The 144179-nt window shown below is 39.0% G+C and overlaps 2 protein-coding genes and 2 pseudogenes across 3 annotated transcripts in view; 2 read left to right on the top strand and 2 right to left on the bottom strand.

Moving 5' to 3' along the window:
- Positions 1-4646, bottom strand: part of DNAH11 (dynein axonemal heavy chain 11) — a 396587-nt gene extending 391941 nt beyond the window's left edge. The window contains exons 1-2 of the mRNA XM_074379604.1: positions 4117-4646; positions 3412-3555 (exon numbers count right to left, since the gene is read on the bottom strand). Coding sequence (XP_074235705.1) covers positions 3412-3555; positions 4117-4476 — 504 coding nt within the window. The 5' untranslated portion in view covers positions 4477-4646. The remainder of the gene's footprint in view (positions 1-3411; positions 3556-4116) is intronic.
- Positions 4647-16172: 11526 nt separating this feature from the next.
- LOC101032874 (mitochondrial import inner membrane translocase subunit TIM14 pseudogene) lies at positions 16173-16577 on the top strand (annotated as a pseudogene).
- A 24642-nt stretch (positions 16578-41219) lies between these two features.
- SP4 (Sp4 transcription factor) lies at positions 41220-136906 on the bottom strand. Of its 2 annotated transcripts, none has more exons than XM_003935107.4 (6): positions 136647-136906; positions 136102-136217; positions 134043-135597; positions 87775-88003; positions 82997-83196; positions 41220-44958 (listed from the first exon to the last, which is right to left on the bottom strand). In XM_003935107.4, exons 1-6 carry the CDS (start codon positions 136651-136653, stop codon positions 44711-44713), a joined length of 2355 nt encoding a protein of 784 aa, XP_003935156.1. In that variant the 5' UTR covers positions 136654-136906; the 3' UTR covers positions 41220-44710. The 2 variants fall into 2 exon arrangements, with proteins under 2 accessions (XP_003935156.1, XP_074235703.1); XM_074379602.1 differs by having other exon boundaries at positions 136102-136212.
- LOC120365382 (small ribosomal subunit protein uS5 pseudogene) lies at positions 80107-80841 on the top strand (annotated as a pseudogene).
- Positions 136907-144179: the final 7273 nt, after the last annotated feature.

Raw genomic sequence — 144179 nt, 5'->3', positions numbered from 1 at the left:
TTGCCTTCACTCTGGCATTTCCTAAAATACCCGAAAATAGACATCATTACCAAAACTGGAGATATTTGATAAATTCTGTTAATCCCAATATAGATATTAACTCAATAGGAGCCCCTAGTGGGGTGCCTAATAGATTTAAGGCCCAAAACCAAACAGCTGCTGCTTTAAGTTACACTCTTCTGGTGGTCAACTATAATAAAAATATGAATTAAATTAACTACATCTATCATTCAACAAAAGTCCTCAATTATACTCAGGAGACCCTCAAAGGGGTAGCTAGCCAGTTAAATGCCACCAGCGAAATAGCCTTAGAAAAGAGACTTGCACTAGACATAATACTAGCAGAAAAGGGGGTGTATGAGTTATGCTGGGTGGAAAATGTTATACTTTCATTCCCAAGAATACTGCCCCAGATAGGACCATCAGAAAAGCTTTACAAGAACAACCCTAGCCAATAAACTAGCAAAAAAAGCTGAAATCAATGACCCATTAATAGGTTGCCTAGAAGGTTGGTTTAAATAATGAAAAGGCATGGTAACTCCAATCCTTACATCTCTCATAATTGTGGCAGGAGTCTTAACAGCAGTGGGATGTTGTATTATCCCCGTGTAAGGCAACCAGCACAAGATTAATTAAAACCACTATTAATAAACAAATACACATAACTTACTAGCAAAATAACCTGCTACTATTAGAAACCAAATTAAATTCACTCTCCTATAAGGAAAAAAAGTAAACAACTTTCCCAGAGTGATTCAAGAACCAAAAGAGTTTAGATAAAAATAATACCAAAGACAGTAAAAAGAAAAGAGGAGGGAATTTGTGAGAAAACATTTTAAATGGTCCATTTTCAAGGCATGATAAATCTAAGTACTGGCAGCCAGCTTGCAGATATGAAAAACTTCACCGCTGATGCACCTAGAAAGTCATAATAAGCAAACAGAATGTAGAGGAGGGGTCAGCCAGTAAAAGAAAAGAAAGTTTTGTTATTGGGAAATTGAAACTTAAGCGAGCGAAAGGACCAGGGTATAACCTTATAAGGGGCATAATGAAACTTAGACAACGTCCAGGAAGATTGTAACCCATAGTACTCAACTGATCAGGAACTGGGGGAGGGGTTTGCATGCAAGGAGATAAATTACCTGCTGTTAACTGCCCTGCGTGTGCCTGCCTACCAAACACCTGATTTTGTAAGACCACCATTAAAAGTCTTGGTCTGCTGTTCTGCGTGTCTCCCAGTCCATTCTTTGGGTTTGGAAGGGTAAATGTATTTCTTACATTATTCCATGACAAAGCCAACTTCTTTTAAAAGTTAATGTTTGTGTTATGAGCTGTAGATAAAACACTATGAAATTCTGAGACACATGCTGTGGAAAGCAATTAGTGACACAAACAGCTAAAGTATCTCTAGACATATTATTTAAAACAGACCTGGGATATGCTTATTAGTCACAGTAAATTTTATCAAATATGTGTCAAATAAGTCAATTAATTTGAGGTTGTCTTATTTTAGTTGTAAAATTTGTCTAGTTTCTGCATTTGTAAGAAAAATAACAAACTTTCTTTGTGAATCAAAGGCTCATCAAGGACATATACAACTATAGATAAAAAAGTAAACGTCCTTTTCCCGTGGATCTCTTTACTTACCTTCTGTTTCTTTTTTGTAAACTGTAGAGTTTCTCTTTACCAGGGTTCTTAAGCCAGTCAATAAAATTATTGAAAAAAATACTTTCAAAATACAAGAGCTTGGGCCCCTCCAGACTTTTAAAATTGGAATTTCCAAGGATGGGGCCCAGACATTGACTGAAAAGAGCCAAAGGAAATTTCCTCTATGTCTTGGCAAGCATTCAGAATTGTTTTTTATTGAAATGTGGGCCGACATGATACATAACCACACGACATTTTAAATACTTTGGCTAAGTATAATTATGTAATACAAGCTGGTTACAAAAAGTTATGTATGGAAACATCATGATGTTGAGGCGCACGCATACCTTTTTCAGAATAGCATGCAGATCTTGGTACTGGGATAAAAAAAGAGTAAAGAAATTTGGAAAAGGCTTGTATCTTCTGTTGCCAGACACAGATGGTAGAGCAAGAATTTCATAGTGTAGACCTGTCCCTCCAAGTTCCAGCTGATAGCTGTCTAGACTCACATAATGACTAAAGTCATCAGATACAATTCAATTAAAATCTGAGCACCTGCTGCATACCAAACACTGTTCGTGGCACTGAAGTTAAAAGACTCTTCCTAGCACCTCCCTGAAATCAGCTAAAGCCAACTCAATTCAACAGGAGGGGATGGAAACCACACAGGGTACGGAAGTTAGGGGTGAGAGACTTCCATTAGTCCAGAAAAAAAAATACCTCCCTTCAAAAAGACACAAGAAGACACTCAGAAAGTAGAAGAGGTGTGATCATGAGAGACCGGTAAATAATTAGTAATACATATGTCAGCAATTTTCCCTACCTTAAATATCGGCCTTGGCAGGACTACACTGATTACAGAGGTCTGATTCAGGAATTGGCCTGGTAGACAGATATCTCATCTAGCGGTTCCCAAAGCTCACTGCGCATTCGAACCACCTGCGGATCGTAAACAACTGCTGCCACCTGGCTCCCATTCAGGACGTTCTAAATTCATTGGTATGAGGTGGGACCAGGGCATTGGCGTGTTCAAAGTTCCCCCAGGTGATTCTAATGTTCAGCAAACTTTGAGAACCTGGTTACTTGGTGGTGGTTCTTCAAAGGTGGTCCACAAAGAGCATCCTTCTCAGGTTAGAAATGCAGAGCCTCGGGCTCCACTCGAGACTGAATGAACCAGACTGTCTTGCACAAAACCCCCAGGCAGTTCTTATTCACATTAAAGTGTCAGTAACACTGGTTGTAGAGTGTTTCTCTAAGAGGGGAAACAGAAATTTTAAGAGCTATTTCTAACACTTTCATCACCTTTTTCCATTACCTGCCATGAGTGAAACTTAGTCTTTAACTGTTATTCTAACAAGTATAAAAAAGAACTGATAATACCCATTTTCAAAGTGTAAATTTGTCTCTACTCTGAATGTGAAGTTTAAAACCTACCGCTAAAGTGCGAGAGCCCATTCAAGTTGCTTATTTGCTTCTAGGATCTTGGAAAGAAGAAAGGGAGAGAATGAGCCCTGCAATTAGCACCTGTTGAATATTAACAACCCTAAGTACCAGCTCCTTTCAAGAACAGTCTAGATGTTAGGACTCCATCCACCTGGCTAGAGACGACTGGCTTCTACAAGTTGTTTTTTTTTTAACTCCATCCCTTTCCTTCCCCTCCTAGCTCTTTTTTTTTTTTCTTTTAAATTATCAGAGTTGTCCTAAATAATTCCAAATTATCATGGAGATAACTGAAAGCTTTAAATATTAAAGACAGACCAGTACCTCGTCAAGGAAAGCAGATACATGTCCAACAGACATCGCAGGTAACTCTCCAAACAAAACCATTCGAGAACAGTCATTTACTCCAATGCTTTCAGTAATCTTCTTAGAAATAAAAACAAGTTTATGGTTTGCATCTCTTGGAATCTGAAACAAGAACAGAATAATTAGTTCAAGTTCACTTTGTAGTTTTCCTGTTAACAAGTAGGATTTACTATATCAACTTATAGCTGGATTGCTCTCAGAAGAAACAAAAACTGGCGTCTTGCCTGCTCCTTCTACATGGCAAGTTACATGCGCTCTGCCGAACACCACATTTTTTAAAAAGATGTGACTCTAGTGATCCAAGAGCAACGGAAACCAAGTTTTTTTTGGCAGGGAAAGCCCACCTTGCGTCTAACACCCAAGCAGCTGAAGAAAGCGCTGGTTTTCTTGCATTATCCTAGTCGAACAGACTCAGCAGGGGATTCTCGGTCAGACACAAAAAAGCTCTGACCTTCTAGAAACCACCCAGCAGCCGCCGAACTGCAGAGTGGGTGCACGTGGGGCGAAGTCCTGCGGGCCTCAGGATGGGGACTTCAAGCCAAGTTTGAAGTGCCCGAGTGAGCGCCCCGCGGGGATCCAAAGGGGTGCGACTGGGCTGTCTCCCCTGGGTATCCGTTTTGCTGACGGGGCGGGGGGCAGATCCCCTTGCCCAACGTCTCTTACCTCCTGGGAAGCCACAAGGCGCCCCGCGGCGGCGACGCTAAACACAAGGCAAGCCGGGCTGGTGCTTTCCAGAAACTCCCCAAGAACTTGCCGGTTGTCGTCGCTCTCCAAATACTGGCTCCATTTCTCCTGGGTGAACCCCAGTATCATCTCCAGGCGGCCGCCGAGGAAGCGCACCCGAGCGTCTTGGGCGAAACTCTGCGCTCTCCGGGCCGCCGCCGCCTCCTCGTTCTCCTCCTCCTCCTCCTCCTCCTCAAATTCCACAGCGCCCACTGCCTCCAGGGCGGCCTCCGAGGTTAGGCGAAGGGTCGGGGCTTCCCGAAAGTCTCGCGCCTCCCTGCCTGCCACTGGGGCTGCCATCGGGCAACCGTCCGAGGGGACGCGGGGCCGACTGGGTCCTCACCCAGGCTCTGGGTCAGCCCGGAGTGAGCGAGGACACCTGCGGAGGCGCTCAGCCTCCTCCGCGATCGCCGCAAGCGTAGACCCTCGTCTCCCACCTGCAGCTACTTAGCAGCAGCGGTTCCTGCGCACGGTGGTAGCCTGCCGGGCCGAGGCGACTGCCTGGGTCGAGCAGCGCGTCCCGTTTCCCGGGGAACGGTGTCCCCGCCCCAGCGCGCTGGGGGCGGAGTGAGTGCTCCGCGCAGCCTCCCAGTTGAAGGCAAGGCCAAGGCCAGGCCGAGGGGAGCGGCCCTGGGGCTCTAGGTCCCGAACCGGCCGAGAAGCCTCCTGTACCGGATCGGTATGAGCCCCCAGGGCGCTCGTTCCACTGCCCTGCGGCTCCGTAGCCTACTGGACACTTGGTGGGACTCCCAGCATTAGTCAGGTGCTCTGGATGAAGCAATGCTCTCTTGTGCCGACCTCCGTGCTAAATCCCCTACCTAGACTAGTTCACAGAATCCGTGGAAAGCCATGTTTCTGACTAGTCAGTCTTTGTTTTATGGGCAAGAGACTAACTTACAAAAATAGTTAAGTAACAGAGAAGTTTCTGGGCCCAAGTTGAGGGCTGTTATTCACCTTTCCCGAGGTGTCCAACTATTACGAGAAAAGAGTCAATCCTGCAATTCAACTTTCCTAGTCATGAGAATCCAAGATCTAAGTACTCAAAGCCCTCCTGATTCCCATCCTCAACCTGACACTTACTGGAATGCTAATAGGCCCAGTAAGAGAACGCACAGTGCCCTTTCGTAAACTCCAAAATGTTCCGAAAATCTATAAAATTATTATTTAATTCGAGAGTGAAAAGGTCAAAGAGGAAAAGCGTCAGATTAAAAACAGTTGCATGATACTGAAATGGGATTCCACTGTGGTGCATTAGTGGCTTTTGTTGAGACTGGTATGGGAAATTTTGAATTTTGAGGAGTCCTCGAACTAAACTTTTAAATCTCCTTTGTTAATTGTTTATTTCAAACTAAAGACTTCAACCCCCACCCCTTCCATGGTGGCTATTGAAGGACTGTTGCCCACAATAATCATTTAATACCTGAATGTTGATAAACAGGTATTTCCAGAAGATGAGGCTTCAACAATTTTTTTCTTTTCAGGATACTAACTGCCCCTGAAAACCATCTACAAGTTTCCAGTTACATAATCAGAATCTTGAAATAACACAGGCCCTTGGAAAACCTTGATAATGACTTCTAAGTTGTCAAGTCTGCTTTATATGGTCCATGATATTCTTTGGGACTCCCAGTTGCTAGTATACAAGGCTAGCTAGCAATCACCAGTTCCTAGTCTCTCCTCTCTTATATTCCAACTTCACATCCCTGTACCCTAGAAGACCAGGAATTCTGTAAATAATAGTTGAATTAAATTGAAAGTAAATAACTACTTACAAATCTAGCCGAATTTTTTTAAAATAATGCTAATTTTAAAGTACAATTTTCAAAAAGTTAAATATGTAATTCAAAATATAGGATGAAGACATGTCAAAGATTTATTTAACTCATTAATGAGGAAAACAACGAAATGATGTAAATTCCAAGTACAGTTAGAGAAAGAAATTTAGCAGCATGGGAGAAAGGGGGAGTCAGATTGCTAGGTTCAATACAATACTCATGAATGTCATACAAGGCACAATAATCCTTTGTTTTTAAAAAATAATTTGTTTTTCAGAAATAACATCTGTAATGAACAAAACTCTGGAAATAAGAACATAATTTCACGGAGTTTGGGCCTTTGATCAATAGTAGTTAATGAGTCCAAAAATTTATTTACTTTTCCCTAAATAATTAATAATCCTTCCATTGGCCACTGAAGCAATGTTTTAATGTGACAATGAACACGCCTTTACCTTGTTCCCAACTGTTCGTTTTCTCAATAATAATAGCTAACATTGATCAAGTACCAACTATGTGCCATGTACTGTGCTGAGTTCATTCATTTGTCTAACAAATCTTTATTAAATGCCTACTAAGTGCCAAGCGCACTGTTCTAACCCTCATATTTGTGAATCAGGCTGAATTTATACTGGCTAGAGTGGAACTATACTAACTGAATTTGCATTTCATTTCAATTTTCTAGGTACCTGAGTTTTCTCATACGAAATTAAAAAAAAATAAAATGGTAGATGAGATTATATTTTAGCAAATATCCCTCCCCTGACCCGACCTTCATGAAAAGAGTATGCTTATGCCTTTTTGTGCTATTCAAGTTGTGGTCGGCCATGTGACTTGCTTTGGTCCATAGGATACTGGCAGACATAACAAACAGAGGTATCGCTTTTCAGCCTTTCCGCTAAGATCAAGTGTAGTAACAAACAGAGGCTTAGAAGGTCTTTGCATGATGAGGCTTGCCTTCTTGTGCCTCTGCCACTGTCTTGAGAACATCCCTAGCTAGCTTGCTATGCAAGGAACCAGCCTGGACCCGACTTGTAGCTCACAGGCAAGTCCAGTGAGGCCTAGTCTTGATCAATCTACCCTCAGCCCACAGATGCATTAAAATAATGAATGATTATTGTTTTGAGCTACAGAGTTGTGGTGAGGTTTGTTATGCAGTGACAGAATTGAGGGATTTCTCTTCCCAGGTCTGCGAGGGGTGTGGTTTAAAAAGCAGGAGTTTCTTGGCTCCACGCCTCCATCCAGGAACCAGAGGAGTTTCAAATGTAAAGTTCTTTGTCTGGGTTTCCCACTTGAGGGCTAGGTAGAAAAAGCCAGGTGAAGCTCCTTTGTCCCAAAAAATCCACAAAAGTCCTGGGAGGAGGGGGCTCTGTAACTTAGAGTTGTGGACCATGCAGCCCATCTGGTATCACGAGTCAAAAGATCAATCACTCCAGAGGAAGTTTGAAAAAACTCCTCTCATTGGACGAGAACATGAATGGGGAGGGAATAACTCAAGGGTTAAAACTCCAGCTGCTCCTACCTATACAGATTCCTTCTCCTGGTCCCTTCCCGTGACGGGGTGGAAGCTGTTCTTCTTTCTCTCTCTCTCTCTGTCTAATAAATTGCTTTTCTGCAAACTTTTTGGGTCCACGATATTTATTTTAATGGCAAACTCACCATGCCTCCGGGGACCCTTTCCCCATTCTTCGGGGTTAGCGAGGCTAAGAACCTCTTTGGAATGGGAAGCTGAGTACGCTCCCCTGTTATATCTTTTGGCAAGCCAGTCAGGAGAACGTTGGACTTCAGACTGGTGAGTGACACTGGATCCCTTTCACCTGCTAATCTGTCTTTTCCTTCTTTTAAATTTGTTTAGGAGGTAAAAAGCGGGTGCCCATCGGTCATCTAAGTGTGAATCGCATGGCTGCCGGTCTACAGACAGGGGTGTCAGGCTTTCTAAGAATGGACTCTCCAACAACCCCCAGGTCTTTGGAAGAAAAGCAAAGGAGAGTAAAAGTTGGATATGTGGAGCATGTTAATTACCATTAGTGTTTAAGGAAGCGCTTACCTTTGAGCAGAATTCTGAGAGTGAGCAGTGAGTTCTGGAAGAACATTCCAGGCATAGGGAAGAGAACATAGACCCACAAGAGAGGATGCTTGATTTCTGGAGAAACAGCAAGAATGCCAGTAAGAGGAAGTAGAGCAAGACATAAGGACAAAGAAGAAATATAAGACAAAAATCACATAGGGCTGTGATAATAGCTAGGCTTTTCTTAAAAGAAGATGATGTAGCAGAAACTGCTAACTGTCCCCAGTGTCCACTCACCTTGTCTTTCTCTTGGTAATACAACATTTACCCCTATTCCAAGTTTAATGGGACCCATGCTCACCCAAACTGTATACCTCATTTACTTTCATTTCACGTTACCTAAAGGGAAACTAGGAAATTTTCCCTGTAGCTAATGTGAAGTGAAAGTAAACGAGATATAAAATACGTGTATCATATTCTTAGAATTTGCCGGCTCTCCATTTCCTCTTGTCTTTCCAACTTGCTGACTAGTGTATCAACATGAAATGCTGAGCCATGTTCAATTATGCAAATGTCCCTTAAACATAAGACAAGATGCTCAACTTCTCTCACAAAAGAAAAATACAAATTCAAACAAGAGTACCATGCTATTTTTTCACTTATTAGCTTTAAGACTGACATCATATTCTTGGCATGGCTGGGGAGTAGGCATTTGCATACATCACTGCTGGGAATTCAAAGTGTTACAATCCCACAGAATTCACTGATTTCGAGAAAAAGTTCTATGTATTTGTCCTTTGACCCGGCACCTTTCTTCTAGAAATCTATACATAAGGTTAGTCATTATAGCACTAATGGTAAGAGCAAAAGGCTGGAAATAAGCCAAATGTCCAGCTGCAGGAGATGGGCTCAATAAGTGAATATCCAAAGAATGGGGTAATATAAAGCTAAGAAAAGAGAAAGCAGCCAGCTGGGGCTTCCTGCCACCCCTGCCCATGTTCTACAGCCAACAGAGTTCTAATTTCCCCCTGGGATGGATTGCCCAGAGAGAGGACAGGCTGCCATCCTGGCTGTTTGGGTTTCTCAGCCAGTCCAGCCTATGGGTCTTGGAGAGCCCAAACCAATCAGAAGCTGAAAGGATCCCCAACACAGCATAGCTGCTCTACAAAAAAGCTGCCAGACTGCTTCTTTAAGTGAGTTTCTGATCCTTGTTCCTTCTGACTTCCCAAGTGGGGTCTCCAGCCACCTCCTACAGGTGTGTTTGGGCCAGCAACATGTCAGTACCTACCGGAACAAAGCTTCCAGAGAAAGGGGCAGGCTTCCATATTTGCTGTTTTGCAACCTTCACTGGTGATACCTCCAAATATGGAAAAAGCTGAGGTAACTAGGGTCTGAAGCAGACCCCCAGCAAATCACGGCAGCCCTATGGAAGAGTGGGCAGCCAGACTCTTAAAAGAAAAATGAACAGAAAACAACAACAAACCCTACAAAAACCCCATCCAAAGGTCAGCAACCTCAAAGATCAAATGTAGATAAGCCAACAAAGATGAGAACGAATCAATGTAAAAATGCTGAAAACTAAAAAATCCAGAGAGCCCTCTTTCATCCAAATGACCCCAACACTCCTCCAGCAAGGGCTCAGAACTGGGTTGAGGCTGAGATAGCTGAAATGACAGAAGTAGGCTTCAGAATGTAGATAAAAATATAAAAATGAACTTTGCTAAACTAAAGGAGCATGTTGTAACCCAATGCAGGGAAGCTAAGAATCATGATAAAAACAATGCAGGCTCACGCCTGTAATCCCAACACTTTGGAAGGCCGAGGCAGGTGGATCATATCACATCAGGAGTTCAAGAACAGCCTGGCCAACATGGTGAAACCCTGTCTCTACTAAAAATACAAAAATTAGCTGGGCCCAGTGGTACATGACTGTAATCCAAGCTACTCGGGAGGCTAAGGCAGGAGAATTGCTAGAACTCAGGAGGCAGAGTTTGTAGTGAGTTGAGATCATTCCAGTGCACTCCAGGCTGGGCAACAGGGTGAAACTCCGTTTCAAAACAACCAACCAAGAAACAATGCAGGAGCTAACAGCCAAAATAGCCAATTTAGAGAGGAACATTAGCAACCTGATAGAGCTGAAAAACACACTACAAGAACTTCACAATGCAATCACAAGTATTAATAGCAGAGAAGAACAAGCAGAGGAAAGAATCTCCGAGCCTGAAGACTATCTTTCTGAATTAAAACAGGCAAACAAAAATAGAGAGAAAAAAAATGAAAAGGAATGAACAAAACCTCTGAAAAATGTGGGATTATATAAAGAGACCGAATCTATGACTGATTGGTGTCTCTGAAGGAGACAGGGAGAATGGAACCAAGTTGGAAAACATGTGTCAGGATTTTATTCAGGAGAAATTTCCTAACCTAGCAAAACAGGCCAACATTCAAATCCAGGAAATGCAGAGAACCCCAGTAAGGTACTCCACAAGAAGATTATTCCCAAGACACATAATCATCAAATTTCCAAGGAAAAATTTTAAGGACAGCCAGGTAGAAAGGCGAGGTCACCTACAAAAGGAAGCCCATCAGACTAATAGCAGACCTCTCAGTAGAAACCCTACAAGCTAGAAGAGATTGCGAGCCAATATTTAACATTCTTAAGGAACAAACCAGAATTTTATATCTGGCCAAAGGAAGCTTCATAAGTAAAGGAGAAATAACTTTCTTTTCAGACAAGCAAATGCTAAGGGAATTTGTTAACGCCAGACCTGCATTACAAGAGCTCCTAAAGAAAGCACTAAATATGAAAAGGAAAAACCATTACCAGCCACAACAAAAATGCACTGAAGTACACAGACCAGTGACGCTACGAAGCAACCACATAAACAAGTCTCCAAAATAGCCAGCTAGCATCATGATGACAGGATCAAATCCACATATAACAATACTAATTTTAAATGTAAATGGGCTAAATGCCCCAATTAAAAGACACAGAATGGCAAGCTAGATAAAGAATCAACACCCATACATATGCTGTCTTCAAGAGACCCATCTCACATGCAAAGACAAACATAGGCTGAAAATAAAGGGATGGAGTAAAATGTACCAAGCAAGTGGGAAACAGAGAAAAGCAGGAGTTGCAATCCTAGTTTCTGACAAAATCTACTTTAAACCCACAAAAACTAAAGAAGACAAAGAAGGGCAATCCATTAATGGTAAAGGATTTAATTCAACAAGAAAACCTAACTATTCTAAATATATATATTCACCCAATACTGGAGCACCCAGATTCATAAAGCATGTTCTTATAGACCTACAAAGAGACTTGGACTCCCACACAATAATAGTGGGAGACTTTAACACCCCATGACAACATTAGACAGATTGAGACAAAAAATTAACAAAGATATTCAGGATCTGACCTCAGCTCTCATTCACGTGGACCTGATAGACATCGCAGAACTCTCCACCTCAAAACAACAGATTTACATTCTTGTTATTGCCACATGGCACTTACTCTAATATTGATCACATAATTGGAAGTAAAACACTCCTCAGCAAATGCAAAACTGAAATCATAACAAATAGTCTCTCAGCCCATAGCACAATCCAACTAGAACTCAAGATTAAGAAATTCACTCAAGATTGAGCATGGTGGCTCATGACTCTAATCCCATAACTTTGGGAGAACAAGGCAGGTGAATCACTTGAAGCCAGGAGTTTGAGACCAGCCTGGCCAACACGATAAAACCCCATTTGTACTAAAAATACAAAAATTAGCCAGGTGTGGTGATGCATGCCTGTAATTCCAGCTACTCAGAAGGTTGAGGCAGGAGAATCACTTGAACCCAGGAGGCAGAGATCCTGGGCCATGAGATTGTGAACTGAGATTGTGCTACTGCACTCCAGCCTGGGCAACAGAGCAAGACTCTGTCTCAAAAAAAAAAAAAAAAAAAGGTAAAGAAATTCACTCAAAATCACACAACTACATGGAAATTTATTCTTGGGTAAAAAGGATAAAATTAAGGTAGAAATCAAGAGCTTCTTTGAAGCTAATGAGAGCAAAAAGACAATGTACCAGAATCTCTGGGACACAGCTAAAGCAGTGTTAAGAGTGAAATTTACTGCAATAAATGCTCACATCAGAAAGCTAGAAAGTTCTCAATAACCTAACATCACAACTAAAAGAACTAGAGAACCAAGAGCAAACAAACCCCAAAGTTAGCAGAAAACAAGAAATAACCAAGATCAGAGCTGAACTGCCAGAGATAGAGGCCTGAAAATCCCTTATAGAATCAATGAATCTGGGGGGTGGGGAGGTAGGGAGAGATGGCATGGGGAGAAGTGACAGATATAGCTGAGGGGAAGGAAGGCAGCAAACCACACTGCCATGTGTGTACCTATGCAACAATCTTGCAAGTTCTTCACATGTACCCCAAAACCTAAAATGCAATTTAAAAAATAAATAAATAAATAAATAAATAAAGATCCAGTTAAGGGAAAATTGAAAAAAAAAAAAAAAAGAATCAATGAATCCATAACCTGGGGTTTTTTAAAAAAATTAAAATAAAATAGACTGCTAGCTAGACTAACAAAGAAGAAAAGACAGAAGATTGAGATAAACAAAATCAGAAATGACAAGGGGAATATCATCCATGACCCTACAGAAATACAAACAACCACCAGAGAATACTATAAAGACCTCTACGCACATAAACCAGAAAATCTATAAGAAAGAAATTGACTCCAAGAATAGACCAATAAAATGTTCTGAAATTGAGGCAATAATAAATAACCTACCAACCAAAAAAAGCTCAGCGCCAGATGGATTCACAGCTGAATTCTACCAGAGGTAGAAAGAAGAGCTGGTACCATTCCTACTGAAAGTATTCCAAAAAATTGAAAAGGAGGGACTCCTTCCTAATTCATTCTATGAGGCCAGCATCATCCTGATACCAAAACCTGTCAGAGAGACAACAAAAAAAGAAAACTTCAGGCCAATATCCTTGATGAACATTGATGCAAAAACCTTCGACAAAATACTGCAAACCAAATTCAGCAGCACATCAAAAAGTTTATCTACCAGGATCAAGTAGGCATCATCCCCATGATGTAAGGCTGGTTCAATATACACAAATCAATAAATGTAACTCGTCACATAAACAGAAGTAAAGACAAAAAGCACGTGATTATCTCAATAAATGCAGAAAAGGCCTTCAATAAAATTCAACATTCCTTCATGTTATAAATTCTCAGTAAACTGGGTATTGAAGGAACACACCTCAAAATAATAAGAGCCATTTATGACACAGCCATTTATGACACAGCCAATATCATACTAAATGGGCAAAAACTGGAAGTTCCCCTTGAAAACTGGCACAAGATAAGTTTGCTCTCTCTCACTGCTCCTATTCAACATAGTATTGGAAGATCTGGCCAGGGCAATCAAGCAAGAGAAAGAAATAAAGGGTATTCAAACAGGAAAAGAAAAAGTCAAACTGTCTTTGTTTGCAGATGACATGATTCAATATCTAGAAACCCCATTGTCTCAGCTCAGAAGCTTCTTCTTTTTTTTTTTTTTTTTGAGACGGAGTTTCACTCTTGTTACCCAGGCTGGAGTGCAATGGCGCGATCTCGGCTCACCGCAACCTCCGCCTCCTGGGCTCAGGCAATTCTCCTGTCTCAGCCTCCTGAGTAACTGGGATTACAGGCACGCGCCACCATGCCCAGCTAATTTTTTGTATTTTTAGTAGAGACGGGGTTTCACCATGTTGACCAGGATGGTCTCGATCTCTTGACCTCGTGATCCACCCGCCTCGGCCTCCCAAAGTGCAGGGATTACAGGCTTGAGCCACTGCGCCCGGCCTCAGAAGCTTCTTAAGCAGATAAGCAACTTCTACATAGTCTCAGGACACAAAATCAATGTGCAAAGTTCACTAGCATTCCTATATACCAACAACAAGCAAGCCAAGAGCCAAACCATGAACTCCTATTCACAATTACTGCAAAGAGAATAAAATATCTAAGAATACAGCTAACTAGGGGCATGAAGGACCTCTTCAAGGAGAACTATAAACCATGGCTAAAAGAAATCAGAGATGACACAAACAAAAGTAAAAGCATTTCATGCTCATGGATGGAAAGAATCAATATCATAAAAATGGCCATACTGCCAAAAACAATTTATAGATTCAATGCTATTCCCATTAAACTACCATTGACATTCTTCACTGAACTAAAATAAATAAATATTTTTTAAAAAAGATTGTAAAATTCATATAGAGCTAAAAAAGAGTGTCTGCATATCCCAGACAATCCTAAGCCAAAAGAACAAAGCTGGAGGCATGACACTACCTGACTTCAACTATACTACTGGGCTACAGTAACCAAAACAGCATGGTACTGGTACAGGAACAGACACATAGACCAATGGAACAGAACCCAGAACCCAGAAATAAAGCCACACACAACCAGCTGATTTTTGACAAACCTGTCCAAAACAAGCAATGGGGAAAGGATTCCTTATTTAATAAATGGTGCTGGGGGAACTAACTTGCTAGCCATATGCAGAAAATTGAAACTGGACCCCTTCCTGACACCATATACAAAAATCAACTCAACATGGATTAAAGATTTAGATGTAAAATGCAAAATTATAAAAAACTCAGAAGAAAATCTAGGCAATACCATTCAGGACATAGCACAGGGAAAGATTTCATGATGAAGAAACCAAAAGCAACTGCAACAAAGGCAAAAATAGACAAATGACATCTAATTAACTAAAGAGCTTTGGTAGTTTAATTAGATTTCATTTGTTATGCACAGCAAAAGAAGCTATCATTAAAGTAAATAGACAACCTACAGAATGGGAGAAAAATTTTGTAATCTATTAATCTGACAAACGTCTAAAATCTAGTATCGATAAAGAATTTAAACAAATTTACAAGAAAAAAAAAAGACAACCCCATTAAAAAGTGGCCAAGGACATAAACAGACACTTCTCAATAAAAGGCATACATGCAGCCAAAAAACATATGAAAAAAACCTCAGCATCACTGATAATTATAGAAATGCAAGTCAAAACCACAATGAGATGCCATCTCACACAAGTCAGAATGGCTATTATCAAAAAGTCAAAAAACAACAGATGTTGGTGAGGTTGTGGAGAAAAAGGAATTTTTTTTTTTTTTTTTTTTTTTTTTTGAGACGGAGTTTCACTCTTGTTACCCAGGCTGGAGTACAATGCGGCGATCTCGGCTCACCGCAACCTCTCCCTCCTGGGTTGAGGCAATTCTCCTGCCTCAGCCTCCTGAGTAGCTGGAATTACAGGCATGCGCCACCATGCCCAGCTAATTTTTTTTGTACTTTTAGTAGAGATGGGGTTTCACCATGTTGATCAGGATGGTCTTGATCTCTTGACCTCGTGATCCACCCACCTCGGCCTCCCAAAGTGCTGAAGGAATATTTTTATACTGTTGGTGGGAGTGTAAACTAGTTCAACCATTGTGAAAGACAGTGTGGCAATTCCTCAAAGACCTAGAGGCAGAAATATTATTTGACCCAGCAATCATATTACTGGGTAAATACCCAAAGGAAAATAAATCATACTATTATACATGCATGTGTATGTTCATTGCAACACTGTTCACAATATCAAAGACATGGAATCAACCTAAATGCCTATCACTAATAGACTAGATAAAGAAAATATGGGACATATACACCATAGAATACTATGCAGCCATAAAAAGGAATAAGATCATGTCCTTTGCAGGGACATGCATGGAACTGGACCCCATTATCCTTAGCAAACTAATTTAGGAACAGAAAACCAAATACTGCATCCTCACTTACAAGTGGGAGCTGAATGATAAGAATACGTGGACACATGGAGGGGAACAACACACACTGGGCCTGTCAGAGGGTGGGGTGTGGGAGGAGGGAGAGCATCAGGAAGAATAATTAATGGATGCTGGGCTTAAGAAATGGGCCATGCGATGATCTGTGCGACAAAGCACTGTGACACATGTTTAACTGCGTAAAAAACTTGCACATCCTATACATGTACCAGCGAACTTAAAGTTGGAAATTTAAAAAAACAAAAACAAAAAAACACATGTCGCTCTCTGGTCTAGGCGTGCGGGTGTCAGCTGCGACCTCTGTGCTGGGATGAGCCATGCTCCCAGTGGAAGCCAGGGAGCCCAGTCGCAGCCATGGCCAGCACAGTGGCAGCAATTGGACTGACCATTCCAGCTGCAGGATTTGCAGGCCGTTATGTTTTGCAAGCCATGAAGCACATGGAGCCTCAAGTAAAACAAGTTTTTCAAAGTCTACCAAAGTCTGCCTTCAGTGGTGGCTATGACAGAGGTGGGTTTGAATCCAAAATGACAAAACAGGAAGCAGCGTTAATACTAGGTGTAAGTGCTACTGCCAATAAAGGGAAAATAAGAGATGTTCATCAACAAATTAGGCTTTTAAATCATCCTGACAAAGGAGGATCTCCTTATATGGCAGCCAAAATCAATGAAGCTAAAGATTTACTAGAAGGTCAAGCTAAACAATTAAGTAAATATATGACGAAATTTAAGTTCATATTAGTTTATGTATATGAGTACTAAGTTTTTATAATAAAATGCCTCAGAGCTACAATTTAAAAAAACAAACAGAATAGGTGGCAAATCTAGGAGACTTCAGGCAGAATTGTTTCCTAAAACTCTTCACATTACTAAGGATTCCGGTTAGGTGAGGTCTTGTCTATGCATATAGCTTGGCATACTGCAAGGGGCAGTTGCCAAAAACTTCTAACAGCCAGGCACTCTCTTAAACTGTCCAGTTACCTGTGGGGGCAGGCATAGCTTTCTTCATACTGAAGATGAGGAAACTGATGCTCAGAGAAGCAAAGAAACTTGCCCAACAAAAGAAAATAAAAGATAATGGGGAATGCTTCCATATTCTTTAGTGGAATGACTTCCAAAATAAATTCATAAGTGAAAAATAAGAGACAGAAATGTGTGTACTATGCTACCACTCATCTATTAAAGCAGAGGGGATATATCACACACACACAGTCTTTGCTAGTATTAAAAAAAAGCATACAATGGAAGGGTAATCCAAAAACTAAAAAATGTATTTACACATGGGAGAGGGTGAAGAAAACAGGAGTAGAAACTAGATTTTTCAGAATATATATAATTTTCTATAACTGAATCAGGAATCATGTAGTTACATAATTAAATAAGCTTTAAAACAAAATCTCTAAAAATCAAAAGCAAAATGAAACAAATGAACTTAACCTGCAAATCAAGTTAGTAGTCTCACTATACAGACAGAAACGATTTCAAGTGCCTTTAAAAGAGTAATTAGGGCCGGGCGCGGTGGCTCAAGCCTGTAATCCCAGCACTTTGGGAGGCCGAGGCGGGTGGATCACGAGGTCGAGAGATCGAGACCATCCTGGTCAACATGGTGAAACCCCGTCTCTACTAAAAGTGCAAAAAATTAGCTGGGCATGGTGGCGCGTGCCTGTAATCCCAGCTACTCAGGAGGCTGAGGCAGGAGAATTGCCTGACCCCAGGAGGCGGAGGTTGCGGTGAGCCGAGATCGCGCCATTGCACTCCAGCCTGGGTAACAAGAGCGAAACTCCGTCTCAAAAAAAAAAAAAAAAAAAAAAAAAAGAGTAATTAGACAATACATCCCTAATCAGATATGACCTAAGCACAAAATAAAAATAACATAAACATATTATTTAAAATGGCCTCAGTAATTATGTTGTTAGTGATAGTGTTGCACCAATCTAATACTGGAAGACTGCCTGTGCATTGTGAGATTAAAACTGTCTTTGGTTAGATTCTGTGATAAATATACTCTGATACTCTTCTGTGGGATTTCATGCAGGTCATTTGTTAGGGAGCGTCCTCAGGAAACAATACCAATCAGAGACGGAAGGAACGAGGGCCAGAGAGGTACAGGTTGAATTGTCAGGCAAGAGAGACCTTGGTTGATCCCATGGGAAGCTGTTAAATTGCTGGTCTTTAAGAAGTGTCTCAAACTGAGACAAGGAAATCTTACCTTTGTACTCCCATGTAACCCAATCTTTGGATGAGACTTTCACCTGTGGAGGAGGCATAACCTTGGCCAACACAGTACTTTTTGGCTGAGGGCAATTTCTGGTGAACTCAGCTGTGGAGCCATCAGCAGGCAACAGGTCCAGTAGACAGAAATATTTTGTTCCTTAAATGAAAGTTGCCGGGAAAGTTCTTTTTGCTTTTTTTTTTTTTTTTTTAGAGGTATTTTGTTCCTGAAGGGAAAGGTCTGGGCAGCATCTACTACTATTACTACTATTATTACTACTACTAATAATAAAAATAATAATTATGCTGGTGACATTGGAACCCAGGAGTTTGGGCATGGTAGAGAGGATAAAGAGACCTAAGACAGAAGAGGTTAAGTAAAAACTTTTCAGACCTGATTTGGAAATTAAAGTTTCAGTATAAATGATCTATTTTAACTTTAAAAAATATTCAATACTTAGCTCTGCTCACTGAAAAGAGATTGAAATAAGAAATGACTATGTTGTAAGGAGCATCCCTAGTGCTTAGATATTGGTCTCTAAATGCCATTTCTCACTCAGGTAAACAAGGAAACTCAGAAATGGTTGATTTCAACTCCAAGGCAGAAAAACTACAAGTTGGTCCTGAGACAGTTTGTAATACAAGAAAGCAGAGAAACTATCCAGTACTAGTGAGGGTGTGTCAAAAGAATGTAACCTTCAGGAGCCAGCCTGAAAAGGCTTCTTCTATCACAAATTTGAGCTTCAATAAGAATCATAACTGCAAAAATGTAAGATTCTATGTGTCGTCTTATGCTTCCAGCTTCTGCTTGTGATACAGAAACTTGAGGCCGGGTGTGGTGGCTTACGCCTACAATCCCAGCACTTTGGGAGGCTGAGGTGGGCACATCACCTGAGGTCAGGAGTTTAAGACCAGCCTGACCAACATGGAGAAACCTTATCTCTACTAAAAATACAAATTAGCTAGGCATGGTGGCACATGCCTGTAATCCCAGCTACTTGGGAGGCTAAGGCGGGAGAATCACTTGAACCCAGGAGGTGGAGGTTGCAGTAAGCCGAGATCGCACCATTGCACTCCAGCCTGGGCAACAAGAACAAAATTCCATCTCAAAAATAAATAAATAAATAAATAAATTTTAAAAGAGCTTCAGTCTCATCCTTACAACAACAACAATAACAAAAAGTGCTGAACAATTTGCAAAATCAAAACTTAACTTTAATCTATAGAGAGCCGAGATTGAAGGTGGTAAACTATTCTGAAGCCTCTGAAGAGAAGGGATATAAGGCACTTAATGAGCTAAGGCAGACACCACTGGACACTACTTAAAAGATTTTTAAAAACCATCCAAAATGTTTAACAAATTGCTATCAGTAACACAGGCCATCTAGAGAATATGAGCATGTTGGGGCCAAAGGGAATTTGTACCCATTCACAGGCTCTTCTCCACTGACATCACAAAATTCCCACGCTGCAAACCACATTGCCATGTGTGTATCTATGCAACAATCCTGCATGTTTTTTACATGCAATAAAAATATATATATATAAAAGAAATATGAGCTTACAGAAAAAAACTTTTTTTACTATATATTTTACTTGCTTATGACCTATATTCTCTACTAGAATTCAAGTTCTTTGATGGCAGGGAATTGATCTGTTTATTCACCACTGTATTAACAGTATCTAAAACAGTGTCTGATACGTAATAAATGCTCGATAATTATATTATAATAAATAGGACTGAGAGTTTGAATCTAGGAAGTTGGAACAATAGTGATAGCTTGAAACACAGACTTGAAGATTGCTAATAAAATACAGTGTCTTCATCTTTCCTTTTTCCTTCCTTCCTTCCCTTTCTTTCCCCCTTCCTTCATGCCCTTCCTTCCTTCCTTCCTTTTTCTTTCCTTCCTTCTCTCTTCTTTCCTTTCTTTCTTTAAGACAGGGTCTCTATCACCCAGGCTAGAGTGCAGTGGCATGATTTTGACGACCTCCACCTTCTGGGCTCAAGCAATCCTCCTACTTCAGCCTCCTGAGTAGCGGGGACCACAGGTGCAAGACGCTATGCCCAGCTAATATTTTCTTTTAAATTTCTCATAGAGATGGGGGTTTCACTACGTTGCCCAGGCTGGTCTCGAACTCCTAGGCTCAAGCAATCCACCTGCCTCAGCTTCCCAAAGAGTTGAGATTACAGGCATGAGCCACCATGCCTAGCCTCTTCATGTTTTCTTAGTGCAAATAATTTCTAGACTTTTAACGTATCTTTATGGTGCCTATTTTATGTAATTTACGATATTTTTGTTTCTTTTGTTTAAAGCTCTTTTACAATTTTCTCCCCTAAAATAATGAAAAACTAAAAAAGAAAAAAGAAAACAAAACGAAAAACAACACACACAGTAACAGAGATGAAAAACACTTATGACAGGTTCATCAGAAGGTTAATCTAGGCCAAAAATCATTAAACTTGAAGGTAGGTCAATAGAAATCACAAACCGAAACAAAAAGGGAAAAAAGAATAAAGTATATATTTATACCACAATTCGTGTAATGGGATATTCTGCGCTCTCTCTCTCTCTCTCTCTCTCTCTCTCTCTCTCTCTATATATATATATATATATATATACACACACACAGAGAGACACACAAATCATTAATCATCCTTTTAATCTGAGATCACGCCACTCTTTCATTTAAAAGGATAATTCGCGCTATGTACTATGACTATATTATAAACAGTTTAGGATTATAGCAATAATCTAGGTGAGAGATGATGGTAGCTTAAACCAGCTTTAGTAATGGAAATGGTGAGAAGTTATAAGATGGGTGGATTCTGCATATGTTTTAAAAGTGAAGCCACAAGGAGTTAATGATTTGGATATTAGATATATAAATAAGTAATTGGTATGGATTAATAGAATTTTTTCTGACAAAGTAAAAGATTTAAAATGTGATGATCTGGATTTGGAGAGAGATCCAAGATGGCTGATCACTAGCAGCTCGGGATTGTAGCTCCCAGTGAAAGCGCAAAGAACGAGAGGACGCCTCACCTTCACATGAATTCTTGTTGCTCACGCACCAGGAGATTCCCAGCGGAGGAGCCCCACGGGTCGCCAGCGCGACTCTTGTGACCGGCGAGGCGGTTTTGCTGGCGCCTCGGAGCATCGGTTCTTGGTGCAGAGTCAGAAAAGCACCATCAATCTTAACGCCGCTGATTTAGTCCGTGCAGTGGGTTGCTCAGATTTCGGCGCTGAGAATCAATAAGTCGGACGTCCACTCAGAAAACCAATTACAAAGACGGTAAATACAAAGACCACAGATGGATAAATTTATAACGAAGGGAAGAAAACAGCCAAAAAAGGCTGAGAATACCCAAGAACAGAACGCCTCTCCCTCAACGGGGGATCACAGTTCCTCATCAGCAACGGAACAAGGCTTGATGGAGAACGAGTGTGTTCCAATTACAGAAGCAGGCTTCAAAATGTGGATAATGAGAAACTTCTGTGAATTAAAAGAACTTGTTTTAAACCAATCCAAAGAAACTAAGAACTTTGAAAAAAGATTTGACCAAATGTTAAAAAGAATACACAATTTAGAGAGGAATATAAGTGAATTGATGGAGCTGAAAAACACAATAGGAGAACTTCGTGAACTATGCACAAGTTTTAACAGCCGAATTGATCAAGCAGAAGAAAGGATATCAGAGGTCGAAGACCAACTCAATGAAATACAACAAGAAGACAAGATTAGAGAAAAAAGGATAAAAAGGAACGAGCAAAGTCTCCAAGAAATATGGGACTACGTGAAAAGACCTAATCTACGCTTGATAGGTGTACCTGAAAGTGAGGAAGAGAATGAATCCAAGCTGGAAAATACGCTTCAGGACATTATTCAGGAAAATTTTCCCAACCTAGTAAGGCAGGATAATATTCAACTCCAGGTAATACAGAGAACACCACAGAGATATTCCTCAAGAAGAGCAACTCCAAGGCACATAATCGTCAGATTCACCAGGGTTGAAATGAAGGAGAAAATACTAAGGGCAGCCAGAGAGAAAGGTCAGGTTACCCACAAAGGGAAGCCTATCAGACTTACAGCAGATCTCTCAGCAGAAACCCTACAAGCCAGAAGAGAGTGGGGACCAATATTCAACATCTTTAAAGAAAAGAACTTTCAACCCAGAATTTCACATCCAGCCAAACTAAGCTTCACAAGTGAAGGAAAAATAAAGTTTTTTGTGAATAAGCAAGCACTCAGAGATTTCATCACCACCAGGCCTGCTTTACAAGAGATTCTGAAAGAACCACTACACATAGAAAGGAACAAACAGTATCAGCCTTTCTAAAAAAATACCAAAAAGAGCATCAATATAATGAAGAATTTACATCAACTAATGGGCAAAATAGCCAGCTAATATTAACTGGCAGTATTAAACTCACATATATTATTATTGATTCTAAATTTAAATTGACTAAATCCCCCATCCAAAGACAGACTGGCAATTTTAATAAAAAACTAAAACCAATCAGTATGCTGCATCCAGACCCATCTCACATTTAAGGATACACAAAGACTCAAAACAAGGGATGGAGAAAGATTTACCAACCAAACAGAGAGCTAAAATAAATAAATAAAAAGCAGAAGTTAAAATTAAGCAACAAAGATCAAAAGAAGCAAAGAAGGACATTATATAATGATAAAAGGATCAATGCAACAACAAGAAGAGCTAAAGATCCTAAATATATACGCATCCAATACAGGAATACGTAGATCAGTACCACATCATATCAACTTAGAAGTTTAAACGAAATGTTCGTTGGCTCCTTGTTTGTTATTCTCTTCCCTCATTTTCTTTTATATCTCCATTATTAAGGACAATTATAGGCATACCCATATTTAGATTGCATTCTAGCCCGGGCAATAAAGCAATACCCCCATTCTCTCTCCCTCTTCCTCTTTCTCTTTCTTCCTCTTCTTTATTCTTTTTCTTATTAAAAAAAAAAAAGAAAAGAAAAAAAAATAAATAAATAAAATGTGATGAGAGGCTGGGTGCAGTGCTCATGCCAGTAATCCCAGCTTCTTGGGAGGCTGAGGTAGGTGGATTGCTTTAGGCCAGGAGTTTGAGAACCACCTGGAAAACACAGTGAAAGCCCATCTCTACTAAAAATAATTTTTAAAAAGATTACCTGGGGATGGTGGCATGCACTTGTAGTTCCAGCTACTCAGAGCCAGCTACTCACTCACAACACTATATTCCAGCCTCGGCAATAGAGTGAGACACTGTCTTTAAAATCAAAACAAACAAACAAAAAGCTGAGATAAGGAAACTTGCAGAATAAAATAGATTCGAGGAAGGAAATGAAGAGATTGGCTTTGGGTATGTTAAATGTGAGGTGTCTATTAAACATTCACATGGAGATAGTGAAATGACAAATGGATATATGGTATAGGTTCAGGAGAGAGGTCCAACATAGATAAATAAATCTGGAAATCATCAGCACAGAAACGATGTTTGAAGTTATGAGACTAGAAGCGGTTACCTAAGGTTGTATAAAGATCAAACCCAGAGGCTGAGGAGACACCAGTAAAGAATGCTGGAAAAAAAAAAAAAGGAAAAGATAACAGGTAGCAGTGAGAGGGTGTATCGATTAGAAGTGAAATAAGGGAGTAGTTACTTACAGTTGTCAGAAATGAAGATGCTTATGGTAAGATCGTAATGGTGAGTAGCTGAAGTAGATGGGAAAATAAAAAGCATGTAATCTACAAAGAAAACCAAGTGAAAGCAGAGTTCTGGAAGCCAATAGAAAAAAAATGACTTCCAGAAAAAGGGAGTAGCCAACTGTGCAAATGCTGAGGGGTCAAGGAAGATGAAGACTTGAATCAACTGTTGGACCTCATCACATAGAGAGATCATTCATGACTTTGAAAAGAAGTTTGTCAATGGAGCAGTGGGGTCAAAAGTCTGGTTGGAATAAGTTTAAGAGAGAATGGAAGATGAAAATTTAGAGAGAGTAAATGTGGAAAACTCTTTCTAGAAGGAACAGAGAAATGGCGTAGAAAGTAGGTATAGGAACGAAACAGCTTTCTTTTTATAGGCATTTTCTTATTTTTAAAATATATCTCTGCATTTTCTTTTTCTGATGAAAGTGATTCAATAGAGAGGGAAAAGTTGCTGATGCTGGAGAGAAAAGGAAGGAATTGCTATCTTTGAGTAGGTAAGAAGAGGATGCAATCTAGCCTTAAATAGAGATTAACCTTTAGAAACACAGATTTCATCCATAGAAGCAGGAGGAAAGGCAGAGTAAGATATAGGTAGCCTGATAAAAGTGGGGATGGGAGTTTGGGGAGGTTCTCTTCTGCTTATGTCTATTTTCAACTTCTTCTTCCTCTGTTTTTCTTTTTTGTACAGATGGGGTTTACCATGTTGCCTAGGCTGGTCTTGAACTCCTAGCCTCATGCCTCAAGTGATCCCCCACCTCAGCCTTCCAAATGCTGGGGTTTGTAAGCCGCTGTTCTGGCCCTAATTGTGTCTATTTTCTAATGAAATACAAGCAAAGTCATCAACTAAGAATACAAAAATAGGGAGGAAGTATTCAGGAGACTGGAAAAGTGAATAAACTATGGAATGTAGTACATTTGCAGAGCAGCACTAATGGCCCACTTGAGTGTAATTATCAGGGATTTGCAGGCTTTTCTCAGGCCTTAATCAACTGCATGGTCATTAGAGCTGTGTTGGCTGGATTTAACTATGATAGGTTTGCCATTTAACCATGACTAGTTTGATTTTTGCCAGGATAGTTTGATTGAGAGACATTAGGGAAGGCGAGTTCAGGGGATACAAAAGTGTCTCATTAATATTTTACTGTAATAACTAAGCTGTGTAAAGAGAGATGTGAAGACATGAAGAAATTGAGAGGCAGCAACAAGGTAATGGCATCAGTGGATTTCTCAATCGGGTGGAGTCAAAGGTTTATGAAGTGTGAGTAGTTGAGTAAGTGAGCTAGAAATATAGAAGGTAGCAGAAATAATATAACAGTTAAAAGTGAATTAATGTAATGGTGGTAGTGACTTACAGTAATTGGAAATGAAGGGGTCTAGGGTAAGGTGATAGGGTTGAGTAGCTGAGGTAGGGCGGCTTCAGGATCACTCTAAGAGAAGAGGTTATATAACTAAGGCTTTGGAAGAATCATCTCTATGGCTATTGAAAGCACTAAAAATTGTTACAGAAGTAGTGTTGGACAGAGTGATACTGTGCCAAAAACTCTGTGAAGGAATGGTGAGGGGCCTGAGGATGACACAAGTGTGCCTGATTATGTGAATTATCTCACATAATTCTCACAGTGACTCTAGAGATACTATACTTATTGTCTCCATTTAACATATGAGGCTGCTGACATTCAGAGAGATTAAATAACTCATCTAAAGTATGGTAAATATGCAATCTCTTGTTTGGGAAAGTAGTATTCATGCTGAACACTACAAGGATGAATTCATACCTAGCTTTCAAAATCAGACTGACAAATAACAATACAAAATTATTCCCAGTATTTTATTATTCTATAAGGATGAATAATCCAATCTCACAACTCTTCAAATTTGATGGGCAGAATATTTTAAAAGAATAGGAAGGTTGTGAATAACTGAAAGGGAAAAGAGTACCCTGAGGAGAAAGGGAAAGGGCAGTCCATTCCCAGACTACTATAAAGAACTACCTGTGATTTATAAAGAAAAGAGGTTTAATTGGCTCACAGTTCAGTAGGCTATACAGGAATCATGGCTGGGGAGGCCTCAGGAAACTTACAATCATGGTGGAAGGTGAAGGAGAAGCCAGCATACTACATGGCTGGAGCAGGAGGAACAGAGAACAGGGGGAAGTGCCACACATTTTTAAACAACCAAATCTCATGAGAACTTACTATCATGAGAACAGCAAGGGGGAAATCCACCCCTATGATCCAATCACCTCCCACCAGGCCTGTCCACCAACATTGGGGATCACGATTTGATATGAGATGTGGGTAGGGACACAAATCCAAACCGTATCATTTTCCCCGACTCCTCCCAAATCTCATGCCTTTCTAACATTTCAAAATACAAACATGCCTTCCCAACAGTCCCCCAAAGTCTTAACTCCTTCCAGCATTAACGTAAAAGTCCACAGTCCAAAGTCTCATCTGAAACAAGACAAGTTCCTTCCACCTATGAACCTGTAAAATCAAAACCAGTTATTACTTCCAAGATACAATGTGGGGACAGGCTGTTCAATGTGGGGACTCCCATTTCAAAAAAGAGAAATTAGCCAAAAACGAAAGGGCTATAGGCCCCATGCAAGTCTGAAACTCAGCAGGGCTGTCATTAAATATTAAATCTCCACAATCATTTCCTCTGACTCCATGTCTCATATCCAGGGAACACTGATGCAAGGGGTGGGCTCCCAAGGCCTTGGGCAGCTCCTCCCCTGTCGCTCTGCTGGGTTCAGCCCCCTTGGCTGCATTCATGGAGTGGCATTGAGTGGGTGAGGCTTTTCCAACAGAAAACCCACCGTAAGGCATCAGTTGATCTACCATTCTGGGATCTGGAGGATAGTGGCTCTCTTCTTATAGCTCTACTAGGTAGTGCCCCAGTGGAGACTCTGTGTGGCAGCTCCAACACACACACTTCCCATTCACACTGCCCTAGTAGAAGTTCTCCATGACAGCTCTGCCCGGGTGTTTCCATATATCCTCTGAAATCTAGGTGGAGGCTCTGAAGCCTGAATTCTTGCCCTCTGTGCACCTGCAGGCTTAACACCACATGGAAGATATCAAGGTTTATTGCACCCTCTGGAGCAGCAGCCTGAGACACACTTGGGGTCCTCTTAGCTACAGCTGGAGCTGGAAAGGCTGAGACACAGGGAGCAGTGTCGCAAGGATGCACAGGGCAGCAAGGCCCTGGGTCCAGGCCACAAAACCATTCTTCCCTCCTACGCCTCCAAGCCTGATGGGAGGAGCTGCTGTGATGGTCTCTGAAATGTCTTCAAGGCATTTTCCCCATTCTTTTGGCTATTAACATTTGGCCCCTCTTATACAAATTTCTGTAGCCGGCTTGAGTTCCTCCCCAGAAAATGAGTTTTTCTTTTTGACACATGGTCAGGCTGCAATCTTTTTAAACTTTTATACTCTGTTTTTCTTTTAAATGTAAGTTCCAATTTCAGACCATCTCTTTGTGAACATATATGACCATATGCTGTTAAAAACAGCTGTTAGAACAGCTTTTACTGTTCAAAAACAGGCCACATTTTGAAAGCTTTGCTGCTTAGAAATTTCTTCCATCAGATATCTTAATCATCACTCTGAAGTTCAAAGTTCCACAGATTTCTAGAGCAGGAGCACAATACTGCCAGTCTCTTTGCTAAAACATAGCAAGAGTGATCTTTTCTCCAGTTCGAAGTAAGTATCTCATCTCCATCTGAAAGCATCTCAGGATTTCATCGTTTATATCATTATCAGCATTTCCTTCACAACTTAAAAAGTCTCTAGGAAGTGCCAATCTTTCACTCATCTTTCTGTCTTCTTCTGAGCCCTCCAAACTGTTCCAACCTCTGCCTGATACCCAGTTCCAAAGTTGCTTCCACATTTTCAAGCAATGTGGAATCTCTGTAGTGATACACAACTCTTGCTACCTATTTTTTGTATTAGTCCGTCTTGCATTGCTGTGATAAGCTACCTGAGACTGGGTAAATTTATAAGGAAAAGAGGCTTAATTGACTCACAGTTCTGCAGACTGGAAGCATGGCTTCGAGGCCTCAGGAAACTTACAAGCACGGCAGAAGGCAAAGGAGAACCAAGTATGTCTTACATGACTGGAGAAGGACAAAGAGTGAAGAGGGAGGCACTACGCAGGTTTGAACAATGAGATCTCATGAGAACTCACTATCATGAGAACAGCAAGGGGGAAATTCGCCCCAAGGTTCCAATCACCTCCCACCAGGCCCCTTCTCCAACACTGGGGACCACAGTTTGACATGAAATTTGTAAAGGATATAAATCCAAATCTTATCAGGCAACAAAAGAAGAAATGGAAAATAATTCAGCATTGTGTCTATTTCCACCACAGAGGAGATGTCACACAGGCTGCTTGGCTTTCAATTGCAGTCAACAGAAAACCCAACTAATAGTGACATACAATAAGGACATTTATAGTCTCACACAAAAAAATGTGGATGCAGCGAAGTTGTGAGTTGGTTAATTCAATGACTCAGGGATGAGACTGTGGTCCCAATGATCACGGTTGCTAAGTGGCAACCATGGTTTCTGGCCATCTATGCAGGTAGAAATGTCCAGAGGCAATAAAAGGGAAAATCCTCGTTTTTAGTGTAAAAAACTTACGAAAGCCCCCCAGAAGACGTTCCCTTACGTCTACCGGTCACCTCATACCCACATCTAACCCTTGCATTTGTCAAGAGAAATGGTACTCCTTGCTTAGTTTAACTAACCAAGATCATCTGCAGCTACCTCTTAAGAATATGGCCACTAGGAGGAGCCTGAGGAAAATCTGGGTTGTCTTGGTGAGAAAAGGGGAAAAAGCATTCATTTGGTAGTCAACCAAGACATGCATGCAGATGTTTTTGTCTCAGATGCCCCTGATACATATATAACATCATTGGAACTATCACTTTACACTAACATGATTTCCCATAAATTATGAAGAGTTTATTATTATTATTGTTTTTTAAGTATGGCTAAACATTAAAAGAACTTCATTCTTGCAGAAACCCTTGACTGAGGTCAACTTAAGATTTGGGAAAGAGAAAAAGAAAAATAAGGTAAAATTGAGAAAACCATGTGACTTGAGGAATTTTACTAACTGGCTTATTAACAGAAATAAGCAGGTGAAGGACAAATATAACAGGGAACTGCTGTTTAGGTAATCAGATATGCAATGTGGACAACGGTGGAGGCAGAGAAGGGTTATCCACCAATAGAAGATACATGCAGATCACAGGCAGGAATAGCAACTCATAAGGTAAAGACCATTCAAAGCAGAAATAAAACTAAAGTGGTATTTTCTTACCACTGCTGGTTTTGATAGAATAATTAAAAAAACAAAAACAGCCGAGCTCAGTGACTCATGCCTGTAATCCCAGCACTTTGAGAGGCCAAGGCAGGTGGATGACCGGAGGTTAGGAGTTCAACATCAGACTAGCCAACATGGCAAAACCCCGTCTCTACTAAAATACAAAAAACTTAGCTTGGCGTGGTGGTGCATACCTGTAATCCCAGCTACTTGGGAGGCTGAGGTAGGAGAATCACTTGAACTCGGGAGGCAGAGTTTGCAGTGAGCCGAGACTGTGCCACTGCACTCCAGCCTAGGTGACATCTAGACTCTATCTCGAAACAAACAAACAAACAAACAAACAAACTGAAGCATCTTTGCAGAATATAACATGAATTTAAGAGTTAAAGGAAGAAACAGTAAAAACAAAACAAAAAAAACATGATGAATGTATAGGAAAGAATAATGTTGCAATATTTACAGAGAAAAAACTGTGGTGTACTAAAACAGTCAAAAGCAAGCAATCAAGGCCAGGCGCAGTGGCTCAGGCCTATAATCCCAGCACTTTGGGAGGCTGAGGCAGGTGGATCGCTTTAGCCCAGGAGTTCAAGACCAGCCTGAGCAACATGGCAAAACCCCATCTCTACAAAAAATAATTTTAAGATTAGCTAGGCATGGTGACATGCACCTGTAGTCCCAGCTACTGGGGAGGCTGAAGGTGGGAGAATCAACTGAGCCCAGGAGGTTGAGGCTGCAGTGAGCTGTGATGGCACCACTGCATTCCTGCCTAGGTGACAGAACAAGACCCTGTCTCAAAAATAAATAAATTAAGTGATCAAGAAAGGAAACCACCACCACAAGAATCTCAGGAGAGGAAATCCTCACCTAGTACTGGTAGTCTTTCTTTTATGTACCAGTATAATACACACTACCCTACATTACACTTAATTGTATACTTACTTTTCCTTGTAAGTATCTAAGCCCTTTGAAGACAGACACTATCATAGACTTGGGTCGTTTTTGTTTAATCCCCTGCAGTATCTAAGGTAGACCCTCTAGCAATACTTGTTTCATATATTTGTTGAATTGAAAGAAGCACTATAAATGTTAAGGAGGGAGGGACTTCTGTGACCCAAGAAATTCCAGTCAGGGAAAGAGTTAGAGCCTCTAAAGGAAAAAAGGGGAAGGATAAATCTGTAAAGACAGATTTAAATTACAGGTGATCAGAAAAGGAAAGAAGTTCTATTTTAGGAGCTTTCACTCCAGAGAAGGAAGATTTAGGGATTAAATAAATTCATCCAAAGATATGAAAGGGAGTTAAGTTCTAGGGGGGTATAAGCACAATTATTTCTGAATTTCTTCTAAATCGTATTAAACATCATTTTTTCTATTTCTGTTCCTTATACCTTTCCTTGAAATCAGAAATGAAGAGAGAGCTCAGAGAAAGTACTCAACGTCAGGCACAGGTGGGAATTAAATAAGGATTTGCAACTCCTCTCAGCATGGAGGCAGCACACATAGGTAATTAAAGCATACATTTTTCTAGTGCTTAATAGTTTAAAAGCCTTTCCATATGGGATATCTTAGTGGTGAAGGATTAAAGGAGGATATCAGTGTGGTTAGGTCAGGTACATCTCTGTCTTTATTTTATTTTTACTTTGACTATGCACACGTTGTGTGTGACACTGCTGTTTGCATTATTGCTTCTCTCTCTCTCTCTCTCTCTCTCTCTCTCTCTCTGTGTGTGTGTGTGTGTGTGTGTGTGTGTGTGTGTATGCATTAGCTAATATGCTGGTAGTGAATTATTGCAGGATATAGACTATTACATGTTAACTGAAATATTCCCAACTCTTTAAAGATTAATATGCTCTCTTTAAGGCCCCAAATTCCACCAGCATCATAAGCTCCTTCCCTAGCATCACCACTTAGCCAGCAATTTCAAGATTCCACAAAGATGTTACTCCCCTTTGTGACACTCATAGCAAAGGTTGCTTGGGCTGAGAAATGTTACAGTTAACAAAGCATTCTTTCAGTTCACACCAACCGTTTCTTCCCATAACCATACAAGCCCTGTGCTGTGCATGTAAAGTGGAGTATGTGAATACAGTAACCCCCTACAAACTTTTGGTTTGTCCTGAAATGGACGAGGTCAAGTTCTTAGAGAAGGAAAGGGGTTGATGGAGGCAGAAGGGAAATAATACACACGACCTGAAATGTCTTTCACCGATTCTATGATGCACAATTCCCCCCCCACCCCGCCATATTTTAACATCTTTGAAAGCGGGATGTGTCTCTCATTTGTGGTATGCCAACAGGCAGGTCTGTTGTAGTTACTATTGCCCATACGTCTCCAGCAAAACTTGCAGAATGTATATCATTAGTGTAGTGAAAATTCCCAAAGATAATAATGGAGCCTCCTTTTAAGAAACGCTGCGTCAATTATTCTTTTAAGGGTACAGAAGGTATTGACTGAAAATAGTTGACTCATGGTATATTAGTTATCTATTACTGCATAACAAATAACCCCAAAATGTAGTAATTTGAAACAACAAATATTTATTTGTTTCTGTTGTTCAAGAATCAGCTTAGTTGGGTGTGCAAGTTCAGGGTCTCTCATGAGATCTAGTCAAAATGTTGGCTGGGGCTGCAGTCATCTGAATACTTGACTGAGCTGGAGGACCACTTCCAAGCTCACTTAGGTGGCTATTACTCAGAGATCTGAATTCCTCTCCATATTCGGCCTCTTGACAGGATTATGTGTTTGGCCTGTCTGAAGCAAACAATCCAAGAGAACAACTAAGAGGGAAGCTACAGTGACTTTTTGTGACCTAGTGACAAAAATCACAGCTGTCACATCAACTTTATACAATTCATTAGAAGCAAGTCATTAAGTCTGGTCCACACCCAAGGGGAGGGGAATTAGGCTCCATCTATTGAAGAGAGGAGTATCAAAAAATTTGTGAACATAGTTTTAAAACTGCTATTCTTGGCCAAAAACATAGTAAGTTAATCACTGACCAGGCATGGTGGCTCACACCTGTAACCCCAACACTTTGGGAGGCTGAGGCAGGAGGATCAGTTGAAGCTGGGAAATTGAGACCAGCCTGGAAAATATGGTGAGACATTGTCTTTACAAAAAATTTAGAAATTAGCCAGGTGTGGTTGTGTGCATCTGTAGTCCCAGCTACTCAGGAGGCTAGGGTGGGAAGATCGTTTGAGCCCAGGAGGTCAAGGGTGCAGTGAGCCAAGATCGTGCCACTGCATTTCACCCTGGGCAACAGAGTGAAACTCTCTCATAAAAAAAAAAAGTCAGTGATGTGAAGGAACGATTTCATTTATATATGCATATATTTTAAATTGAGACATAACTGTATATATTGTATAATGATCAAATCACACTACCTGAACATCCATCACCTCAGACATTTACCATTTGTGTAGAGAACATTCAAAATCCTCTCTTCTAGCTATTTTGAAATATACCATAATTTATTGTTAATTATAGCCATGCTGTTGTGCTATAGAATTTATTACTCTTATCTAACTTTAATTTTGCATCAATTAACCAATCTCTCTATTCCTCCCTAAATCCCTACCCCTCCTAGCCTCTGGTAACCTGTATGTCTACTCTCTACTTCTATGAGATGAACTTTTTTAGCTCCCACATTTGAGTGAGAACATGCAGTGTCTTTCTGTGCTTATTTCACTTATTATCATATCCTCCAGGATATTATGTTGCCAAAAATTCCAAATCATTTGATCATAGCTAAATAATATTCCACTGTGTACACACACCACATTTTCCTTAACCATTTGTCCACCAACGGGCACTTTGGTTGACTCTGTATCTTGGCCATTGTAAACAGAGCTGCAGTAAACGTGGGAGTACAAATATCTATTCAGCATTCTGATTTTATTTCCTTCGAATATATACTCAGTAGTAGAATTGTGGAATGAAATGCTATTTCTATTTTTAGTTTTTGAGGAACTTCCATGCTGTTTTTTATAATGGCTGTATAATTTGCCTTCCTGCCAACAGTATAGAAGAGGTCCTCTTTTTCTGTATCCTTGTCAGCATGTGTTACTTTTGGTCTTCTTGATAATAGCCATTTTAACTGGGATGAGATGATATATCATTGTCATTTTGACTTGCATTTCCCTGATGAGTAGTGATGTTGGGTATTTTTTTTTCATATACATGTTGGCCATTTGTACGTCTTCTCTTGAGAAATGTCAATCAGATTATTTTGCCCATTTTTAAATCAAATTATTTCCTTTTTTGCTGTTGGTTGAGTTCCTTATGCATTTTGGACAGGAATCTCTTTCCAGCTGGATAGCTTGCAAATATTTTCTCCCATTTTTTAGTTCACCTCTTCACTTTGTTAATTGCTTTTGTTTGCTGTGAAGAAGCATTTTGGTTTAATATAATCCCATTTGTCATTTTTGCTTCAACTGTGTTTTTGAGGTCTTATCCAAAAAATATTTGCCTAGATCAGTGTCTTAATGTGTTTTCTCTCATGTTTTCTTCTAGTAATTTCATAGTTTTGGTTCTTATCTTTAATTCTTTAATCCATTTTGAGTTGATTTTTGTATATCGTAAGAGATAGGGGTCTAGTTTTATTCTTCTTCAAATGGATAGTTTTCCCAGTACCATTTGTTGAAGAAACTGTCCTTTCCCCATTGTATGTTCTTGAACTCCTGGCCTCAAGTGATTCTCCCACCGAAGTCTCCTAAAGTGCTGGGATTACAGGTGTGAGCCACCACAGCCTGCCTCCAATTATATGTTCTTGGAGCCTATGTTGAAAATCACTTGGCTGTGAATATGTGGATTTATTTCTGGGTTCTCTATTCTGTCCCATTGGTTTACACACACTATTTTTAGGCTGGTATCATTCTGTTTTGGGTACTATAGCTTTGCAATATATTTAAAAGTCTAATTATGTGATGCCTCCCCAGCTTTGTTCTTTTTGCTCAAATTGCTTTGGCTATTAGGGTCTTTTGAGGTTCCATACAAATTTTAGCACTGTTTTTTTCTATTTCTGTGAAGAGTGTCATTGGTATTTTGATAGGGGTTACATTGAATCCATAATTGCTTTGGGTAATATATTTCATTTGCATTTCTAATATAGGAAGAAGAATAATATATGATAAAATATATAAATAAGTCTAACAGCTCTTTCATAAATTTAAAAAAGCTTTCAAATGATACTAAAGTAGTGGACTGTAGTATAATTGGCAGGGTTTTTAGTGGCATATGAAATAACTGTGTCTTAGATTCAATAAATACAGTTAGCAGGTTTTTTAAAAAAAATCACTGAAAAGACAGTTTGGGAAGTAATCTCTTTTGTTGACATAACAAACCAGCTGTAAGAGTTTCCCTTTCTCTGCTTTGCCTTTTAAGATGGTTTGAGGCATCATAATCCACTGAAGCTGCATCTTACATACATTTCACAGAAATTTTTGAGTCAGTCTTAAGTATCCTGAAGTGAAATGACTTTTCCACTTGCATTTTCCCTTGATTTTCATGTGTCTCAGCAAAATCTTTATGGAACTGCTTAGGCCTTTTTATTATCGTAACAATTAAAAGAATGGTTTTGGGATTGGGTTTTTCCATCCACATATTGGAAGTCTGAAGCATGGGCAGAGAATAAATCCACCTATTGAGGGTACACATTCATCTGGGACACCAGTAAAACCACACTGGTTGGTTACTTAAAAATTGAGATAATTCCATACAAGGACGTCATTCCATACAAGGAATTGTAGTTCCTGATTCCCCAACTACCACCCCTTAACCTTCCCAGAACCCAGGAACTAAGGGGAGGGTAGGGAAGTTGCTCTAGGACCTTCCTCCATTAATATGTCCAGCATCCCTTCTGACTGAGGAATGCTGTGCTGTGTCCCTTACTAAATATTTTGACTGTTACTCCTTGTTTTAGTACATTTGGGCAGCTAAATACAAAATACACAACAAAATATAACAAAATACAATTAACTGAGCGACTAAGAAGCAACAAATTTATTTTTCACAGTTTTGGAGGCTGGGAAGTCCAAGAGTTAGATCAAGTGCCCACAGACTTAGTGTTTCCTGAAGGCTCATGTTCTAATTTATAGATGGCACCTTCTCTTTGCTTCCTCACATGGTGGAAAGAGCTAGCTGGCTCTTTGGCCTTTTTTTTTTTTTTTTCCAACTGAGTTGCTCTCTGTCACCCCGGCTAGAGTGCAGTAGCACGATCTCGGCTCACTGCAACCTCCACCTCCTGGATTCAAGCAATTTTCCTGCCTTAGCCTCCTGAGTAGCTGGGACTACAGGTGCCCACCATCATGTCCAGCTAATTTTTGTATTTTTAGTAGAGATGAGGGTTTCACCATATTGGCCAGGCTGGTCTCAAACTCCTGACCTCAGGTGATCTGCCTGCTTTGGCCTCCCAAAGTGCTGGGATTACAGGCGTGAGTCACCATGCTCAGCCTTTGGGTCTCTTTTGCAAGTGCACTAATCTCATTTCTGAGGGCTCTGCTCTCAGGACCTAATCAGCTATCAAAGGCCCAACCTCTTAATACTATGATACTGGGGATTAGGTTTCAATATACAAATTTTGGAGGGATGCAAACATTCAGACCATAGCACCCTTGTATTCATAATATTGAGAACCTATCACTGCTTTTATATTCTACTGTTTCTAGGGAATGAATGGAATTCAAACTGAATTTATAACTCTTAGTTTGATATCTAAATATGTCTGCATTTTGACTGGTTGTTACATAGTCTTAAGAACAAAGCAACGCCCTCTGGATTCACACACTGGATGTATTTTAAACCTAGTTATAGTTCATGCACAAAAACCTTCAAGCAGAAGAGTTATTGGATTACTAAAAAAACTATTTTGGAAGTATTCTAAACAATGCCAGAGTTAAATGACATCATATTTTTCTTAATAAGAGATATACATATTTCTGATCAATATTTCTATTAGAACAAAATATATAATCTGAAGACAAATATTTTATGAATCTCTGGTAATTATCAACTCGTTTCACATAGCACTAATTCTCTAGAGAATTGTCAAAACCACAGATTCAAACAAACATAATGGTTAAATAAGAATTAATATTTAAAAACATTTTAAAACAAGGTGATACTTTTCCTAAAAATATAGACTACTACCCATATCTGCAAAATGGTCAATTTAAAAAGTTCTCTAGCTTTGCCCTCCCCCCCTTTTTTTTAGGTTGAATTGGACACAAGAATAAAAGTACTTCTAGCTACTTACCAAATTGGTGGACATATTTACATAGACTCTTAGTACAAACTGGCATCCATTATATTGTGAAAAACAGAGCAAAACAAACAAGGAGAAATGAGTTTCTTTCTATAGAACCAAAAACTCTGCTCTAGGCATAATTTGCTCCGTAAAAATGAAAATTTAAACAAGGTTATAGATGATAATCAGAATAGGCCTTAATTTTCTAACAATGTTATGTCTGTCCACATACTTAAGGACAGTGAGAATAAGCAACTGCAATGCAAAACCACAGTAACAAATTTAATTCTGACTTATAAACTATAAATATATATGATGTTCCACCTAACATGTTATACTCATACATTTCATGTATACCTATATGAACTTGACAAAGAATAAGCTAACATAAAGAGCTGCAAAAACAGCCGGGCGCGGTGGCTCAAGCCTGTAATCCCAGCACTTTGGGAGGCTGAGGCGGGTGGATCACGAGGTCAAGAGATCGAGACCATCCTGGTCAACATGGTGAAACCCCGTCTCTACTAAAAATACAAAACATTAGCTGGGCATGGTGGTGCATGCCTGTAGTCCCAGCTACTCAGAAGGCTGAGGCAGGAGAATTGCCTGAACCCAGGAGGCGGAGGTTGCGGTGAGCCGAGATCGTGCCATTGCACTCCAGCCTGGGTAACAAGAGTGAAACTCTGTCTCAAAAAAAAAAAAAAAAAAAAAAAAAGAGCTGCAAAAATATAAAATAGTTACATTAAAGTTGTAACCATTTACAGTATTACTGAATTGGGTTAGAATTTTTCAGTTAGCTTATTGTTTGCCATTAGATTATTTTCCTCAACAGTGATTTTCACACTTGTTAAGGTGACCAAATACTTGGAAACCATAATGCCCTTTACATAGTACCATGAGTTACTGATGTATTTAATTCCAGCAGGACATTATATAAGCAAGGAACAATTTTACCAGCAGAAAATATAACTTTATTATGGTTCCACATCTAAAAAATACTACTATAAATAAAATATTTATTAAATGACACTTCATAGCAGGATAATAAATAACACAATGTGAACCAAGCCAACCACCTAGAAAGACATGATTCAAAGACAAACTGGCATTTGTGACAACTGCTTGTTTAATTTCCTCCTCTTCCCTATAATTTGCTTTTGTCTGATCTTAACACCCACATCTGAATTCTTTTTTTTTTTTTTTTTTGAGACGGAGTTTCGCCCTTGTTACCCAGGCTGGAGTGCAATGGCGCGACCTTGGCTCACCGCAAACTCCGCCTCCTGAGTTCAGGCAATTCTCCTGCCTCAGCCTCCTGAGTAGCTGGGACTACAGGCACGTGCCACCATGCCCAGCTAATTTTTTTTTTTTTGTATTTTTAGTAGAGACGGGGTTTCACCATGTTGACCAGGATGGTCTCGATCTCTTGACCTCGTGATCCACCCGCCTCGGCCTCCCAAAGTGCTGGGATTACAGGCTTGAGCCACCGCGCCCGGCTTACATCTGAATTCTTAAGTCGCTGACCCTGGCTTAGAACCTGTTCATCTTAACTTTCTTCGCATTACCTGAGTCTCGGCTCCTCTCCATAGGTATGGTCTGAATGGACTCCAGTATCTCTGCAACTGCTGGCCTGCCCATTCCTAGGCATAGGGCAAGTGGATCTCAAGGTGCTCCAGAAATCTAGCTGAGGTTGGGATGCAAGAAGGCAGAGTTAGCATAGAAAAGAAAAACAGCACCCACTGTGCCTCAGTCTGGCATACAATAGGTGCTCAATAAATGTATTAATTGGAAAAAGCATCTCTAACAAACGTGAGCTTGGAAATGAAGAAAGCAACTCAGAGTTAATTACAGGATCTGAAGCAAAGGTAAGAGAGTTAAATGGGCAAGAAGCTGTAAATGGAGAACTGAAGCTACAGCCAGCAGGGATGCCTCAGCCTTGCAGGGCATTATAGGCCAATTTAGATATTTATTCTGTATCCTATCTTATTTCACAAAGAATCAAAGACGCAAAGTAGAGAATTCTATTATTCTTTTCTGAACCAAGTCTGAGAGGAAGTTGTCTAAGAAACCTTTGAACCCCAAATTGCACATCCTCTTATGGCTGCAATTTGGTAGGTAGCTGAAAAGAGGGGTACTTTTGCCCTGTATGCCTGGGATTACTTAGCAAATATATTTCTAAATATAGGGAATGCTTTTAAATATAGAAAGTCATCCACACTTATACCCACAAAAGTTAGTGACCAACATATGAGCAGCTGTTTGTTTTTCAGTAATGGGGTTGCTTCTTGTTCACCAGTTTGCTCGCCTGCTATCCCTTTGAGGTAGGCAAGCAGTAGTTGCAATTAACTTTTGAAAATTAGGAAACAGGCCAGGTGCAGGAGCTCATGTTCGCAATCTCAGGACTTTAGGAGGCGGAGGCGGGAGGATCACTTAAGCCCAGGAATTCCAGACGAGCTGGGCATGGTGGTGTGTGCCTGGGTAATGAAGTGAGACCTTGTCTCAAGGAAAAAAAAAAAAAAAAAAAAAAAAGAACTATGATTTAAGTCTTTTTCTTAGAATTGGAAAAAGATACACTAGACTGTCATAAAATTTGCAGATAGTATGCCAAACTAGCTCACAGTTTGAGAAAAATGTTTGAATTTGGAAATTCCCATTGAAATTTCATTTAAATGGGATTTGAGCATTAACTTTTTGATGCATTGTTGCCCATTTTCAGGGCACTTCAGCATTGGTCAAGCTGGGAACTATTCCATGGCCCCTGCTATGGTCTGAGCAGTTGTGACCGCCAAAATTCATGTTGAAATTCAATTACCAACAATATTACTAGCGATATTAAAAGGTGGAACATTTGAGAAATGATTAGATCATGACAATAGAGCTCTCATGAATGGGGTTAGTGTCATTACAAGAGGCCCCAGAAAAGTTGCCTGGTCTCTTTCACCATGTGAAGAGACAGCTAGAAGTCACCATCTATGAACGAGTCAATAAGCATGGAATCTGCCAGCATCTTGACCTTGGACTTTTTGGCTCCAGAACTGAGAAATAAATTTGTTGTTTATAAGCTACTTAGTCTAGTGTATCTTGTTATAACAGCCTGAATGGACTAAGACAACCCTCTGCCTTTTCAGTTAACTTAATAATTAACAATAACTTCATGTATTAAACACAACTATGTGTTAGATACTTCATATAGTTTTCTCCTTGAATCTTAACAGATCCATGTATTATTAGTAAGGCTTAACATTCTTAATAAGAATTGCTCTTCCATGAAGTAGGAAAAGAGAGGTGCAGAAAGGTTCAATAACCTGCCTACAGTTGTGTGCCTACTAAGTGGCTGAACCAGGAATCTAGCCTGAAAGCCTCAGACTCTCCATGGGTCTCTTGGCAGTGCTAAGCTATTAACCAGGGAGATCAACCCTATGTATTGTAAGGCCTTGATGCTCCTTTTCCTTCCCTCCCTCTGTTCCTTCCTTCTACTATTTCCACTGGAGATTACTCCCAGGTATCCAAAAATAAATTATTTCATTGCCATCTGTTACTAAAAGGAACAGAGCCCAAGGTTTATGCTAATGAGCCAAACGTAAAAGAATGGAAAATACATTCTTTAAAAGTCTTGCTACCGAATTACAAGTTGGCTGTGTGTATATTAAGCAGGCATTACTGTTTGGGCAGTAGATACAGCAATGTATTATTCAGATTCACAGAGAAATAAAGTATTTCAAATTTGCTGCAGATACTTGAAGCTCTGCACCCCTATAATTAAGCATCTGAACTTTAAAAAAAAAATGATATTGTATTTTTTTCTATCTTCAAGTTGTCTTTACCAATGGCATTGTAAATCACACCATTATTAGTGTTGCTTTTAGCACTGCGTCAACTTTCCTATTACACCAACAGCTGTCAACAACTTACAAGGTGATTTATCCCTTTTTACGATTGTCTTGTTCATGTAGCTGAAATTCCTACAAGTACAAGAACTAGACTATGTTAAAAATTGAAAAACACAATTTAAGTATTCCTAATTTTCTATCATCCTGATGCTTTCAAGTGTGAATTTTTCAGGTAATTGAAGTATATCTTTACTTCGGATAAGAAAAATCCTTTGACAAATTTATTCTTTACTGTCTGATTTGACAGAGTAGCATAAATTCTTTGATTCAATCACTGTTATGAACACATACTATTTTACAAAGTTGGAACGTAACCATGCCTTTAGGACCTTGCTGTACAGGGCTCTCTAAACACCCTATAGCCCCTGCTTACTATCTAAAACCTAGAGTCTTTGGAGTGTTCTGTCAGTGGGCCAGCATACTTCTCTTGCTACCTAACATCTTACACCCCCACCCTGGGCCACCAAACCCTCGCTTTGGTAAGTCTACATCTGGTGTGAGTTTGGAAATGTGTTAGCTGAAGTTGCTACAATAATGTATTCATTACGTTACTAATGGTCTTTATGAGATTTGCAAGGCTCTCCCAGGAGGAAAAAAACAATTTCTGTTTGCAGTCTTTGTGGCATCCATGTGGCCGATACCACTTCTTAAGTGATTCTGTGAGCTTAAATAATATTTTAATTATGTTTTTCATTTTCAAATCTTCCTATAATTTCCTAACAGTGATTGCTTAAGATATTTAAGTAAAAAGTGTCTCTAAATCAAATTTTAATTTCCATAAATGTCTAGAGCAATGGCTACAAATTAACATGCAATTTGAATTGGTGCTCCTTGGCAGTATGTTCAGAGAAGTGGTGACCAGATCTCAATACGAGGAATTATGAAGGACTGCCAATGTGTTTTCTAGTGAGAAACAATTTAACTCTCCAGTGTTCATGGTAAGAAGGTTGATAGTTCAAATAATTTATTGCTGCTTTATAGTATACATAATTAAATGAAACATGTTAAACTCAAGGGAATTTTTAATAGGTTACTTGCAATTGTTATTGCAGGCAACAACTTGTACATGATTTTATTTCCAAATCCACAAAAAACAAATTTTATACAAATCAGCACTGTAAAAATGTCAATTACAGCCCCAGAGGCTTTGCTGGCAGAATAATTGTCTAAATTCTAGGATATGGGAAACAGGTTTTTTTCTGGATTCGTCTTTTTTTTTTTTTTTTTTCATTTTCTTTCTTTTTTTTTTTTTTTTACAAAAAAAATTTACAAGTGAAATGTTACTACAAAACTTTTTATAAGGAATTTTTGCAAAACATTTACATTTTACCATCAACTATTTCTGTTTTAAAATCATTATGTAGATTTAATACCCTATGCTGCACATCAATTTATGTGGGATGACAACTTAGTGACATGCATAAAAAAACACCACAAGGCATTAAAATGGAGACTTAAATACAAATATTGTTGCAATAAAACAGTTATAAAATTGAAAAATAGGACCTAAACATCATGCTTATCTAAGTTTGACAAATTAACTTTTTCTCCTAGATTACACACTTTTATTACTGCTCTCATGAGAGTGTGATAAATAATGACTTAACATCAAGTTCTAATGTAATCAGCAACACATACACAAACCTAACCAAAGAAAGTATACGGTAAGAAAAAACTATTCTAACACTGGAGTTTTACCATGATAAATACATAGCTTTGCACTGATAATTACAATAAAGAAAAGTTTTATAATGGTGGCAAAGGGAATGAACAGTGAAATGCCATTAAACAAGACTCTACTGCACATCTGTGCCCTATTACTTATAACAGCTATATCCCACTGAGTCAAATAAAGGACATTGAAATTTACGATTCTTATAAGACAGAAAAGTAGACTCAGAATGGTATGCAGAAGAGACTGTCAAAATATTTCTAATTTCGGTGGTGAAATGTGCACCTGCTAACACAAATTAACCTATTTTATATGCTATAAAGCTATCCAGATTCATTTGATAAATTTATAATAGGCCTCATTGTTGATTAAAAAATAACTTCCATTTCTAATGGACATACATAGGTTTGCATTAAAACTGGTTCATGGAATAATGATGCAGAGTGTTCATACTTGGTTATTAACAACAACAACAAAAAGTGTCACTCTGAGGAAACATGATTAAAACATTAAGAAAGTTTCTTTGCATAAAAAAATTTATAGCACTGATTGTGTAGCATAATGATAGATAAAATATATATCTGATGTTTCAGCTCCTATAATAAAATTAAAATTAACACTACCAAATGCTCCTCTGTACCAAACAAAACAACAAACCAATTCTGATGTTTTAAAGCCAGATACATCAGTTGTTAAGAGTACATTAAATAAAATATACAAAACAATTTACAAAATCCAACTAAAATTTAAAGACTCTGTTACAAGTCTACAAAAGCTTTAAGAAACTTGAAATTTATAACCACAGTGTAAAAATTTTTTTTTCCTTTAATCTCAAAGCTTTTTTATACAAACTGAAAGCACAAAAGACCTTCAGTTTTATATAACGCTACAAAGGGCTGGCCTAAAGTGTACATAGTGTAAACAGTAATCATTACAGTATTTCTCCTTCATCAAAAATACAAGAAACGTCACAATTTTGGAAGAGAATTTGCATGAGTAGTACTTTCCTGAAATTATAGAGAATGCACAAGAAAACATGTACCTATATTCAAACAATCCCCAAAGCAATGATGTTAATAAATTGAGCAGGTAAAAACTTTAGTTTTCAAATGGTAAATTTCACTGATTATGATTCTGTGTAAATACCTTTTTAAAACATAAAATATCCTTACTGATGTTTAAGTTACTTGTATAATCCAAATTTTTTTCATATGAAACTTTTGGCCATCTTTCCTAATAAGACCCTTTCCTAGCCAGGCACAGTGGCTGACGTCTGTAATCCCAGCACTTTGGGAGGCTGAGGTGAACAGATCACCTGAGGTCAGGGGTCTGAAACCAGCCTGGCCAACGTGGAGAAATCCCATCTCTGATGGCAAGTGCCTGTGATCCCAGCTACTCAGGAGGTTGACACAGGAGATTCACTTGAACCCGGGAGGCAGAGGTTGCAGCAAGCCTAGATCATGCCATTGCACTACAGCCTGGGTGACAGAGCGAAACTCCATCTCAAAAAAAAAAAAAAAAAAAAAAAAAAAAAAAAAAAAAGACCTTTTCCTGTAAGACCCTTGCATAAACAATGAAATATATTTTTTTCTTTCGTTATTTGACTGAAAATTATTCTGACTTTTCAAAAATAAAAATTTTGCTTCATAATATATCTATTATATATCTGTTAGGCTAATTTTTAGGGAAAATTCAGTTATTAATGTAACATAAAAACATTACTGTGTTTTAATTCCTAATTACCTTCTAACACAGCACTAGAAATAAAATGGATTGGCCAATTTTTAGTAGAGGAAAACAAGAATTATAATGTAGTTAAAGAGAATGTTCTGCTGGCCTTGGAAAAAAAGTATATAATTCTTTCTTTGGCTACCAAGTCAAAGCATAAAGAATTCTGCACATTGTCAACATAACTCATATTTACAGAATATGGAACTACAGAACAATTTACACTTTAAGCAAATATTTCCAATATAAACATTTTAAATGAAATTTTGTGGTTCGACCTAGGGTTAGGAATATAATTAATCCTAACTTTAAAACATTGCATGTTAAGTTGCCTCATTTTATTTTTCTTAAGCTATGATGAGTTTTAACCATTTTTTCCCCCAGCATTTCCTAAGGTGTCAACCTAAAATTTAACCTAAGATTTAACTCTAAGTAGTTCCTCTTTTGTCTCCAAATGGAGAAAGTAATTGGACTTCACTGATTGTCTGCATACACACTACTATAATGTAGTGGTAATAAAGATCTGAGATGCATCTCAGATTATCGTTTTGAACCTAATTGAACTGTTGAAGAATTTCTAACATTTAGAAAAGACGGCCAAAACTATTTTCAGTTTATTTTCCAAAAACCAAGCTAAGGAAATATGGTATTATCCCTATCATCAGTTAACTATCTGTTTTCTGTGCTATAGAGAAAAAGAATACATGTAAATTACTACTGAGTGAATTTATAACAAAGTACTTTCAAAGAAAATAAGTCCAATTAAGGTCTAGCCTGCAAACTACTAAAGTCTTTTTAAACATGTTGACACATGATATTAAGAGATGGGAAGATTCTGTTTAAAGGTTATGTGATATATTTCCAAACAACTACAACTTATAGTATGGAGGAAATACTTTTCTATCTGTTTCCAGTATATCAGTTTGCTTTTCGTATTTTTAAAAATTCAACACTTCATGTGTTGACCCCAAACCCTGGAATACTTAAAGAAATACTGAAAGAACAAAAACATAATTTCCTACTCTGTAATCCACTTGACCAGCCCATTTCCAGATTTTCAAAGGTGTGTAAACAAGTGCAGCACTAGAGGTCTCTGTTATAAATAACTTTTCAGAATTCTTCCATGTTGGTTGAAACATTGGGGGTTGCTGGATTCGAATCTTGAGAAATGGCTGCAACTGTGACAATTCTTGGGGAGCCAAGCACCTCTGTAACAGATGAGTCCAGTTCTCCCGAGGTAACAATGGCAAGAGCTGTCCCACCACCTTTTTTATTCTGGTGCGTTTTAACATGTTTGGAGAGATGATCACTCCGCATAAACCTTTTAGAACATTCTGGACATTCAAATCTCTTTTCACCTACACAGAAAAACAGTAAATGAAGTTATACACATTTTACTTAAGTGAAATTTTAATTTTTAATCATCTCCCTTCTGGTCATATTATACTTTTTATATGGTATGACTTTTTGTATCGTTTCACTAGTTGTAAAATATTTTGTTTTATTTAAAAACATTATCAAAGAAGCAGTGCAATACCAGAGAAAGACATGAAATTTAAGTCCTGGTTCTGCCATGAACTGGAAATACAAGCTGGAGCAAGTAAATAGCCACTGGGACTCTCAGTTTCCCCATCTACAAAGCAAGATGGTTTCTAGCAGACAATTTAAAAACTCTCTATCAGATGTAACAAATATACATAATGGTCAAGGCTCATGTCCACTCTTCTTTAAAACTGCTAACCTGGGTTTCAGTTTTAATCCTTGGAGGCATGAAATAGCTTAGAACTATTTCAAATAAACTAAGTTAATAATTTAATAGTGTACTAAGTTCTTTACAAGGCAAAAATGGGACACAGGCACATGCTACATTTCAAATTTAATAGAGCTTTTAGGTTTCGTAAGATAACAGTTTCTGTTGTCCAAAGCAATTCTTAAATATGCTTTCTTCAAAATAGAAGATAGTTCTATTGGAGCAACTTCTTTGCTTTGGAATAAAGTTTAAGGTTAACTAAAAAGAAAAAAGCCATTTTGTTTTTCTGTATAATGAGGCACATGAAAATTTGGTTAACTAGTATATCCCGATGTGCACAATGAATAATTGTTAGCTTTAGATCTTCCCCCTCTAAAATTGTTACTTAAGGGAATGAAATGTTGTTTTCCCAGTCTGATAGAACTTGGGTAATAAGTGATATGGTTTGGCTCTGTATCCATACCCAGATCTCATCTTGAATTGTACTCCCATAATTCCCATGTGTTGTGGGAGGGACCTGGTGGGAGATAACTGAATCATGGGGGTGGTTTCCCCCATACTGTTCTTGAGAGAGTGAATAAGTCTCACAGGATCTGATAGTTTTATCAAGGATTTCAGCTTTTGTGTCTTCCTTATTCTCTTATTCACATAAGATGTGACTTGTTCTTCCTTGTCTTCCACCATGATTGTGAGGCCTCCCCAGCCATGTGGAACTGTGAGCCCAATTAAACCTTTTTGTAAATGGCCCAGTCTCTGCATATCTTTATGAGCAGCATGAAAACAGACGAATATAATAAGAAAATTCAATTTGGATAATTTCCTTTCTTGCTCCTGCTTTTGACTTACCAATAAAAAATCTATAGGCTCAAGTTTGTCCATGTCAGATAATCTTTTTCTTTATGTTTACATTTTAATAAACTTTTTGAAAAAACCATTAGTCTTCCTTATTGTTATAAACAACCACTAAAACTTACAGGACCACTGCAATCAATACAATATTATATTAACCTTCCATCCAGAGTAACACAAAGAAGTTGCACCTGCAAGGCTGGTCCGAAGTTAGTGAGTTATCTCAATTGATTGTTCACAGTCAGTTACGGATCAAACTCCTTGTTCTACTCTTTCCCCCCTTCTTACTACTGCACTTGACCAGTCTTAAAAAAATAATAATAATAAAAAAAAAAGTTGCACCTGCATATCACACCACACACCAAAATACATGCTATAAAGATTTAAAACCAAGTATTTCTATAATCTAGAGTTTGGAGATACTTTAAAAACTGTAACAGGTTATTTAGAAACTATAAAAAAGAGAACAGACAAACCTGACTACACAAAAATAAAATACTTTGTATCACTTAAGATCCTATAAAGTTAGAGGGAAAAAAAAAAAGGTAAATGAAGCATAAAAACAATGTGATAAAATTTAACACAATTTGATAAGACCTCTTGGCAAACCAGGAATAAAAATTTATTTCTTTTACCTGCTAAAGGTCCTTGACACCCCTACAAGTATCATAATTAATGGAGAAACATTTCATCTATTACTTTATACATCAGGAACAAGATAAGAATGCTATTATACATCATTACTATTTTTTTTTTTTTTTGACATGGATTTTCACTCTTGTTGCCCAGGCTGGAGTGCAACAGCACCATCTCAGCTCATTGCAATGTCTGCCTCCCAGGTTCACGCAATTCTCCTGCCCCAGCCTCCTGAGTAGCTGGGACTACAGGCATGTGCCATCATGCCTGGGTGATTTTGTATTTTTAGTAGAAACAGGGTTACTGTATGTTAGTCAGCCTGATCTAGGACTCCGACCTTAGGTGATCCTCCTGGGTTGGCCTCCCAAAGTGCTGGGATTATGGGAGTGAGCCACTGCACCTGGCCTCATTACTATTTTCAACATAATATGAAACATTCTGACCAAGCCTATATGTAAGATAGTAAAATGAAATGAGGTAAAATTATTGGAAGAAAAAAAATGAAACAGATTATTACTTAGAGTGATTACTATTTACATTAAAAATCTGAGAACATAAACAATCAGAACAAATAAATTTGTCAAGTGGCCAGATTCATGATCAATCATAATAAGCAACACCATCCATTAATTACATAAATCAACATGTAACACAAACACATATACACCAAAGTCTATGAAGCAGCCAGGAATGACTAAATGCAAAGTACAACCATTTAAAGAATATTTTAAGTAAAGTGAATGATGAGAAGGACGTAACATTTCACAAAATGACAGGTTTGTTATAAGTAGTCAATCACAGAATAGGGTTTATGGGGAAAGACAAAAAGAAACAAGTGTGGGCTAGGTGCAGTAGCTCAAGCCTGTAATCACAGTACTTTGTGATGCTGAGGCGGCAGGATCAACTGTTTGAGCCTAGGAGTTCAAGGCCAGTCTGGGCAGCGTGGCAAAACCCCATCTCTAAAAGAAATACCAAAAATTAGCTGAATGTGGTGGTATGCACCTGTAGTCCCTGCTACTTGGGAGTCTGAGGTGGGAATATAAGTTGAGCCCTGGAGGTCAAGGCTACAGCAAGCCACTGCACTCTATCCTGGATGACAGGGCAAGGCCTTGTCTCAAAAAAAAAAAAAAAAAAAAAAAAAGTGTATAGACAAGGCCCTGCCCCCCAGTCAGGCACAAACTCTAAGCCAAGCCACCTATGGCAAGCCTAGTCTTGGTATGTTACTCCATGGTCTAGCTAGGTTCTGAAAGGAGGAACCTGAGACTTCTTTGTGCAAAGTTGGAGGCAGTTTTTTAAAAAGTCAGTTTTTAAAAAAGTAATCCCAGCACTTTGGGAGGCCAAGGCAGTTGGATCACTGAGGTCAGGAGTTGGAGACCAGACTGGCCAACATAATGAAATTGTGTCTCTACTAAAAATACCAAAAAAATTAGCCAGGTGTGGTGGTGCATGCCTGCAATCTCAGCTACTACTTGGGAGGCTGAGGCAGAACCACTTGAACCAGGGAGGTGGAGGTTACAGTGAGCCGAGATCACATCACCGTACTCCAGCCTGGGTAACAAGAGTGAGACTCCGTCACCAAAAAACAAAAAACAAACAAACAAAAAAACTTACAGAGCTTTTTTTATTTTTCTGAGTCTTAAAAAAAATTAAAGCATACATACTTGAAACAAACTGATCAAAGATACTGAAAATAAACAGTTAAGCTTTAAGGTATACAGGGACTTGAATTTTGTAAATGCTGACACTTAGGTAAGGATGAAAAAATTAAATGCAGTTGAGGACAAATCTTGAATTCCCTCGGCCTTTAAACTTTTACCCATTTTATTTCAAAAGAAAGATTCTCAGTAAATTTTAAAGCTGGAAGAAATCTTTAAGATCTTATTTATATTTCCATTTTACAGATGAGTAAGTTGAGAGTCAGAAATTAATTTACTTAGAAATCATACTTATCTAATTGATTTGTATCAGAGCAGGATTCAAGGTACCTGATTTCTAGTTTGGGTTCTTTATGCTATACCACCACAGTGCAAATAGAGACTACTGTTATTTTATAGCAACAACACCTGTGAATTAGAAGTAAATCAGGTGGTGATGACTTAAAGACAGGATCACTCAGTAAGTACACAGCTGGCAATCAACCTGTGCATAGTGGCCTTTTAACAAATATTTGTTAATTGAGATGTGCATGAATTCATTTTTTAAACAAACATTTGTTAAACATCTGCAATGTTCAGCACTAGTGATATGAAAATGAGTACGTTTAGACTCTCTTATTTTACACAACTTCCATTCTCTTAAGAGAGTTATTTGCAACCATATAGAGTTATCAGTGTCAATTAAGAAGTAAAGAAAGTCAGCAGGGCACAGTGGCTCATGCCTTTAATCCCAGCACTTTGGGAGGCCGAGGTGGGTGGATCACTTGAGGTCGGGAGTTTGAGACCAGTCTGACCAATACAGAGAAACTCTACTAAAAATAACTAGCCGGGCACGGTGGTGCCCGCTTGCAATCCCAGCTACTGGGGAGGCTGAGGCAGGAGAATTGCTTGAACCTGGGAGGTGGAGGTTGCAGAGAGATCAAGCCATTGCACTCCAGCCTGGGAGACATTGCGAGACTCCATCTCGAAAAAAGAAAAAAAAGAAACTCAAGTCCCTAGCTACTCAGTGGCAAACTGAGTGGTTAATGGGGAAAGATGGTGACATGTTTTCTGTGTGGACTTTCTAGTCTGTCTACTCACAAGTGGTATGGATATACAATTAAATTCAAGCAACAGAAGCTGGCTAGAACCTCATGTAAATTGTGTCGTACAATTATACTTTCATTAGATAAATTATTTATTACAGTTTATTATCCTTTTTCATATACAAGTGTTTTCTATGTCAGATAAAATTTCTAAATTTCCTACTCTTAGTAAACGTTATCATTATACTTTATCTCAAACAGGTAGTAAAGAGTGCTTGCACTAACTACATATAATATTTCTATATTTGCTTTTTATAATTATGCACAATATATTGATAATTTTTATAATTAATGCGACTAATTATCAAAACCACTGACATCTTAACAAAAGCTTCCAAGCCCAAATTCCTAGAATTTACAAACATATGAAGTTTAAATGGTCCATGATGAAGTTCAGCAGGATAAATCTGAGTACTGGCAGCCAGGCTGCAAATGTAACAAACCTCACAGCTCATGCACCTAGATGATTGCAATAAGCAAACAGAACGTAGAGGAGGCGTCAGCCCATAAAAGCTAAGAAAGTTTTGTTACTGGGAAATTGAAACTTTAGTGGGGAAGGAGACCAGGGTAGAACCTTATTAGGTGGATAATGAAACTTAGGCGGCATCCTAGAAGATAGTACTCCACAGTACTTGACCATAAAACCCCAACCTCACAAGAAGAGATGGGTTATGCTCTGCTGATGAAGGAACTAGCCCCCATGTTCCTGCTTAAAGAAGAAAAAGAGCTTACTAAAAAGTCCTCACCCAGTGAAAAGCCCTGAGACCCCCTATCATGCATGCCTCCTCCACATATCACACAAAACAGCGGGCAGGAAGATCAAGGCGCAGAAGGAGGGTTAGAGGAATAAAGACCAGGAGACCATGGGAGAGCCAAACCAACTGCCTCTAATCCTTACCTAAATTTAAAAAAAGAAAGAACTAGAACACTATAAAAGGGATACTGATAACTTCCCTATCTATCCCTTCCACACAGCAGGCATCTAGCATGTTCCCTCTTAGGGAAGTTCCCCTGAGACAGGGAGAGAATGGCTTTGTAAATACTCCTCTTACAAGTACTGAAGTTAGGAATTTCAAGAAAAAAAATGAAACCACTCCGAGAAGATCCCCTCAGTTTAGCAGACCACCTGAACCAATTTCTAGGATCCAGCTTTTATACCTGGGCTGAAATGATGTCCATCAGGAATATCCTGTTCATAGGAAAAGAAAGGGGAATGATTAGGAGAGTGGACATGACCATGTGGGAGAGGCAACACCCTCCTGGTAAGAAATCTTGCCAGCTAAACAACAATTTCCAAATGTCAATCCTAAATGGGGTAATAATGATCCCAGGGACTAGGCCCAAATGTAGGACATCTCAGGGAACTAATATATTAAGGAATCTACTCCTAGGACACAGGACACATTCGAGATTCAACAAGAAAAAGAAGAAATTCCCTCTGCATTCCTACATAGGCTGAGAGATCAGATGAGAAAATACTCTGGATTACATCTAGAGGACCCAGTAGGGCAAGGCCTTTTGAAGGTTAACTTTGTAACTAAGAGTTGGCCTGACATTATAAAAAAATTTCAAAAAATATTGATGTATGGAATGAGAAACCAACTGCGGTATTACTGAGGGAAACTCAGAAGGTCTTTTTAAGTTAGAAAGGAAGAGAAGCAGAAACAGAAAGCAAAATTCAGGGTTTCCACTTTGGAAGTGGTAGTCAGAAAAAGACTGCACCAAGATCCCCCTCTTGGTGAATAACAGATTTCAACACAAAAAAAAATCAGAGAAACGCATGGAAAAGCTCCTAAGATTATGATTGGATGTCAGAAGTGTGGAAAGACAGGGCATTTTAAGAGAGAATGTCCTAAACGGAAAAAAGAAATGGTGATCCACCTCATGACCAATGATGAAGACCAGGGGTGTCAGGAGTTCCTTGTGAGTAGGTCCCACCAGAAACCCTTAATAAATTTTAAGTTAGAACCTGAGGGAGAAGTGACATTTTTGGTTGATACTGGGGAATCTCGCTCTTCCCTAATTCACCAACCAAGGAGTACAGAACTCTCTAAGGAAAAATTGACAGTATCGGGTAAAAGGGGCGGGATCTCAGGTTCTGATATTTAAGAAAACGTTACTTAGATCAGGACCAAAACAAACTGAGGGGTCACTCATATGTTCCTGAAGCAAAACTAACCTCCTGGGTCCAGACCTGATTATGGGATTGGGTTTAGGATTAGGAATAGAGGAAGGACAAATGAAAGTAATGATGGGCCTCATAACAGAGGAGGAGGAAAGAAAAATCAATCCCCTTGTGAGTGTTAGGGAAGGTAAGAGATGAAGGTTAAAAATCACAACCTTACAAATTAAACTAAAACAACCAGGAATAGTAGTTTGCAGAAAACAATATCCCATTTCTACTGAAGGGAGAAAAGGTTTCCAGCTGGTAACAGAGGGATTGATTAACGATGGACTATTAGAACACTGAATGTCATCATACAATACTCTAATTCTCCCAGTCAAAAAGCCTGATGGGTATATAGATTGGTGCAAGATCTATGGGCTAAAAATTGACCTGTCCAGACCTACCACTCCGTGGTGCCTAACATCTACACCCTCCTTAGTAAGACACCTAATGAATATAAGTGGTTCAGTGTGGTGGTGGATCTAAAAGACGCATTCTGGGCGTGTCCCCTAGACTTTAGGAGTAGGGAACCTCTTTGTCTTTGAATGGGAAGATCCTATAACTTGAAGAAAACAACAGTAGCCCGGGACTGTGGTGCCACAGGGTTTCATGGAAGCCCCAAATTTATTTGGTCAAATCTCAGAAAAAGTCCTGCAGGAATTTCAACCTTCCAGGAGCACCAGTTGTTATAATATGCAAATAATCCTTTAATTTCTGGGAAGAGGAGAGCCAAGGTATCAGAAACCACCATAAGCTTGCTTAATTTCCTAGGAGAAAGGGGATTGCTAGTCTCTTAAGAACAAATTGCAGTTTGTAGAAAAAGTTGTTAAATATTTAGGACACCTGATTAGTGAAGGGAAGTGAAGAATAAACCCAGAGAGAGTATCAGGAATAGTGGGTCTGCCTTTGCCTAAGACAAAAAGAGGGCTCAGAAAACTTTTAGGTTTAACTGGCTACTATAGGTTATGTATTGACATATATGCTCAAAAGACAAAGATTCTATATCTCAAGTTACCAGAAGAGGAACCTGATCCCTTTAACTGTCCTCAAACGAAATTCAGGCAGTGAAAGAGCTAAAGCAGTCCCTCATTTCAGCCCTACTCCTGGCCCTTCCATCTTCAGGGAAACCATTCCATCTGTTTGTAACAGTAGACCAGGGTGTGGCCCTTGGGGTGCTACTGAAACCTGGGGAGGGAAGAGGGAACCTGCTGCTTTTGTCTCCAAGCTTCTGGATCCTGTCTCTCAGGGGTGGCCTGAATGTGTGCAAGCAGTGCTGCCACAGCTCTGCTGCTAGAGGAGAGTGGAAAGCTAACCTTTGGTGGGGCCCTGATAGTAAGCACCCCACACCGGGTCAGGAATCTATTAAATCAAAAGCAGGGAGATAGTTAATGGATTCTCAGATTCTAGATTATGAAGCCATATTACTAGAAGAAAATGATTTGCTCGTAACAACAAATATTTGCCTAAATCCAGACAGTTTTTTATGGAAAGGAGAGGAAAACAAAGAGACATCTTAGATATCCAGACATCCAGAACTGCTTAGATATCATAAAATACCAAACCAAAGTTAGACCAGACCTTAGGGAAGCTGCACTATATGATATGATAAGGCTGTTTCTGGATGGGTCGTCCTGAGTGATAGATGGCAAGAGACATAATGACCATGCTGTCACTGACGGAAATAAACACTCCTTGTGTGAGCAAGATGGATTACCTAGTGGCTGGTCAGCCCATACCTGTTTACTATATGGTCTTACCCACGGCCTAAAGCTCCTTAAAACCCAAGACAGCACTACATATACTGATTCTAAGTATGCCTATGGGGTGGTACACATTTTTGGAAAAATCTGGACAGAGCGAGGTCTAATAAATAGCAGCGAAAAAGAATTGGTACACAGGGAACTGGTTAAAACACGCTTTAGAAAGCTTCCTGCTTCCAGCAGAGGTAGCCTTGGTTAATATAAATGTTCATCAGAAAGGGAACACTATAGAAGCTACAGGAAACAGGCCTGCAGATGAAGCTGCTAAGCAACCCTCCCAAGAGGAAGAAATCAGAAGACTATTTAGACTGCTCCCAGACATCCCTAAGGGGGTATTAAGGCCCCAGTTTACCAGACGGGAGATGGAAGAATTAAGACAGGACAAAGGTCACTGAGATTGAAGACGGCAAATAGGCACTTCCTGATGGAAGAGAAATGAAAGTAAACCTCTAACGAGAAAACTAATATCTATATTACACAAGGAGAGTCACTGGGGATCCCAGGCTTTGTGTGATGCAATACTTAGGAATTATGGGTGTATAGGGATTTACACCTTCACTAAACAAGTATGTGGAAGTTGTGTAACTTGTCAAAAGATAAACAAAAAGATGCCTAGAAAACAGGAAGACCTCCTGGACTAAGACCACTTCAAAGCATTCAAATAGATTTCACAGAAATGCCCAGAGTAGAAAGACTAAAGACTAAAGTATTTACCGGCCATCGTAGATTACCTTTCCAGCTGGTTAGAAGCCTTTCCCCTTACAACAGCTACCTTATTGGGAATGTGGTCAAAACAGTATTAAAACAGATTATACCTAGATTTGGCCTGGTGGAAAATATAAATTCAGACAATGGGAGCCACTTTACCTCAAAAATGTTAAGAGAATTATGGAAGGTTTACAAATTAAATGGGATTATCACACCCCTTGGCATCCCCTTTCCTCTGGAAAGGTAAAAAGAATGAATTAAACTCTTACAAAGTGTATCACCAAACTAATCTTAAAAACTCAAATGCCTTGTACCAAATGTCTCCCAGTAGCACTCCTTAAGATGAAAATGGCCCCAATAAAAGACTTGGGATTGTCCCTCTATGAGTCATTTTATGGGGGTCCCATATTTGGACAGAGCTACAGACCTCCCGATTATGGAAACCAAGAATGAATTCTTAACAAATTATATAGTGGCCATATACTCCACCCTGTCATCCCTTAGGTTAAAAGGACTTCTAACTCAAACTCCACCTCTTGAATTCATGGTTCACTGCTTTCAGGCTGGTGAGACAGTGTGATTAAGACTTGTTAAGAAGGCAAGCTCCACCCAAGCTGGGAAGGTGAACAGCTGAACGGGGGTAGAATCACTATCCTTGAGTCAATGCACTGGTAAAGGACACCCCAGAAGGGAGGGTAAAAAACCAGTGGAAAAAGAAAATGCATGAGTCACGTGAAGAACCCTTAAAGTTAACTCTTTTGAGAAAAATCTAAAAAGAAAACGTGAGCTGGCTCCATTTCTGAAATCATCTCGGTTATATGGGTTAGGAGCAGACATCATAGGCAAAGATCCCCTAGGGCGATTGCTTCTCAAACCACTCAAAAATTCAACCCCCCATGTGCCTGGTACTACTCCAACCCCATAGACTAGTAAACACGTATGTCCATCAAATGATGACCCTAAAAGGATAAAAATAATTGAGGTAAAGCAAACCTTAAAACTTGAAGACAGGGTGCAACGTTGTAAATGCCTGGGTCAAGTGGCTCAAATTTTTGGTGTAAACCCTCAACAACAGTAACACTACCTTTGTGCTGTGGGATGACCTCAGGCACAGGTGGTTCTGTTTCCCCTAGGATGGAATACTTATCCTGAAGGAACATGTTGTACGTCGGCTCTATAATAAGACAAGGATACATGGGGACATGAGACTTGTAAGAGTGTCATTGCTCTTTCCTGCACTGCAGAGGTCAGAACCCTTAATTCTCTACAGGAAATATAAAACACTCCTCTTGCCTCTCTCAGCAGGCAGGAAGAGTTAAATAAGACTGCAGGAGAACTCTCAACTTGTACCCACATCCTAAACATCTCTGGTGAGTCAGGCAATGGGAATTACTCAGCTCACCATACACCATGGATGATGTCTGGTGCTATTGAGTGAAAAAAAGGATGATAACTTGTTACCGTCCAATTGGACTGGAACTTGTGTTTTAGTCCAGTTGGCCATTCCCTTCATCCTGGCATTCTATAAGATACCTGAAAATATACAGGGCCACTGAAACCAGAGAGATTCGACAAATTATTTTGAGCCCAATATATATGTTAAGTCTATAGGAGTCCCTAGGGGGTTCCTAATGAATTTGAGGCCTGAAACCACATAGCTGCTTGGTTTAAGTTAGCACTCTTCTGGTGGTCAACTATTAAGAATGTGGACTGGATTAACTACATCTGTGATAATCGACAGAGATTCATCAATTATACTCAGGACACCCTCAAAGTGGTGGCCAGCCAGTTAAATGCCATCAGCCAAATGGCCTGGGAAAACAGGCTTGTGCTAGACATGATATCTGCAGAAAAAGGGGGCATATGTGTTATGCTAGGTGGGAAATGTACTTTCATTCCCAACAATACTGCCCTGGATGGGACCATCAGAAAAGCTTTACAAGGAGTGACAACTCTAGCCAACAAACTGGCAGAAAATGCTGTAACTGACGACCCATTTACGGAATAGCTAGAAGGTTGATTTGGAAAATGGAAAGGCATGGTAGCTTTAATCCTTACATTTCTTATAATTGTGGCATGAGTCTTAACAGCAGTGGGATTTTGTATTATTCCTTGTGTGAGGGACTAGCACAGAGATTAATTAAAACAGCTATTAATAAACAAGTGCCCATGACTTACCAGCAAAATAACTTGCTACTATTAGAAACTAAATTAACCTCACTCTCCTTAGAGGAAGAAAGTAAAAGACTTCTAGAGTGGTTAGAGGACCAAAAGAGTTTAGATGAAAATGAGACCAAAAAAAGTAAACAGAAAACAGAGAATCTGAGAAAATGTTTTAGAAGATCTATTTTCAAGGCATGAGAAGTCTAAGTACTGGCATCTAGCCTGAGGATGTAACAAACTGCATGGCTCATGCACCTAGAAGGTTACAATAAGCAAACAGAATGTAGAGAAGGGGTCAGCCCATAAAAGCAAAGAATGTTTCATTACTGAGAAATCAAAACTTAAGCTGGAAAGAGAAAGTTATACCTTATTAGGGGAATAATGAAACTTAGGAGATGTCCAGGAAGACTGTAACCCCATAGTACCCAAACAATGAAGAACTGGGGGAGGAACTTGTGCTAAGAGGTAAATTATCTGCTATAATAGTAACATGGTAAAAGGGACGTTACAGATTTAACTAAGGTTATGGAGCTTAATATAGGGATATTATTTTGAATTATCCACTGGTGCATAATATAATCACATGAACTCTTAAAGGCAAGGAGCTTTCTTTAGTTAGAATCAGGGAGATTAGAAGTGTGAGGGAAACACATCCTGCTGTTGCTGGAGGGGGCTACAACGGACAGTATGAGGAGGAGTGTGGGCTGTCTCGAAGTGTAAACACTGGCTCCCAACTGCCAGCTGGCAAGGAAACAAGGACCTACACTCTACAACAGAAAGGAACTGAATCTAGCAGACAATTTGAATGACTTTGGAAGCAGGTTTCTCCCCAGGGCCTTCAGTAAGAAATGCAGCCCTGCTGACACCTTGATTTTGGCTATGTGAGAAACTGAGCAGACCATCCAGCTGAGGCCCCTTGAACTTCTGATCTAGAGAAACTATGACGTAATAAATGTGTGTAATTGTAAGTGGCTAAATTTGTGGTGGCAGCAATAGAAAACTAATCTAGTTACATAGGATATAACCTTATAAAAAAATTAAAGTCCAATAAATTACAGCTGACCTAATATATAGCTTAAGATACATAAACATCTTCATTACAAGTATCCAAAGTCAGTCAAGAATAAATCCCAAATTTTATTTCTTCATGAAAATCTCAATGTATCCCCAAAATTTTTTAATAAACTGAGTATAGAAAAAAATCGCTTCTTTTATCTACATTAACTAAGAGAATACCATGCTTTATCACATTAAGAAAACGTAGTCTTATTAAAGGATTTAAATATAATATCCATATTTAAAAACTACATTAGACTACTTACTATTACAATATTCTTAATAGTAATTTCCTTTGGAAAAAATTTGCTGAGATTTCAAATGGAATGACAGATTGGAATGGATAAGTGGAATAAATCAATCTTTTAGGTTTTCTGTATCTGAAGCACCTATCAAGAGTCAGTTATCTAGCTGTCAGAGTTCTGCCTACAATGTTTTTCAAATTGCTACTCTCAAAACCAAGCTACTATAATGTATGAAACATACTTTGTTAATTACTAATGCTATTTCTAAGTTTGTCATTTGATAGTATACTGCCATATTTATAAATTAAAATTAATTTCAAGAGCAAACTAAGGTAATATATTAGTTTCCTGGGGCTTCTAGAAGAAAATACCACAAACTGGGTGGCTTAAAACAACATGAATTTATTTTCTCACAGTTCTGGAGGTCAGAAGTCCAAAATTAAGATGTCAGCAGCACCTTGCTCCCTCCAAGGACCCTAGAGAAGAATCCTTTCTTGCCTGTTGGCAATCCTTGGCATTCCTTGGTTTGTAGCTGCCCTTCTTCAATCCCTGCCCTTGTCTTTGCTTGGCCTTTTCCCTTGTGTTGTATCCTCTTATAAGGACATCAGCTTTTGGATTTAGGGCCCACCCTAATCCAGTATGGCTTCATTTTAACTTCATTTCATCGGCAAAGACCCTATTTCCAAATAAGATCACGTTCACAGATACTAGGATTAGGATTTAAACAATATCTTTTTGGAAGAAACAATTCAACCCACTAAAGGGCCATTTTTAAATGTTTGGCATACCCTCCAGTCAATGAGTAACTTCCACTAAAAGTCTTTATGTAGCACATATACAGTTTCTTAGTGAAAGGAACCAGACTTTCACATATAACTCACATTCAAGTACAGCTGACCCTCGAACAACATGGGCTTGAACTGAGTGGGTCCACATATACTTAAATTTTTTGCACCTCTGCCACTCAAGACAGTAAGAACCACTCTTTCTCTTCTTCCTCAGCCTACGTAATTTGAAGACAAGGATGAAGACCTTTATAAAAATCCACTTCCACATAATGAATAGTAAATAGATTTGTTCTCCTTATCATTTTCTTAAGTTTCTTTTCTCTAGCTTACTTTAAGAATCTGGTTTATAATATATTTAACACACAGAATATGTGTTAACTGACCGATCAGTAAGGCTTCTAGTCAACTGCAGGCTCTTAGTAGTTAAGTTTTAGAGGAGTCAAAAGTTACAAACTTTCAAATGCTTGGGGGTTGACATGCCTCACCTCTGTGTTGTTCAAGGGTTAACTGGACTCATTTTCGAATCTGTCTTAAGGATTCTAGTTATTCAAACTGAGAGCCACGTAGTTCCTGAAAAACTCATCAACACCCCTACCTTACCCCAAGTCTATCAGTCCCTCCTACACTCTCTTACCTATGCTGCCTACAATATCTGAAGTCTTTTCATGAGTACCCTAAATTTTTCAGTATCATTTACCTGTGGGTAAAAGCAGATAGTTGTCCTTAGCATACACTAGGATTGGTCCCAGGACTAGAGACCGTGTTGGTCAGGCTGATCTTGAAACTCCCGACCTCAGGTGATCTGCTGGCCCCAACCTCCCAGAGTGCTGGGTTTAAAGATATGAGCCAACACACCTGGCCATTCCCTCCATATACTTTAATCATCTCTAGATTATTTTGTAAATAGTTGTTATGCTGTATTTTTAAATTTGTATTTTTATTATTATTTTTCAAACATTTTCAATCTCTGGTTGGCTGAATCTGAGGATGTGGAATCCACATATAAGGAAGGCTGGTTATAATAAGTGGGGGAAGAAGATAATTTGAGAGAAGTTATGTGCTTTAATTTTCTTGAAGTAGAAGACTGAGAGTAAGGGGAGGCTGAAGGGGAGTGATAAGGGATATAAGAAGACTTAAAGAGGTTTATATAATGACTAAGGTAATAAGAAAACTGACAAAGAAGACTAAGATTGATAAGCAGTTCTGAAAGACTGGTTGAGATTTGAGAACATGAATTTATAGGGACACCAATCTGAATAATGAGTGATTCTTCATTTTTTCCTGTAGCAATTATCAACTCAAATATAGAAGCTATTTGGTTATTTCATTATTCATGCTTTATTTAGGCTATTTAATCCATTTTAATAGTTTTTTTTTTTTTTTTTTGAGACGGAGTTTTGCTCTTGTTACCCAGGCTGGAGTGCAATAGCGCGATCTCGGCTCACCGCAACCTCCGCCTCCTGGGTTCAGGCAATTCTCCTACCTCAGCCTCCTGAGTAGCTGGGATTACAGGCACACGCCACTATGCCCAGCTAATTTTTAGTATTTTTAGTAGAGACGGGGTTTCACCATGTTGACCAGGATGGTCTCGATCTCTTGACCTCGTGATCCACCCGCCTCGGCCACCCAAAGTGCTGGGATTACAGGCTTGAGCCACCGCGCCTGGCCAATTTTAATAGTTTTAACTATCATTTATAAGTAGATGACTATGCCAAGATCCAGATTTGAAAACTCAGCTGTGAAATAGACATTTCCTGGATGTGCCACAGACAGCATCATTCAACATGTCACAAAGAGAACTCATCAGCACAACACAGGATCATTCTAATCCCTATGATGCTTCAGAAAGAAAGAGGGGTAGGAGCAAAACCAAGAGATTATGTCACTGAACATAGTGAAGAACCTCTAAACCTTTTTCTTTCATAGAAGCAACAAAAACTTACGCGGGGGGGAAACCTGTAAAAAGCAACCATTTCAGATTCTAGCTATTAATCAAGGCTTGTAGCAATCCATCAAGTATTTATTCAAGAAAAATTGCTGAATTTCTGGAAGAACAGCAAGCTTTGTGGTATTTTAACTTACTAGTCTCATTTTCCACTCCCCAGCTCTGTGGCAGCCTTGATAAATAACAGAGTAAATTCTGGGCACCATCTGGCAGCCACCAGAGGGAGTGGAACACAGTTGGGGTTCTTTCAAGGCCTAATTCCCAAATAATCATTTCCTGAAGACCCCACTTATAAAACTGTCTTATTTAATCTGACTTTGAGGTAGCCCCATGTGAAATGCCTTCTCCCAGGTGTGAGGCAGGGCATGTGTTTGTCTAAAACAATTAGAAGCAAGTATTTTAACTTCATGGATGCCCAAAACATGGGACAATAATTGGTACATAAAATAGACTAACCAAAATGCTTTAAAGGAAAAGCTAGCTGAGAGCTAAGACATTCAGAAGAGCTTTAAAAAGCTCTGACATATACACGGGAATCTAGAAGATCACACATATGTTTAGGGCTGTGCGCCTACTCAGAATAGCCTGAGAAGGCCCTAAATAATCTGTGTCTTATCCTGAGGACCTAGGTAAGCAGAAATTGAAGGCTAAGGCAGAGATGTCAAATAACTGGCTGAATGTTGAAGGCAAGCTGCAACATGCACACAGAACCTCTCAGCATAGATTGAGAGACTCACTGGTTCCAAGGTATTTAAAGAATGAATATTTGAAATACAGGCAAAAATTTCCCCAATTTAATTAAAAAAAAATTAATCTGCATATCCAAGAAGCTCAATAAACTCCAAGTAGGTTAAATGCAGAGAGTCACATGGAGTCACATTATAATCAAACTGCTGAAAGACAAAGATAAAGAGGAAATCTAGAAAGCAGCAAAAGGAACTACATTTAGGGCCTTGGAAGACAGCCTCTTGAGTCTTTGGTTTGCTTATCTATAAAATGATGGGGTTGCACAAAATAATTTTCAGGACTCCCTTCAGCTCTAAATCCTATTATCCTTGGCAGTGTTAACAGAAGTGTTGCATGATACTGAGGCATGCACAAGAGGCTTAACAAAACTGTTTTGAATTCTTAAAATATGAAATAGTAAATCTCTCTCCCTTTTTACATTGCAGTCTCTGAAAATGAGTTTGTTTCCACGTTTTAACATTTGTGTTTTAATTTATATACAGTAAAATTCATTTTCTGGTATAAAGTTCTATGAATTTTGACAAATGCGTTCAGTCACATAATCGCCACCAAAATAAAAACACAGAAGAGTTGTTATCACTTCCAAAAATTCCTTTGTAGTGTCTCTTTGTAGTTGAACTCTCCCTCCTCCTTGCTTATGCCCTAGAAAACACAAATATGTTCTCTGTCCTTATAGTTTTGATTTTTCCAGAATATCATATAAATGATATCATGCATTATGCAGTCTTCTGATTCTGAGATCTTTCACTTAGCATAATGCAACAGAGTTTCATCCATGTGGCTGTTTATTAATAATTCATTCCTTTATGTTGGGGAGTAGTACTCCAATGTATGGATATTTTTATCCATTCACCAGCTGAAGGACATTTGGGTTACTTCCCATTTAAAGTAATAAATAAATAAATCTGCCACACACACATATGCACACTTACAGCTTTTTTGTGGGAACACAGTTCTTGGTTTTCTTGGGTAAATACCAGGAGTAGATTTGCTAGATCCCATGGTAATTGTATGTTTATAAGAAAATGTCAAAATGGTTTCCAAAGACAGTGTGTCATTTTGCATTCCCACCAGCAATATATGAGAGTTCCAATAGCTCTGCATCTGCACTAGATCTTGCAATTGTCAGGTTCTCGTGCTTCCTGCTTTTAATTATAGCTATTCTAACAGGCGTACAGTACTATTTTGTTGGTTTTATTTTCTATTTCCCTGATAATAGATGATGTGCTTTTCAATCACATGTATATGTTCGTTGGTGAAGTGTCAAATCATTTGCTCATTAAAAAAAATGTTGTTTGTTTATATTGAGTTTAAAACTTCTTAAGGTGTTCAGAATAAAAGAACTTTGTCAGATATGTGATTTTCAAATACTTGCCACAATCTGTATCTTGTGTTTTCATTCTCTTAACAGGATCCACCACAGAGCAAAAGTTTTCAGTATTCATCAAGTCCCATTTGGTGATTTTTCTTTTATGCAGTATGTTTTTGGGGTTTGTGTCAAAGCACTTGTAGCCTATCTCAAGGTTGCAAAGATTTTGTCCAATATTTTGTTGAAAAAGCTTTGTTGTTTTGGGTTTTAGATTTAAGACTCTGAATCATTTTGAGTTAATTTTTATAAAAGTCATGAGGTATGTAGGTCAAAGGTTTTGTTTTTTGTTTTTTGGGGTTTTTTGCACATGGCAAATTCTTCCATACCATTTATTGAAAAGACTACTTTTTCTCTACTGAACTGTTTTTGTACCGTGTGTGGAGGGGGATTTCTGGACACTCTCTTCTGTCTCACTTATCCATGTGTACTTGAAAATCACACAATGTTCATTAGTCTAGCTTTACAGGAATACCTAAAATTAGGCAGCATAAATAAGCCGATTTGGTTATTTTTGAAATTGTTTTGGCTATTCTAATTGCTTTGCCTTTCATATAATTTTTAAATCAGTTTGTTATCTCCAAAAAATGTTGATGGAATGAGGACAACTATATATACTGAATCTCTAGATATGTTTGGGTAGAAAGTACATGGAAACAATATTGGGTCATCCAATCCTTGAATATAATACGTAAATCTGCATGAATGTAGTTCTTCATTGCTTTCTTTCATCAATGTTTTAGTTTTCAGCTTATATGTCTTACACATATTTTGTTAGATTTATGGCAAAATGTTTCATTGTTTTCATCATACCACAAATGGCACTGATTTTATAAACTACTTACATCCAGTTGTTCATTGCTAGTATGTAGAAATACAATTCACTGTTGTACATTTATCTTGTCTCTTGCAACCTTGCCAAACTCACACACTAGTTCAAAAAGCTTTTTGGTAGGCACCATGAATTTCTTAAAGAGACAATCTGGTGTCTGCAAATAAAGATAGTTTTTATTTCTTCCATTAGAATCTGTATGTCTTTTACGACATTTTCCTGCTTTACTCCATTGCATAGAAATTGCAGTACTACAGTGAATAAGAATGATGAAATCAGAAGTCGACAGAAAATGGGAAGATGGCCGATTAGGAACAGCTCAGGATTGCAGCTCCTAGTGAAAGCACAGAGGGTGAGTGGACACCGCATTTCCAGACGGATTTTTATTGCCCACAGACTAGGAGATTGGCAGGCAGAGGAGCCCCACGGGTCGCCAGCGTGGCTGTTTTGGCCGGCACAGTTGCTTTGCCGGGCCCCTGGTGAGGCAGTTCTCCGTACAAAATACACTGGTGTGGGTGCCCTTTTAGCAGGCGATTGGAGCCCTGGGAAGGCAGAGTTGCCCATTCTTCTGATTAAAAAGGGGACTGAAACAGGGAGCCAGGCCAGGAGATTCCTGGGCAAAAAAAGCACCACGAATCTCAGTGCCACTGTTTCAGCTGGGCAGTAAGTCGCCACATGGGAAATCACAAAGATCCCAAGGCCTTTTCGACAGGCAACTGGAACACCTGGGAGAGAGTCGTCTGTTCAACTAAAAAAAAAAGCCACTGAGGCAGGGAGCCAGGTGATCAGGCTCTGCTGGTTCCACACCCACCACAACAAAGAAACAAAAACAAAAACAAAAACAAAAACAAAACCCAGCAATTGGAAACACTCTGGGTTGAGTTTCACAGCAAGCACAGCTGAACCCGGGACAGTCCAGCTCTGTGGGGGAGGGGCATCCACCATTACCGAGGCACTCCACCATTACGAAGGTAGTCGCCATTGCCAAGGCAGCCCACCATTGCCGAGGCAACCTGCCATTACAGAGGTGGGCCACCACTGCCGAGGCAGTTCCAACTACAACCATGTAAACAGGACTGCAGGGAAGTTCACACGGCCGATGGGTGGAGCCCAAAGCAGCTCAGCAAAGCCTCTGCAGGCAGACAGTGACTAGGATGCCTCCTTGCTGGGCAAGGAAGCCCTGAAAAAAAGGCAGCAGCACAACAGAAACTCATAAATAATGCCCTAACTCCCTGGGACAGAGCAGCTGGGGAAAAAAACGGGTTTATGAGTTCTGCTGCAGCAGACCTCAACGTACCTGCCCAGCAACTCTGAATGAACAATGGAGCTCACAGCTCAGCACCTGAGCTCCTATAAATGAGACTGTCTCCTCAAGCAACTCCCTGACCCCCGTATATCCAAAGAGCCACCTCATAAACGAGAGATCAGACTGACATTTGGCAGGTATCCTTCTGGGACAAAGATAGCAGAAGAAGAAACTGGTAGCAACCCTTACTGCTCTGCAGCTGCTGCAGGTGATCCCCAGGCAAGCAGGGCCTGGAGTGAACCTCAGCAGCCCTACAGCAGAGGTGTCTGACTATTAGAAGGAAAACTAAGAAACAGAAATAACTTCATCATCAACAAACTGGATGTCGACTCAGAGACCCAATCTGAAAGTCAGCAACTACAAAAACGACAGGTGGATAAATCCACACAGATAGGAAGAAACCAGCGCAAAAAGGATGACAACACCCGAACCCAGAACACCTTTCCTCCTACAAGGGATCACAACTCCTCACCAGCAAGGGAACAATGCTGGATGGAGAATGAGTGTGATGAAATGACAGAATCAGGCTTCAGAAGGTGGATAATAAGAAACTTCTGTGAGGTCAAAGAACATGTTCTAATCCAATGCAAAGAAACTAAGAACCTTGAAAAAAGATTTGATGAAATGCTAAAGAGAATGGACAACTTAGAGAGGAATATAAGTGAATTGATGGAGCTGAAAAACACAACACGAGAACTTCGCGAAGCATGAACAAGTTTCAACAGCCAAACTGACCAAGTAGAAGAAAGGATTTCAGAGGTCGAAGATCAACTCAATGAAACAAAACGAGAAGGCAAGATTAGAGAAAAAAGGATAAAAAGGAATGAACAAAGTCCCAAGAAATGTAGGACTATGTGAAAAGACCTAATCTACGTTTGATAGGTGTACCTGAATGTGACGAAGAGAATGAATCCAAGCTGGAAAATACTCTTCAGGATATTATCCAGGAAAACGTCCCCAACCTAGCAAGGCAGGTCAATATTCAAGTTCAGGAAATACAGAGAACACCACAAAGATATTCCTCAAGAAGGGCAACCCCAAGGCACATAATCATCAGATTCACCACGGTTGAAATGAAGGAGAAAATGCTAAGGGCAGTCATAGAGAAAGGTCAGGTTAACACCAGACTCACAGCAGATGTCTTATCAGAAATCCTACAAGATAGAAGAGAGTGGGGGCCAATATTTAACATCCTTAAAGAAAAGAACTTTCAACTCAGAATTTCATATTCAGCCAAACAAAGCTTCATAAGTGAGGGAAAAATAAAATCCTTTGCAAACAAGCAAGTACTCAGAGATTTCATCACCATCAGGCCTGCTTTACAAGAGCTCCTGAAAGAGGCTCTACACACAGAAAAAAACAACCAGTACCAGGCACTCCAAAACCTACCAAATGGTAAAGAGCATCAACACAATGAAGAATCTGCATCAACTAACGGGCAAAACAGCCAGCTAGCAACAAAAAGGCAGTATCAAATGCACACATAACAATATTAACCCTAAATGTAAATGGACTAAATGCCCCAATCAAAAGACACAGACTGGCAAATTGGATAAAAAGCCAAAACCCATCAGTATGCTGTATCCAGGAAACCATTCTCACATGCAAGGATACACAAAGGCTCAAAATAAAGGGATGAAGATTTACCAAGCAAATGCAGAGAAAAAAAAAAAACCCAGGAGTTGCAATTCTCATCTCTGATAAAATAGATTTTAAACCAACAAAGATCAAAAGAGACAAAGAAGGACATTACATAATAGTAAAAGGATCAATGCAACAAGAAGAGTTAACAATCCCAAATATTTACACACCCAATACAGGAGCACCCAGATACATAAAGCAAGTTCTTAATGACTTACAAAGAGACTTAAACTCCCACACAATAATAGTGGGAGACTTTAACACCCCATTGTCAATATCAGACAGATCAAAGAGACAGAAAATTAACAAGGATATCCAGGACTTGAACTCAGACCTAGAACAAGCAAACCTAATAGACATTTATAGAACTCTCCACCCCAAATCCACAGAATATATATTCTTCTCAGCACCACACCACACCTACTCTAAAATTGACCACATAATTGGAAGTAAATCACTGCTCAAATGCAAAAGAACGGAAATCATAACAAACAGTCTCTCAGACCACAGTGCAATCAAGTTAGAACTCAGAATTCAGAAAGTAACTCAGAACTGCACAGCTTCACAGAAACTGAACAACTGACTCTTGAATGTTGACTGGATAAACAATGAAATGAAGGCAGAAATAAAGATGAAATAAAGATGTTCTTCGAAACCAATGAGAACAAAGAAACAACATACCAGAATCTCTGGGACACATTTAAAGCAGTCTCTAGAGGAAAATATATAGCAATAAGTGTCCACACGAGAAGCAAGGAGAGATCTAAAATTGGCGTCCTATCGTCAAAATTGAAAGAGCTAGAGAAGCAAGATAAAAAAAACTCAAAACCCAGCAGAAGACAAGAAATAACTAAGATCAGAGCAGAATGGAAGGAGATAGAGACACAAAAAACCCTTCAAAAAAATCAATAAATCCAGGAGATGGTTTTTCAAAAAGATCAACAAAATAGACCACTAGCCACATTAACAAAAAGGAAAAGAGAGAATAATAAAATATATGCAATAAAAAAGATAAAGGGGATATCACCACAGATTCCACAGAAATACCATCATCAGAGATTATGACAAACAACTCTATGCACATAAACTAGTAAACCTAGACGAAATGGATAAATTCCTGGACACTTGCATCCTCCCAAGACTAAACCAGGAAGAAGTCGAAACCCTGAATAGACCAATAACAAGGTCTGAAGTTGAGGCAGCAATTAAGAGCCTACCAACCAAAAAAAGCCCAGGTCCGGATGGGTTCACAGCCAAATTCTACCAGACATACAAAGAGGAGCTGGTACCATTCCTTCTGAAATTATTCCAAACAGTCAAAAAAAGACGGAATCCTTCCCAAATCATTTTATGAGACCAACATCATCCTGATACCAAAACCCGGCAGAGACTCAGCAAGAAAAGAAAACTTCAGGCCAATGTCCATGATGAACATAGACGCAAAAATATTCAATAAAATACTGGCAAGCTGACTGCAATAGCACATCAAAAAGCTTATCCACTATGAACAGGTAGGATTCATCCTGGGGGTGCAAGCCTGGTTCAACATATTCAAGTCTATAAACATAATTCACCACATAAACAGAACCAATGACAAAAACCACATGATTATCTCAATTGATGCAGAGAAGGCCTTTGACAAAATTCAACAGCCCTTTATGCTAAAAACCCTCAATAAACTAGGTCCTGACGGAACGTAGCTCAAAATAATAAAAGCTATTTATGACAAACCAACAGCTAATATCATACAGAATGAGCAAAAACTGGAAGCATTCCCTTTGAAATCTGGCACTAGACAAGGATGCCCTCTCTCACCACTCCTATTCAATATAGTACAGGAAGTTCTAGCCAGAGCAATCAGGCAAGAAAAACAAATAAAGGGTATTGAAATAGGAAAGGAGGAAGTCAAATTGTCTCTCTGTAGACAACATGATTGTGTATCTAGAAGACCCCATCGTCTCAGCCCCAAATCTCCTTAAACAGCAAAGTCTCAGGATACAAAATCAATGTGCAAAAATCACAAGCATTCCTATACAACAAAAACAGACTTAAAGAGAGCCAAATCAAGAATGAACTGCCACTGACAACTGTTACAGAGAGAATAAAATACCTAGGAATACAACTAACAAGGAATGTAAAGGACCTCTTCAAGGGAACTACAAACCACTGCTTAATGAAATAAGAGAGGACACAAACAGATGAAGAAACATTCCATGTTCACGGTTGGGAAGAATCAATATCGTGAAAATGGCCATACTGCCCAAAGTAATTTACAGATTAAACGCTATCCGCATCAAGCTACCAATGACCTACTTCAAAGAACTGGGAAAAAACACCTTAAACTTCATATGGAATCAAAAGACAGCCCGCACAGCCAAGTCAATTCTAAGCAAAAAGAACAAAGCAGGAGGCATCACACTACCGGACTTCAAAGCATACTACAAGGCTACAGTAATCAAAACAGCATGGTACTGGTACCAAAACAGAGATGTAGACCAATGGAACAGAACAGAGATCTCAGAGGCAATGCCACACATCTACAACTGTTTGATCTTTGACAAACCTGACGAAAACAAGCAATGGGGAAAGGATTCCATTTAATAAAATGGTGTTGGGAAAACTGGCTAGCCATGTGCAGAAAGCAGAAACTGGACCCCTTCCTGACACCTTATACCAAAATTAACTCCAGATGGATTAAAGACCTAAACATAAGACCTAACACCATAAAAACCATAGAAGAAAATTTAGCTAAAACCATTCAGGACATAGGCGTAGGCAAGAACCTCATGACCAAAACACCAAAAGCATTGGCAACAAAAGCCAAAATAGACAAATGGGACCTAATAAAACTCCACAGCTTCTGCCTGGCAAAAGAAACAGTCATTAGAGTGAATTGGCAAACAACAGAATTGGAAAATTTTTTGCCGTTTACCCATCTGACAAAGAGCTGATATTCAGAATTTACAAAGAACTAAAACTGATTTACAAGAAAAAAACAAGCAAGCCCATTCAAAAGTGGGCAAAGGATATGAACAGACACTTTACAAAAGAAGACATACATGAGGCCAATAAACACATGAAAAAATGCTCATCATCACTGGTCATTAGAGAAATGCAAATCAAAACTACATTGAGATACTATCCCACGCCAGTTAGAATGGCGATCATTAAAAAATCTGGAGACAACAGATGCTGGAGAGGATGTGGAGAAATAGGAACACTTTTACACCTTTCATGGGAGTGTAAATTAGTTCAACCATTGTGGAAGACAGTGTGGCGATTCCTCAAGGACCTAGAAATAGAAATTCCATTTGACCCAGCCATCCTATTACTGGGTATATATCCAAAGGATTATAAATCTTTCTACTATGAGGACATATGCACATGAATGTTCACTGCAGCACAGTTTACAACAGCAAAGACCTGGAACCAACCCAAATGCCCATTGATGATAGACTGGACAGGGAAAATGTGGCACATATACACCATGGAATATTATGCAGCCATAAAAAACGATGACTTCGTGTCCTTTGTAGGGACATGGATGAACCTGGAAACCATCATTCTCAGCAAACTGACACAAGAACAGAAAACCAAACACCGCATTTTCTCACTCATAGGCGGGTGTTGAACAATGAGAACACATGGACACAGGGAGGAGAGCACTACACAATGGGGTTTGTTGGGGGGAATCAGGGCAGGGAATGGGGGATGGGGAGTTGGGGAGAGATAGCATGGGGAGAAATGCCAGATATAGGTGACGGGGAGGAAGGCAGCAAATCACACTGCCACCTATGTACCTATGCAACAATCTTGCATGTTCTTCCCATGTATCCCAAAACCTAAAATGCAATAAAAAAAAAATCGGATGTCTTTGCCTTGTTCCTGATTCTACAGGGAAGCAACAGGTCCTTCACCATTAAGTATGATGTCAACTGCAGATTTTTTGCAATGCCCTTTACTTGGTTAATGATGCTTCCTTCAACTGAGAATTTTTAGAGAAATATATGCAGAATTTTGCCAAATATTTATTGTACATTTGCTGTCATGTGATTTTGTTTCTTCTTTCGTCATTATTAGCGAATTACACTGACTTTTCCAAATATTCAAAAGTTTTTCATTCTTGGAATAAACCTTACTATGTTATAAGGCATTATTTCCTTTTAATATATTGGTGGATTTGCTAATATTTCGTTGAGAATTTTGACTACTATATTTACAATACTGGTTTAAGTTTTTTCCTTTGGTATTATTATAATGTGGGCCTCACAGAATAAGTTGTGAAGTATTCTTTATTTTTTGAAAGAGATTATAGAATTCGGTATTATTTATTCCTCAAATGGTAGAATTTGTCAGTGAAACTATAAAGGCCCAGAGTTTTCTTTGTCTACAGTTTAAACTACAAATCTGATTTCTTTAACAGATATAGGAGCACTCATGCTATCTATTTCTTCTTGAGCCAGTACTGGTAGCTTGTATCTTTCAAGGAGTTGGTCCATTTTCTTTAAGTTCCCAAATTTAGGTTGCAGAGTTATGAATAGCATTTTTTTCATTTCTACTCTATTATTTCCTAACTTCTTGTTTTTAATGTAATTGGCTCTTCATTTTCCAGTTTCCTAAGGTTAAAGTTTAGATTATTGACTGAAGACCTTTCCTTTTTACTAATAAAAGCATTTAATGCTACAAATTTCCACTAAGCACTGCTTTACCAGCATTCCAGATTTTGTGGTGTATTTTCATTTAATTGGAAATATTTTCTAATTTCCCTTGAAACTTTTTCTTGACCCATGTGTTGATTTCTAGATATTTAGAGATTTCCTAGATATTTCTGTTACTTGATTTCTAGCTTAATGATCTGAGAACATACCTTGTATGATTTGTTTTTCCCAGATGGAATCTCACTCTGTCGTCAAGGCTGAAATGGTGCAATTTCAGCTCACTGCAATTTCCGCCTCCAGGGTTCAAGCAATTCTCCTGTCTCAGCCTCCCAAGTAGCTGGGACTATATAGGTGCATGCCACCATGCATGGCTAATTTTTCTCTTTTTAGTAGAGATGGAGTTTTGCCATGTTGGTCAGGCTGGTCTCGAACTCCTGACCTCAGGTGATTCACCTGCCTCAGCTTCCCAAAGGGCTGGGATTATAGGCATGAGACACCATTCCAGTCTGCTTTTTATTCTCTTAAATTTGTTAAGGAGTGTTTCATGGTTCAGAATATGGTCTATCTCTGTGAATGTTCCACGTGCTCTTAAACAAAATACATATTCTGCTGGGATATTCTTTAAAGTGAGGTTCTTATCCAGACAGCAGGTGAATGTTCCATGGGCTCTTAAACAAAATACATATTCTGCTGGGATATTCTTTAAAGTGAGGTTCTTATCCAGACAGCATACAGCTGGATCCCTTTTTTAAAACGTCATTTGACAATGTCTCCCTTTTGATTAGTATAATTTATATCAATTGCATTTAATGTAATTATTGATTTGATTAGATTTTAAGTCTGTCATTTTATCATCTGTTTTCAAATTGTCTGTTTTTCATGTTTCTGTTTTCCTTTTTCTCTGTTTTTTTTTTTTTTTTTCCAGATTACAAGTCAAGTGCCCTTTACCCGAAATGTTTGGGCCCTTAAGTATTTTTGCCTTTTCATTCGCTTCAATCATGTTTAACTTTAGTCCATGCATCATGGTTGTAAGAGCTGCTTTAAAGGTTTTAACTGATAATTCTGAAATCTAGATCATCTTGACATCTGTTATCTTCTCTCTCAAGAAAATGTTGGCTTTATGTGGCTCATAGTATGTTGAGTAATTCTGGATTGTATCCTAGACATTTTGGATGTTATGTTGTAGAGATTTTTAGGTACTGTTAAAAATTCTCTGGAGAATGTTTTTGTTTTAGCTGGCAAACAGCCCATTTAGGTTCAGACTAAAAGTTCCATCTTGCCCTCTCTGAGCAGCAGTTCCAACATTAATTCACTTTTCAGAGGTTTTGTGATGTTTTTTGTCTCTGCTCAGCACATGCTGAGAATTAGATGGTGGTTTTTAAGATGTTCAGTTCTTGAGGCCTTTGCTGGTTCTTTTTGTCTGTGCTGTGCACGCAATGCTCAAGGCTGAGCCCAGTGCAAGACTGAACCCAGGACTTCTTTTGCTCCAGACACAGAATTAGGGAACATCTTCTGTATCTCTCTCAAAATTTCCCCTATGACTTTCCAACCTCCAGCTGTCTCTCTTTCTAGTTCCTTTGGCAAGAAAAGCCCAGTTTCTGGGGGCTCCTATAATGTTCAGCATGTACACTATGACTGGGACCACCTTCAGAGTAGAAGTGACAAGACAAAAAAATGATGACTTCCCTCAGATTTGTTGGGAGACAGTCTCCATTTTCTAGTTCCTCTAGCCAGAGATACAGGTATTTTCTAGAGTTTTTGGTGCTTATGCTACTACTTCAGTGTAATCTGCAAATGGAACTGGTTTTGGAGCACTAAGGCCCCTTTTCTTACTTTTTCTGGTTAGATACAAGAGGTTTCTCTTAAGAGTGTTTGCTACCTGCACCTGCTATGCAGTGCCCACAGGGTCAAACCTGGGAGACAAAGGAGAGAAAAAGATCTCTATGAAATGAACACATACGACACACTATTATTCAAGTTTTGATTTCATTTCTCGATTGCCTGCTAATAGTTTGCTTTTCACTGTCCTCATTTAGATACTTAAGAAAATAAGTAAACTTATCCAGAGTTTTTAGTGTAGTCAATGTAAGAGACAAGTTGTGGATAGGTTAGTCCATTTTGGCCAGCAGTGGACTCAAAGGGCAACAGTCTTGACCATTTCATATACTAATTAAAGCATCTATATAAGAAAATTCTGGGAATGGGCAATGTGTCTCACACCTATAATCCCAGTACTTTGAGAGACTGAGGTGGGAGGATCACTTGAGGCTAGGAGCTTAAGACTAGCCTGGGGAACATAGCAAGACCCTATCTTTACAAAATAAAATTAGCTGGGTGTAGTGGTGTGGGCCTTTAAGTTGTAGCTCTTCATGAGGCTGAGGTGCTTGAACCCAGGAGGTCAAGGCTGCAGTGAGCTATGATCACATCACTGCGTTCAGGCCTGGGTGACAGAGTGATATGGTCTCAGCAACAACAACAACAACAACAAATTCTGGGAGAAAACTTCAGTGCAATTGATGGAGTTTACTGTTTCATTTGTTTTGATCAAATATTCTTTCTTTTATTAAAAAATAGAATTTTCATTCCCAAATGAATTTTACAGAATCTGTTTTCTACACTTGTTTATAATTATTGATATAAATATATTTAACTATATAAAATCATATCTTGGCTAAAACACTAAGTCATCATATATTATGAAGAACCTACACTGCAGTTGCACAATACTTTTTAGGGGCTCTTTTGAAAAAGACTTTTTCTTAGTTGGTGAAAAAGAACATGAGGTATGGTTAAAGATGTAACTTCCTTATAACACTAGTTACCAAAAATCATCCCTTGATTGCCTTACTGCTAAGTATATTATGAATGGCAAATGTAACAGTCCAGTAAGTAGGCAAAGTATCCACAATAAAATATTCACAAAGTATTCTATATTAACACATGTAACACATCAAGTGTGTATATCTATATAATATCCTTACTATAGACATTATTTATTTAGTTATATCAATATAGTATTTCCAAGTTAACAGTACATTTTTTTTTTAAGAGACAGGTTCTTCTAATACTGTCCAGTCTGGAATGCAGTGGCTATCCATGGGATCACAGGCACTACATCCCTGAACTCCTAGCACAGCAGTTCTCCTGACTCAGCATCCTCAGTAGCTGGGACTATAGGTGTGCACCACTGAGCCTGGCTAAATGTAAACCTTTAAAGTTTAAGACAGAAGCATGATTACACCTGTTTATTTTTTCTCCCCACTGAGATACCCATTAAAATAATAGTAAAGACATAAAAGGGTTAAATCTACAATAACGACAACAACAAAAAAGAAAATCCATCAGCAAAACAGTGATTGTACCAAATGTCTGCAAACTAGAACAGAAATTATTAAGGAAGACAATATACTCTAGAAGACAGTCAATGTGCTTCTGCTGGGAGGGAGACATGGAACACAAAACAGAAAACTGAAGTCCATACATAGACCATAACTACTATTAAAAAAATGGGCAAAATATTAAAGATGTGTATCTAAAGAAATATGGTCACACAGCATATTATTGTATTTTGGTAATTAGGCATCTTTCAGTATAACACAGTGTCACACCCAGTTGCCTAAAATGAAATCCACTAGCTCTGCCAAGGCAGTGGCTCACAACTATAATCTCGACACTCTGGGAGGCTGAACCGCTTGAGCTCAGGAGCTCAAGACCAGCCTAGGCAATACTGAGAAAATGCATCTCCACAAAAAAATACAAAATGAGCCAGGTATGGTGGTGCACACCTGTGGTTCCAGCTGCTCCGGAGGCTGAGGTGGGAGGATCACCTGAGCCTGGGAGGTGGAGAAGGTTACAGTGAGCTGTGATTTTGTCAGTGCACTCCAGCCTGGGTGATAGAGAGGAGACCCTGTCTCAAAAACCAAACCAAAACAAAACACCACTAGCTCATAAAGTTTTCAAAATCTTTCAGTTAAGATTTCATCAAATCACCACCATGACCATGACCACCACCACCACCACTATCATCAACATGAACAAAAATCAAGAATCACTGGACAATTCAGGAAAGCCTACAACACTAGAAAACGCAAGATACAGACAAAAAAATCATCCTGGCGGAAACATAAAATTCTGGATTAAAAAACTCAAATTTCAGCAAGCACCTGCATCCATACATGAGAATAAAACGCAGTAAAAAACAAAAACAAAACAAAAACCCACCAACAACAATGGAATGCACTATTGAAAATTAAAATGCAATTCAATAGAAATATCTGAAGGTATAAGAGAAAAGCTGTAAGACTGTAAAAAAAACCCCAAAACCTAGGGATTCTAACATGTCTACTAAGAGTCAGAGTGAGAGGAGAGAGAGGAGCAACCCAGAGTACAACTCATTAGCACAACAAGTAAAAACCTATTCTTAGATATATCACTATGAAGTTTGCAGAACACAGGTTAAAAGGCAACATTGGAGTGAAAAACAAAACAAAACAAAACAAGAGGCACTTCAAGAGGACATAGGAACTAATGTGAAAGACCTTCCAATGGCCACAGGTGAAACAATTTGAGCAAAAAAACAATGATAGCATTGAATTGTATCCCAAAGAAAAGAAATACTCTTGAGATCATACCAATGTAAACAAATGACTGCATAACTAAATAATTGGAGGAGAAAATAAAAGCGGTACAAAGAACAAGGAAGATAGAAAACGACCTTTAAAACATCACAGCAATAATTGCTGCAGGCAAGATCCACTAAGGAATGCAAAAAGTGAAGCTTTAGTATTCTTTAAAAAGAGTATTTGTCCCCTTGGCCTTAGCGCCATTTTTTTGGGGTGAGTGTTGTTGGTTTCTGTGTTCGGATTCCACGTACAATCCATTGACATCTGACCTCTGCACTTACCATCACCACAGCAAACTAACTGTAGCTTTTCTCTTTTTCTCATGGCTATAGAAACCTCTGCGCCATGAGAGTCAACTGGAGGAAGAAACGAATGCACAGGCTGAAGTGTAAAAGAAGAAAGATGAGGCAGAGGTCCAAGTAAACCACTAGCTTGTTGCACCGTGGAGGCCACAGGAGCAGAAACATGGAATGCGGACGCTGGGGATGCTGGTACCAGTTGTGGGACTGCATGCTACTGTCTACCGCTTGTCTCAATGGATCTAGAACTGCATCGCCATCTGATCGCCAATCACCTGAGACCCACCTTGCTTATAACCAAAACTGCCCATGTTGGTCCTTTGCCTTGGACCTGTGACATTCTGGACTATTTCTGTGTTTACTTGTGGCTGAGTGTAACAACCATAAAATAAATCACCTATTCTACTGTCTTAGCTGAATAATTAAAAAACAACAACAAAAAAGAGTATTTGTAAAAAAGCCCCCCAAATTCTTCTAAAATATTAATTATTGCGGTGGTTTTAACATATATCCACAAATTCTTCAATACTTCTCCCCTCAGGGGGTAAAGCTCAATTCTCTTCCCCCTGAATGTAGACTGTACTTAGTGACTTGCCTCTAACAAACAACATGGAAAAGAGAAACTGTAATTTTACAGTGAAGAAATGTGGCACACCCTACATTAACCAATGCCTCAGGGTTAACATCACCAACAATGAGAAAGCCACATCACATACCTCCTCTTACATGATGTGATGAGAAAGGCACTAATGTGCTATTCTTCCCATGACAATTCACAACCTCAGCCTTATCATTAGAAAACATTAGAAAAAAACAAACTGAGGGACATTCCAAAAATACTGAACCTACTAACTTTCAAATGTGACCAGGTGATAAAAGACAAGGAAAGGACTAGGAAAAGTTAGATTACAGGAGACTAAGGAAACACGACAAATAAATGCAGTATGTTATTCCAGATTGAATGGGGGAGTGGGGGAGGTATACTGGTAGAAAGTCTGTAATTCTAACGGTATTGTAACAATGATTTCTTAATTTTCATAAGGTACTGTAATGATGTAAGAAGTATGCATTAAAGGAAGGTTGGTGAATGATAAGAACTCTATGCTACTCTTGCAACTCTTCTCTAAGTGTAAAATTATTTCAAAATAAAAATAAAGTTGCAGGGGGGAAATCAGGTCATCTACAGAAAAAAAAAAAACCCAGAAAAAATTAACAAACCTCTTATTGGTAAAATAGATGAGAGAAAACAACAGAGCAGAGACAATAATGTTTTTAAGAGAATATCATTTTCAAACTAGAATATTGTTATTAGCCAAACCACCAAATTAAGCAGCAAGACAAAATAAAGAATTCTTTAGACAAATTTACTTCCCCATACTTTTTATTAGGAAGAATTTCGGCAAGTTTTCCAGCAACAAAGAGAGCAGATCAAGAAAAATGAAAACATGAGATCCTGAGAACCAATATGAGAGCCAAACCAACACAGAAGGGAAGAAAAATCTCAAGGTAATACCCATGCAACAGGCCTACAGAAGAATCAGTCCATGTTGATCAGAAAGATGGAAGGCTCCAGTAAAAAAGAAAATTTGAATGGAATTGACATTGTTCTTAAAAATCTGAAATAACTAGATTACTTCAGAAAAAGACTATGAAAGAAAAAAAAGGCATTGCCTAACTTTATCAGAAACAAGAGTGGTAAGTTAAGAGATAATGTCTGGGCTGCATATAGTTTTTCCAAAGAATCTTAAAGTGAACCTGGAAACCATCATTCTCAGCAAACTGACACAAGAACAGAAAATCAAACACGGCATGTTCTCACTCATAGGTGGGTGTTGAACAATGAGAACACGTGGACACAGGGAGGGAAACATCACACACTGGGATCTGTAGGGGGGGAAACAGGGGAGGGACAGTGTGGGGGTGGGGAGTTGGAGAGAGAGAGCATGGGGAGAAAAGCCAGATATAGGAGATGGGGAGGAAAGCAGCAAACCACACTGCCATGTGTGTACCTATGCGACAATCTTGCATGTTCTTCACATGTACCCCAAAATCTAAAATGCAATTAAAAAAAAATCTTAGAGTGAAGTAAATCCTCAATTCTAAATACAAGAACTCAAAAGATAGTATCTAATATTGATAGATAAGTAACAGTGTTCTAGTATATGATTTAGATACATGGCAATCATCCTAGAAAGATCAAAAATCAAAAATAGTTAAAACAGCTAAGATTTTCTCTGGGGAGCAGGACAGAGGGTGGGGCAAAGAGCCTCCTTATTACAGTAAGCTATTCTGTGATTTCACTTTTAAATACCATATTCACGTATTGTTTTGAAAACCTTTTACATTTCCTTTAAAAAGCTAACAGATCATTATTTTCGGCGGTGAATAAAAGTAACTCCATTTATTCACAGCCAAGTAAACAAGTTTCTATTTATAGTAGTGGTTAGACATTAAATAAAGCATAGTTCTTGCTATGAATGGTCAAGGTTTTCAACTTATTAAATGATTAATCCATACTTTTTTCAAAATATATTTTTTTATATTCCTTTGGACAAATTTAACAAACAGGAGTTACTATGTTAAATCTTTAAAAGTAACAATTTTAGGTATAGTGATATTAAACAGTATTTTTCGTGTCAACATGTTTGAATTAAACAATTTTATGTGTGATATATTTAAGATGTTTGAACCACTGGAAGTAAGCTTAAAGTATATTGGATTATGAGTTGTGAATCCAATAGATGATAATAATGGTGTGAATCTTTTTTTCTTAAAAACATGCCCTAAATCATTAATATTTGGTTTTGGAGTATATGTATATATAAATTCTTGAATAAATTTGTTTTTTGTATCTACAAGTGTGTGGATGTGTAAGAAAGAGGGACTTTACAAACTCATCATTTCTCAGACAAAATGATGCAGTCATGGTTCCAAACCAAACAAAGCAGCAATTTTTCTTGGCTTCCCTAACTTATCCCACTGCTAATCCAGGGTGGAAATACTGCATCTTTTCATACAGACATAAATAGCAGAGTATTTTTCAAAAACAGTTATCAACAATTGATATGCAATTAACTTTTAATCAATCAAATTTGCCAACATCAATGGTATGGTATAATACTATACAGAAATCTTTCAAATTATTATTATTTATAATTAAAATTCACAGCTTTAGTATAATGCTAACTTTTTCAGGGATTGTGATGCTATACTAACACAGGGTGAGTATACCTAAAACAAAAATCTAAAATCCAAATTGCTCCAAATCTGAAACTTTTGAGTGTTGACATTATTTGAGAATAGAAAAATCCACACATAAGTGCTTAACACGAATTGTTTCACGCAAAAATTACTAAAAATATTGTATAAGATTACTTTCAGTCTATATGTATAAAGCACATATGAAACAAATGAATTTCATGTTCACGCTTGGGTTTCACCCCCAAAGTACTGCATTGTGTACATGCAAAATTTAAATAATCCAAAATCCAGAATCTTTCTCTTCCCAAGCATTTCAGATAAGGGGTACTCAATCTATACTCATTTGTATTACTACTTTATGTGTTTATCAAATTAAAGAACTTTATCGGCCGGGCATGGTGGCTCAAGCCTGTAATCCCAGCACTTTGGGAGGCCGAGGCGGGTGGATCACGAGGGCAAGAGATCGAGACAATCCTGGTCAACAAGATGAAACCCCGTCTCTACTAAAAATACAAAAAATTAGCTGGGCATGGTGGCGCGTGCCTGTAATCCCAGCTACTCAGGAGGCTGAGGCAGGAGAATTGCCTGAACCCAGGAGGCGGAGGTTGCGGTGAGCCGAGATCGCACCATTGCACTCCAGCCTGGGTAACAAGAGCGAAACTCCGTCTCACAAAAAAAAAAAAAAAAAAAAAAAAAAGAAAGAAAGAAAGAAAAAAAAGAACTTTATCACTTTTAATAGATTTCATAATTTTTTCCTTGCAGATACTACTTTCTAATCTTAAAATGGAGCTAATTTCTATGCCAGTGCTGCTGTTAGAATCAAATAAAGTCACATTCAAAATATCTGACAATATAGCAGCTGATTTAGAAATGTCAGTTTTGCTTTCTTCTCCAATAAAACACATAATGGCGGAGGCCCCAGGGGCCCTGGGGTGGGGAACCGAGATGGCTTCCATGGAGGTTTCAGCAGTGGTATCCGGGGCCAGGTTTGCGGCTGTGGACAGGGCCGGGGCCGGCGCCGAGGCCGCGGAGCTCGCGGAGGCAAAGCCTGTCACCAAGTTGGGCCGCCTGGTCAAAGACATGAAGATTAAATCTCTGGAGGAGATCTATCTCTTCTCTCTGCCCATTAAGGAATCTGAGATTTTTGACTTTTTCCTGGGGGCCTCTCTCAAGGATAAGGTTTTGAAGATTATGCCGATGCAGAAGCAGACCCATGCTGGCCAGCGCACCAGGTTCAAGGCATTTGTTGCTATTGGGGACTACAATGGTAAAGTCGGTCTGGGTGTAAGTGTCCCAAGGAGGTAGCCACTGCCATCTGTGGGGCCATCATCCTGGCCAAGCTCTCCATTGTCCCCGTGCGCAGAGGCTACTAGGGGAACTAGATCAGCAAGCCCCACACTGTCCCTTGCAAAGTGACAGGCCGCTGTGGCTCTGTGCTGGTGCGCCTCATACCCACTCCCAGGGGCACTGGCATTTTCTCAGCACCTGTGCCCAAGAAGCTGCTCATGATGGCTGGTTTCGATGACTGCTACACCTCAGCTAGGGGCTACGCTGCCACCTTGGGCAACTTCGCCAAGGCCACCTTTGATGCCATCTCTAAGACTTACAGGTACCTGACCCCCAATCTCTAGAAGGAGACTGTATTCACCAAGTCTCCCTATCAGGAATTCACTGACCACCTCGTCAAGACCCACACCAGAGTTTCCATGCAGAGGACCCAAGCTCCAGGTGTGGCTACAACATAGGGTTTTTATACAAGAAAAATAAAGTGAATTGACATTGCAAAAAAAAGAAGAAAGAAATGTCAGTTTTATTTCTCCTTTTGTCCCACATGTATCTTGGCACAGGTTTAAAGTGTAAAGTATAATTCAATAATTTATTTAAATAAATTTATTCAATAATGAAATACTGAGTCCCAAATTCTAAATATTCTAAATAGGGTGAGTGTTCTGGGGAAAGAAAGAGAAGAGAAGGAAAGAAAGTGAAAAAGGAAGGAAGGAAAAAAGGAAGGAAGAAAAAAAAGGAAGGAAAAAAGGAAGGAGAGGGAAGGGGAGGAGAGGGAAAGTGAGGGAGGGGAAGGGAAAGGAGAGAGGGGAAGGGAAGGGGGGAGGTAAATGGGGGAGGGGAGGTGAAGGAGGGAAGGGAGGGGAGGGAGAGAAAGGGAGGGGAGAGAGGTAGGTTGATCCCCCAACCAGAAGTCAAGACCTGATGCAAACCCACAGTCATTAACATAGTAAGGGCACTGGTGTAGAAACTGGCAAACAGATAAAAGCTTCAAAACAGAGAACCCAGAAACTGAACCACACTTAAAGGAGACATTATGTAAAAGAGGACAATCAATAGAGACAGAATGGGCTATTCAAGAAATGGCTTTCCACGTATTAGAAAAATGAAATTATATCCTCATTTCATTCCATCAACAAAAAGAATCTTGAGCTGATAAAGGATGAAACTTACAAAAAGAAAACTTTAAAGCTATTAGAAGAAATTATTTTGTAAGACATGATGACCATGGGGCAGAAGAAAAATTTATAAACCAAAAGCAAAAGACAAAAAAAAAAAAAGATTTATATTTGACTAATTAAAAATGTAAGACTTCCACATGAGAACAGGTACGACAAAGCTTAAAGACTAGCAAAAGCCCTTTATTGAAAGGGAAAACTGTAACATATAAATCATGTAAATGCAAAAAGGAAAGTTTCTGAAAAAAAAAAAAAGAGAGAGAACCAGAATAATAAACCAAGACATAAATGACCAATATACACATGAAAAGATGCTTAATCTCATGAATAACCACAAAAAATGCACATTTGAAAAATGATAAACAATTACAGATTGACAAAAACGTTCACGGCCTGACACTACTGAATACCAGTGAGTACAAAATGGAAACTATCAGTCATTGCTAGTGAAGGAGAGATTATAATAGCCACCGTAGTGACTCTTTAGCCATTACCTAGCGAAATCAAACACGTACATTCTCTATGATCCAGCAATTTCACTTCTCACACAAGTTCTCATCAACTAAGTTTGTGACAGCACAGACACAAAAAAATCCTAGCAATAACCTCAAACAGTATGGGAATGAATTAATATAGTATTGTAGACTCATGTGATAGAATATTATATAGCAGTTCAAGGAAACACATATATGCAAATATATATATATATATATATATATATATATATATATATATATGCACAAACTTATAGATCTCAAAACCTAAGTAAAATTTATAATTTTGCAACACTGTAACATTTCACAACATACACAAAACATTTTATATGTAGATCCATTAATAATACATGCAAGAGCATTAGAAGTGTACATAAAACTTAGATACATTAGATTTATAGTCGCTGCTGTCTTTGAAAGGTGAAAGGGTAAAGAGTAAAGATGATATTCACTTTTTAAATGCTTTTCTTTATTTTAAAAAAAAGCAGAAAATATAGTATTAACAACTGCCCATTTGGAGTGAGGGTTGTTAGACAGATGTTTATCATATTATTCTTGATATTTTGGTGAATTTTCCCAACTTGTCAAAAAAAAAAACAAACAAACCTAAAACACACTAATGAAGGATCTCATTAAGATCATAATTCAACTCTTTTCATCGATTTAATCACTTATGAAAAATAATATATGACTTCAACATGCTAAGAATACAATACAAACAATGGAATAAATTCCAGGTCTCATAAATATGCTGATAAAGTTTACAAAAAGCAAAATAAAATGTATCCCAGAAATGAGGTTAAAAATGTTAACCTTAAATATCTTCCATATAATTGCTAAAGTAAATACTTCTCCTACATTTGCATTATTTCCAATCTGATAGCTAAACTATGACTAAAACTTTCATAGAAACACTGAAGAAATAAGTAAAAAGTGCATGTTCTAAAATAAACCAACTAACCTGTATGGGTTCTTCTATGTCTCTGAAGCTCATCACTCCTGGTGAATCTTTTGCCACAAAACATCCAGTTGCATATAAAAGGTCTTTCTCCAGTATGCCAGCGAAGATGTGCTCGTAAGTGAGATGTTTTGCCATAAACTTTACCACATCCTTCAATATGACAGATATGTTGTTTCTTTTTTCCTGGTTCATTACTGCCTCTAGCAAAAACAAAAACCAAACATTAATAACACTGCCAAATAGTAGGCTTATAATAGAAAAATTAAAAAGCAGGTAATTAAATATATGTAAATACAAAAAGGAAAAGTATTTTGTATTTACATGTATCATGTAAACACAAAAAGAACTTATTCAGTGCTTCTCTGAATACGTTTTTGTTGTTTTGTTTTTTTTTTTTGAGACGGAGTTTTTTTTGCTCTTGCAACCCAGGCTGGAGTGCAAATGCCCGGCAAATGTTTAGTATTTTTAGTAGAGATGGGGTTTCACCATGTTGACCAGGCTGGTCTCGATCTCTTGACCTCGTGATCCACCCGCCTCAGCCTCCCAAAGTGCTGGGATTACAGGCTTAAGCCACTGCGCCCGGCTTGAATACGTTTGATCATGATGCCATAACTGTAGTTAAAACCAGAAAAATTTCAATTAAAGAAAAAATAAAACAGATCTGCGTACCAAATTGCTATGAAAATGTGTTAATCTCAGGCAGTCTATGTTCTACTATGAACTGCATGTTCCTTCCATAGTGGGCTCTTCACTTGAGGAAAAAAATTTCTCTAAACCTTTCAAAACATTTGAAACTTCTCTAAAACTTCAAAAAGATGGCTAAATCCAGTTAAAAGTGTTAAGGTGCAGAGTTTCGTTTCCATCAAGACAGTGTGAGCTCCATGGATCTGTTTCACAGTGAAACTGGTGAAAATTATTTAAAAAAATACTATTTAAAGTCTCTGGATATGGTCCCAAAAGCAAACAACAGCAAATAAACAAACATTTATTCAAGAAAATTTCACAGAACTTGGTAAGAACAGTAAGAGTCTGTGGTATATAAACCAAGACTCATTCCTTCCCTACTTCCTCCCACCTCCACGGACACAAGAACATTAGAGACTGGTGCAGCCAAGAATATGATTCCTATTCTTCCCACCTCCTAGTCAGAGGGCGATGGCTCCAAGAAGGGCAAGATGTCTGTATTTCTCCTCTTACCCCTGGTTACCTGTTGCTAAGTTCTAGGCAAGCATAGCGGAACCAAGTCCTTAACCCTGGGACACAGGCTCTTCCTTGGATGTGGCATGATGAAAATGCTGGGGTCTACACTGCCCCTGACCTGGCCCATTCAGAGTTCATAAAGTCCAAGTTCTAAGCCAAGAGGGGCCAGCTAAGGAGACCTGAGACTACCGCTGCCTCTGCAACCAAGGACTCAGTTCTTAAAGCAGGGTTGTCACTCAGAAATGAGCCACTGTCTCAACTCATAGTTCAAAAGCTGTGACTCAGAAACACACCATGAAACAAACAGCTCCAAATCTCTTCCCAAACGAACTGACTTCATTTGTAAGACAATGTGAAGAAGTCCAAACCTAAGGGTACTCTCAAAAAAAGTAGATATTGTTTCAAAAGACAAATAATTGGGAGAAGACTAACAGATTTATTGGAAAGAAAAGCTTAATTACAGGCTGGCTGGTTTGCCAGACAGACGTGAGCCAAGAGGCTGTAAAGAACCCTCTTAGGGTCAAAATAAATGTCAAACACTGGGATTCTTGGGAAACGTAAACAAAGCTAACAAACCTTTAGCTAGACTGACCAAGAAAATATGAATCAAATTATTAGAATCAGAAATCAAAGAGGAGATAACACTACCAACCTTACAGAAATAAAAAGGATTACAAAAGAATACCATGAACAATTCTATGCCAATTACTTGGGTAACTCAGATGAGACAGATGAATTATCAGAAAAATACTGACCAAAATACTAAAACTGACTCAAGAGCAAAGAGTCAATCAGAATAAATTTACAACAAGTAACTAGACTGAATTAGTAATTAAAACTACTCACAAGAAAAGCCCAAGAACGGACAGCTTCACTGGTAAATTTCATAAAACATTTAAAGAAGTAATACCAGTTTGGAGGAAATACTTTCAAATTCATTTTATGAGGCCAGTATTATCATTACCAAAACCAGATAAAAACATTACAAAAAACAGAAAACCACAGACAAATCTCTTATGAATATGGATGCAAAAATTCTCAACAAAATACAAGCACACTGCCAACACCGTACTAAAGGTTCCAGAAAGGGAAATTAGGTAAGAAAAAGAAATAGAACTCCTGCAGAGTAGAAAGGAAAAAGTAAAAACTATCTCTGTTCACAGATTCCATGATCTTATACGTAGAAATCTTAAAGACTTCACTAAAACAAAACAAAATAAAAAAAGCAATTATAACTAATCAAAAAGTTGAGCAAAAGTTGCAGGATACAAGATGAATACATTATTTAAAATATCAATGTATTTCCACATACTTGTAATGAACAATCAAGAAAACAGTTCAATTTACAATAGCATCAAAAATAAAATTGGAATTTAACAAAGTGTAAAACTTTGAAAACTATAAAATACTGATGAAAGAAGTTAAAGATTAAATACCCAGAGAAACTTTCCATGTGCATGGACCAAAAGATGTAATATTGTTAAGTTGGCAACAGTCTCCAAAGTGATCTACAGATTCAACTCAACTTCCATCAGAATACCATCTGGCTTCTTTGTAGAAACTGACAAACTGATTCTAAAATTCACATGGAATTGCAAGTGTCTCTAAAGAGTCAATCAAGAACAACAAAGTTGGAGGACTCACATTTCTCAATTTCAAAAGTTATTACAAAGCCAAAGTACTCAAGCCACAGTGTGGCACTGATATAAAGACAGACATATACATCAATAGAATATAACTGAGAGTCCAGAAATAAATCCATGTGTCTATGGTCAAGTGATTTTTGACATGGGTGCCAAGACCATTCAATGGAGAAACAGTAGTCTTTTCAACAAATGGTGCCTGATGAACACTTACCTAACACCACATATAAAAATTAGCCCCAAATTAACCAAAGACCTAAATGTAAGAGTAAAAACTGTAAAATTATCTTTAAAAAACTAGGAATCTTCATGACTTTGGATTTGACAATGGATTCTTAGATACAATACCAAAAGCAGAAGCAATAAAGAAAAATAGAAAACATTAGACTTCAAAATTAAAACTCTGGTGCTTCAAAGGCACTATCAACAAAGTATCAAGACAATTCACACAATAGGAGACAATATTTGCAAATCCTGTATCTGATAAGGAACTTGTATCTAGAATATATAAAGAGACAATTCCATAATAAAAAAAATATATGTAATTCAAAATGGGCAAAAGAGCCAAATAAATACTTCTCCAAAGATACATCCATATACAATAAGAACAAGAAAAGATGCTCAATATCATTAACAATCAGAAAAATGTAAACCAAAACTGCAGTGAGATATCACTTCAAACCCACCAGAATGGCTTTAATCATAAAGTCAGATTATGACAAGTACTGGCAATGATCTAGAGAAACTGGAACCCTCAAACACTATTGATAGAAATGTTAAATGGTATAGCCACTTTGGAAAACAGTCTGTAACTTCCTCAAATGGTTAAACATACAGCAGGACCCAGAAATTCCATTTCTAGGTAATTCCATATAAATACAAGAGAAATGAAAACATATCTACACAAACACTTCTACACAAATGTTTACTACAGTATTATTCATAATTAGTAAGTGGGAAAAAAACAAATGTCCTTCAAGTGACAGGATAAACCAAATACTGTATATCTATACAGTGGAATATTATTTGTTCCTAAAAACGAATAAAGTACTGATCACCCTGTAATACAGCTGAACCTTGAAAATATTATGCTAAAAGAAACCAGTTACAAAGAACCACACGATTTAAATGAATTGTCCATAATAGGCAAATCTATAGAGACAGAAATTAGATGCCTAAGATGGAAGGGTTGGGAGGATAAGGGGGTGATGCTTAAAAGATACAGAATTTATTCTGGGGATGATGAAAACATTCTAAAATTGATTGGTCATGTCTACACAGCTCTGAATATATTAAAAAATGCTGAACTGTATACTTTAAATGGGTAAACTGTATGGTATATGAATTAATTTTGTATCAATAAAGGTATGTAAAAATTTTATGAAAAAGAAAAAAGGGGTTGGGCACAGGGGCTCACACCTGTAATCTCAGCACTTTGTGGGGCTGAAGTTGGTGGATCACCTGAGGTTAGGAGTTCAAGACTAGCCTGGCCAACATGATGAAACCTCATCTCTACTAAAAATACAAAAATCAGCTGGGCACAGTGGCATGTGCCTATAATTAATCCCAGCTACTCGGGAGGCTGAGGCAGGAGAATCGCTTCAACCGAGGAGGTGGAGGTCACAGTAAGCCGAGATTGTGCCACTGAACTCCAGCCTAGGCAGCAGAGTAACACGCTGTCTCAGGGGCGGAAAGGAAAAAAAGAAAAAAAACAAAGAAAAAACATTTTTAAAAAGTGTAAGAAACAAGGCAAAGGACCACTAAAATTTCATTCCTGAAACAGCCCAACTTAATTCCCTTCCTAACGTTATATATCAACTTCTAGGCTACAAAGGTAGTGAGGTTCCAGTGACCATCATTCCCAGTCAATTACTTGGTTTTAACCCCTGTTTTATGTCTTCCAAATTGACTCAGTTGAAAAATAAGAGCATTTACCTTCCTTCTCCTTCCCTACAATTGGGACAGGAACAGGCAACTCTTCGAAGCCTCTTGCCAGGCTGTACCTCTTGATCAGAAGTTTGCTGGCCTTGCTGCAAATGCACTTGTGTGAGTTGGTCAGGACTAACAGCACCTATCGTGGCATTAGCAATTCCTCCAACTGCTACAGTTACAGGAGCTATAGTAGCTTGCTGGACTTTTACTCCATCTTGTCCTTGCTGCTGACCTAAAAAGGAAGAAAAAAAAAAGTATTATAATGTTCTCTACACCTAAAGAAAGAATTTTTTAAAAATTCCATGTGCGTGTTTTAAAGCTAATAATTTTTTGCTAATGATCTGCGTGAAGTACAAAAACTAAGGGGTTAATGGCTTACACTTTGTCAGTCTTTCTAAAATACAGTATTCTTACTTCAGTAGATCAGACTGCCTATGTATTTAGATGATGGAACTATATACATAAATCATTCAATCCACTTTGTGGCTTAATTTCTGTCTCCACCTGTAAAATGAAGATAATAATACTTGTCACTTACCTACTCACTAAACTACTATGATGATTCATTAGATGGCTGAAAGCACTTTGAGATCCTAAGATGAAAGATGTTATATAAACACAAAGCTTTATTACCATTTCCACAGTAAGCAACATAACTCATCACAACAAAAAAAATACAACAGTGAAAAGTCACTAAACAAAGGATTAAGTTTTATGGACATCTTGCATTCCTAAGTTGTTTAAATAAACATCTCTTTATTGATTAGACTTTTTTTAGTATATAAAATCATTCTTAAAATGCAAAACCACTCAAGATTACTACATACTGTTACTGTAATCATAAAAACACATGTAAGATATTATTACTTTATTCACTCATGTGATATAACTCACAACTCATGGCTCAGATTAGTGTATATACCAGCTTGGGTTCTTCACTTGGGGAAAAATATAATAAATAATGCACAATAATCCCAAAAAACATCTATTTGCATGGCTTAACATTATCCTGAAATACAATCCTTTTTTTTTTTTTGAGACAGTGTCTTACACAATCTGGGCTCGCTGCAACCCCGACCTCCCAGGATTAAGCAACCCTCCTGCTTCAGCCTCCTTAGTAGGTGGGATTACAGGCACATGCCACCACGCCAAACTAATTTTTTTTGGTAATTTTAGTAGAGATGGTGTTTCGGCATGTTGGCCAGGCTGGTCTCAAACTCCGGACCTCTGGTGATCCACACACCTCGGCCTCCCAAGGTGCTGGAATTACAAGTGTGAGCCAATGCATCCAGCCTATAATGCCTTATAATTACCTTTTATTTCATACAGTTCTACAGTTTCTCGATCAGGTGTGGGAATGACAAGTATGTGAATGGAATGAAAAGAAAATACCAATTTATGAAAGAATGTTTCCACCTCAGAAAGTTGATTTCAGTATTAAGTTAATTTTTTACAAATCCTCGACCACAGTGCCAGTATTGCTCATTACATGTTAGCTACTATTACTAATTCATCTCTGCTGAGTTGGGTGGCAATGCAAGAATAAAATATGCTAGTAGAAACAAACATGTGGGTCCTGTGTATAAAATAAAAAAGGTTTATTTAAAGCTGCACATGTAGTACTTTAAATGTATGGGGCAACCAAAAAGAGGCAAAAAAAATTACCAAGTAAGAAAATAGTACACATTTTCTAAACAAAATGAAACCTCTGACTCTCCCAGCCAAAGTCAATCTCATCCTCCTCTGTGCATCTACAGCACCATTAATCCTTTTGGTAGCACCCAAAACTAAGATACACATTAAAAAATACATTGTACCACTGTTTTGGTAAGGATATAAACCTCTACTAAAGTTTACTTTTGTGTACACCTTTGAATTAGCATGGTGTGGTTAAGTAAAGCAATGCAAGTGAAGTGAGAGTTGTAAATTTATGACTGTGCACTCAGAGATCCTCAAGTTTCCTCAACTCTAAAATAGTAACACTGACTCTGTAAAATTCCTGTTCCCTATCTACTTTAAAGAGTTGTTTCTTACCAAGCAAATGGAGAGCAAAAAAAAGCAGGAGTTACAATTCTTGTATCTGATAAAATAGACTTTAAACCAACAAAGATCAAGAGAGACAAAGAACGACAGTACATAACGGTAAAAGGATCAATGCAACAAGAAGAGCTAACGATCCTAAATATATACGCACCCAATACATGAGCACACAGATACATAAGGCAAGTTCTTAATGACTTACATAGAGACTTACACTCCCATACAATAATAGTGGGAGACTTTAACACCCCATTGTCAATATCAGACAGATCAACGAGACAGAAAATTAACAAGGATATCCAGGACTTGAACTCAGACCTGGAACAAGCAAACCTAATAAGACATTTACAGAACTCTCCACCGCAAATCCACAGAATATACATTCTTCTCAGCATCACACTGCACCTACTCCAAAATTAACCATGTAATTGGAAGTAAATCACTCCTCAGCAAATGCAAAAGAATGGAAATCATAACAAACAGTCTCTCAGACGACAGAGCAATCAAGTTAGAACTCAGAATTCAGAAACTAACTCAGAACCGCACAGCTTCACGAAGACTGAACAACTGGCTCTTGAATGTTGACTGGATAAACAATGAAATGAAGGCAGAAATAAAGATGTTCTTCAAAACCAATGAGAACAAAGACACAACATACCAGAATCTCTGGGACACATTTAAAGCAGTCTCCAGAGGAAAATATATAGCAATAAATGCCCACATGAGAAGCAAGGAGAGATCTAAAATTGACACCTTATCATCAAAACTGAAAGGGTTAAAGGATCAAGATAAAAAAAACTCAAAACCTAGCAGAAGAGAAGAAATAACTAAGATCAGAGCAGAACGGAAGGAGATAGAGACACAAAACATCCTTCAAAAAAAATCAATAAATCCAGGAGATGGTTTTTCAAAAAGATCAACAAAATAGACAGACCACTAGCCAAATTATCAAAAAGGAAAAGAGAGAATAATCAAATAGAGGCAATAAAAAACAATAAAGGGGATATCACCACAGATTCCACAGAAATACAAACCATCATCAGAGATTATGACAAACAACTCTATGCACATAAACTAGTAAACCTAGACGAAATGGATAAATTCCTGGACACTTGCATCCTCCCAAGACTAAACCAGGAAGAAGTCGAAACCCTGAATAGACCAGTAACAAGGTCTGAAGTTGAGGCAGCAATTAAGAGTCTACCAACCAAAAAAAGCCCAGGTCCGGATGGGTTCACAGCCGAATTCTACCAGACATACAAAGAGGAGCTGGTACCATTCCTTCTGAAATTATTCCAAATAGTCAAAAAAAGATGGAATCCTTTCCAAATCATTTTATGAGACCAACATCATCCTGATACCAAAACCCGGCAGAGACTCAGCAAGAAAAGAAAACTTCAGGCCAATATCCATGATGAACATAGACGCAAAAATATTCAATAAAATACTGGCAAGCTGACTGCAATAGCACATCAAAAAGCTTATCCACTATGAACAGGTAGGATTCATCCCGGGGGTGCAAGCCTGGTTCAACATATTCAAGTCTATAAACATAATTCACCACATAAACAGAACCAATGACAAAAACCACATGATTATCTCAATTGATGCAGAGAAGGCCTTTGACAAAATTCAACAGCCCTTTATGCTAAAAACCCTCAATAAACTAGGTCCTGACGGAACGTAGCTCAAAATAATAAAAGCTATTTATGACAAACCAACAGCTAATATCATACAGAACGAGCAAAAACTGGAAGCATTCCCTTTGAAATCTGGCACTAGACAAGGATGCCCTCTCTCACCACTCCTATTCAATATAGTACAGGAAGTTCTAGCCAGAGCAATCAGGCAAGAAAAACAAATAAAGGGTATTGAAATAGGAAAGGAGGAAGTCAAATTATCTCTATTTGCAGACGACATGATTGTATATCTAGAAGACCCCATCGTCTCAGCCCAAAATCTCCTGAAACTGATAAGCAACTTCAGCCAAGTCTCAGGATATAAAATCGATGTGCAAAATCACAAGCATTTCTATACACCAATAATAGACTTAAAGAGAGCCAAATCAAGAACAAACTGTCATTCACAATTGCTACAAAGAGAATAAAATACCTAGGAATACAACTAACAAAGAATGCAAAGGACCTCTTCAAGAAGAACTACAAACCACTGCTCAAGGAAATAAGAGAGGACACAAAGAGATGAAGAAACATTCCATGTTCATGGTTAGGAAGAATCAATATCGTGAAAATGGCCATACTGCCCAAAGTAATTTACAGATTAAACGCTATCCCCATCAAGTTACCAATGACTTTCTTCACAAAACTGGAAAAAAACACCTTAAACTTCACATGAAACCAAAAGAGAGCCCACACAGCCAAGTCAATTCTAAGCAAAAAGAACAAAGCAGGAGGCATCACACTACCTGACTTCAAAGTATACTACAAGGCTACAGTAATCAAAACAGCATGGTACTGGTACCAAAACAGATATATAGACCAATGAAACAGAACAGAGGCTTCAGAGGCAATGTCACACATCTACAACCATTTGATCTTTGACAAACCTGATGAAAACAAGCAATGGGGAAAAGATTCCATTTAATAAATGGTGTTGGGAAAACTGGCTAGCCATGTGCAGAAAGCAGAAACTGGACCCCTTCCTGACACCTTACACTAAAATTAACTCCAGATGGATTAAAGACTTAAACATAAGACCTAACACCATAAAAACCCTTTCTAGCCAAAACCATTCAGGACATAGGCACAGGCAAGGACTTCATAACCAAAACACCAAAAGCATTGGCAACAAAAGCCAAAATAGACAAATGGGACATAATCAAACTCCACAGCTTCTGCACAGCAAAGGAAACAGTCACTAGAGTGAATCGACAACAAACAGAATGGGAAAAAACTTTTGCAAGCTACCCATCTGACGAGGGGCTGATATCCAGAACTACAAAGAACTAAAACAGATTTAAAAGAAAAAAACAAGCCCATTCAAAAGTGGGCAAAGGACATGAACAGACACTTCATAAAAGAAGACATACATGAGGTCAACAAACATGAAAAAATGCTCAACACCACTGGTCATTAGAGAAACACAAATCAAAACTACACTGAGATACCATCTCACACTAGTTAGAATGGCGATCATTAAAAAATCTGGAGAAAACAGATGCTGGAGAGGATGTGGAGAAATAGGAACACTTTTACACCTTTCATGGGAGTGTAAATTAGTTCAACCACTGTGGAAGACAGTGTGGTGATTCCTCAAGGACCTAGAAACAGAAATTCCATTTGACCCAGCCATCCCATTACTGGGTATATAACCAAAGAAATATAAATCATTCTACTATAAGGACACATGCACACGAATGTTCATTGCAGCACAGTTTACAATAGCAAAGACCTGGCACCAACCCAAATACCCATCGATGACAGAGACTGGACAGGGAAAATGTGGCACGTATACACCATGGAATATTATGCAGCCATCACAAATGATGAGGTCGTGTCCTTTGTAGGGACATGGATGAACCTGGAAACCATCATTCTCAGCAAACTGACACAAGAACAGAAAATCAAACACCGCATTTTCTCACTCACAAGCAGGTATTTTAACAATGAGAACACATGGACACAGGGAGGGAGCATCACATACTGTAGTCTGTCAGGGGGAAATAGGGGAGGGACAGCGGGAGGTGGGGAGTTGGGGAGAGACAACATGGGGAGAAATGCCAGATATAGGTGATGGGGAGGAAGGCAGCAAATCACACTGCCACATGTGTACCTATGCAACAATCTTGCATGTTCTTCATGTGTACTCCAAAACCTAAAATGCAATAAAAAAATAAAATAAAATAAAAAAGTTGTTTCTGAGGATCAAGTTGATTTCCCAGGGGTAAAGGCTATTTAAATTATAAAGCAATACATAAACAAAAGGTATAATTATTTTGTTTCAGTGTATTTTTTTGAGCATGTATTTAGTAAAACCAGATGATGACCTTTGCTATACAAACTACTCACACTACTTGTGTACCAAGAAGCACAGTGATACACATATTTTGTTTACTGTAAAAAAATACATATGTGTATTTCTAGAAATGAGAGTACTGTCTAAACAACCACTATACAAAACCTACAGCATGGTCCCTATGGAGCTGCAGGTATTTTAAGTTGGCAAGTATCCTTTACATTCCCTGAAGACACATGTATTTTGGGCCATGATTTTTCAACTACTGTTCTCATACATTTAAACAACAGTCATTACTTTCATGATGCAATAATATTTAAGATGACCTTTATTTTGGTAAAGAACTGCTAAATGAGTTTCAAGTCAAAGCTAAGTTGGTGGGAGGGGTGAAAAGTAGGGAAGAACTGCTAGAGATTCCTGATCCCTCTGGTCCCTTGAGCATGTCCTTGACCCCCTTTTTCAAGCCTATATATTGTGAGCATTTATTGTTCAATGCCTAAACAACTTGGCAAGTTATTTCGAAGAATAATAGAGGCAAAATATATTTAAGTTTGTATATTTAAGCTCATTAATTGACTTCTTCATCTAGATGTTTCACAGACAGCTAACTTCAACAAACTACTTTGTTTCCACTGCCATCAGTAAGCACCAAACTCCATAGTGAGACCTCCAAGGCGCCACTTACGTTTAATTCTATTCACTCATCTGTATTACTCTCTCTTGCTCACTACGCACCTGATATACTGGCCTTTCTTTTGGCCCTCAAACAAATCAAGCTCATTTCCTTTTTGAGGACTTTGCAGTCGGAGCAAGGATGCCTTTGCACCCAGATCTTTGCATAGTTGATTCCTTTGTAATATTCTGGTCTGAGTTTCAAATCTCTCCCTCTTTAGAAATGCCATTCCTGACCATCCCATCTAAAAGTGGTTTCCTTCAGTATATCTCTGTATCATCACTTAGTTTTGTCTTAAATTACTTTGTCCCTTTATTATTATTATTATTTTGTCTTCACCTCACTTCTGAAGGTAAAATGCCACGAAAGTAGGGATGTTGCCTGTTATGTTCACTGCTGTAACATACTGTTCACTCAATGACAGCACCACTCAATAACATACGCTTAATAAATCAAAGTTTACAAATAAGAAATGATTTCATCTTTCAGTCTTGCTTCTACTCATGTCCTGTCCCTGTTTCAGTAAATGCTACTCCTACTTTCCAATCAACCACACTGAAAACCTTAAAATGTCATCTTTTAGGTCACTTATTTTACTCACTATATCCAGTGATGACCAAATTATGAAGATACTACTGCATAATAGCTCTTGCACTTATCTTTCTGTTTCCAAGCAAGATTATCATCTTGATCCAAGCCCTTGCTAATGTGGGCCTCTACCAACCTAAATGAAGCGTTCTATCCTTTCTCATCCTTCAAATGCTGCCAGAAAAATAAATAAAGTAGTGTTCTAACCATCCCACTTTCATGCTCAATAACATTTAATCATTCTTCCACTGATCAAAGTCTGGCATTCAAAGCACTCTACCACAAGGTCTTACTTAGCTCCTGGTTCACAGTCCTCTTCCTAATGACCAAATCCGTTGTGCATTTTCTTGGTGACCATTACGGGACTGCTCTACTGCATGACACCACCTGCCAATCCATTTTTCTTCAATTTTGACTCTGTGAGCTAACTTCCTACATTTCAGAAACCCCTTCTTCTCTATTAGCTCCTTTTTGTTTGGTTGGTTTTTTTCTTTTTTTCTTTTTTTTTTTTTTTAAGAGATGACTGTCTCATTCTGCTGATCAGACTAGTGTTGAACTCCTGGGTTCAAGCAATTCTCCTGTCTTTGTCTCCCAAGTAGCTGAGATTACAGGTGTGCACCACCATGCATGACCTTAGCTCTTTTTTAAAATCAGCACTTAAATCTAAATTCATGTCACATTCTTAAAAGATTTATCGGCCAGGAGAAGTGGCTCATACCTGTAATCCCTGCAGTTTAGGAGGCCAAGGCAGGAGGACTGCTTGAGCCCAGGAGTTAGAGACCAACTAGGCCAACACATTAAGACCCCATCTCTTAAAAAATTTTAAAAATTGACTGGGCAAGGTGGCTGTGCCTGTAGTCTCAGCTGTTCATGACACTGAGGTGCTGAGGTGGGAGGATCGCTTGAGCCCTGGGGATCAAGACTGCAGTGAGCCGTGATCGTGCCACTGCACTTCAGCCTGGGTGACAGAGGAAGATCCTCTCAAAAAAACACAAAAGGAAATACACCCTCTACCCTTCCTAGGCTACTCTCCAGGGTTCTGACTTCTCACTGCCTCTTCTTGGGGGACCTCACCTACTTTCACAACTTTTACTGCTATGTGTAAGCTGATTATCTTGCAGATCTGTGCCTTCTACTCAGAAGTGTCACACTCTTATTGTCAACCGCTAGTGAACACTTCCACCCCAGATTTCTCACAAGCAATCTAAGAACCAGACAGCTTATCCCATTTTCCTAATATAAGTCTTTTTCACCGTTCAAACAGAAAACTTGTAAGTCATTTTTGATTCCTCTCTATCACCTTTATCCCCAACAATAAGAGCAGCTATCATTTTATATCTAGTATGCGGTAAGGCACTTTACTAAATGCTTTCCATATATTGCCTCATATTTCTATGGGTTGAATATTACTGTCCCAATTTTGTTTTTTTAAGAAATGGAGTCTTGCTCTCTTGCCCAGGCTAGAGAGCAGTGGCACAATCATGGCTTACTGTAGCCTGTAACTCTTAGACTCAAGCAATCCTCGTGCCTCAGCCTCCTGGGTAGCTGGAACTACAGATGCATGCCACCACACCTAGTTAATTTTTATAATTCTTTTTAGAGATGGTGTCTCACGATGCTGCCCAGGCTGGACCCAAACTCCTGACCTCAAGTGATCCTACTGCCTCAGCCTTCCAAGTAGCTGGGACTATAGGCACAAGCCATGGCACCTAGCTTACTGTTTCTTGCTGATATGGCAGTCAGATTAAGATGAGGAAACTAAGGTTCTAAGGGTTATATAAAACACCCAAGGTTCTAAAATGGAAAAGTGACAGAGCTGGAATTTGAAACTCAGGCTTGGCCAACTCAAAAAGCTATTCTCTTTCTACCATATACATTATCTATGTTGATCATTACTCCCTGTTGAATCTACTACTTCAAAATATTTCAAATGTCTACCTTTTCACCATACCTATTGCTTGTACATTAGTGCAAGCCCTTATCACCATTATATCAGTTTTGTTCCTTCTAATATTCATATTACAGACCTAGCTCCCCAAAAAGCCAGTGGGCCCTCCATACATTCACAATAATGTCAATATTTCTTAGCATAGTACATAAAGTTCTTCATTATCTACCTCTTGCTTAGTTTTATAACTTCATCTCTTGGCATTCCTGTTCCATGCCCACTCTCACCATCATCTACAGTGAACTCCTATCTTCTCTAATGTTCTGTGTCTCTGAGCATTTGAATAATATAGCTGGAATCCAACACATTCTCCCACCTCAAATCTCCATCTCCCTTGGTCTGACAAAAGCTTATTCATCTTAAAGAATTCAGTCTTTAATCCTTCTCTTACCACTGAAAATGCTTTCTAAAATAATTATTAAAATAACTCAAAATATCTTGGTATTGTAACTACAAACTATGGTGAAACAGACTGATGATGACTGTTCTTTTTCGCCCACATTACCAAGGGTAAAACAGTCCAAGGCTGCTTGGAGTAGCCAAGCCATCTTTCTTACTCCTTTTATTTTTTCAAATATAAAAACTGGGCCAAGGTAATGGAGGGGGACAGTTTGTTAGGAGATACAGAGATACCAGAATTGCTAACTATTCAACAAGATCTAGCTTGTTGGGTGTTTCTTGCTCATTTTCTTTTAGTACCAGTAGTATTTTGCCTCAATAGAGTACGTACTAACATTTGAGATGTCTTGAATTTAAGATAAGAGGAAGAAAGGAAAGTCAGGTTTATCTAGCAAAGAAAAATGGCTGGCATATTCCATACAGAATAGCCTAGTTCTCTGGATTGTAAGGCAGGGGCCTATGCCAAAGCCAACAAATTCTAACTTCAATTTCAGTATAGCTAGCTCCCTAAGAGACCTCGAGAATTGGTTGAATTAGTATTTAAGTATTTCTGGTTTTGCTAGTAAGGTACCATCTTACTCAATTATAATATTAGTCATAAATTATTTCCAACAAAAGCTGCTCAAGACAGAGGCCATCTGTGTGGTTTTTCTGTCATTTGTCCTTTGGCTACCAAAGTTACTGGCACACTGAAAATACTTAATGAATGTTTCTTAAATAAAGTGAATGATAATCTAAAATCCATACAAACATAGAAGCTTTTCTTATGAAACTTGGCCAGCAGTATATCACAGGGCTGCTAGATGACAGTTTACAACATACACGGACATGGGTGACAAGACAGTAAGAAACCAAATCAAGTGAATATCTGCCACAGTTCCTCCCTGACTTGCTGATATGGCAGTCTGATCATTTAGGAGCAGATCGCAGAGCATAAATCTCAACCTTGGTACTGAACCTATGTGTTACTCACTCAGGTACCAGATTTATCCTATGACATTTGCTATCTACATTCAGCAATGTCTTTTTTGAAAAGAGTATTATAAAAATGTTAACTTAAAAAAATTACAACTCAATTTGCCATTTAGGGAATAGGCTAAGATTTTTGCCTTTCTACCTAGTTTGATGAAAGTAAATAGTTTAGTATTACAAACATATATATTTTAAGTTTCTTTCTCTTCTGATTTTAAAAACAAAGCATGCTCACCATAGAAAACTATGAATGAGGAAATGAAATCATCCACAAAGTTATTGCCCATAGATTACCACTATCATCATTTTGATGTAATGATCTAAGTTCTGTTTTAATCTTTGTTCAATGTATTTTGATGCTGACACAACCTTACTACATAAAAATTCTGTATTCTCCTCTTTATTTAATAAGTACTTACAAGTTATTAATATTACAAATTATTTTAATATAATGGTTGTACAATATTTCATCATATACCATAATTTAAAAAGCTATTACTTTACTATTAGATATTTATTTCCAAATACTTATTATAAGTAATATAAAGGAATGAGCAATTTGAACAAAAATGCTGTTTATTATTTCCAAGGGACAGTCCTAGAAGTGAGATTACTAAATCAAAGGATATAAAACATTTGTAAGACTATCTAGATTACAAAATTAGAGAAATATATATATAAAGAGCCACATTCATTTACATTTCCACCAGGAGTATGGGAGAATCCTGCTTCATCTCACAGAGCAAGAGAAACTCAGTAAAATTTATAAAATCACTTAATAAACAAAAAATTGGTATCTCACCGTAGTTTCTAATAGAAGTGATTACTGCTCTCACCTCTAATACTGTATATTTCCTTAAGGTCTAAACCAATGCAGTAAGGCAAGAAAATAAGAGATCTATACAAGAAATAAAGACTTGAAAGGAAGAAACAAAACTGTCATGATTTACAAAAGACGTACTTATATTATTTAGAAACCCAGAGAAAATCAACAAAGTATTATGACATTTCAGCAAGCTGGCCAACTACAAGATCAACAAAAAAAAAAGCGAAGGTTCCCAAACACATCAGCAACAAGCAACTGAAAAAGAAAATTCCATTCATAATAACAACAATAACCACAAATACCTGAGAAATCAATCTAATAGAAATATGCAAGATCTTAAGATTTAATAAAGGATATAAAATAAGACCTCAATAGAGTGAAATACATGTTCCTGGATAGGAAGAATCATTATACTAAATGTGTTAATTCTTCCAAAATTATTCTATGAAGTGAATGCAATCACAAATTTAATTTCAAACTCTTCCATGAAACTCTGCTAATTTCACATGTGAAAAATCAACTAAGAAAACTTTGAAAAAGCAGAATAGTAGAATAAAGATATGTTACGCAGCTACAGTAATTAAAATAAGGTGCTATTAGCTTAGGATTAGAGACAGAAATTAACACACAGTTTAAAATAGATGTGTGTATATACACAAAGTAATCCAACTATGCCTTATTTCTTCTTTTGGAAAAAATAATTGGCAAAGATTTTTCTTATAGTAAATAGTAGGTAACATTACTGTGCAGGTAAGATAGATCCGCAAATTTGAAAATCAAAACGACATCAAGTATTTATCTACCCATAAATAAACTCGCCTACCAATAAACAAAAATGACCTATTTAATAATAATCACACAGCAGGTTCAAAGTACATGTGTTTCTTAATTATGTTTTGTGCATACAGCCTAGGGAACAAGGTTTTCTACTAGAACTGATCGGGAAAAGCAAAATCTTCTGATTTCTGATACAGAACTTACTGTGGGGACCAGGGGGAGTTTTCTGTTCTGAATAATACTAAAATGATTCTTGACTGAGCCTAGTTAGATTGATTTCCTTTATAGATTAAACTTGGAACCTGCCTAGACAAATATCTAAGGTCCTCTCAGAATATGTCTCCTAACACTGCAAGTAACTTTCAATAAGCACACTCTAAAATAGGATTTGAATTACATAATGATCTGACTTAAAATAAGCAAAGAGGCTGTATATTCCTAAACTTAAAAAGATAACCAAATATGCTTAGGGCTGGGGGGGTGTGGAGGGACAGAGAGGAGAAATGGGGAGTGACTGCTAATGAGGGTTTCTTTATGAGGTCATGTAAATGTTCTAAAACTAGATTGTGGTGATAGCTGCAAAACTGTCAATATACCAAAAGCCATTGAATATACACTTAAAATTGTTGTATAATATGGTATGTGAATATATATAAATAAAATTTTTTTTTTTTAAGGTAACCAGATTTAAAAGAAAAAAACCCCTTAAAATGTCTACTTTTGTTGGCTCTAAGTACCTTTAAACCAGTGGTTCCCAAATGGAGGTAATTTTGCCTTCCAGGAGATACTCAGCAATGTCTGGAGACATTTTTGGCTGTCACAAAAATGTGAGGTTACTGGTATATGGTGGGTAGAGGCCTGGGATGCCGCTAAACATCTTAAAATATACAAAATAGACCCCCAAAACAAAGAATTACCTGGCCTAAAATGTTGATAATGCTGAGGTTAAGAAATCTGCTTAAACTCAGCATTGGAATAACTCAACTAACATTTACGCCTCTCATTCATATCATTATAAATAGCTATAACCAAATATATGAAAAATTAAAATATGGTGTATTTGTGTGATCCCTATAAAAACTACACGAGTCTCTAGAAAAACAGAAAATGTAGGCCAGGCGCGGTGGCTCAAGCCTGTAATCCCAGCACTTTGGGAGGCCGAGGCGGGTGGATCACGAGGTCAAGAGATCGAGACCATCCTGGTCAACATGGTGAAACCCCGTCTCTACTAAAAATACAAAACATTAGCTGGGCATGGTGGCGCGTGCCTGTAATCCCAGCTACTCAGGAGGCTGAGGCAGGAGAATTGCCTGAACCCAGGAGGCGGAGGTTGCTGTGAGCCGAGATCGCGCCATTGCACTCCAGCCTGGGTAACAAGAGTGAAACTCCGTCTCAAAAAAAAAAAAAAAAAAAAAATGTATGACTCTAAATTAAAGCCTTTGAAAAGACAGCCATATAAATTTGGGAATAGGTTGTGACGGTTTTGACAGACATATGACTAGAGAGATTCCATGGTACAGTGGTGGTAAAAAAAAAAAAAATCCTAGATTTAAAAATTATGCTTATTAATTACAAAATACTTCTTTGCCTTAGGCAAGAGCTACAATGACATGTTTTGCTACAGATGAACTATAAATGAAAATATTAAGAAATAACTGAGTATCTTCTGTACCTCTTAAATGACGGTGAACTGTATTAGCCAATGACTTCCCGGACTATTTACATACTATGGGTCATGTACAATTTGTGAATCAATACTGAGTTATTGAACAGGCACAACAGTTTTAGTAGAAGCTACAGGTTAAACAGAACTTTGTAGTCAAGCAGACCTGTTTCTGACTTCTGATTCTCTCTGCAGTTTCTTTCTTTGGGGACCTGGGAGCTGTGGGAGTTGACTGAAATAATGTATGTAGCACACATCTTAGCATAATGTCTGGATTATGATAAACACTCAAAAGGATTATTAACTCCAATAAAACAAACTGCAAATGTATTAAGTACAAACACTTAGCAGCCATTCACATTTCCTTAAGTCCTAGCATTTTGGATGTGAACCTAGCGTGCAAGTGAGATTTATTCATTCAGCAAACATCTACTGAGTAATGCTATGTGCTTATTAATGCTGCTGGAGAAATGATAAATAAGAGCTGACCTGAAACGCTCATGTGTAAGGAAGACACACTCACATAAGTAATTATAATATGCACAATAACAAAAATGTGCATAAAATGCCTACTTAACAGAGAGGACAGTGATTTACGGTCAAAGAGAAACAATGAAGGCTTCACAGAGGAGAAAAAGCCACCGACTGGTGGCAAGAATAAAGGCAGTGGGAAGGCTATTTTTAAAGGCATAACCCTAAGACAGCATACCACTGGAGATTAAAGTTCAAGGAAGTGAGGGGGCTAAAAATGAGGTTGGAAGGATAGAGCAGTAAGGGACTTAATTAAACTATTTTTTTTTAAGGGACAGGGTTTTGCTCTATTGCCCAGGCTGCAGTACAGTTGTGCAACCACAGCTCACTGTAATCTCAAATCCGTATGAGCCCTCTCAGGTAGGAAAACAGGCAAGTGCCATCAAATCCAGCTAATTTTTTTACTGAGACAGGGTCTTGCTATGTTGTCCAGACTGTCAGCTTCTTAAAGAAGGGACTTTCTGGGGTAGGAGACAGGGACTCCTTGCTAAGGTTATTACACCTGTCCTTCCCATCCCCAATCCAGAATACCTGCCATACAATTATCACTTGCATTTACTCAATTTATTAAATGGTCAAAATTGAACTCAACCATTTTACACTTATACCTTGTCTAATGTTGTCTCCTAAAACTTGGGAGATTATGTGTATTTCCCAAGATTACACAGCTGCTATTAAGTATCAAAGCCAAGATGTGAACATAGGTCAGCCTGAATCCAGAGCCCTATACTCTTTTCCAGTTGGCTATATTCTCTCCCTGTACACTAGGGTTATTATTTGGACTTTGGAGGCAATGGGGAGTTAGAGGTAAACATAGTAACATCTATCTATCAATTCTGATGCCTGAAGGTGTTACTCTTTTGAACTGCCCTGAGCTAGGAAGGAAAGTCAACTCTAGTCATTTGGTATTGATGAGAAAAGCTTAGAAAAACAAAGACATACACTCCTCTTCGATATCTAATTATTCCTATTTATTCTAATCCTGCTCCAGATAACTGTCAACCATTCTCAACTCAATTTATGTTAAAGAAACCCTTCCTAGCCAACAAAGCCTAGAAAGGTCTGAATACTTTGCTTAAACAGAACTTGCAATATTTAAAACAATAACAAAAAAAACTTTCTAATTCTCCCTCATTCTATTCATTCTATGTTGAACCATACTTGCCTAAGATGATGGTAAAAAATAAATCAAAAAAGGAAAATCTGACTGATTCTGTATGAAATTTTAAATAGTCTTTACAAGTTTTAAAGCTACTTCCAGTCCTTCAGAGGTACAATAAGTGACCGTAGTAGTAATGCATTGGTATAGCCTCTATCACCAACTTTTATTCTACCCTACCTTGGGCTCTCTTACCTCTTGACAGTTTTTATAACTTGAAAAGTGTGCAATTCGAAGCCTATGAAGGTAGTACAGAAGCCTGGCACAGTGGTGCACACCTGTGGTCCCAGCTACTTAAAAGCCTGAGACGAGAGGACTGCCTGAGCCCAAGAGTTTGAATCTAGCCTGGGCAACATAGAACCCATCTCTTCAAAACAAAACAAAACAAAACAAAACAAAAACGTTTAAATGAAGATTGTGAGGAAGGGAGCAGGAGTGTATAAGATCTCAGTTTTAGGAAAACACTGAAATTTCAAGAACAGAATAAACATGTGAAAACCTAGAGGTAGATATACAGGTTAGGAAAGAAGTTATTTTACCTTCCAGATCATGAAGCTCTGAAAGAGAGCCGTGACAAGGGAATGAACAAGCTACAAGAATAATGAACAATTATTATAATAAATAGTTGCTAACACCTAGTGAAATATTTTCTGTGTTCTAAGCACTGTGCAAAGTAATTTACATATATTATCCCACTAAAGTAACATGACACCTTCCATTTTACAGATAAGGACACTCAGACCTACGGAAACACTTGATCAACATTTAAGTGGCAAAACTAAGACTTGAAGCAAGGTTCAGGCACAAAACTACAAACTTTTGTTAAAATCATTAACTTATGAAGATCAAATAGATCTATAAGTATTCTAATCTGAGTGATGATGATCCCATTAATGTAAACAGGGGAAGCCTGGAGAGGAAGTAGGTTTGGAAAAGAAAATCAGTTCTACAGTCAGATGTCTCTTACAGACAGAACCCAGCTCAAACTCTGACTTGAACTGGAACTGCTCTTCCTCCAAGAAGTAAAGCTTAGCACTGTCTCTTCTCCAACCACGGTCATTTAACTTCCTGACCCTTTCACTCCCTCGTTTTTCAACTTATATTAATCCTCACTTTGTTCTCTAGTTACGTGGACACACTCTCAATCCAACTCTCCTCTGGCTTCACTTAGCATCCTTGGTAATCCCTTGTCTCTTTGAACTTCTGCCATACCTGATGGTAATTCTTATCATCCACTTTCTGGTGTTCTTAGGCTGCTACACACCAAGGAATAGGTTCCAGGAGGGCTAATAAAGCCCTAAAATTTACATTGCCGGACCCATCACTATGGCTTGGTAACCTTTCATTTATCCTACGTTGGCAATGTATATAGGCCTTCATTAACTGTTTGAATTTGTTTCCTTCTGTTCTCAAACCCTCATCCCCCTTTCCTTGCACCTTACAATCTGTAGATGATTTTGCCTCCTAATTCACTGAGAAGTCACCCAGAAGTCTCTTCATTCTGCCTTCTATTATCAGCATCTGACTAGTCCTCCCACCATTGAACCATCTTTTTAAAATCTCATTTTAGAAGCACTTTCACCTGGGTGAAAGACCCTGTCTCAAAAAAAAAAAAAAAAAAGTTCTGCATCAGTGCTGTCTGATATCCTAACCTCTAGTCACACGTGGTTATTAGCACTTTATATGTAGTTAATGAGGAAACGAATTTTAAATTTTATTTGATGTTTATAAGCCACATGTGCCCAATGGCTTTCATACTGAATAGCACAGTTCTTAGGTCTTATCAAATGATTCAAACACAAAACCTGCTGAACTTTTCTCAATACTCTCAAGTCAACATTCAATACCATCTGTGACTCCCCTTGGCTGCTGACATACCACCCTGTTCTCTTTCTATTTCTCTGATGATTCTCACTTTTCTTAACTTTCTGCTCTTGGCCCCCAAAGACTAGGTGCAACCCTAAGTTTAGTTCTCCTAATTCTGCAATTCAAACTCAAAACTATCTGCCTTATCAGTTTCATACACTGCCATAATTTCAACCATCATCTCCATGCAAAAGACTTTCAAATCCAGACTGCCAATTCTGACCTCTTTTCAGACCCTATCTCCAGATACAAACAAGACACTTTCAATAAAACGTTCTAGTATTAGCTCATACTTACTAACAAATATCTAAATACTTTACACTCAAGTTCAGATTTCCCATCACTGATATCTGAATCAATACTATGATCCCAAAACTGGCTTCCCCATTTCTCCTATGTCTGTTAAAAAATAAAACTAGGCCGGGCGCGGTGGCTCAAGCCTGTAATCCCAGCACTTTGGGAGGCCGAGGCGGGTGGATCACGAGGTTGAGAGATCAAGACCATCCCGGTCAACATGGTGAAACACCGTCTCTACTAAAAATACAAAAAACTAGCTGGGCGTGGTGGCGCGTGCCTGTAATCCCAGCTACTCAGGAGGCTGAGGCAGGAGAATTGCCTGAGCCCAGGAGGCGGAGGTTGCGGTGAGCCGAGATTGCGCCATTGCACTCCAGCCTGGGTAACAAGAGCCAAACTCCGTCTCAAAAAAAAAAAAAAAAACTAACTAATTAGCTTGGGCAACATGGCAATCTCCTATCTCTCCAAAATACAAAAAATTAGCTGGGCATGGTGGCAGCACACCTGTAGTCCCAGCTACTTGGGAGGCTGAGGTAGGAAGATTGTTTGAGCCTGGGAAGTGAGCCTTGCAGCAAGCCAAGATCACACCACTGCACTCCAGCTGGGGTAACAGAGTGAAACCCTGTCTCCAAAAAACAACCCCCAAAACTAAAACATTACTTTATAAATGAAACTTCCTGTCCCCTGCCCCTCAAAAATACATACATTCACATAATCTTTTAACCTGTCCTTGGTCTGACACTGTCATTCTACAAACTTCTACCAACCTTGTGAACTTCATTTTCTAAGATTCCCCTCAAAGTCTTTACTACCACTTAAAAGGTCTAGCCATTCTTTTTTAAACATGCAAAGCATATTCTAACTTCCTATCTTCTGTACAATGCCTTCCTTCTTTATTCTTGTTTGTTAGGGCTCTCCTTTTCTCAAAGAATCAGTTCAAGCCTCCTAGGCTTCATGAAGTCTTTTATTTCTGCACTGGCTCTCAGAGTATTCATCCTATTCTTAATTCTGGTATTACCATCTTTTACCATATATTTAACTTTTAAAATATACCACTGTGTATTACTTCTATGTATTACTTTTTATTTTAATGAATATTCTGTCTCTTCAACTGGAACATAAGCTTTTAGGAGGAAAAGACTTCTACTTTTGTGCTCTCAGAACTTAGCCCTGTGCTTACATTTAGTAAGAATTTAAAGAATAATCACAAAGAAATGGATATGCAGTTGAGAAGTGGTAAGAAGATAAAAGATAGTAAACAGAACCATTAACAATTAAATGGATAAAATAGGAAATAAGGGTAAAAAGCAATCTGACATGAGAACAGAGAATATGGGCAAAGGCAATCACATAATCAGGTATTAGTGTACCAACCATCTTAAGAATAGTATAATCTTATTACAGTGATCATCAAACAATTCTTGGGACTTTTCTGTTTTACAGGCAGTTTATCCTAAAACAGTTAATGCACAAAATATATTACCTGGGTAAAACATAGAGTTTATGGTTAATATCTTTCCCCCAACCATAGTTTTATTTTAATGAAATCTGATAAACCAAGGCAAGCTGGCAGCTTGTACAGGTGGGTATAAGAATTTCGAAAACATTACAATGATAGCTTTAATTCTATAGAAATTTAAATCAGTCCACCTCTGAAAATACAGAACTAATGCTCAGAGCTAAGAGGGTACAGTATGCCCTGTCAGTTCTTAGGGTCATAGCTTAAAATAGTTGCATAGTTTAGGGCCAAGAGAGATTGGTCCAACACTGTTAAGCTGTCATGGATCAGTCTAACTCCATAGATGGCTATTTTAAGCTCTATCTCTAAACAGCAAAATGAGCAACCAGGAAATAGTAGATTTCTACATTCAAGTGTAAATGAACTGGCCAAAGACTTTTCTCTAAAAAAGTGTGTAGGAAGGAGGGGGGTGCCATTTAAGAATGATCCTGCATATTCTATGAAGCAATCCAGATCTATCTTCAGTAGTAGGGAATTCAGCTTTTCACTTTCAATTAAGGTGAAAAAGAGTATGCGCACTTACTGGGAGTAAAGGAGGATTTAAAAAAATTATTATAGTAACTTTCTTGGACACAAATAACATTTGGCATTTTGTGGTAAAGGAAGAAGAGATGAGAACACAGGCAAAGACAAGGTTTCATTCACTTATGTGATGAATTCACAGTATGATTTTTTAAAACTCTTTTACAGAAATAAATTGGCTGGGCACAATGGCTCACACCTCTAATCCCAGCCTTTAGAAGGCCGAGGTGGGTGAGTCACCTAAGGTCAGGAGTTCAAAACCAGCCTGGCCAACATAGTGAAACCTCATCTTTACTAAAAATACAAAAAAAAATTGCTGGGTGTGATGGCAAGCACCTGTAATCCCAGTTACTCAGGAGGCTGAGGCAGGAGAATTGCTTGAACCCAGGAGTTAGAGGTCACAGTGAGCCAAGATCGCACCATTGCACTCCAGCCTAGGCAACAGAGCAAAACTCCCTCTAAAAAAGAAAAAAAAGAAAAAAAAAAGAATCTGGCAGGAAATGGAAATTAAAAAAAAAAAAAAAAAAAAAAAAACTCCTAGTTTCCAAACAAACCAAATTATTCTATATCATTCTCCTATGATTAAAAAGTTGTATAATAAAATAAAGCTGCTAAACGCTTTTTCAATTCTTTTTTTAAAAAAAAAACTTCTCTCTTTTTTTTTTTGGAGACAGTTTTGCTCTTGTTGCCCAGGATGGAGTGCATGGCATGATCTTGGCTCACTGGAACCTCCACCTCCTGGGTTCCTGCAATTCTCCTACCTCAACCTTCCAAGTAGCTGAGATTACAGGCATGTGCCACCCCACCCTGCTAATTTTGAATTTTTAGTAGAGACAGGGTTTCACCATGTTGGGCCAGGCTGGTCTCAAACTCTTGACCTCAAGTGATCCACCTGCCTTGGCCTCCCAAAGTGTTGGGATTACAGGCGTGAGCTACTGCACCCAGCCAAAACTTCTCCTATTTAGGAAATTATAGGCTACCTGGAGAGTAGATACATACTTTGGTGCCATGTGACTCAGATACGTTTCCCAGTGGTAAGCTACCTCTTTATACTTTGCCTTCTTAGGCTGAAGGCATTCAACTTCCAGTACACAGGTTTTCTCTTCCGTTCACTCTCCTGCTTACTAACCAATCCCCAGAATGAATCCTCTTGGCCACAGTGGCTCTGCTCCCTCACCCTGCCAGAGGGCTTGCAGGAGTGGGAAAGACCTTAAGGTCCACACCAGGAAGACTTGAGACATTTTAGTTGAAAAAGCAGAGAAATCCCAGACAGCACATAGTCTTAGTTAGGCCTGACAGAGGCTTGGGAGAAGGGAAGGGCTAAAGCCTAAGACTGCACCATCTGGGATTCCCTCGGCTTTTTCAACTGAAATCGGCTCATTCCCAAAATCCCGCGCCACCTCTTCTCCTGTTTTTCCTTTGTGTATTCTGAAATGGCCTTGCACACCTGCCAGACCGCCTGCCTCAGGGGCAAGTCTGCCTCTTTGTTTCCACTTCGCATGCCACATGAGTTTTAAAACACACACCCGTTATTCATGTGCCCACAGCTCTTGCTGTGTTTGCGTGGCAGCAAAGACAGTGGCTCCTTTGTGGCTATACCCTGAGATTTATACTTGTTTTTACTCTGCTAGCTCAGATGACCTCCAACCCTTCCTGTTTGTTGGCACACTGCTGAGACAAACATTAATCGGAATCTCGGCTCTGCAAGCTCCTTATGACTTACCAGACGCCTTTTGTTCCTGTTAATGCCCCTGGGCCAAGTTTTCCAGTAGCTTTTGAAGCAGTCTGCCTGCCTGCATAGGGCCTCACTCTAAGGCCCTTTAAGGTCCTTACCCAGTTGCTTTTTTGGAGTTACCAACCATTTGGGAGGAGAGGAAATTCTTTTTTTGCCATTTGTGAGTTCTCACCCGAAGCCCCAAGTCCTCCAGAGGTTCCTCCTTTTATGTCAAGAGGGCCAATAAACGTTGCCCTCTCAAATCCAAGGCTGCTGTTTTTGCAAGCATATGAGGGCTTTCCATGAGTATTCCTCTAGCTTTCTTCCCACTTCCTTCTGCAGCCACCATTTCACTAATAAACTTCCGTGCCCTTCCCAATATGCATCAAGATCTTCAAGGTCATATTTGAAGGGAGGGAAGTCCAGCCCCTTGTGGCAGTTAGCTGGAAAAGCAGACTTCTCATCTACTTAAAGATGGAAAATGGGAATCTGAGAAAACACATTTCGCTGCTAGAATGCTTCAAGGAAGAGTCACTCTTAAGACTATGGAGATGAGGAAATTGGCTGGCCCAAGGCTGTAGGCGAAAGGGACCCTATCAGACAGAAATGAAGGTTGGTTCCAGATTCAGAGATTACCGTAAGAACAGGGATAAAGGCAAAGTGATGGGTACACAGTAAGAGAGATTCATTCCGGAACCCCAAGGATGAACAGGGGGCTTGTTCATTTTGGTATCTCCTCTGTTCTCAAGAGGGAAATTGTAACAAGATGGGACAAAGGTTAAGGGTACATGGTAAGACCAGTTCATTATGGAACCCTAAGGACAAATGGGGGATGTCCTATTCTGGATATATGAAAGAGGGGATGCCTTCTTTTTCTTTTTCCTCCTCTGTTCTCTCTTCACATTTAGGTAATCACATTTCCATACTCCAGGACATGTCCCTTGGATGCATCCTCAAAAAACTGGGAAAAGTTTGATCCTTCAAACCTTAAACAAAAAATTAGTTTTCCCTTATAATATTGTTTGTTCTAAAAATAAACTGGACAAAAATTGCAAAAGCCTACTCTTTCAGGTAACTGCAAGTGGTGTGGGAAGGCAAGCTACTGGAAGGCAAACTCCCCCAATGGGATAAATGGAGGAATACCCTTACATGGCTTGTCCCCCTCTGCTACAAACTTGGTTACTGTAAACAGGACTGCCCTCAGGGTTGAAGCACGCCCCACCTGCCTGCCCCAGACAAAATCTCAAACCCTGATGGCCTTGAGCTGAAGGGGCTCTCTGCTCTGGCTGGCTTCCAAATCAGAAAGTGTTGCCATCAGTAGTAGAAAGCCAAGGGAAACTATAGAGACAGCAAGTAAAATTATAAATTTCCCTTTTGGGTACAAAAGCTGCCTACTCCATGCTAATGTCCTCCTCTGATCAATTCTCCAAATCCTGTTGGGTAATGGGGCATATGGCACCCCTTCCTTCGAAAAGGAAAGATTCACATCCCTTTGGGGCAAAAACATACTTTCAAAGATGGGTGCCCAACCTGTGAATTCATCTAATAGCCCCATTTCTCTTCAAAAAGCTATCTGAATCTTTAGTAACTTCAACCTGGGAAAGTCCTACCTCAGAGGTTTAGAGAGAGCCCACACTTATTGGGAAGAGCCTTAGAAAAAATCTAACCAAGCAATCTCTTGAGCGGGGATAACTCCTACAGTATATAGATAACCTCCTCATCTGCTTCCCCTTCACAGAACTTGCACAGCAACAAACCATAACTTCCTAATAGAAGGAAAATGACTTTTGTTTAATTCAAAGGTTATAAAGGTAAAGAGGTATTTTTGTTAAGGAAGATTATAAAGAAAAGAGATTTTATGAGTAAGGATCATGTTCGGTAAATTCTTGTCCTAAAGAAAAATGGTTGTATAAAAACAGGGGTGTTTAAGCCAAGTCAGAGTCCAAGTATGTTACAGATGATCTAAGTTGTAAAAAAAAAAAAGTGAAAGATAATTTATTAAAAAATGATAATTTTAAGGGTTATTAGGCCTACTAAATGCTTCCTAGACTGTTACTATGACTCTTAACTGCACGACTTGCCTGCTTTAAAGCTAGGTAAGGTCTAAAGACATACAGAGTTAGCCATGTTGAAAAGAGTCAGACCTTATCTGTACTTTTGTCTGGTGTCCTAGGCTCCACACCTGATACATAATTAGACTGTTTTACTTACCAGGATTTCATCCAAAGTAAAAGCTGTTAAGAGTTAATAGTGTAACATATACTTGAGACTACTGAAAAAAAGAGTTTTACATGCAAAGCATGTAAGAAAAGTAAAATGCACTTTTGGTAAAATACCATAAGAAAGCATGAGAACATAATTTTTTCCCCCTAGTTTAGAGAGTTAAAGAATTGTTTTAAGTTAGATAGGATAAGGTTTGAGCAAGTTGTGGAAGATTTGTAAAAGATGAATCTTGTAAAAGAAATCCTGTGTGAATATGTTAGCTAACATTAAAGGGGTATTACTCAGACTATCCATAAATTAAACATTGGAATAAAAGCATAACACAGTTTTCTTAGAGTATTCTTCTACTCTTCAACAAAAAAACTGTAAAGGATTAGAAAAGGTTTATGGGAATCTTACCTAATGGGTAAACTGATTAAAATTGAATAGATTTGTCTATAAGGTTTCTTTAAGAACTGGGTTTGACATCAATAATACATGAATGCAAAGGTTAAATCCAGCTTTCTTTGGGCTGTCTTTGTGTAAGTGTGTTACTGGTATGGGTTCCAAAATTATGCGAAGTTCCTATAATTCTGAGATGACTAAGCATACATTATCAGTAATAATTATAATTGTTATGCTAAATTATTTCGTGCCAGAAAGGTAACAAATTTCCTTGTCAATTGTGTCTGACTGTGGCTGCCCTAAGACTTTTTGTCACCCACAGCCACCAGCTGCCTGGCATGTTGGGAGTCTCAGAATTCTTTAATCTGTCCTCATCCCCTTATTTCATCTTAACATCAGTACTTGTCCTTTTTGGAACATGTCTTATAAATCTATTAACTTGATTTATCATCACCTCTCACCTTCAGGTCATCCAGCTCCAAATGATCCTCAGTCAAGAATATCATCCTCTCAATATTCAAGAGTCACTCTTCTACAGGGGACCCCTAGACTGTCCATCAGTGGGACATAACAGAGGTGAAACCCTGACTGTGTCTCCCTTGAACCTGGCTGAATACAGCTTTCATCAACCCACAGAGCCACCCTACCCTGACAGTCAGCAAGAGGCCAAGACCCACAGAACCACCACCATCTCCCCTGTTATCAGGAAGCAGTTAAAGAAGACTGAACATCAATTTTCCCCAAAGAATTGGGGTCTTGGACACTTGAGGGAGGAAATGTTACAGCAGGTAATCAGACATGAGCAAAGCAGAGAACACTCCCTGACCCCACAACCAAGAATATCAGGTGATGGTCAGGCAGCTGTTAAACTATCAATTTAAAATAGTAACTGGTCACAACCAGCACCAGGGAAAGGCAGTCTCCCAATAGCTACAAACACCTGAATCTGGCAATCAGCAGATTCCTGATAAGATATCAGGAGTTGAGCAAGTGAGCTCAAGCATGCACATTAAAAGACAAAATGGCAGAGTTTAACTGATATATGAATATTGGACTGGTAAGGGAAAAAACAGCTCAAGTGAGCATGTATAAAACTTCAGCAGGTTGGGCACTGTGGCTCACGCCTGTAATACCAGCTCTTAGGGAGGCAGAGGCGGGAGGATAGCTTGAGTCCAGGAGTTCGAGACCTGCCTGGGCAAAATAGCGAGACCCTGTTCTCTAAAAACAAAACAAAACAAAACAAAAAAAACTTCAGCAAACACACTGAATGTGCAGCACCTCCTACATGCTGGCAGCTCATCTGCACATGTGAACAGCCCAACTCAAGGGAAGACACAGGCAAGAAGTAACACAACCCCAGAAGCGTGCCAACATATAAGACCCCAAGTCAAAGGTCAAACTGCACACTTGATTCTCATGTCACCCACTTGGCCCACTTTCATATACTATACTTCCTTTCATTCTTGCCCTAAAACTTTTTAATAAACTTTCACTAGTGCCCTAAAATTTGCCTCAATCTCTCCCTCCGCCTTAGGTCCCTTGGTTAAATTCCTTCTTCTGAGGAGGCAAAAACTGAGGTTGGTACAGACCTGCAGAGATTGACAACCAGTAACAAAATGACATGCAATTCTAGAACAAGCTAGTATGTAGTATATGAAAGATTTTCATGGGCAGAGAGTTAATACCCTTCCTCACAAAGTTATACCCTGTTTAAGCACCTGCATAATTAAGAATGTATTTCTTTAACCTAAACTTTTTATTCCATCATAACTGTATCACAATTTGTTCAATTTTCTGAGGAAATGGAGAACTATCACACACATGTCTGTATGGAGGACCATTTTTAAGCCACTTCTCAGGCTTCATCTTTTTCTTCTGTAAAATGTGGAACACCAAAGCAGATCCAATACTTACATGAAAGCCCAATGAAACAGAACACAACAGAAACCTATTTTACCCCAAAGCATGCATATTTACCTCAGTATTAGTATGCCCACCAAAAAAGTCCCCTAAAATTTAAAAATTAAAAAAATCCACCAAATCTCCTAAATCATTTTTGTTTAACTATAAATTATTGATCTCTCTAGTCAACAATTTCTTATGTTGTCTCTGTTCACAATATGATTATCTGACCCAGTCAAATTTACCATAAAAGCAGAAATCCTGGAAAATGTTTACAATGAAGTACCTAGCTTAAAGGCTGCTGCAAGTTTCCAAGCTTAGAAATCTAATACCAAAAGCCAAGTAAAACAAAGTAAGAAAAAAAACATAAAAACAAGCTGAGATACAAATGGGTAGATTTGGGACATAAAATTAAGTATCTGGGACCTATTATTAAAAACTTCTATAAAATAAAATATAAATAACTGTATTAAGTTTTAAATGTTAATTTTGCTAGATGGAGAAACTATATCAATTGGAACAATTACTTAGCAATCAAACCACTTGGGATAGGAGAAAACAAAATTAACTTTAGTACCTTATTCTCTTAAGAAAGGCAAGAAGAAAGAAAGACCTACCTATAATTAAAAAAAAAAAAAAAAAAATGCTTACATTTGAATGTCTACTTAAGCCCGAAGGAATCACATCTAGGTTATCCTGGTTTTGCCAGTAACTAAAGGTATGATTTGGGGAAACCACATATCCACACTTGGACTTAGTTTTTCCAGTTATAAACCAACAGAGTGGAATCAAAGATGATCTGTGAAACGGAGCTTAAAGATCAGAATTTCTGTCATTTCCCAAATCAAGTTTAAAGTTTTTTTATATACATACATTATACATATATATACACATACATATACTTAATCATATATACATATTTACCTATACACACAAACACATGTATTTCAATACTGTTCTGAATCTCCATTCAAATTACTTCCAAAAAAAAAAAAAAACCACCTAACAATATTTAATACTTTCTTAACGATAAGATTCTTTGGCACAAGAATTGAAAAATAAAAAATCAGTAGCCCAGTGTTTTAAAATATAGTGTGCTAAGAGAAAATTGCCACTGGAAAGACAGTTTGTTACAGTTCCCAAGAGGAGAGAGTACAACCTGCCGTAGGATGCAGGGCATATGGGTCAGTCAGGAGGCAAAAGGAGGGGGAGAAACTGTGGACAAGATCCTTTACTGTGGTTTCCAACAGAAGGAACAGGCGAGGCAGGGCAAACAGGCTTAGGATTGGCTAGTATGAATAACTTTAGAAGGCTGTGGGGCATAGGTGCTGTCCCTAGTTGTCTGGTACCTAGCCCTGAGGGGGTGATGAGAGCCAGTGGCTTAAAGTATGAGAATCTAACACGGGAGGTGGTTAGGCTGCAGGCTCAGGATTGGTTGGTGTGTGTTTTGAAAAGGGCATTTACATGGGAATTGTTTACTGTCTCTAGAAACTGGCTAACCCTGGAAGAGGTAGTCCTTCCAAAGTCAGCAGACCTCAGATGTCAAAGCATCATAATACATAAAATAAAAGGGCTAACATACTCAATCAAGCCAAGTAATAAAGCAGTCTCATTTCTATTGGCTATTTACTGAACATGCACTATATACCAGCACTGTTAAATGTTACAGATGTAAAAATGACCACGTAACAGAAAATAAGCCTGTAAAATGTTAAACACACACACATATTAATGTAGAAGACTAATGGTAAACATAATGATGTAATGATACTTTACATCTACTCAGTGCTCTGGCATTTACAACAAATTGTCACACATATTATTCCATTTAATCCTCAGAAAAACCCTGACTAGGAGGCAGATTATCTTCATTTTATATGTGTTTATTATTGAGGCTTGTGAAAGCTAAAGGGGATTCCCACATCACAGATAGTAACTGAACATCACAGACAGTAACTAATTGAACCCACATCTCCTTCTTGTCCGTTTCTATTTTTCACCCACACCACAATGTCACCTTCATTTTAAGCTAAATCTATGATTATCATGTAGAAACAAATAGCTATTCCTAACAACTGAGGATTGACTGCTTAGTGATCTTTAGTAAGAATGGACTAATATTACATTTAAAAACATGTAGGAGTCTTAATAATTAATGAAGCACAAATTCTTTACTAAGAGTACTTGCAAGCAGTACTTGAAAGGCACAATTTTCTTTTTTTTTTTTTTTTTTTTAATTTCTCTATAATAGTAGTGAGTTAGACCTCAACACTACTTCCAAAACAGCTCTGATTTCTCAATAATCAGTTAATTAAATATTTTTAAAGTATTTCAATAAATTTAGATTAACCTACAAAATGAAATCCAAGCAAATGTATTTTAAATTCTTGTATTTTATTTTATTTAAAAAATTCTTCACAGGAGGCCATTCTGTAAATGCATCCTTTGATACAATCCGGTAATTAAAGAAGTACTTTCTTCCAGACCGGGCGCAATGGCTCATGCCTATAATCCTACCACTTTGGGAGGCCTGAAGCGGGAGTATCACTTGAGGTCAGAATTTGAGACCAGCCTAGGCAAGATGGTGAAACCCCATCTCTACTAAAAATACAAAAAAAAAAAAAAAAAAAAAAAAAAAATTAGCTGGGTGTGGTAGCACACATGCCTGTAGTCCCTGCTACTTGGGAGGCTGAGACTTGAGAACCGTTTGAACCTGGAAGGTGGAGGAGGTTGCAGTGAGCTGATATGGCACCACTGCACTCCAGCCTGGGCCACAGAGCGAGACTCAGCCTCAAAAAAAATTTTTAAAAGTACTTTCTTCCCAAGATAGCAGCTGGAATTCAATATTAAACTCTTATTTGTGCCAGTAGTTGTGAGGCTGAAAATAGTATTCTCCCTGCCTTAATACTCTAGCAGAAAATTCAATAGGTCCAGCAAATAAAGTTTCCACTGTTTTAATGAGACCTCTTGGACCCCAAATCAGCTATGATATTCTTCACCTTCTAGAATAAGAATTAGAGCCGGGCGCGGTGGCTCAAGCCTGTAATCCCAGCACTTTGGGAGGCCGAGGCGGGTGGATCACGAGGTCGAGAGATCGAGACCATCCTGGTCAACATGGTGAAACCCCGTCTCTACTAAAAGTGCAAAAAATTAGCTGGGCATGGTGGCGCGTGCCTGTAATCCCAGCTACTCAGGAGGCTGAGGCAGGAGAATTGCCTGAGCCCAGGAGGCGGAGGTTGCGGTGAGCCGAGATCGCGCCATTGCACTCCAGCCTGGGTAACAAGGGCGAAACTCCGTCTCAAAAAAAAAAAAAAAAAAAAAAAGAATTAGAAAGTTGTCTCCTTTGAAACTGAGATACAAACATCCATCTAACTCTTCTACTTCTAAATTTCTAGATTTTACAACTACTGTCCCTGGGGCACACGGACCAGAAGTCTAAGTCATACGGGTGCTAAGGTGATAAAATAGTTAGGTAGGTTAGGATGGTTACCAAAAGTTAGATGTCAAGAAGGCAGCAAGGACTATGGTAAATTCTTTGGTCTGAAGATAAACTACTGGCTTTTGGAAAGCTCAGGAGGTAATATTGAACAGGAGAGCTCTGCATCACAGAACTATGCTGCTTGTAAGCTAGAGATGCTCAGGCCTAAGCAATCACACTCTGTGGCTTTAAAGGGCAGCTGGTTTCTGACTAGGCATCTTCAAGGTCTGTATCCACTGGCAAGGGCATTTGAGTAGTCAGATGAGGTCCCAGATGGCAATCTACATGCCCAAGGGTTTAGGGCCCTGACCGCCATCTTTGCTGTTGCTGAAGGCTGGGCATGTGGCTAGTTACAAGGGCACTAGTGAATGAATCATATTTTTTAAAAAATCTGTGCATCTGAAAACTGACTTAAGCCTAGAAACTAAACTTCTTTAATAGAGAAGAGCAGTAGACTCAATATTAGATTTGGCTTTAAGAATATTTCAAAACATTTTATGGAATCCAGGTTTGGGAAAAAGAAAAGAATTTGTCAAAACAAACAAACAAGAAAACTCTTGTATTTCTGAAAATGTGAACATGCTCCATTCACAGTTTAACTCCAAAAAGAAATCAATTTGATTTTAAAACCAGCAATATTAGTATACAGTATTTTTCCTGAGTTTTCCCATTGGCTCACTGAAATGGAATTAAGTTGAATTTGGTTTTTACATATTTGTGCTTTATAGAATTCTAACACTAAATAAAACTACCTCAACTATTTCATTTTACAAAACATACTGCACACACATACATATTTCACTATACAAAAGAAAAAAACCAAGACCTCCATCTGCAAAGTTACAAAATAGATTAATGGCAGAGACAAACAGTTACCTAGCACACAGCTCTTTAAGTATGTCACTGTTATACTCTGCTCATCACAAACTGCTTATGGAATGAAACATGTTTGCCTTACAGTTTGAAAATTACACACAGTTATCACCATCAGTTCAGACAGCTGCCAAAGAATCATTTTTAAAGTGCTGAAAACTCTTTGAGTACTTTGATTTCAACAATCAAGTTTTCTTTGTGGCTTAGGGGAAGGATAGGAGTATAAAGAGGTGGGCTAATTTTTAGAAATATTCCCAATTGGGCTGGTATCCTTAATTACAGGGAAGGCGAGGGAGAGTAAGGAAGGTGATGAATAGGTATAGAATATAATCCCTTTAAATTTTTCTTGAAAGTATTGATAATGACTAAACATACACACTAAGTGTGCATATACCACAGACATATATGTATGCACCTACATATGCATGTACACACACACACACACACACACACACACACAAAGATACACAAATGAACTCAATCATATCTTTTGGAAATATGGACTAAATTAACTACTCTATTTTCATATACTGTGAATACACTCTGATGCATCAAACTCTTACAAAATGTAAATTGGTCTTCAATTCTCTGGTAGCTTGTTACTAAAAAAAAAAAAGAAAATTCTTTTAAAACTTTTCACGGAAACCATGACTTCCTTGGCCTCAAGGGTTTATGATGAAACAGCAGAAAAACTTTTGAAGCCACACAAACTCTGGGTTCTTTTCCCAACACCCCCATGTATTGATTCTGTAACCTTGGACAAATTATTTAAACTTTCTAAGCCTTGATTTTCTCATCTACTGAAAACAGCAATCATCTAAGATCAAGATGAAACACAAGTCACCCAGAACAAAGTATAGTCTTCATGAATAAAGAACATGTCTGTTTTGTTTCCCTAGCACCTGGAACAATGTCCAATATATACAATGAAAGGCATTAAATATTTGTTTATTATTTATCCACTAGAAAACAATAAAGTCGCACGACCAACCCTGTCAACTAAGCTTATGCTACATAAAAATTACATACAGAATTAGCTGAAGAACATAAATTCTATAAATAAGGGTCTCTGAGTTTTCTTAAAGTTATCCTTCTGAAAAAAATCAAAATTTCTATCTAATAACATGTCACATCCTAATCAAGTAGCAAGTCATGAAATGTAAGCCTTACAAAGTTTATTCTTTTTTGAGTTTTACAACTATTAATGAAAATGACATATAAGACTCCCTCTTTTGGCCACCTTTCTTCAAAAAATTAAAAGGAAAAAATGAATAAAGACTTTATTTGGCTTATACTCTTACAATCTGTGTTTTTAAAATTTATTCAAAATTAGTTTGTGATACACATATATTTAGTCAAGGAAATGTTCTTACTAGCCTCAAATTCCCAATCAACACAGGCCATTAAAGTAATAAAAACTTTCTTTTTCTAATTCCCTTTGTGGCATATGCAACCTGAACCTCCAAAGGAACACAAGGAATGGAACACTCAGCTAAAGACCTAGGAAACTGTTTCTTATTGAACCTATTACAGTAATTACAATAAGATACTTAAAATAATAGTGGTTAGCTATAAAGAGAGATTACAGTCCTATTCACCTGGACTTGTTTTATAAAGAATTTTTCTTACTAGCACCCTAACTTACTAGCTATATGATCTTGGCCAATTAACCTCTGACAGCCTTGGTTTCCTTTTCTATGATTTGAGGTCACCACCACCAACTTCTTCATTGAATTGTGAAAAATAAACAAGTTAATATATATAAAGTGCTTAAATAGTGGCATATAAGAGACAAAAAAACTAAGTCCATAAACGATCACAGAAAACAAACACTACGGTATACAGAGAGTAGATAGATAGAGGCAGTAAGTGGTAATAATACAAGTGTGTTTAGACTGTGGTTCCATCATTCACTACGTGGCCTTGAGCAAATTATTTAACCCCTAGGCCTCATTTTTTATACCTGAGAGGAGGGATTTCAGCAATACTTACCTTACAGTGTGTGCTGAAGATTACATGAGTTAATAGCTCAAGTGCTGCATACACTATCTGGTATACTATCAACATGCAGTAAATGTCAGCAAAATATGAAACAAACATAAGGTTCAAAGAAGCACCCTTTTACTACTTGTTTTATCCATTAAAGAAAACTGCATAATTTCTTCCCCCACTAGAATATTACAGAGGCGGGATTTCAGTCCCATGTTATTCAACTATCTAAGGAACACATCAAGCCACACAAAACAGATGCTTAATATCTACTTGCTGACTGAATTCATGGATGTGTCTGCCAGTAGAGTCCAGATAATAGATGAAAGTCTATTAAAGGAATATTAAAACCATTTACCTGCCCTATCGTTCAAATGAGTAAAGACAGTGACATACTACCAATGAGAACAACAGGTGAGAGAAACGCTGAAAATAAAAATACACTTTAAATTTAAAAACCTATACTAATAAACTCACAATAAACAAAATTTGCTTCAACAAGCATGTTTTCATACTTTGTAGTATTTATGACAAATTATCTGTCAACTGTCTCAACCTGGTTGATAAGTAGATTTAAATATTTAGAATTCACAAACCACTTTAAGTATTTATTTCTCTTATATAAATCCAGTTAGTACGTGTCATCATATTCATCTAGTCTTTTCCTCTTCCCTCTTCCTGAACTCCCTGGCATAGATATACTCAACTAGACCCGAGCAAGGATTTTCCATCCCTTCCCCAGCCCCACACCAGGCACAGATACCCACTTACCACAGCACAGGTCACTATCTCCTTCCTATACTCCTGTGCAAAAGCAGCTCCGCTTCTGTGAACAAAAAGCTATGGTGACTTGACTCATTATTTACAGAACTGTACTAAATCCCTTCTGACTGGCCACATTATGAGGCATCTACAAAATAACATCAGAGGGACTCAATTTGGAAATTTAATATACCTTCCATTTCTTTTCAACATTCCCCTCACTGGTAAGATTCTCACCTGCAACTGTCTACCAAAACACATGAAGCAATCAGATTTAAATTCCCCTTATTTCACTTTACTAATCATTTTTCCTTTTACGATCATAAACTCTCTCATTCCTTTAATATACATCTTGAGTCTATTCCAAGGATCTGTCCATCCCATTCTCCTATGAAATCAAAGTTCTCCACCTGTGTCTTTTCTTCTGGTTCAGTATCAGAATGACAGATACTGAGCAATGCTCATCAAGGTGTGCGAAAAAAATAAAATTATAAAATCTTACACATATTTACATTTACGACAGAGACACTACTTACATGAGGCTTACAATCCAACTTTTATATGAATACTCCCTGAGCAAAGTCTGAATTGTGTAATGTTTACAAAACACTAATTGAATTTCAAAGTGCATGTGAAATCCAACACAACCTTAAAGTATGACTAGAAAGTTTACCAGGTAAGAAGGAAGAGAAGAGTGGCCCTTCTCTTCCTTCTGACCTGGTAAACTTTTTAGTCGTCCTTTAAGTCATCCCCTTTAAGTCTCAGCTGTTATCATCCTTTCCATAACATTCCCAGAACCCTACAAGCAGAACTAGTTCTTCCTTCCTCTGGGCTTCTATAACACTTCATTCATAGCTTTTATAAACCAAACACCACTAAGTAATTTAATTACCTACCTACCTACCTATTTCATATACCATTGAGTCTAATATGCAAGTGATCATAGGAAAGAAAAAAGTTCTGCTAGTTAAACTATGACATGCCTTTTGTTTAATCAAATGCATGTCAAAATTTAATCAGCAGAACTTTGAAATAATTTCAAAGATTTAAAATGGACCCAGTCACTTATGCCTGTAATCCCAGCACTTAGGGAGGCTGAGGTGGGTGGATCACCTGAGGGTGAAACCTCCTCTCTACTAAAAATACAAAAATTGGCTGGGCGTGGTCGCCGGTGCCTGTAATCCCAGCTACTCAGGGGGCTGAGGCAGGAGAATCACTCGAACCTGGGAGGTGGAGGCTGGAGTGGACAAGATCATGACACTGAATTCCAGCCTGGGTGACAGAACAAGACTCCATCTCAAAAAATAATAATAATAAAAATAAGTATAATGTAAAAAGCATGTCCTAGAAGCAGGGAAATACAGTATGTCTCCCACAACAGATAATACATTCTATGAGGGTAGACACATGTCTTACTTCATCTTTAGTTTCTCAATCCCTATTACCATGCTTGATACAGAGTAGAGGGAAAGAACAAAGAAACCTAATGTTTTTACCTAATCCCTTACCATTTCTTTCATGTCACCATTCTGGGTACTAGAGAAATTCAACAAGCTGTTTTTTATATTTAGCAACCATTTACTTCACTGCCACAGTCTTTCTAGAGACCACTGTGAATTCATAACTAAATTACTCCAACAATATGCTTTTATGTGGGCTCCTGATTTCTAACTTTTCCACACTTTTATCTACAAAGGAACATTCTGTAATTATTATTTGCATTACAAATATTTTCACTCAATATCTCCAATCAACTAGATTCAAGTTTTTCAAATTTTTTCTTTTTTTCATTTTTATTACTCAAAAAGTTTCATTTTTAATTTAGTTTTCTGACTCTGTGCTTGCGCCTTCAACACTTTCACAAGGCCTTTCTGCTCCTCGATAAGGAAAGCATGCTTGATCCTGTCACAAACACATTTAGCACACATGGAATCACCATAGGCCCTGCTGACATGTTTCTTTTTTTTTGGACAACCTTATAAGAACTTTAGGTCTTACAGCAAGAACACTTGAAGTCTGCCAAGGCGCACGCCACATACAGATTTTGGTATTTTCCCAAACTTCTTGGTATAAAGGTAAACAATTCTATTACCAGGGATTCAGGACAGCCTAGTTTCGTTAGCGGCTGTATTGTAGGAAAGCCTACGTCAGTATGTCAAACACTGGACCATTTTGAGTGCCGGCAAACAATGTCCCCAGAAGAGAAAGAAGAAAACTCAATTTATTTTTAATTATTATTTTGGCAGAATCACTTCTTCAAACAAAATGTTAGGAAATGCTTCAACAAACACACAACTTCTGTGGCTGAAGCAGGAGTGCCACAGGCTGTTTGGTTGGCAATTCTGAGCTACTATGTGAGACTACTATGCCTCTAGGAAGCACACAGGAGAGACCCCATCATTCCCTGTGTTAGTTATAAGCTTCCACATGATAGCTTTTTTTCCCCAATCTTTGATACTCATCAAGCTCTTTCCAAGTTTAGCAGATTGAGTCAAGACATCCTCACTCTTCACCTCTCACCCCCAAAGTCTCAAATGTCCACTTTCCAAACTAATCTTTAAGGCCTATTTCAAGTCCTATCTCTACCAGAAAAAGCCTTTCTTGTTTACTCCCCACTAACCTCACTGACTTCTGATCTCTCGCATTTGTTTTCCATAAGTCAAAACCCAGTACTTAAGTATAAACTCATATGTAGTTGCAGCTGCCATATAATGGTTTCATGTATGTAAGTCTTTCTCCTGAACACAAGCATCATTTTAAGACAGGTTAAGTTAGTACCTTCAGAACCTAACGAGGGCTAAGCAGATAGCAGACATTTAGTTCTTACTATACTGAAATACACCGCTCTTTTGTTTTGGAGACAGGGTCTCACTCTGCTGCCCAGGCTGAAGTACAGTGGCATGATCTCAGCTCACTGCAACCTTCAACTTCCAGGCTCAAGCAACTCTCCCACCTCAGACTCCCAGGGTAGCTAGGACTACAGGCATGCACCACTATGACCAGCTAATTTTTGTATTTTTAGCAGTGATGGTTTTCACCATGTTTCCCAGGCTGGTCTCAAACTCCTGAGCTGAAGTGATCCAACTGCCTCAGCCTCCCAAAGTGCTGGGATTACAGGTATAAGCCACCATGCCCAGTCACACCAGTTCTTTTCCACCTGGAAATACACCTCTCTCTTCATACACCTCACCTCACCCTTTCGTGCACTTTACCAAAGCTTTCTGATTCCTCTATACAAATTTCTCATTTACCTCTGACATGTAACTCAAGCTAATATCCACACCTAAAATAGCTCATTCTCCCACTTTACTACTTCACATTCTTCTAGTGGGTGTCACTACGTACAGATATTGCCGGGTTACCACCTCCTGCCTAGTTTTCTTTACAATATGCAAAGCCTTTTCATATATATTATCTTACCTGATCTTTGAGACTCTATGAGGTAAAGAAGGTAGGAACTAGTATCACTATTTTGCAAATGAAAAATGAATGGAACTACAATTATGATGTCTGCCCAGATCGTACAGCTAATGAGGGGCGGGAGGGGGAGGCAGAAAGTACCCAAACAAAAACGTGAGTTTTAATTCTTAGTGTGCTATTATGACGCCTCTATGTACATGTGATCTGTACCAATAATAAACCTACTATGAGAACCATTACTTCTGATCAAGCACAGATATTTCCAATCTCCTTAACTTTATTATCATCCCTGAGGAAAGGAGAAGCTTCATATATTTGAATTATCACTTTCTGTATTCAAAAGACTATTGAGTCTTAAACATTTTGCATACATATATATACATTTTTAAGAGACAGGGTCACACTCTCTCACCCAGGCCGGAACGCAGTGACTGTCATAGCATACTATAACCTTGAACAGAACTCTCTGAGTTCAAGCAATCCTCCCGTCTCAGCCACTTGAGTAGCTGGGACTACAGGCATGGACCACCACATCCAGCTAATTATTTTCTTTTCCCGTTTTTTTGTAGAGACACAGTATCACTGTGTTGCCCAGGTTGGTCTCAAGCTCCTGAGCTCACATGATCCTCCTCCGTCAGCCTTGAAAAGTGCTGAGATTACAGGTATGAGCCACTGCATTTGGCCACAAACATTTTCAAAAAATACCTCTGTACTAGGTAATTCTGAACCAAAAAGAAAGTGACTACTACAGGACAGAAAGAAAGAAAGCAGACAGAAAGAAAAAAGGGGGGAGGGGGAAATAGGGAAGGAGAAGAGAGAAGAGAAAGGGAAAGGAAAGGAAAGAGGGTGTGAGGGTAGTAGAGAATGAGAAATTACTTAATGAATACAATGTACATTACTGAAGTGATGGATACACTAAAAGCCCTGCCTTTACCACTATACAACATAGCAATGAAACAAAATTGTACTTGTACCCTATAAATTTATACAACTAAAAGATGAGCATAAATACCTTACAAATAAAAAAGGCATACTGGATTTGCTTACTCCATAGGGAAAATTGACAAATTTAATGCTGTCAGTGCTTCCCAGAATTTTGGCTCTTTTAGGATCCTAGGTTTTCCAATTGCTCTCTAATTCCACTCAAGAAAAGGTAATCGCATTGTTTACACTAAAGTGACAGTATCAGAAACACAACTATGGTTAAAGAGCTACAGTAGTCCCACCTTATCAGAGGCGGAAATATGTTCCAAGACCCCTACTGGATCCCTGAAACCATGGACCGAACCCTATGTATATTGTTTTTTTCATACATACAAACCTATGATAAAGTTTAATTTATAAATTACACAAAGTATGAGATTAACTACTTCTCTTTGGCATATATTTGGCTTATCTTGGATATATCCGAACTGCCGGCATTACTACGTTTGCACTTTGAGGCCATAAATACATAAAATAAAAATACTTGAACACACCGTGATACCATAGCAGTTAAGAAGGCTACTAAGTGACTTGTTAGTAGCATATACAGTGTGTAACTGGATAAAGAGAAACTTCCCATTCACCTTGGACAGACTGAGATTTCATCACAATACTCAGAAAGGTGTACAATTTAAAACTTATCAATTGTTTCTTTCTAGAATATACCATTTAGTATTTTTGGACCATGGTTGACTGCACGTAGGCAAAACCACAGATAACAGGAGGCTACTATACTGAGATAAAATATTGTTAACTACAAATTCAGTGTCGGAACTAAAGCACATTTTAAAAATACTGTTTTGGTATTCACCAAATAAAAGCAAATGACAGAAAAACAGCACCTATGCACATAGTAAATTTAAGAACAATGAACAGAAATATATTAATTTATGAATTAAAGTGCTGCATTTATTGCTTAATAGAATTCACCCTAATTATACAGCCTCCATAAGAAAAATGGTAAATATCACCCTCAATCTCTCTCACAAAAATCCCTAAATACCTAATCATGTAAGTTTAACACTTACAGAGAACTCTGACCATGTGTTGGATGGGAGTACCCAGAACAAACTAAAATATATACTCTAATTTCATAGACCTTAAATTTTAGAATTAGAAGAAGACTCAGAGTTTATAGTTTAATCTAACTTTCTATACAGTACAAGAAATTCTTCTGCAGTCTACAGTATCTTTGACAGATGAACATCCAGTCTTTAATGATCACTACCTACTGAAACAAACCATTCCATTGTTGCATAACTCTAGTCTGTCTTTGTGTGTGTGTACATATACATATTCTATGTTTTTCCAGGGTCAAACAAAATAATAGAACTATGTCAGTTAAAAAAAAAAAAAAAGCCCTTCATATATCTAAAGACAACTGTCACAGTTTCTTGTTTTCTTTTAAAGAAAGAACTCTGTTCTTCGATTACTGCTACTATGAAATGTTTCCCACATTCTTGATTCTGGGAATCCTTTTTGATATGTTTGCAAGTTTGTCAATGCCCCATTTAAAATGTGCCACCCAGTATGGCGCACAGTATTGCAGAAGTGTTTGACGAGAACAAGGTACAGGAGCTTTATTCTATTCTCAGTTCATATTAAGCCAATAAATCCCAAATCATTTTCACAAGTCCTTCTGCCAAACCAGGTTTTTTATCTTGTAGTTATATAATTCCCTCCATCTTTTTTTTTTCTTTTTTTTTCAGACAGTCTCTCTCTGTCGCCAGGCTGGAGTGCAGTGGCACGATCTTAGCTTGCTGCAACCTCCACCTCCCGGGTTCAAGTAATTCTCCTGCCTCAGCCTCCTGAGTAGCTGGGACTACAGGCGCATGCCACCACGCCTAGCTAATTTTTTTTTGTATATTTAATAGACGGGGTTTAACCATACTGACTAGGATGGTCTCAATCTCTTGACCTTGTAATCCACCTGCCTTGGCGTCCCGAAGTGCTGGGATTACAGGTGTGAGCCTCAGTGCCTGGCCAATACCCTCCATCTTAAGTAGAGGATCTTACCTGTTATATATATACCTTATTAACTCTGGCCCACCATTTCAGTCTATTAAGATCACTCTGAATCTCAATTCTATCATATTAGCACCACCTCCCAGCTTTGTCTCATATTTGAATTTAGTAAATATGGTCATCCTTCAACCTGGTATTTGAAAAAACAATGTCAAACAGTACTACATCAAAATTAGTTCTATTTTGCAATAGTGTGAGACTGCTTACAGAGGTGAATAATCAATTGCCACTTTTCATGTAATTGTGCAACCTGCTATGAGCCTTCAAAGAGACCAGGACTATCAATACTAAAATCAAGATATATTATGTTCACATTATTTCCTTTGCATACGCATCTGGAAACTCTAAAGAAAGAAGGTATGAACCTAGTTTCTTAGTGAACCCATACTGGCTCCCAGTGACTCCTTAGTTCTTTTTAAAAATGCTCAAGAGCCAACTATTCAATAGTTCATTCAAGGACTTTGCTAAGAATGGTTATCAAGCTCATTTGTCTGAAGCTCAGGATGTTTTAAAGAATTTAGGTGTTATTCATGCTAAATTTTCTGGTACTTTTTACCATGCAGCATAAATTTTAAGTTATTGATACTACCCTGAAACCAAATCTGAAAGTTCCTTCTGACCTTAGGATAACTTCCAAAAAGCCAACCCGGAAACGCAGTAGAAAGACAACTGAAGCAGAAGTCAAGATTCCAGCCCTCACTTTATCATAAAATATAAGAGGGTCATTTAACCTCTCTGGGCTTCAATTTCTTCATTTCTAAAATAGGGCTAAGGAAAGAGAGTGGAAGAAAGGGGCTCAGTTATTTTTAAGTTACCTTAGTAACTACAATTTCATTAAGCCTTCCTCTTACCACATACTTAAATAAGCCATTTGTGGTTCAACAGGTTTCCTTTGCCACAATTTGCTCATTCACTGGGTAGCAAAATTACAAGCATTATGAACATCCAAACTTAACTCAAACCCACATGAGAAAAGTATAGAAGAGCACACATACGTGTACAGTCTGATATTAGGCCAGGTCCCCCTGTTACCGTCAATCCTTACTGTGTCACCCCCAAGTACTTAACGTAGCAATGCAGAATCTCTAACCCACATTTCTTCAAACAGTAAAAACACAAAATGCCTTTATAAATAGATTTTAGCAGCATTATCAAAAGGTTACAACTGCTAAGCCATAATCTCCGAGATCCTATCCACCTACAATTCTATCATTTTGTAAGGGCACGTTATTTCTACAGGATCTACACATAGCACCATTCCCTATCTTCCTTCTTGATTAAGCAAATTTAAAGCTGTGAGTGCTTTCATGCCTGCCCCAATATACCTCGTGATCTACCCACCTCAGCCTCCCAAAAGTGCTGGAATTACAGGCATGAGCCACCATGTCTAGCATATTCTTAATCTGCTTCCATGCCTACCCCAATATTCCTTAAGTACTACTCATTATATATTCTCTGATTCAGAATATGAAAAGCAGGTGATTAAAACTCTGTTTTCAGCCAGTCATGGTGCCTCATGCCTGTAATCCCAGCATTTTGGGAGGCTGAGGTGGGGAGATCACCTGATGTCAGGAATTTGAGACCAGCTTGGCCAACACGGCAAAACCCCGTCTCTTCTAAAAATAAAAAAATTAGCCAGGCATAGACCTGGCGCAATGGCTCACGCCTGTAATCCCAGCACTTTGGGAGGCTGAGGCAGGCAGATCACCTGAGGTCAGGAGTTCAAGACCAGCCTGACCAACATGGAGAAACCCGTCTCTACTAAAAATATACAATCAGTCTGGCATGGTGGCACACGCCTGTAATCCCAGCTACTCAGCAGGGTGAGGCAGGAAAAGTGCTTGAACCTGGGAGGCAGAGATTGTGGTGAGCTGAGATTGTGCCATTGCGCTCCAGCCTGGGAAACTCCATCTCAAAAAAAAAAAAAAAATTAGCCAGGCGTGGTGGCATGTGCCTGTAGTCCCTACTCTTGGGAGGCTGAGGCTGGGGAATCGCTTGAACCCAGGAGGCGTAGTGGGCATGAGTAGATATCCTGCCACTGCACTCCAGCCTAGGTGACAGAAGAGACTCCATTTCCAACACAAACAATCAAAAAAACGCTATTTTCCTTTGTTACTCTATCCTGAAATCCTTCTAAAAAAAAAAAAAAAATGCCAGGTCGGGCACAGTGGCTCATGCCTATAATCCCAGTACTTTGGGAAGCTGAGGCGGGTGGATCACAAGGTCAAGAGTTCAAGACAAGCCTGGCCAACATGGTGAAACCCCACCTCTACTAAAAATAAAAAATCAGCCAGGTGTGCTAGTGCATGCCTATAGTCCCAGCTACTTGGTAGGCTGAGGCAGGAGAATCACTTGAAACCAGAAGGCAGAGGTTGCAGTGAGCCTAGAACATGCCACTCCAGCCTAGCAACAAGAGTGAAACTCTGTCTCAAAAAAACAAAATGCCTCTTTAAAAAATTAATGTGGTTCTACATTGAGAACTTTTCATCTTCCATGAAAAAAATCATTTAATAGTTAAAGCCAGCTTGGTAGTTCAGAGCCTGAGTCATTCAAATTGTAAAAAAGATTTAAGTTTCTAATAATGAATTCCAATCTATAAGAAAAAGTATAAAGATTTTAAAGAAGTAGGATCACTGGAGTAAATCTGACTCCTCTGAAAAAAGAGTAACCAAACACAGGAGTACATGAGTATGTATATATACAGCTACCCATGAGGGAAATCCAAATTAATAAAACATATATGGCAAAGGAAAACCATATTTGTATTAAACCTCAAGCCAATTTTCCACCTTTAACAGCTCTGGAAAACAAGATCACTGTAAGAGGTTAATTCTACTGAATAAAATTCAGTTTTAAAATTAAGTATAAATTTTAATTAATTTCTTTGGTACTAATGATGAAGAACTGGTCCTTCCACTTCTAGTTTGATACTATATCCCCAGGTTTCGTATTTTAATTCCCTGGAGAAGTAAAAAAAAAAATCAGATAAGAGAGTCAAGTTCTTCAAGGGTCAGCAGTATCTTATCATCAAGTCTGAACTCCTCTGTGGGAGAACCAGCATAAAATTGTTAATTTCCACTAATATTGACTGAGAAATATTCACTCATCAATCAAAAGGCCTACAGTATGATCTCTGTTACTACATATGATGATTACTGCCAAAAACAAGGCACATTGTGGGCCACTGCAAGTTAATTAGATTTAGCTATCCATAGTTCCTACAAGCTCCAAATTCTTTAAGAAAATGTAACACCTGAAATTCACTTTATTTAGGGCTCTTTGACTATTAGAAGACATTGTGAAAACAGGCAGTCCATTCTCCTCACTTAGTTAAAGTAAAGGAGCTTAAGCCGGAAGTACAATTAGTTGTCACTGAGCTTAAATTAAGGTTTCTGCTTTTCCTCTGAAGACAAACTCAGCATGTTCTTCCTTATAAGTGCGAACTATAAAAAAAAAAAAAAAAAAAGGATTACACATGGACATACAGGTGGGATACTCACACTGGGGACTATAAAAGGTAGGGGACTGGGTGAGGGTTGAAAAATGACCTACTAGGTACAATGTTCACTAGTTGGGTGATGGGCACACTAAAATCTCACCACTATGCAATATATCCATGTAACACAACTGCACTTGTACCCCCATATCTATTTTTTTTTTAAGTAAAAGTAAAAATTTTTAAAGTCAAATTCAGAATCCCATTAAGGAAACAAACAAAAATATGCAAAGCATACACATATTTGGTTCCTACTACAATTCCAACTAATGCTCAGCATGGAGTCAGGATTTACAGCTGAGACCAAAGCACAGAAACACATGATGCTGAATACACTATTAACGGAAGAGGATTCCCCTAGGTTGTTGCTAATATTCTCATTTCATAAAACTAAGTACCAAGCTCCCCAGCTTCAAGTACTGGTTTTATTAGATTTACCTTATATGATTTTACTTTTTTCAAATTTCCTCCTATACTTAAATGAAACCATCCAAATCACGTAAATCCTTTAAGTGAAAAAATTATCCCTGAAAAATGAAGGAGTAACCACACCTATTGGCAGTGTTCAGCATACAGCAGCCATCTCAACACACACACTTGTGGAATAAAAACTAAAGTTTTTAGCTGAGGGTTGGAAATCGATTAAGGAAAAAAAAAGCCTAAAAAGTTGTACTTGGCCACCAAAATCTATTCTGAGGCACAAATGAACTAGCTCAACACCCACCTGCTTCCATATTCTGTCTTCTGGTTCACTGCTGATGACTAGACACTTGATTCTCAAACTTCAGTGAGTTTGTCCGACACAGGGTCTCCATCTGTCACTAAGGTGGAAGTACAGTGAGGCAGTCACAGCTCACTGCAGCTTGCATCCCCTGGGCGTAAACGATCCTCCTACTTCCGCCTCCCAAGAAGCTGGGACCACAGGTGTACCACCACATTCAGCTAATTTAAAAAAATTTTTTTGGAGAGACTATGTTGCCCAGGCTGTCTTGAACTAGTAGGCTCAAGCAACCCTCCCACCCTGGCCTCCCAAAGCGTTGGGATTACAGGATGAACTACCACACCCAGCTGCTTCAGTGAGTTTTAGAGTTACCTGGAAAGTATGCTAAAAGGCAAATCCCTTGTCTCCCGCAATTCAAAACTTACAGTACCAGAAGCTGGATCCTGTGTTTATAATCAACCATTCAAGTTAATCTAAGTTTGGGTGGCCAAAACATTTGTTTACTCTCACAATGGCTAAGGGAAAACTTCTGGATTGCAAAAGATACCAATTAGAGAGCAGAAGAATTGATTACTTCTAACCTAAATCATAAATTACTCCATTCTCTTAATTAATCACAATTCGCTAACTAATGCTTAATAAGACAAAATGGAAGTGAAATAACTTCTGCTTTTACAATGAAAACTGTCATTCAACCCACCAAAAACACTTTTCTGAAATACTACAATTATTGCCAAAGTTTTCAGCAAAGGAGTAGAAACAAAGCAAGTTAAGGACTGTAAACCAGAGAAACACATATAATTATGCTGTAACAGTTCAGGGGAAAAATACCACACTCAAAACACTAAACTACTGTGCTTGCCAATAAAGAAGCCACTAGCCACATGTGGCTACTTAAATTAAATTTAAATAAAATTTAAAATTCAGTTCCTCAGATGCCCCAGACATACCTAACTGCTTAGGAGTCACATGTAGCCTGTGGCAAACATTTTAGATAGGACACATAAACATTTCTAACATCACAGAGCGTTCTGCTGGATGCTGCTGGTCTAGAAGTAACGGGTATCTACATAAAAACTATAATCCCAGGCCGGGCGCGGTGGCTCAAGCCTGTAATCCCAGCACTTTGGGAGGCCGAGGCGGGTGGATCACGAGGTCGAGAGATCGAGACCATCCTGGTCAACATGGTGAAACCCCGTCTCTACTAAAAATACCAAAAAATTAGCTGGGCATGGTGGTGCATGCCTGTAATCCCAGCTACTCAGGAGGCTGAGACAGGAGAATTGCCTGAACCCAGGAGGCAGAGGTTGCGGTGAGCCAAGATCGCGCCATTGCACTCCAGCCTGGGTAACAAGAGTGAAACTGTGTCTCAAAAAAAAAAACAAAACACTATAATCCCAGTTCTCCTGAATCAGAAAGTTTTACCTGGCAATTTACAATTTCACATATATATGCCTACTTGAGGTATTAACCATAAAATAACCCTAGCATATTTTTTTGGCAACTTATTTCAAAAAAAAGGTCATTAAAAAGTGATAAACTTATTTATCTCAGATTATCAATATAGAAATATTTAATTGACAAGGTCTGAAAGTATCAAAGGCACTAAAACAAAATGAGGTTTTCATCAAATCAGAATCAATGAAAGGGGCTTAATTACTAGAAAACAAAAGTTATTAGGGACAAGACTGTTCCAAAAAAGATTAAACTACTTGCCAAGTACTTCAGAAGTATCTATTTACATGCATAACAAACAAGAACTACTTTTAAAACTGGTTTAAAAATAACTTTACCAAAATTAATTCATATTAGTGAATTCTATCAACATTTTTCATTGCTTTCCACCAACTTTACATTAAACATCTACAAATCACACAATGACCATAAGATTTAATTAAATATAATTCTATAAATGAAGGATTATAAATTCAAATCCTGATATTAGCTTAAAAGTAGACATAAAAGTTAACCAAACAATTTACAACGTAAAACTATCTCTCGACTGCATCAATATCTAGTTTAAAACAGTCCAGTGTAATAAAACACAAAAGTACGGGTAACAAGACACTGAAGCTTGAGAAATAACTTCCATTAAAAAAAAGTTAGCCTTATTATACCACAGAATTAAAAGTTCAACAGATTCACAGTTACATATACCAATTGAGTTTAAAACTACTTTCCCTCAAAGAAGAGATATTATTTTCACTAGGGTTCTTTCTGAAAAGTTCCAACGTTATGAAATAAGACCACTTAATTACAAAGCCAATTATGATTCTAATCAGAAAGCTTTGTCTCATAATACTTTTTAAAAACTGTCTAACAAATTTAACACATAAAACCTAACATCATAAAATCCACAAAAGTGAACATGTCACACTGATTACCATAGAGCTATGTTTGTTACTATAATATTGCTGTTTCTGGTTCCTTAAGATTATGTGTTTACTTCAGAGGCTATGTCAAACCTAAGAATTAGTTAAAAAAAAAAAAAAGCAATGATTGTTATGAAAACGATTTAAAAAGTACTTAAAAAGATGTCATAACTTACCTGCAACACTAGTGATTGTAACGGGAACTCCCTGCACTTGAACACCTGCAGCACCCAGGTTGGCAACGCTCACTGTCTGAAGGTTAGGCACTGATGCAAGCTGGGCAGTATTCAAAGTTATTGGGGCACCAGCAACAGCCACAGGAGCAATCTGAGCAAGAGTTGTGCCACCACTTGAAGACACTGGGGTGATGGTTAATTGTTGGGATAACCCAGCATTCTGAACTTGCAAATTTGAAAGACTCTGAATATTCTGAACCTGTACAGTCTGCCAACTGATTTGCCCTGAAGGTGTTAAAGTTGGAGCCCTGATAAGCACCTGAGTCGGATTTACTGCTTGAAGTTGAACATTCTGCAAAGGCTGCTGCTGGATGGTCTGAATTGTCTGCCCTGACTGGAGTTGAAATGACTGTGGTGGAATCGCCTGAATGATCTGTTGCTGAGGCTGTTGGATCTGGATCTGCTGTAAGATAGGTTGGCCTACAATTTGCACCTGCTGAAGAGAATTTGATTGATCCTGTGCATTCTGCATTCCATTAGGCTGTAGCTGACTGGAGCTCTGGGCTTCAGACTCAGTAGCAGCAGGTGTTTGAGATTCTTCAATGGTGCGTTCAGAACTACTGGCTGAGGTGCTTGCATACTGGCCCGTATCTGCTGAGCTCACTAATGTGTCACTGCTTGTCAGAGATGTTGAAGCAGTGGTTGTGCACGTAGTAGAGGAGGAGGGAGATTCCGGCATAGTACTGGCAGAAGTAGTGGTATTAGTGGGTGTGGAAACTAACTGATTCCCATTGGAAGTCCCACTATCAGTAGTAGTAGCAGGCTGGCCAACCTGCCCAGTCCCTCCTCCAGCAGCCACGTTGTTTATTACTGGCAAAGCTAGAGTCACACCTCCAATGTTAATTGGTAGGGTGGTTACAACTTGAGCCTGAGTACCAGGAAGAGTCTGTAACTGAAGTGGTATTGAAACACCAGGTCTAATTTGGACTGGAACTGTCTGATTTGCCAGGTTTTGAGCAAGAATATTCCCAGAAGCTGTCCTGTTAGCAGCTGTGAGTATAGCTTGATTATTACCTGCAGAAATGAGCTGAATTTGACCCTGCAAATCCTGTAGAGATGAACTACTAGTTGGATTGATTTGAATTTGTTGACCTTCCACTGTCTGAAGTTGTGGAATCACTTGGTACTGTACACTACCACTTGGATTTTGTACTTGTATGACTTGAAATTGACCAGGGGTGGAAGAATTACCTGATTTCGTTTTTGTAGGAGATGCACTCCCGTTATTACTGCTGGAAGAACTAGATGAACTAGAAGCTGGTTGAGAAACGTTATTTTCTTTTGAAGCAGGAGGAGTGGAGGCAACAAGTTGCCAAGCGTTTCCAGCAAGTTGTGTCGTTACCAGTTCTAGCTGTTGTGGTTGATTCTGAAGCTGCACCAATCCTTGGCTTGGATCTATAATAATTTGCTGTTGTCCAGTTGCTTGATTTTCACCAGGAGTCCCTATTTTGCTGCAAGTAGCTGCCAGTAAAGCCAGAGGAGAGGGCTGAGAGTCCTACCCAAAATAGGGCGGTAAAGCAGAAGGGGGAAAAAAAAGTGGGCGGATTTAGTGGAGGCCAGTAGTTGCCAGGGGGTTACTTATTTATTTTGACAACTCTACATAACAGAATTTAGGAAGCAGCAGAAATCAAAAAGAAATACGAACAAAAGTAGATAAGAACTATATGAATAAGGAAACAGGTCCTATAATATCAAGTTTAAATAAAAGGAAATATCTTTAAAACTTTGTAAAGTGTTTTGTTCCTAAACTCAAAATGCCCTTGGGAACACAAACACCGTTTTCTTACAGTCTGAATTCCTGATGTAATTTTAAACAACGTTATACCCTCAAAGAGGTGAAATCTGATGAATTTACAATTTAAGTTCCTCACTCTCAGAAAGATGCTTTGAGTGGACAAACATTTTTATTCTGTCCTTTACTTCTGGGCATTTAAAGGGCATACCTCCCTCTCTTTCCTAATGTGTCGTTAAGAATATTTTTTTATTTGTTTGCTTTTACCTGGGAGCCTGAGGTTTTGGGTTTTTTATTGTTATTCTCTGGCTCAGAGGTTTTCCCTCCTTCTGTAGCCATCGCCGCTGCCGCTGCCGCCTCCTCCTCCTCCTCCTTCTTCTGATCTGCAACAAACCCCCCAACCACACACACACACGACAACAGGTTATTAGGATTATTATTATTCGTCTTCTCCCTCTCCTCTTCTCCCCCCTCCCCCCGAACATTAATCTCCATAAACCCGCGATCCACGCACACCGGCAGGGGGTGGGGGAGAAGGAGGGAAGGGAGGAGGGGGTATCACAAAACGTGGTTTGAAACCCGACCCATCGGCTCCAGAGCAACACCCAGAAGGAGGTTGTTCTCTCTCAGACATTAAGACAAAACACAACCCTCCTTCCCTCCCCCTGATTCCCTCCCGCCCTCTCCTCCTCCCCTTAAAGCATCTCAGCGGCCCCGGGGGAGGGGGGAGAACCGAGCAGGGTCTGGGGAGGGAGGGAGGGAGAGAGGGAGGGAGGCGGCGAAGGAGACCGAGGGGGGTGGAGAATACGTACCGCTCATCCCGCATTAACAGGACAAACCCTCAGACGGAGACACTGGGATAGAGGTGGGTGGGGGTGGGGGCGAGGCGGGAGGAGAGGCCGGTCCCGCCCGCCCGCGGTGGCTCGGAGGAGGCTGTAGCTGGCACAGGCTCTGCCTCTTTTTCCACGAATGGCCGCCGCTGGGCTGTGGCGTAGCAGCTCCTCTCTCCGCCCGAGCCCGGCTGACTCGCCCTTGATTGACAGCGGCGGCGCGCGGCGCGGGCGGCGGCGCGGGTCGGGGGCGGGGCCAGGGCGGCGCGAGCCCTGCCGACTCCCCACCCCCCTCGGCCTCTCTCCGCCGGAGCCTCCGACTCTCCACCCCTTCCCCCAGCGGATTGGCCGCCGACCTGCCGGGGGCCGGGGCGCTGGGGCCGCCTCCTCTCCACCCCCTTTCTCGAGGTTATTCTTTTAGCAGCTCTTCTCCTCTTCCCTGGATCCTCTGGCGCTCTTTCCTCGGCGTTCTAACTCAGGAGCGCTGCCGGTAGGCCCTCCATACAGCCAAACTTGTTGTCTCAGGATATCCCGCCCCCTACTCATTTCCCAGCGCCCTCCACTCAAAAACCCGCTCCAGCATCTCTCCAATTGCCACTTAAGAAAAAAGTAGGGCCCTCGCTCCAGGCAAGCGAGAGGGGCGGACGTGGGCGCGCGCGGACCACCGACGGCTCGTGTGCCGGCTGAACTGCCCGCTGCCCCCGCGCAGGGAGCATGGCTTTCCTGAGGCGCATCCGGACGCGGGCGCCCTTTTTCCCTGGCTCGGTCTCCATTGGCTGAGCCCCCGGTGACGCGCGCTGAGTGGTGGGAGAAGGGAGGCGGGGCAATGTCGCAAAGGCTGTCGGCACTCGTAGTTTCCGGCGGCCGCGGCGCCTTCTTCCAGGCACCGCCTCTCTCCCGCCCCCGACCGAGGCCTGGCTGCCGAGCGGAAAGCTGCCCGAGGGGGCGGTGGCAGCAGGGCGTGGCCGGGGCCGAGTGGGAGTTGAACTGAGCGAGGAGGAGGGGGAATGGGTGTTGTTTGCCTGGGCCTATCCGCCGCGCGGGGCTGCCCAAACCACCTCTGCCACCGCCTCCTCGGCTCCAAGCCGCTCCCCGCGGGGCGAGCTCACACCCGGAGCGCTCGGCGATTGAGCGGGCGGCGGCGTGGGGAGGCGGGGTTTGCTGTCCTCGGGGTTTGAATGAACCCGGCTTCTTGAAGCAGCTCCCTCGCCTTGCCTTTCTTTGCTCACCTTCCTCTCAGGACCCCCGCTTTGAGTCCGAGGCCTGTTTTCTCACTGAGAAGGATCTTCCATTTTTATTTGTTGTCTCTCTGACTGGCAGCTGGTGCAGAGCAGTGACCCGCCTTCTAGGGTTGTATCGCGTTTTGCCGAAAAGCCAAGTGGTTGGCAGAGTTCTCAGTCTTACGGATCTCACAAGAGTCTCCGGGCAAAGAAAAGCCCAGCTCCATATGGGTCAGCCCCGCTTATGGTTTACCCCTCTTAGTATAAGCTTATGGGCAAGTACAATTTACATCTGGCTGCACAAAGCATTTTATCGTCAAATGCACTTGAGCAGTCTGCTGCCCAAGCTTTCCTCCAAAGTCCTGAAGTCTGGATGATGCCATGGAACACAATCACCGCCTGATTAAGTGTACCGAAGGTGGAAGTGACCCCACATGTAAATATTGACCTGGGGAACAAGGCGTGCTTACCCACCCAGACTCAAAGCCATTCTCTCTCTCTTAACCTGGGCTCCACAGTCAGCCTTGGGCATTTTGTCTCCTGCCTGAGGCCTGACATGCTACAAGGGTGAGGAGGTCCCAGATGCTGAACTTCTCTGGCATTTCCTTTGCTTGTTAAAGTAATTGCAAAATCAGATGGTGACAAAGCCATGCAGCAAGACAAAGCAATTCGAATAATTACATAGTATTTATTGTCTAACTCATCTTATAAAATGAGCCAGAGATCCCTGAACAACATACTTTCCCCCATCGTGTACAATACAGAAAGCTCAAAAGTGCTTTTTACATTTACATATATACTATCTATCCTCAGGTCCCCTCCTCCCCCATGATAAGTGAAAGAAGACATTTTTCAGTCTTACAAATTGGGGCTTTCCTTTTCGTTTTCTTTTAGAAAACCTGCTTCTGAGAGGCAATGTCACTGTCTCTGAACCCTAGATTAAAAATAATGCGTTGGGAAGCTGAGGCCAGCGGATCACAAAGTCAGGAGTTCAAGACCAGTCTGGCCATTATAATGAAACCCCGTCTCTACTAAAAATACAAAAAAATTAGTTGGGTGTGGTAGTGTGCACCAGGAATCCCAGCTACTCGGGAGGCTGAGGCAGGAGAATCTCTTGAACATGGGAGGCGGAGGTTGCAGTGAACCGAGATCGCACCACTGCACTCCAACCTGGGTGACAGTGCAAGACTCGGTCTCAAAAATAAATAAACATAGCCATCAGTATGAATCTACAAAGCCCTAACTATTCTGCATCCTGTACATAAGTGGCAATACTGATATCCAAGAAACATAAGTCTTGCTTTTTATGGTGGACCAAAGTCTTCTAGTCCTTGGCTGTTACGGACTGAAAGTGTTCTCTGCCCCCTTCCCGCTTCGTGTTGAAATTCTAGACGGGGCGTGGCTCAGGCCTGTAATTCCAGCTCTTTGAGAGCCCGAGGCAAGCGGATCACTTGAGCCCAGCAATTCCAGACCAGTTTGGGCGACATGGTGAAACCCAGGCTCTACAAAAATTAGCCGGCTTGGTGGCGCTAGCCTGTAGTCCCAGCTTCTTGTGAGGCTGAGGCAGGAAAATCACTTGAGCCCAGGAGGCAGAGGTTGCAGTGGGCCAAGATGGCGCCACTGCACTCCAGCCTGGGCAACAAAGTGAGAGGCTGTCTCAAAAAAAAAAAAAAAAAAAAAACCAGAAGGAAGAAAGGAGAAAAGGAGGGAGGAAGGAAGGGAAGGAAGGAAAAATTCTACCCCCTAGTGTGATGGTTTTAGAAACTAGAAGGTAAGGTCTTTGGGAGATAATTAGGATTAAATATGGAGCCCTCATGAATGAGATTAGTGACCTTAGAAGAATCAGGAGAGAGCTTGCTTCTCCTCCCTGTGCTGTCTTCCATTTGAAGGTAACAACCAAAAGTCCTCAGTGTGATAAGCCAGTTTTGCTAGGGAGGTAGTATTGACAAAGACCCTCTCCTTTGACTAAACTTGAGTCAGGTTCCTCTGAGTCCTCTTTCTGATTAGGTCCTGACCAGGAACTCTGTCCTTAGTTTAGTGGCTTTGTCCATTTAGTCCAGTTTTAGCGAGAATCCTGCTGGATCAGTTGGGCAAAAATGCCTCACCCTTAGTATTTGACCATACTTGATATCTTTTTTTTTTTTTTTTTTTTTTTTTTTTTTTTTTTTTTTTTTAACCACACTTGGTATCTAATCAAATTCCTTATCCTCTGTTATCAATATATTAGCACCCTGGTCTGCCTTCAGCAATAATCCCATTAAATTGGTTTAGCCAGAATCCTTCTTTATTCGGAAATTTTCCCTTAGTAATTTTCCATCCACTGACTCCATCCTGCTCCTTAGGTTAGATCACTAGTTGTGATCTAAGTTGAGCTCATAGTTGAGCTCATAGTTGAGCCCAATCTGTCTCTCCCACTACAAGACCCCATTGGATAGTGTCTCCTTGAATGAATTCTTTATTGCTGTCTTTAACAAGTATCGTGTATTATTTTTTTCTTCAACAATGTAAATATAAATTCAACAAAATTCTCAGCCTCAAGCCTGTGAGGGTGGTCTTTTCCCTGAGGAAGCAGTGGTCTAAAAACATTCCTTTCTACACTCATTATTGCCTAAAAAACAGTGGCTTTCAAACTTTTAAAAAATTATGAACCACGGCCGGGCGTAGTGGCTCATGCCTGTAATCCAAACACTTTGGAGGCCAAGGCGGGCAAATCACCTGAGGTTGGGAGTTCAAGACCAGCCTGACCAACATGGTGAAACCCCATCCTAAAAAAAAAAAAAAAAAAAAATTATGAACCACAGAAATAAATACGTTTTACACAATGGCTGACCCAGTGTGTACTTTTTAAAAATGTATGACCCTGGGCCAGGCGCGGTGGGTCACTCCTGTAATTCCAGCACTTTGGGAGGCCAAGGTAGGCGAATCACTTGAGGTCAGTTGTTCAACACCAGCCTTGGAGAATCACTTGAGGTCAGGAGTTCAAGACCAGTTTGGCCAACATGATAAAATCCCATCTCTACCAAAAATACCAAAATTAGGCAGGTATGGTGGTGAGTGCCTATAGTCCCAGCTACTTGGGAAGCTGAGACAGGAGAATTGCTTGAAGCTGGGAGGCAGGGGCTGCAATCAGCCGAGGCTACAGTGAGCTGAGTTGGTGCCATTGTACTCCACCCTGGGCAACAGAGCAAGACCCTGTCTCGAAAAAAAAAAAAAAAGTATGACCCACAGGAATAAGTGTATTTTATATTATTGCCCAGTGTGTACACATACACAGGAAATCAGCATTTGTCTGTGAAATATTTGACAACATTGAGCCTTGACAACTCAGCTCACTTTCATAAAGCTCAAATAGTGACCTAGAGATAGAAGTCCTCTGCCACGAACTATCCGTGTAGTTGTGGAGTTGAGAGATCCAGAGGGTGGTGGAACAATGAGGGGACTTTGCAAGGAGGGGATTTGGACACTCGTGGACACCTGAATGGATGTGACAGAAGGAGCTCCAGAGGTTACTTAGTATTTCAGAAGAAACTTAGGCCAAACATGGCATAAATGAGAAAAAGGGACCATATTTGAGTGTCTCTTTTAGGAAGCTACTTTTTAAAAAACTGTTAAGCTGCTTTTTTTTTTTTTTCTTTTTTCCTAGCACTCTCCGAAAATTACACAAATTATTTTGTATTTGGGAAGTATATAGGAAAAGATTTGGAGAGACTATAAACCAGAGAACAGTCAAAGCTTAACATCCACTTGTGCTAAAAAGTGTATTAACTAAGAGTATAGCCAACCAGAAATTAGACACAGGGCTCAGTGAACATATTTCACTTAGAACAAATAGCATTATTAGTACATCTGGACCATGCATAGTTGTTACCATAATAAAGCCCTGGTAGAACATAAAGTTACATTAAAAATAAATTCCTTAACCAATAATAATTGTTTTCAGGAAGCAGAGAAAGTTTAAGTGTAATGTAACTGGGATATTCATATATATATATATATATATACATATATAACTGATACCAGCAAGTGGATCAAGATAAACCGCCAGAGTGCTGTGTTTGGTAGGTAAGCAGATGGCCTTCCTATTTCTCACGTGCATGTATTTTTTTTTTTTTTTTTTTGAGACGGAGTTTCGCTCTTGTTACCCAGGCTGGAGTGCAATGGCGCGATATCGGCTCACCGCAACCTCCGCCTCCTGGGTTCAGGCAATTCTCCTGCCTCAGCCTCCTGAGTAGCTGGGATTACAGGCACACACCACCATGCCCAGCTAATTTTTTTTTTTTTTTTTTTTTTGAGACAGAGTTTCGCTCTTGTTACCCAGGCTGGAGTGCAATGGCGCGATCTCGGCTCACTGCAACCTCCACCTCCTGGGTTCAGGCAATTCTCCTGCGTCAGCCTCCTGAGTAGCTGGGATTACAGGCATGCACCACCATGCCCAGCTAATTTTTTTGTATTTTTAGTAGAGACGGGGTTTCACTGTGTTGACCAGGATGGTCTCGATCTCCTGACCTCGTGATCCACCCGCCTCAGCCTCCCAAAGTGCTGGGATTACAGGCTTGAGCCACCGCGCCCGGCTGCCCAGCTAATTTTTTGTATTTTTAGTAGAGATGGGGTTTCACCATGTTGACCAGGATGGTCTCGATCTCTTGACCTCCTGATCCACCCGCCTCGGCCTCCCAAAGTGCTAGGATTACAGGCTTGAGCCACCGCGCCCGGCTTCATGTGCATGTATTTAGCTGTCCCATAGTCTGGACAACTTCAGAGAAGATTTAACTCACAGTTTTTAAATGTGTAAAGTTTATTACTTCAGCCCAGTTACATGTATGTTAATACACATTAGAACACAATAGTTATTGGCAGTTATTAGAACATAGCATATACAACTGTTCAATATTTTATATCGATTCTATATGTGCAAAGGAGTATAATATGGCTTATTATTGTTGCCATAAAATAAAAGATATTTGGTCAATGTGGAAGTTAAGACATAGATGAATTAAATTTCCTAAGGTTATAGGTGAACTTGGTGATTGCCAAGTCCAGTGGCTCATTACTATAATCCCAATAGTTTGAGAGTATGAGGTGGGAGGATTACTTGAGCTCAGGAGTTCAAGAAGCTGGGTGTGGTGGCATACACCTGTTGTCACACCTACTGAGGAGGCCGAGGTGGGAGGATCACTTGGGCCTGGGAGGTTAAGGCTGCAATGAGCTGTGACAGTGCCCCTGCAATTCAGTCTGGGTGACAGAGCAAGACCCTATCTCAAAAACAGATAAAAAATAAAGTTGATTATTAAAGATCATGAAAATATAGAGCAAAAATGCCCAGTGTATTTGCAATTGCAACTTTCAAAAATATGCAATTCCTGATACTCAGCTTATTATTTTTTCATTAATAAAGTAATCTTTCATTGGATAAAACTATTCGGATTTATATTCTGGTCTGCTGCTTATTAAAAGTGCGGCCTGGCCAGGCGTGGTGGCCCAAGCCTGTAATCCCAGCACTTTGGGAGGCCGAGGCGGGTGGATCACAAGGTCAAGAGATCAAGACCATCCTGGTCAACAAGATGAAACCCCGTCTCTACTAAAAATACAAAACATTAGCTGGGCATGGTGGCGCGTGCCTGTAATCCCAGCTACTGAGGAGGCTGAGGCAGGAGAATTGCCTGAACCCAGGAGGCGGAGGTTGCGGTAAGCCGAGATCGCGCCATTGCACTCCAGCCTGGGTAACAAGAGTGAAACTCCGTCTCAAAAAAAAAAAAAGAAAAAAAAAAAAAGTCCGGCCTTTGGACAAGTGACTTCAAACCCTCTGAGCCTCATTCCTTCATCTATGAAACAGTGAAGATGATAGTGTTACCATCTCATGAGGTTGTTTCAGGAATTGAATGAGATTTAAACATTTTAGAATACTCTCTGATAAGCTCTCCTTAAATGTTGGCTGTCATTTTAATCATTATTATTAATGTTATTACTAATTATGCTAGTTTCCACAAGCCGTACACAGAGGTAGGTGTATGAGCGAAAAGCCTCTCTATTCTATCTACCTCTATTCCAAACACTGAATTCATCGATGCTAACTGATAGTATATCCTTTCTCACTTTTCTCTAGTTTACACAGATCATATATGTGTGTTTATGAGATTTTTAACATAAAATTGCTTACACACACATACACAACATATATATGCAAATTTGGATTTTTTAGGTTAATATATTATGGCCATCTCACCAGGATAAAAAATATATAAATTGGCCGCACACAGTGGCTCACTCCTATAAACCCAGCACTGTGGGAGGCCGA

Source organism: Saimiri boliviensis, chromosome 10 (genome assembly GCF_048565385.1).
Source record: "Saimiri boliviensis isolate mSaiBol1 chromosome 10, mSaiBol1.pri, whole genome shotgun sequence".
Lineage (NCBI taxonomy): Eukaryota > Metazoa > Chordata > Mammalia > Primates > Cebidae > Saimiri > Saimiri boliviensis.
The sequence above is the reverse complement of the archived record's forward strand: the minus strand, read 5'-3'. Positions and strand labels throughout refer to the sequence as shown.

What these genes read in the sequence shown, in the direction of transcription:
- SP4 (XM_003935107.4), bottom strand. An exon ending in CCAAAACCTCAGGCTCCCAG is followed by an intron (nt 135,598 to 136,101) that starts GTAAAAGCAAAC and finishes TATTTTGGGTAG; the next exon opens with GACTCTCAGCCCTCTCCTCT. An exon ending in TGTAGGGAAGGAGAAGGAAG is followed by an intron (nt 83,197 to 87,774) that starts GTAAATGCTCTT and finishes TGTTTTTGCTAG; the next exon opens with AGGCAGTAATGAACCAGGAA.